This window comes from Panthera tigris, chromosome B1, assembly GCF_018350195.1.
Source record: "Panthera tigris isolate Pti1 chromosome B1, P.tigris_Pti1_mat1.1, whole genome shotgun sequence".
In the NCBI taxonomy this organism is placed as follows: Eukaryota; Metazoa; Chordata; class Mammalia; order Carnivora; family Felidae; genus Panthera; species Panthera tigris.
The window spans coordinates 108,818,878-108,963,056 of NC_056663.1; the positions used below are offsets into that span (position 1 = coordinate 108,818,878).

A 144,179-nucleotide genomic window follows, 5' to 3' on the forward strand; every position below is an offset into this window, starting at 1 on the left:
TTTTCCTATTTACATATTGAGTTCAATGCTGGCATTAAACTCAATAATATAGGCAAAGATGTAAACTTTGAGGTTATTTTTACTAAAAAAACCCATATGCTGACCTTTTTATTTTTTTCTGTTGGTCAGAACATAGAAAATCAGCAGTAAATTCTTAAAATATTACACAATCAATCAATTGGTAACATGTCTTCATGATTTCTGCCAGTTGGCAGCAACATAAGAACTTTACTTACGATATTAACAGAAGTTTAGTAAACTTATTTTTTTAAAAAGGAGGTGGTTATATTTGAAGGAACAATTAACCTAAAAACTTTTACTAAGTAGAAGTCATTGGACTGATCCTTAGGATAAAATGTGGTCTAAAAAGGAAAATGTGCCTTCAAGAAGTTTACAAGATACTTTAGGGGAGAAGCCACATGAATGCAAAATGTACCAAAAACTAATCACTGAATCCTATTTTTTTGAGAAATGGGATATTTGATCAATGAACATTCTCTCATACTCTTTTATAATAAATCTTAAGACACTGTTTTTCTGAGAGGTTATCCTGCATGTGTAAAATCATCTTCACTCTTACATCATAGAGTAACATTATAGAGAAACATTAATTGTTTCTCCATAAGTCTTTAAAAGCACAGCATCATGGGCTTGCTAAGTTTTCAAGATCCTTAAAAAAGATTATTGGCTCAAAAAGATTAAAATAAAATTATAAACTGAAATTATTAACTGATAATAAAATGTATAAAAAATAGTACATTATATCAAACTATTGAACTTCATTGAAAATCAATTTATGTAATATAAATAATGTATAATGTAGGATGTAAAAGCATATTAATATATTTGATATAGAGTGATAGAGAGTCAGATCTCTCAGAGTTCCTAGCTGTAAGGCATTTAAGTGGTTATGCCCCAACCAAAATATCAAATGGCTTTGCTAAACATTTTGAGTACACAACAATCAAATAAGAAATTAATCTTTAATTGTGTACGGTATTTGCACAATTAAATAGCAGGGTTAAAATCATGTGAATAATGTCAGAAAAAAATAATGTCTCTATCAAAAAAATAATGGAAAGAATACAAAAACATTTTTAATATACAATTGTCCTATGATCTGGACCAGGCAGTAAAATTTCAATAGATGCAACACCTAAATTGTGTGTAGTATTTGCATAATTAAATAGGGTTAAAATCATGTGAATAATGTCATAAAGCTGAAAAAAAGTCTCTATAAAAAATAATAGGAAGACTATAAAAACATTTTTAATATAGAATTGTCCTATGATCTGGACCAGGTAGTAAAATTTCAATAAATGCAACACCCAAATATTAGCAATAATATTCTAATTGTTCTATTTTCAGTTATTTCCTTCACTTCCAATCTCCCAGCAACTCTGTTGGTTGACCAGTTTTCTCTCTGAAATGACCCTGTCATTCCTACCTCCAAGTGTCAGTTCATACTTTCCTCACAAATCGAATCTTTGCCTTTCTCTCTCAGATCCAAAGCCACCCAGTTTCCAACCGTTGCAATGAGAGAAAACCTGCTCTGCTAATTAATGAAAAGTGGTATCTTGTTATTGTTATTTGAGACACATTGTGTTCTTTTCAAATACGAGAATTTCAACTGCCCTGTTCTTTTATTCAGTTTCTTCATATTCACAGAATGGGAAGCAAGTGGGGGAGAACTGTGACATCACCTCAGACATGATGGTCCAGTGAGCCTGTGCTCACTGATGATCCATAATTCTGAGTTCCCTACTGCCTGATCTCTCCTAAATCTTGAAAGGCTGCTCCAACGGTTACCTAAACTATGCGCTATACTCACGTGGGTTGCTGGTTCTGCTTCTTTGGTTTTGATCTCTGCTGCCCAGTCTCTCTGCATTAGCTCAGGGACTTTTTCCCTAGGTTATCGATTGTTTCTCCAATCTGATCCTTCAACATTATTTGACAATCTGGTTCTTCTCGCCATAGCTCAGACCTTCACTCTTCATGCATGCCCGGTTTGGTGCCTCCCACATTACTCTAAATTGCTCATCTGCTTCCTTCTGCACCATTTTCCTTTGTTATTAAATTATTTCTTAACCCTCAGCTTCTGAACTCTGAAGGGAGTCCTATCTGACAAATCCTGTTCACCTGGCTAAAGTTCATCTGTATTATAAGGTCTATTATCATTTTTTAAAATAGTGGTTATCAGACATTTACAAGTTTACATTGGGGGAAAATAATAATAGGGTGATAGTATGCTCTTTTATAGTTATTAGCATAAAGGAGTATACATAACTGTATTGTTCCTATAAAGAGATCAAACTTTAAAGAAAGTGTTCTAAAATAAATCTTTCTACTAGAAAATAACCATAAACATTTTTCATGACTTAGGGATATACTTTATTGTATCACTATCTTCCAACTAAAAACAAGAGGAAAAAAACATTCATTCATTCCTCTGAGACCTTCTAAGTGCTTTGTAGCTTGAAGTCAAGTATTAAATTTTTAAAAAGTAAATTGAGATACATAGGATAGTTGCTATTAATATTGCTACTTGTACTCCTTAATCAAATGTATCATTAAACACTCAAAAATTTTAATGGCATAGTGAGTGAATCTTTGGACTGATGGGTTAAAAAAAAATAAGAACAAAACGTTTGGATAGTTATTTTACTAAAAATGGTAGTGACCATAATTTTTTCCATATTTATGCAACAGATGGAAATAAGAAATAGAGGCTTCCAGTAATCCTCTGACTCAATTAAGGATTTACTGAAAGATACAGAGAAAACCCAAGATGTGATCACTAAACACAATAGTACCTCGTGATTGCTAACAATGCTTTCCCATTGTTATAGAATCCTCTTTAGCCAACATTTTCAATTGTGCTTGTCCTACAAGTCAATATAATAATTTAAAAACTGATGATTAAAATACAAAGTAAATCTGTTCAGCAATGGATACCATCAACAAAGTGAAAAGGCAACCTACTGGAATGGAAGAAAATATTTGCAAATCATGTGTCTGGTAAGGGGCAAATGTTCAAAATATAAAAAACTTACACAACTCAATAGCAAAAAAACCCCAAACAATCTGATTTAAAAATGGGCAGAAGATCTGAATAGACAGTTTTCTAAAGAAGGCATACAGATGGCCAATAGGTGCATGAAAAGATTCTCAATACCACTAACCACCAGGGAAATGCAAATCAAAACCACAATGAGATATTACCTCACATTATCAAAAAGACAAGAAATTACAAGTGTTGGTGAGGATGTGGAGAAAAGGGAACACTTGTGCACTATTTATGGAAATATAAGTTGGTGTAGCTACTATTATGGAAGTCCCTCAAAAAATTAAGACTAGAACTACCACATGATCCAGCAATTCCACCTCTGGGTATTTATCCAAAGAAAACAGAATTACTAACTCAAAAAAATAGATGCGCCTTCATTTTCACTGCAGCATTACTTAAAATAGTGAAGATATGGAAACAACCTGTGTCCATTAGCAGATAAATGGATAAAGATAATGTGGTGTGTGCGTGTGTGTGTGCACACATGTGTGTGCATGTGCACACACGCGCACGTGATAGAATACTATTTAATCATTAAAAAGGATGAAATCTTGCCATTGCAACAACATGAATAGACCTCGAGGGCATTATGCTAAGTGAAGTAAGTCAGACAGTGAAAGACAAATACCATATGATCTCACTTATATGTGTTTTGTTTAAAACAAAAAAAGTTTATAGATACAGAAAACAGATTAGTGGCTGCCAGAGGTAAAAAGTGAGGGAATGAAAAATGGGCGAAGGGAGTCAAAAGGTACAAACTTCCAGTTATAAAATAAATAAGTCATGGGAATGTAATGTACAGCATGGTGACTATAATTAATAACAATGAAAATTGCTAGGAGATTACATCTTAAAAATTCTCATCACAAGAATGAGAAAGAAACGTTTTGTAATGATGTAGGGTGACAGATGTTAACACTAAACTTACTGTGGTCATCATTGTGCAATGTATACAAACATCAAACCATTATGTTGTACACCTTAAATTCATATGCCAATTATACCCCATTTGAAGAAAAGGATAAAGTAAAGAAGACCAAATGAGGTATGTTGTTTTTGTTTGGTTATTTTATCTGTGGTAGTGCTATAAGCCAATGGATTCAGGCCTTGGTTGGTCAAGACTTCACATAAAAGGTCTGAGTTGAATATAGTTGATTTTGGAGTAAGTCCAAAGAAGGAAGAGGATCTATTCTGAGATGGCAGCCCAAGAGAACATTATGCCAGGAAAGAGTTTAAAGCCAGGAAATGAATCAGGCTTATGAATGGAGGGAGTCAAACACATCACTAAGTCAGGAGGAGCAGGCAGATGGAAAACCAGAAAAATGTACCCAGCTTTGAAAAACACCCATTGCAGTGGAGATTGAGGTCAGACAGGCTGATATTTTACTAGTTTATTCATCTATCTCATTGTTCTTTTTATCCATAACATCCTGGGTCAGGGTAATTTCCATAAGGCAAGACATATCTACTTTCTTTATGTTGTGCTCCTTTAACAGAGAAACAATGTTTTCTACATACTGATCTGTTGTCTGGTATTAGCCTTTGTACTCCAAAAAAATGGGCTAAAAGGAAGAAAACATTTAATATAAACAGAGTCTTTTTTTCAAAGATGGGAATTTGGCATATATACTAGCGTTGATTTTCTGAAAATTATTCATTCACTTATTCAAATAATGTATTTTAACTCTAGATAGAGCAGGGTAGTGTTAAATGCTAGACAGTCTGCCTACTACTACCAAATGGCCACAAGTTTGACGTTTAGTAATGTGAATTTCAAAGAAAGCAGAAATTCTCTAGTTCTCCACTCATATTAATACTGTTCAAAGCAAGCTATTAGGTGTAAATCTGAGAAAACAAACAAAACAATCTATGCCTTGGAGAGCTAAGCAAAAGGAGTTTCTAATTTGTTTTGTTTTGTTAAACTCCATGGGCTTTATACCTTGTCAAAAGATTGCCCTCTTTGCATAACTTGATAGTTTTATAAATCTTATATTTATAATTGGACATTTGGGAAAGGCATCTCTAAGAGGTATTTGAGTATTCTTATCAATTATTTTAAAGATCACAAAATTAGTATCTAGTGATCTTTTAAGGTTTCTTTACAAATCAGTAGAGTCAAACCCTCACCTTAACTGAAACAATATTATTTTCCTATGCAATAAAAATTTTCCAGTTATAAAAAGTACATATACTATTTTATCTGTCATGTTTTACTTCAAACTATAAGCCTTAACACTTTATTGTGCTGAGAGAGTGCGGACAGAGGATGTCCAAGTTTTGTTCATAAAGTCTTAGAAAAGGGGGTCTGTAGGTAGAGAAACATTCATGAAACCCAAACCAAATTGCCCCCGATATTGGGAGGTTTATTATGGCTTCTTTTTATTTAACATATAGTCACTGATAAAGTAAAATACCTGTAAAATGAACCTTAGAAAGTCAAAGATGTGCTTAATTCTCTTCTAACAAAATGGTGGGGAAATCTAGAAATTGAGTTTCTTTGTACATGCGTGAGGTGTGTTTAATTTCTACTTCTTTAGTTTTCCTTTAGAATTTAAAGTTGCTGCTTATTATAATGCTAAGTTATATAAAGTGCTTAGAATAAGTATACATATGTATTTTTTTAAATCTTCACAATAACCCTATGAGCTAATTAATGATTACCCTTATTTTATGGATTAAGAAACAGAAACACCAAAAAATGCAAATAACTTGAGATGAAAGTTATTGCCTTGTGTTTTGATGTTGTCACTGATATTCAACTGTTCAAATATCACAAGTAAACTGTTTATTTCTTTTGTAAGTTTTATTTTATTTATTTGAGACAGAGACAGAGACAGTGTGAATGGGGGAGGGGCAGAGAGAGCCAGAAAGAGAATCCCAAGCAGGCTCTGCACCACCAGCTCAGAGCTGGACACAGAGCTCGAACTCACGAAATCATGACCTGAGCCAAAACCAAGAGTTGGATGCCTCACCCACTGAGCCACCCAGGTGCCCCACAAATAAACTATTTCTTGAAGGATAGTCATATAATATGAAATAACAGAAAGAGGAATATTTTTTCCTAATTATTGATTTTTGAAGTTAAAATATAATTGCCATTTTAATATACTGTACTTCCTTGAAGTTGAACAACCAGATACAACGTGCATATGAGTTTAGGATCAAACTAGGCATTTTCATTAGAAATGAACATATCCAAATATAAATCATTATTTGAAAATTTTTCAGCTAGCATAAATAGCGAAGATTTTTATATGAATAAAGTAGGTACAAGTGTCTTGCCTCTTTTCTCTTTAGAATTGATTTTTCTTTTTTCCAAATATAAATAATTTTTAAATATATTTGTTGACTTCACATCTGCATCTAATCCAAAAAAAAAGTATTGAATTGTTACCTGTAAGTATTAGTGTAATGGCAATTTCTTGTTGTTAAAGTGACCATCCTTAATAAGTATTATAAAATTACAGATGGTCTAGGCAAGTCTTTCATTTGTCAGTTTTGAAATAACACAGTCATACTCAGGATGCAGTAAGAACGCAAAACTCCAGCCAGGTGTAGGATATAAAGCATGATCATTTCCTGAGAGAGGGCTTAAAGCCCCTTCTTCCCAGGTGCTTCGGTATTTTTTTAACAGTCTTCTATTCACTTCTTCCACAGGGAACAGCAGAATTCCAAGCATCTCCCTTATAACTTTCAAAGTAGGTCTTCCCACTATTTGCAAAAAATACTGTGATTTTAAAAAGCTACTATCGGGGCGCCTGGGTGGCTCAGTTGATTAAGCGGCTGACTTTGGCTCAGGGCATGATCTCACAGTCCGTGAGTTCGAGCCCCGCGTCAGGCTCTGTGCTGACAGCTCAGAGCCTGGAGCCTGCTTCAGATTCTGTGTCTCCCTCTCTCTCTGACCCTCCCTCATTCATGCTCTGTCTCTCTCTGTCTCAAAAATAAATAAACATTAAAAAAATTTTTTTTAAAAAAGCTACTATCAAAAGTTTTAGACAGTTGACTCAGAAGCCATTGTGAATCACAGGGAATTATTTTGTGGCCAAATGCTGATTCTGATCATCTAACTAGGTTAATAGGCCATTGAAATTCTTTTCCCTTATTTTAAGCTAATCTTTATGCTGGGGGGGGGGGGGGTGGGGGGGGTGGAGGGCCGGTTAGGATACCAAATATCAACAGATCAGTTTTTCTGTGGCTTTTAAGAACTAGCTAATGAAAAGTAACAAGTCTGTGAACTACATTCTAGAGCTTGAAATGGTGCCACAGCTTTGCTCATCTCTCTTCAGGCATGTTAGCAATAGTAGTGTGACACATGCCTTTTTTTCTGCCCCTGTGTCCTCCTAATTTATTTACACACTGGGCCAACTTATGACATAGATAAACAAGTAGCCTCTGCTTTTATTTTACCATGATAATGGTGAAAAATCCATAATTTTCCCTTGTTACCTCTATGTCCTTCTAAATTTCTTAGCAGAGACTTGCGTGTGCTTTTTCTATTTACGCAATTCCGTTATGAATAATCTGATCTTGTTTATTTCAATTATTCACCTCCCATTCTATAATCTCTCTATGAAGTTAAGATTCTCATGATCCTTTTGTTTTCAATGAAAAGATAAAACTATTTATTGAACAAGAGAGGAAAAGGCAACAAAATGTAGTAGAAATCACACTGGACCTGAGAGTAAGGGCTTAAGTCTAAAACTCAACCCCATTCATTCAGACTTTATCCACAATAAGTGTTTTTAAATCTCCAGTTCTGTGCCAGATAATGAAATAATATGGTGCACAAAGTATTTATTATCCCCACTCTAATGACACAATCTGGTGAGGAAGGCAAGTTCTAATCAGATAATCACACAAATAAAAATGCAATTCGAAACTGTGATAAACGAATTAGGATGTAGGAGAACTTGACTGCACCAGAGAGGCTGAAGAATGCTACTTAGAAGATGCAATATATAATCTGAGATATGAAATAACAAGGTGGGGTCAGGGAACAGGGAAGACTGGTCCAGGCAGAGGAAAAGACATGGGAAAACCTTGAGAGCAGAGTAATTCAAATAAGGAATTCTAGGCCCCTAGATAAGAGGAAGAGAGGTTCCAGGTATCACAAAAAAGGCCAGATCTTGTAGGTCTAATGTTAATAATAACGTGAAGAAATTGAATTGATGTGATGAGATCTGCATTTTAAAAGAATTACTCTGCCCAAACTGTGGAGAATGGATTAGAAAGATAGAAGAGCATAATCAGGGAAGAAACCATTACAGGAATCCAGAATGTAGATCATGGCCATTTGGATCAGTAGGAGGAGAGAGAAATAAATGGATTCAGAATATACTTCACTTGAAAAGTAAAATCAATAGGATTGCATGATAGATTGGATGTAGTGGATGAGAGTGTCAGCAGGGCCTTGCAAAATTGAGGCTCACATATCACCATAGACGGAAATGGAACATGTTTTCAAGGAAGATCATGAACTTGGTCTTATAATTTTTTTTTAATGTTTATTTACTTTTGAGAGAAAGAGAGTGACAGAGCATGAGCAGGTGGAGGGGTGGAGAGAGAGGGAGACACAGAACCCTAAGCAAGCTCCAGGCTCTGAGCTGTCAGCACAGAGCCCGATGTGGGACTTAGAACTCATGAACTGTGAGATCATAATCTGAGCAACATCGGGTGCTTAACTGAATGAGCTACCCAGGCGCCCCATGAACTTGGTTTTAGACTGCTATAGCTTTGAAACTGAGGTTTGTAAGGGCTATCTATAAAATGAGAGACTGAGTATATCATCTTCAAGATTCACTTTCAGCTATGTATTTTGATTTTATTCTATCTCTTTTAAATCTTATCTATAGGAAAAACTGAGAAATTGAATGTCCTTTCTCCAGTAAGTTCCTTGATTATAATCAGAAAATTTTAGAACTGGGAAAGAAGCAACTTTACCCTAATGTTGACTAATTATATTTTCAAAGTATACTTTCAAGGAAATGATTTTGGGGGTTCAATCTGCCAACTATAGTTTATTATTTTGGAGTCTAAACTTAATACAGTATTAAATTCCCTATACAATTTTTTTTTTGCCAGTTATTCTCATTTTTACAGGTCTCTTTTCCAAGGGGGAAGGAGTGATAACAAATAACTGATAAAAACAGAATGCTGATGTAAAGTAGAAAAGTAGTACATGCACAAAAATGAAAGGTCAGCAAAATCAATTTTAAGGTCAAGTCTACAAATGTATTAAATAATGCTTACATTCCAGGAAGTATAAATCATGGTTAGTTCAAGGCAACATTACATTTGCAGTGATGATACATAATCCTTTCTGAAAACGGTAGTAATTCCAACCATCTACATGGACATGTTGGAAAAATTTGGCTGCTGTGGTAAGCAGGCTCTAAGATAGCCCTCAGTGATCCCCACTTCTTGGAATCCACACCTTTGAATGAAAGCTGATCTTTCTGGAATGTACTTGAGACGTAACTCCATATCCAACTAAAAGGCAAGAGCCCATCAGAAAAATCTTATTCACTTATACCATAGGTAGAGCAGATCATCCATTTTTTAGCTCTTCTGCATTTGAAAGATTCAACTGTCAGTAGGAAGAAATAGTGCAAACTCTAACTATGACCTAAAACTACCCCCAAATCATTATACATCTGAAATACACCTCCATGTTTTTGCATGAGAGTATCATTCATTCCCACATGAACTTTGAGAAATTTTGGAAGGATAAAATTAACACGTTAACATGACAATCACACTTTGAAGCTCTTGTTATATGCCAATTGTTTCATATAGTGTTCTTTATAAATTAGCCCACTCATGAAAAAAAACCTAGGGCACTTAGACAAGCACATTATTGAAGGTCATATCTAGCAATTGATAGATCAGAGCTTGTATACAAGTCTATCTATCAGATTCGGAACCATCTTTTTCCCCATGGTCCTATTCCCATCCCTCAAAGATCTGCTTGAAGAAGGCAGCACCCAACTTCCCAGGGAGTGTATATTCAGGCCCTTTCAGATGTCAGCTATCATAAATCCTTATTTCCTCACAGGGCCAGATTTCCTTGCATCTTTCATTATCGGCAATGAATTTTACTGTTTTAGAATTCTCCAAAAAGTGTTCATATTATCTTCTCAAAGGATGAGCCCCTTCAAAAGATGTCTTTCCAGTGGTACAGAATGGCTTTTCTTATATCTTCTGTCAATTTCTTCTCGCTCTCTTTGTCTGTCTCTCCTATTGCCAGATGTGTATTCCTTTCATATTATTGGAGAGCTCACATTCTGTTCTATTTTGGTTTCACACCCTCCATTAACTCTAGCAACTCTTCCATCTCTAACCCTGCAGAGTGTTGTGGAGAAGTGCTCCTTAAACCCTTTCCCTCTCTCAAGCATGCTGTATAATCTGTTTATGATGCTGGCATTCACCTCTGGCAGGAAGGAGGAATTCTCCCACCAGCCACCGAAACAGCCTTCCAGTTTCCATCCCCCTAGTTAAGGTTAGCAATGGTAACATAAATCTTGCCTCTTAGGGCACAGCTCTTAACAACTTGCTTGGCTTGGCAATCGGAAACAGACACATACACTGTCTTCTATGTAAGCTGATTTGAGCAGGTTTTAAGTTTCCATATGGGAATGAATGGGTAGGGATGGCAGGGTTAGTTTTCAATTTTGGCTCAAGCCTCCTAAGGAGGAAAGACTCTCTGCTGGGCCAGCTAAGCTGCACATTAATTCTTCAACCCACCCTTTCTGGAAGGGAAACAATCCTCTCAGGTGAGCAAGCCTACGAGTAAGGAAAGTGGCCTATGAGTCAGTGCACAACTCCATTCTGCTGCAATATTGCCAATTGAGAAAGAAGACTTAGCTAAATAGCTAAAACTCCATTACCCTCTATTCTAGTGTTTGCCATAATATGCTTCTGAAATATTTATCGAGTGGAGTTGTAAGAGTAAATTAACAAATATGAGTTAAATTATCTTAGTGTACCTGTGACAGATAACAGCAACTTTTTTTTTAATTTTTTAGCCAGATATTTGATGGAATTTAGCAGCACCAGGAGTTTCCCAACCAATCTGTCATTTCCAAATGTGGGCATGGGGGTTTAATTGAGGCAATTTTAGAAGCTAAGAAGAAATATCGAATGTCCCAGATCTTTCATATTCACTGAAGATAATTAGACATAACAGAGGAAGGAACTTTGTTCCATGCAACATCAATTTCCATGCCCCCCTCTGCTCTTCAGCTAGTATTTATTAAGTACTTGGTATGGAACAGACACTGCGCTAAGCCCTGGGCTTAGAATAGTGAACAAAACCTGACCCAGTCCCTGTTGCAGTATGGGGGTTGGCATTAACCAGATACTCACAGTGTCTTTATAAACTGAAATAAATATTCTGGACAAAAGGAATATGGAGTAGATCGAGTGTAGGACTGGTGCATGATCCGATCTGTGATTTTTTTAAAACATAATTGCTGAATGTAGAAAATCAATTGGAAGAAAGCCAAGTAATTACTCATTAGTAAGATGCTCTGATGCTGTTCTGCAAGGGAACTGACTTTTCATATTAGTTAATAAAAATACACTTAGAAGAAATCTCATTTTATGTGCACTTGTCTAGAACTTTGAAAAAGAAATTTTACATCTATGTGGGAAACATGTAAGCTGGGCAACATTCAGGCTAAGCTACTCTATGTTCATGGTACTTTTAATGTTTTATTGTGTATTCCTTTCATGCATGTTTTAACTGGAGTAGGGTCTGAGTGGGTGGCAAGCAAGTACCCTTTGTTAAGACTTGCTCTACTCATTTTCTCTATAAAGCTTCAGAATATGGCTACCAGTGGGACCAGATTCAACTATTTGTTATTTCTGAATCCAAGTATTAGGTCAACATAGATCCTTAAAAGAAATCACAATGCAAAATATATTGTCATAATAGATTCCTCTACGTATTTCCAGAAAAGAACATTGACTTAGGAAATTCAGCTAACAAACATGATATAGAAATGTTAGATTAGAATAGTATAAGAAAACGGTAACTTTCTATTGAAAGTGACTTAAATAAATAGATTTCAAAATGTTTAATGAGACAATTCTCTCACCTTTATCTTTCCACCTTTATACAATATATATTTTTATATGTATTGTCTCTGAAAATTCTATTATTCTTCCATTATTCCTCTATAATCTTTTCCTATTTAACCTCAAATTATTTGAAATGCCATCTGTTTACCACTTCCTATACAGTCTAGACTTCAGAAAATCTCTAAAATCATACTTCCTTCCTTCCCTTGCATTTCAAACTCTTCTATTTCACAAGGTAGGAACTAGAAATACCCCCATTACAAATGTCATCAAAGTTTACCACAGAGGGAAAGTATGCTTAACCAAAATAAAAATTATTTTCTGCCTATCAATTTATGAATTTGAAAACCACTGATCACATTAGCCATACACATATAATTATTGGTTAATTTATGTTGAATTCAATACATGTAAGTTAGTTGGATAGCTCCACAAAGAGATGCTGTCTGATTAAATGTACATTTGCATGTAAATTTTTATAAAAATTAACATATCATCATAAAGTACAGATTCCTTAAAATCATACCAAATTTATGAATGTTACAAAACTTGTTTCGATGTGGTATTAAACTGAAAGAAACAGAATAAATACATTCAATTTTTTTCTGAAAGTTTTTAAGAAGCATATAGTTTATAAAACAGTTGGTGGGTCAGAATCCTCAATATGCTAATAGAAACATCTGCAGAAAATCTGGTTTTGTTTTACTTATCGTGGTAAGTAAACATAAGATAGCCACAAAGGGAAATGTATCTTATAAAATCTTATTTTTATGAGCCAGATCTTTGATATTAAAAGGAAATTATATCAATTACAGTAACACTTAAAGCACTGAAGTGACTTTCTCATGGAATTATTTTAATATGGAAAGCTGGCAACACTTTTTAATAGAAAATGCTGTTTTAAAAGGCATTTAAAAAAATCTTATCAGCAAAATTAGTGCTCCCCATTTTGGACATGAAATATTGCAAGACATCTGCATTTGTTTTAATGTTGCCAAAAGATGGTGTTATGTCTTCACTTGTTATTTGACTTAAAATCAAATGCTTCCTAAGAGGTGGGGGTGGGAGGTTAAGCAGGAAAGAGAAGGAGAGGTTCTCCTCAAGACATCTATCATAATATAAGAGTATATTCTTTGTCAAATCTACTTATTTTCCAAAAATTAAATTCCTTCCAAATAACTCAGTATAAGAACTGACCTTACCAACAATATACTTATGGGGCTTATGGGATGCTATGTTTTAAATTTATTTAATTAAAATCTTCCGACCTTTAAGTATAAATAAGAAGGAAGGCACCTACTTTTAAAAATAATAGTGGCGCCTGGGTGGTTCAGTCAGTTAAACGTCCGACTTCAGCTCAGGTCATGATCTCACAGTTCGTGGGTTCAGGCACCATGTCGGGCTCTGTGCTGATAGCTCAGAGCCTGGAGCCTACTTCAGATCTATGTCTCCCTCTCTCTCTGCCCCTCCCCTACTCATGCTCTGTCTGTCTGTCTGTCTCTCCCCCAAAAATAAACATTAAAAAATTGTTTAATAATAATAATAATAATCAAGAGGGGCTTCTGGGTGCTTCAGTTGCTTAAGCGCTGGACTTTGGCTCAGATCATGATCTCACAGTTCGTGGGTTTGAGTGCGTGTGTGGGGCTCTGTGCTGACAGCTCGGAGCCTGGAGCCTGATTTGCATTCTGTGTCTCCCTCTCTCTTCCCCTCCCCTGCTCATGCTCTGTCTCTCTCTGTCTCTCAAAAATAAATAAATGTTTAAAAAAAATTTTTAAAGAAAATAATAAAAGTAATAATCAAGAGCATGATGTAATGAAAAAGGAAAGGCTGAAAGCAAAGGCAAGAACCATGTACTCTCCTTGACTCTTTAGTCACTGATTTGCTATGTGACCTTGAAAAGTCAAGGAACAACTTGAAGTGTCTCTTTACTTATCTGTGAAGTAAATACATTTAAATGGTTACCAGCTGTTTCCAGAATTGATAAGTTTGGGTGTGATCCTCCCATGTTACAGTAATACACCCCAGCTAGGCCTGCCTGAGCCTGTTATCAAAAAGAATAGGGTATATCAGGAAACATCAGGCCGGTGGCAGATACCACACAGGCTGCCCAGCTGGAGGGAGTCCAAGATGGCGACTAGAAAGATCCTGAACTCACCTCCTCCTGCAGCATACCAAATCTGTAACTACACATGGAACAAGTCCCTCAGAAAAAGACCTGAAAACTTGCTAAACATTTCCTTCTCAGCTACAAAAAAGAAAAGACGGGGAGAGGCTGAGATGTGATCTTGTCATAAATCCCAGCACCAGTACAGCAACACACAATCTGAAAGGAACTTACAAATCCAGAGCTTCTCTCTGAGGGGAGAAAGGTTGGCACCCCACATCAAGCACCCCAACTTTTATGATCTGCACCTGAGAGATGAGACCCCAAAATATCTGGCTTCAAAAACCAATAGGGCTGTCATCCACAGGACCCAAAGGGCTGTAGGAAACTGAGAAGCTGCCCTTAAAGGGCTCATGCACAAACTCACTTACCCTAGAGCCCCGAACAGAAGTAGCAGTTTGAAAAACACCCAGTCTAAATGTGAAGGATTCATTTGTTAATTTTAGTGTCCTCCAGACGGGCAGGGGCTTGTTAGGACACTCTCTGGGGAAAGCCACAGTCAGGTCTAATTTTCAAGCACTTTCTCTACTTTGTTAAAGTCAGCACCAGGCAACTTTTTTTTTTTATTCTCAGTGGGTTCTATCTTCACGCTCCCCCTCTGTGATGCTCCACAGTGCCAGTATCTCTGGGGCAGGGAGGGGGCTTTTATACACACAGCTGATGTGCTGGTTTTTACATGTGGTGTCCCAGTTTTTGCAGGTATAGCCCAGGGAGCACCCTTTGATCTCCTGGCTCTGGTGGCCAGGGGACTTGTACTCCTGGGTCCCATGGGACTCTAACAATCAGAAAGACAGTTCTTGGCAGACTACCACACTTAGGGCACTGCACAGATAGCAAACTAAAACACACCCCCAGTTTTTCTGATAAAGGGCCTATTTGGTTGTCTGGGAGCTTTGGCCTGAGGGACAGGCTTCTGGCTGAGCATGCTTATGGGAGACTACAGAGGTACGCAGGGAAGGAGGCCAGTGGATTCATTCTTTTTACTTTCTCTCTGCCTTTCTCCTTTTTACTGGTATCTTCCAGGAAGAAGCTTATACCCTTGTCTGATGCCCTGATTTTTTTTTCCAATATATGAAATTTATTGTCAAATTGGTTTCCATACAACACCCAGTGCTCATCCCAAAATGTGCCCTCCTCGATACCCATCCCCCACCCTCCCCTCCCTCCCACCTCCCATCAACCCTCAGTTTGTTCTCATTTTTTAACAGTCTCTTATGCTTTGGCTCTCTCCCACTCTAACCTCTTTTTTTTTTTTTTTCCTTCCCCTCCCCCATGGGTTTCTGTTAAGTTTCTCAGGATCCACATAAGAGTGAAACCATATGGTATCTGTGATGCCCTGATTTTTGCAGTTCCTGCTGGGGGATACCTTTATATCACCTGGTTCTGGTAGCCAGAAGGGCTTCTGCTCATGGGTCTCACAGGACTTTGTATATTTGCATACTTTAAAAGTTGTTGCCTGAGGGTCTGGTTTTTAATCAGCCTGATAAGGTGCTGAGATCTCCCCCTTTGGGACACTGATAGGTCTTATCACACCCTCACAACTGGGAACCATGAAAAATAAAATAGGCTGCTTAGACAATCACAAGGATTCAAAAGACTACAAAAGCTAGAGCAAGTCTGAATGATAAGGTTCATCTCTCCTACATGAGGCCATTCTTTCAAGATTGGAAGAGGTGGATGTTACATTTAATACATAGAAACACGGAGAGTCAAGCAAAATGAGAAAACAGAGGACAATGTTCCACATGAAAGAACAAAACAAAACCTCAAGAAAAAAATGAAACAGAGATAAGGAATTTACTTGATAAAAGTTCAGAGTGATAATCATAAAGATGCTCACCAAAACTGGGAGAAAAATGAACACAGTAAGAACTTCAACAAAGAGAGAGAAAACATAAAGTACCAAATACAAGTCACAAAGCTGAAGAATACAATAACTGAACTGAAAATGACACTAGAGTGGTTCCACAGCAGACTGAATGAAGGAGAGGAAAGGATTTTACCAGCAGGTGAGCATGCAGAGAATGAGGCTGGGTGCATTGGGAGATAGGCCCTTCTTCTAGTCACTGCAATTAGGAAGAGAGGGCAAAAGTGCAAGGGGGAGAAAATAAGACAAAAGAGGGACACAAAACAAGCACATTTTTGAGCACCTACTATAAAATGCAGACAGCCATAGTAGTTCAGGGTAAAATTATGAAAATTAAAGAATTTGACTCTTAGCAGAAAAACCATAGCAAAATTCCTGAAGTACCAAAGTGCTAAAAAAAAAAATTGTTACTTTTATTAAGGTGGCTTCAGATCCAAACTGACTAGGTTCAGATTCCTATTCGAATATACTATTTGTGTAACTAATTAATGATTTTCCCTTTGTCTCAGTTTCCTTAATTATAAAATGAAGGTAAAGATACTACCACTCAGGACTGATGCAAGGACAAATATGTTAATACTTGCATAGCACAAAGAATAGTGACTGGCCAATTAATGTTCTCTGGGGCAAAAAAAGGCTATATGGTAATTTGCATTCTCTCAGAGAAAGATATAACAAGGATGGTATTATGTTTATGATTCAAAGAAATCTAATAGAAAATAATTTTAAGGAAGATAGCACTGCACAGTATGCTGTTATTAATCTTGAAATGCCTTAATGAAAAATATCGATTGGTGTTTTATTTATTCCATAAATGTTTACTGTTTACTCACTATATGCAGATTTTGAAGAGATTTCTTTCAAAAAGCTCTTCTCATTATCTGACAAAGGTTAAGGTAAGAATAAACTTTCTACCAAGTACATTATATTCATTAATTTTATTCCCAGATTTTTTTCCTCCAGTTTTGTATCTCCTTCCTAAAAAGACTTTCAACTTCCTGCTTTCTCCTCACTTTGGTCTCTGCAATCAGTCCTTGTTATTGTTTCCATTCTCATCTCAGGATGCTTCTCCTTTAGGAAAAGCCTCCATCAGTTCTGACCCTTTGTTGTCAGGCTTTGTATCATGGCCTGAGCACAGATAGAGCCAAATTAACCATGGCAGGGAGATTGCTGTTGTATAACAAACCATAACCAAAATGAGTAGCCTGATACAATAGCCACTTCATTTGTTCATTATTCTCTGAATAAGCTAGGAAATTCTGGTCTGGGCCAGCTTGATGGATCCCTATAGTCAGATGGTAACTCAGCTGAGGCTAATGGTTTAGGATGGCCTTATTCATAACTAACTGGGTCTAGCAGGCCTCATCTCTGGAAGAAGAGACAACCTATCTCTGCTTCATGTAATTTCTCCTCCTTCAGTAGGCTATTCCTGGTTTCTACCCACAAATTCTGAAAAATGAAAAGAGAAAAAGCAAGTCCCCAGGTACAAGCACTTTTTAAGCCTCTGCTAAATCACATTTGCTTGTGTCCCATTGGCCAAAGCAAGTCACACAGTCAAGCACAGATTCAAGGAGAGAAAAAAAATAGATTCCTCCCCTTGATTAGAGGAGTTTTGCAAAAAGGCAGTATACAGCATGCAAAGATAGGAAGAATTTATGACTCGTTTTCAAAGGAAGCTTAAATAAATAAATAAATAAATAAATAAATAAATAAATAAATAAGGCAAGACATCACAAATATTGGGGAAAAATAAAAATTTTGATATTTGAAAATTCAAAAAAGCATTGAAGTGATTATAATGGAAAAATCAGTACTAGGGTATATTTCTTTACACTTGAAATATATAATGATATAAGATCTTGATGTTTTAAATTACATATGGAGCAAATATGGACACCAATTTCTTTTCATTACTTAGTGTCTTAGTGCATTTGTGCTGCTAAAACAAAATACCATAGACTGGATGGTTGGGGTCTGATTGTTCCCACACCTGCATTTTAGACTCTCATAGATACACATCATTTTCATAGTATTCATCATAATTGTAACTAATCACCATTATCAATTCTCCCAGGAAACTGTAATCTCCATGAAGACATAGGCCACACCTGTCTTGTGTCCTGTTGTATGCATCTCCAATGACTGACCAATAATGGACCCTTGATAGGGGATAGTTGAATGAATGGCAAAGCAGGAGAGAGGAAAGAACAAAGAGGTAAGTACACAAACATATGTTTGAAATTGATGGAGAAGATGTGAGCTGAGTAAGGGAATAAATACTAGAGAGGCCTGCCTGCACAAGTTAACAAAGGAAATGATTATCCACTGAGAGAATGATAACAAGTAAAGATATATTCGGTAGGAATGACAATATAAGAAGGGTATGAGCAAAGATTTCCCATTTTGAGGGATTACAAGGCCCAAAGTGAAACTGAGACTAAGGGTGATGACAGTGGGGATAAATGGGACATTGGGCAAAGAGTTTGATAAATCAAAAATCCAGAAATAGTACAGTAGGCCTGGGCAAGAGGGGCACCTGCCCTGGGTTCCCACCCTGTGAAAGACTACTCTCTGGCCCTCATCCAGTCCTGCTCCTTCCGAAAAGGCAGGGAGCCCACCCAGAGTCCATATACCTCCTTTTAGATCCTATTTTGAATATCTGGGACCCAGAAATTCCATGTAAAGATTACTCTATATGTCTGTCCTCCTGAGGGTGGATCACACAGCTATAGTATACTCTCTGTATCAAGGGAAGAGCAAGACAGGACTGCTTTAATGGCAGTTTGCTCATGTGGTCTGGAGTATCTACTCACTTTTTATATATTTAAATACATTTAAATATATATTTATTTTTAAATATATTATATTTAAAAATTTAAAATATACTTAAATATGTTATATTATATTACATACCATTCTATTCTATATGATATTTAAATATCATATATTTAAATATATGGCATATAGACCTCCATTTTTAATCTTGACACCAGCTCTGCAATGTTAGGGGTAGGCCTAGCCAGGATGTTTACCTTCTATTATAAAGCTATGATTCTGAAATGATCTTTCACTTTAAGCTGGTTATGGACTTCTTAATATTCGTAGCTCTTATTTTTTTTTATTTAAAAAAAGTTTTTTTAATGTTTATTCATTTTTGAGACAGAGAGAGACAGAGCATGAATGGGGGAAGGTCAGAGAGAGAGGGAGACACAGAATCTGAAAGAGGCTCCAGGCTCTGAGCTGTCAGCACAGAGCCCGACATGGGGCTCGAACTCACAGACTGGAGATCATGACCTGAGCCGAAGTCAGACACCCAACCGACTGAGCCACCCAGGCGCCCCTCATAGCTCTTATTTTTATGTGGAAAGTTAACCAGACTTTTCCACAACCATTGATTTAGGTTTAAAATTCCACATACTCTTTTCAATGGATGCTGAGTCATGCATTTGCTCTAGGGGTTTTCTGAAGTCAGAGAAATGAAGAAAATTAGGCAGAGATGAAGAACGTACAGGTATATGGTAGTTGATGATTTCAAAACCCTTTCATGTATATTGTTTTAATTTGGTTCTTAGAACGACCCTGTCAAAATAGATAGGGAAGATATTACTTTCTTTCTTGACAGTTGAGAACAGTTGGAACTCCAAGAGCTTGCATCATGATGAATAACGGAACTCAAATCTGAACCCAGTCTTCAAATATCATTTTATGTTTCAAGTAAGGAAGGAGGTAAGGTATTTACAAAATTTGAGGTTTTTTTTTTTCTTAGGAAAACAAGATATATAAGCCTACAGTGAATACTCACGATGAGAAGATGGTGTAACATTTTTTTGAAAAGAAATAAATTCCTCTAGTTGGCTTCTGTTTGAAATCTCTGATTTCAATTTGCCTGGTATCCAGCTGGCTTATGCCCTAGAAATCCTGCACTTTCTTTCATTAAGGGGAGAGAAAAGGAAAAAAAAGGGAAACAAAGGATATAATTTTAGGGATAGTTTTCATCTAACCCTTTATTTTTACTTGAGGTCATTGAGGCTCAGAAAAGTTAAGTGAGTTGCCTTAAATCTCAAAGAGATAAAAGGAAGAGCTGGACCATGAAGCCACATCTGATTCATATCTCTGAGGCTTCCCCTCACTCTGTGTCCTATGTAATAGACTTTACTCCATTCAATTAATTTTATTCTTTCTTCCTTAATTTCTTGTCACCTTCTATTCTTTTTAATATGTCTCTGCTCAGTTATTCAAACTTACTAGTTTGAAGCAATATATAAGAAATGCAAACAGGGGCACCTGGGTGGCTCATTTGGGCTCAGGCCATTATCTCATGGTTCGTGAGTTCCAGCCCCATGTCAGGCTCTGTGCTGACATCTCAGAGTCTGGAGCCTGCTTTGAATTCTGTGTGTACCTCTCTCTCTGCCCCTCCCCAGCTTGCAGACTCTCTCTCTCTCTCTCTCTCTCTCTCGTTCTTTCTCTCTCTCAAAAACAAATGAAAACATTAAAAACTTTTTCAAAAAAGAAATGCAAACATATATCTTATATTTTAACATATACATTTTGTATATATAGTTCTGGTGTACAAAATATTTTATGTTCTTATGTTCACTATGCATTACATTATATGCATATTTTATGTCCTATTATATTCATACTTACCATTTCTAGTGGTCATAGCATTGCAGCAAGTTGATGACTCATAATTTATTTAACCCACTTTCCTATTTTTAACATTGAGACTATTTCAGTATTTTCTATTTTTGTTAGTGCTCCTATGACCATTTTTATTAATACACCTTTTTTATTCTACTGAATTATTTTCTTAGGGTAAGTGTCAAAAAATGGTATTACTGAGCTAATGTGTAGAGATATTTGTATAGTTTGTATGTGATACTGTGACATATATTGCTATATTGTTTTTTGGAAAAAGATATATTAAAACAATGCTCTCCACTGGATGTTGTATGGAAACCCATTTGACAATAAATTTCATATACTGAAAAAAAATAAAACAAAAATAAAACAATGCTCTCAACAGAGCACGGTATCATTCCAATCTTACTAGTACTACATATTACATACCATTATTTTCACTAGTTCAATAGGTATAAAAATTATGATAATTTGCTTTAGTTTATATTCCTTTCCTTACAAATAAGATAAATATTTTATCTGATTAAGCTTGCAGGAGACTTCCAGAACAGGACCAAAGACGACTCAAGGCCTGCTTTCATTCATGCACTTGACTCTTAGGAGCTCCTGTCAGCACCTCCCTCCTCAGCCTCACGTAGGCAGGGTTAGAGTTCTCAGAGCATACCAATAATTTTATTAAAATGGCTCTTCACACATACTCTTCAGTCTCCACATACTCTGACCCTTTTAATACCTTTGTATGTGTAAGAATGTTAAGAGTTGTCAAACTGGTTTTCAATAATCTCCTTTGAAAATTGGCATCTTGTTCTGGCACACCTTTTTGGAAAATCACAGCTTTGAATCTTGGTGCCTCAGTTAAAACTTCTGATTTAATAGTCTGTAATAAGTATTTTATAATCATCTATCATTGAAATCGCTTTATCATTTAAAAACCAAAAATAGAATAGGTTCCCCACATGTATTTAATATAGTCATTTAAATTTTCTGTCAGGCTTTCTTTTTTTCTTTTTCTTTTTCTTTTTCTTTTTCTTTTTCTTTTTCTTTTTTTATTTAGCTCTCCAACTTCAACCAGTTATGCTTTTCTCTTGTTATGTGCTATAAAATACAGATTGATCTTCCTAGGGTGGTTATATAGTTATCCTATCACTCTGTCCATCATTCTAAATGCTTACTTACTTTCTTTTATTTCAAAAAGTTTATTTTCACATATTGTTTTCCTATAGGATCGGATCAGTTTTTGGTTCCTCCTTTCTTTCACTAATCAGCATTAAGTTATTGCTATATAGTAATATGTTCTATCTATGGTTGGGTGGGACCTTTATGTCATTTGATAAGAGTTTATCATGCATATAAGAATAGTTCGCAAACTAGGAGCTTTCAAACCAACAGTGGAATGAGCCTCAGAGTTATATTGTTATAAGACAGTGTATTAAGTAACAGTGCAGAGGCTTTTTATTCTTTATAATGATTGCTATAGCATTAGACTTTTCCCAGTGATAGGGGATAGCTTAAAAGTGGTTACCTCATGTCAATTTTGGGGTGCAACTTGTTTCATCTATGTTACTCTTCTTTAAAATATTACTTTACGCTGAGTTTTGAATTATCATTGGACTGAGGTTTTGATGGGAATGACATTAAAATATAAATTAATTTAGGAATAATTATAATAGGAATAACAAATTAAAAAAGGCATTAATACTGCTTACAATGGGGCAGATGGGTGGCTCAGGTCATGATGTCACATGTGTTTGAGCCCCATGTCGGGCTCTGTGCTGACAGCTCAGAGCCTGGAACCTGCTTTGGATTCTGTGTCTCCCTCTCTCTCTGCCTCTCCCCTGCTCATGCTTTCTATCTCTCTCAAAAATAAATAAACATTAAAAAATTTTTAAAGAATACTGCTTGCAATGGACCAAATGCTGTTCTATTATAAATTATAAAGCATATGTGCTTTCCAGTATTAACTCATTTAATTCTAACAACTACTGTGGTCAATTTAATTATTGGCCCCATTTCATCACCTAATCCTGCATCAACAACTTTTTGGTAGCCTCATCCTAGGAAGAATGCATTTCCCACCCTTTGACTCTGGGTGTAGTCATAAAATTTGCATTGGCCAGTGAATTATAAGCAGATAAATGGAGTGTTGATATGTGCTTGCTTGGTTGGGCTTTCTCTCTTGAGCTTCAGTTATGCCCTGAGAAGAACATATGTCCATCCCACTGATTCTAGGAAGAGATGAGAAACAGCTGGAGCAGAGCTGGCCCAGTGAATGCTCAAATCTGTAAGAGTACATTACTGTTGCTTTAAGCCATTGAGCGTTGGGTAGTTTGTTAAATAGTGTTGTTTGGTGATAGAAAAGTAACATGCCACACTATGAAGTAGGTGTTATTATTATCCATATTTTACAGATGAGAAAAATGAGGCAAGGAGAGGCTCAGTAAGTTACTGGCTAGCAAGTGGACTAGCACTAATTATGCACCATAGTACATGCACCATAGTGCATGTTTTTGATCATCTTTATAACACTGAGTCCTTAGTTCAGAAAAAAAAAAAAAAGCTTATTCAAAATCATCTATTTAAATATTTTCAACTCCCAATATATAAATATATACTTTTCTTTATAAGGACTTTACACATCTCATCTAGTTTATTCTAACATTTATATGTTTTGATGATTGTCAGTTTCTTTGAACAGATTTTGAGCTAAAATCCTTTTTTCCTTACAAACCTACTCTGTTCATCAATACTTCAATACAATAGAGTTCTATCATTGTCACTGTTGGTAAATTCAGAGAAAGAAAAAAGCTTTAGTAAGTTATTTGCAGAGACCTTATTCCAATGCATTAGCACCTACTGTGTTCCTCAGTTCACTGTCCTTTTCACTCTTGAGTTTATTGGCCTTTCTTACTTCTTGGTGTGTTAGTTTTCTGGTCCTTGGCTATTTGATATTCTGTTCTCTTATGATATCTTTCTCTTGTTTTCCATCTCTTTGTACAACCATCTGATGTAACTTAAGCTTGTTTTATTCACATGTAAAATGGTAATAATAGCATCTATCTGCATAGGTTGTGAAGAGCGCTGGGATAGTATGTGAAAAACCACATAGTTTAGTGCCGGAACCATCCCATTACGGAGTAATGTTCAATAAAAGTTGCCATTGTTGCAGTTTTATTCCTCTTGCTACATCTTGGTTACATTGTGGGCTCCATTTCATCTTCCCTATCCTTAAAACAGTTCTGTCCTAGTCCCCTTTCTCACCTCTTATCTCCTATCTTCCCTTGGGAAATTTTATCCACCCTATCTACCTGTGAATACAATTTTCTCTTCTGTGTTTTATACCCTGAGGTCCAGACCCATATATCTGCCTATCTACTGCACTCCTCTATTGGGATCTTTCACAGATCTCAAGTTCAATAACACCAGAGTAATTTTTTTTCCATCTATTCCTCAAACTTGACTCCTACCATTATAAATGGTACTACCAGGGCATCTGGGTGGCTCAGTCGGTTAAACATCTGACTTTGGCTCAGGTCATGATCTCATGGTTCCTGAGTTCCAACCATTCTGGGCTCAAAGCACAGAGCTTTCTTCCAATCCTCTGTCTCCCTCTTTCTGCTCCTCCCCTACTCGCATGAGCATGCTCGCACTCTCTCTGTCTCTCTCTCTCTCAAAAATAAATAAATGTTTTTAAAATTTTAAAATAAATAAAGAGGAGAGGGGAGAAGCCAAGATGGCGGAACAGCATGGAAGTCTTTTGTGTGTCTCGAGTCCATGAAATACGGCCAGACCAACACTAAACCATCCTACACCTAGAAAACTGATTGGAGGATTAACACAACAACCTGCACAACCTGAACCACAGAATTCAGCAGGTATGTGGCACGGAGAGGTGAACTTGGAGAGCTTCTTGCTTTTGCGAGCTGATAGGACAGAGATGGGGGGGGGGGCAGTGGGGAGACTACGGGAAAAGCACCCTTCCCCAAAAGCAGCTGGAGAGAAAGTGGAAAATTGGAAACAGCCAGAGGGACTAAACTAAAAAGGTAGAAAGGAGAAAGGAGAGAGTTTAAATCCCATTAAGACTGTAAACAAGGGGAGGCTTATGGAAACCAGTTTGACGATAAATTTCATATATTGAAAAAAACAAACAAAACAAACAAAACAAAACAAAACAAAAAAAAAGGGAGGCAAAGTCTGCCCTGCAGCTTGATACCTGGCAGTGCTGTGGTGGGAAGGGCCAATCTCCAGGACCAGAGTGGGGTCCAGGTTTTCGGGCCACATGGGGAAAACTGTTCCACTGCTGGCAGGATATTTGATAGAGACTGTTGAAGCCACCTGGTCCCAGCAGACCCCAGAAAACGGCCACATTTGCTGGTGCTGGAACAAGGTCGTTAAGGGTGAAGCCTGGTGCCAGATGTGTGTTGTGATTTTCCATAATCCCTGAAAAGCTGCTGGTATACTATCTCACGAACTTGTTCTGGGGCGGGCTGGCACCTGGCCGCAGTCTTGGGGCACCAGCAGCAGCAGGGTCCAGCAAGTGTTTCTGGGTGCAGCCGACATTCAGCCATTGCTCATTTGGCCATTGCTTGGTGAGACCCTCCCACAGAGGGGTGGAATGGGTCAAGGCCACAGTCTTTCAGAAGTAAGGGGCTGGGGAAAACAGCCACATCTGAGACAAAACTCAGGAGAGAGGTACTGCCTGGGGCCTGGTCACAGACAGTGAAAAAGTGGGGAGTGGATGAAAGCTGAAGACAGAGGACAGGTGTGCGATTGTTGATCCGGGAAAACAGAGTTCCGATACTAGAGACTGGGTAACTGGGTGGCGCCATTTTCACCATTCCCGCACATGCACATACGCATGGCACCTATGGGTGCCATAACACTCCACCCCAGTAGGCTAGCAGCGCCATCTAGTGTAGAGCGGAGCCATTACACCAAGCCTGGCCCAACTGGGCCAACCTTGATCTTCAAGAACACAAGTCTCACTGCCCCGCTTAGTTTATGCACTATAAAGCACTACATAGTCTGACTTCTAGGGGAAAACAAAATAATTTCAGTACTACTTCAATCTGTCAGCAGGTCCATCTATTCAATTTTCTTTCTTTTCTTTTTTCTCTTTTACACTTTTCTTTTTCTTGAATACAGAAAGAGAAAAATTCATTTTTATTTTCAATTTTTATTAAAAACATTTTTCTTTAATTTTTATTACTATATTTTTTACTTTTGTGTAAATTTTTTTCAAATTCTATTTTACTTCCATCATTTTATTTTAGTCTACTACAGTGTATTTACTTTTTCAAATTTTGAAACAATTTCCTTTTTTAAATTTTTTCTTTTTTGTTTCTTTCCTTTTTCTTGAATACAGAAAAAGAAAAATTCATTTTTATTTTTAATTTTTATTACACATATTTTCCTTAATTTTTTCTACTGTATTCTTTACTTTTGTGTATATTTTTTCAAATTCTATTTTACTCCCATCATCTCATTTTAGTCTACTTCAGTGTATTCATTTTTTCAAATTCTCAAACGATTGCCTTCCCCCCCCCTTTTTTTTCTCTAATCTGTCAAACCACTTTCAACACCAAGACCAAAACACACCTAGGATCTAGCATCATTTATTTGATTTTTGTGGGTGTGTTTTTAATTTTTTAATTTTAATACTTTTTTAATTTTAATTTTTCTACCTCATTAATTCTTTTTCTCCCTTTAAAATGACAAAACGACGGAATTCATCCCAAAAGAAAGAGAACGAAGAAACGATAGCCAGGTATTTAACCAACAGAGATACAAGCAAGATGTCTGAACCAGAATTTAGAATCACGATAATAAGAATACTAGCTGGAGTCGAAAATAGATTAGAATACCTTTCTGCAGAGATAAAAGAAGTAAAAAATAGCCAGAATGAAATTAAAAATGCTATAACTGAGCTGCAATCACGGATGGATGCAGCGGTGGCAAGGATGGATGAGGCAGAACAGAGAATCAGCGATATAGAGGACAAACTTATAGAGAATAACAAAGCAGAAAAAAAAGAGTGAGATTAAGGCAAAGGAGCGTGATTTAAGAATTAGAGAAATCAGCAACTCTTTAAAAAGGAACAACATCAGAATCATAGGGATCCCAGAAGAGGAAGAGAGAGAAATAGGGGTAGAAGGGTTATGTGAGCAAATCATAGCAGAAAACTTTCCTAACCTGGGGAAAGACACAGACATCAAAATCCAGGAAGCACAGAGGACCCCCCCCCCCATTAGAGTCAACAAAAACCAACCATCAACAAGGCATATCATAGTCAAATTCACAAAATACTCAGGCAAGGAGAGAGTCATGACTGCAGCAAGGGAAAAAAAGTCCCTAACCTACAAGGGAAGACAGATCAGATTTGCAGTAGACCTATCCACAGAAACTTGGCAGGCCAGAAAGGAGTGGCAGGATATATTCAGTGTGCTGAATCAGAAAAATATGCAGCCAAGAATTCTTTATCCAGCAAGGCTGTCATTCAAAATAGAAGGAGAGATAAAAAGTTTCCCAGACAAACAAAAATTAAAGGAGTTTGTGACCACTAAACCAGCCCTGCAAGAAATTTTAAGGGGGACTCTTTGAGGGGAGAAAAGATGAAAAAAATATATTTATGAATAAATAAATATCAAAATCAACAAAGATTAGAAAGGACCAGAGAACACTACCAGAAACTCTAACTCTATAAGCATCATAATGGCAATAAATTCATATCTTTCAGTACTCACTCTAAACATCAATGGACTCAATGCTCCAGTCGAAAGACATAGGGTAACAGAATGGATAAGAAACAAGATCCATTTATATGTTGTTTACAAGAGACCCACTTTAGACCTAGATACACCTTCAGATTGAAAATAAGGGGATGGAGAACCATCTATCATGCTAATGGTCAACAAAAGAAAGCTGGAGTAGCCATACATAGATCAGACAATCTAGACTTTAAAATAAAGACTGTATCAAGAGATGGATTAGGGCATTATATCATAATCAAGGGGTCTAGCCACCAGGAAGACCTAACAATTGTAAACATTTATGCACCAAATGCGAGAGCACCCAAATGTATAAATCAATTAATCACAAACGTAAAGAAAATCATTGATAGTAATACAATAATAGTAGGAGACTTCAACACCCCACTCACAGAAATGGACAGATCATCTAATCAAAAAATCAACAAGGAAACAATTGCTTTGAATGCACAGTGGACCAGATGGACTTAACAGATATATTCAAAATATTTCATACTAACGCAGCAGAATACACATTCTTCTCCAGTGCACATGGAACGTTTTCTAGGATAGACCATATACTGGGACACAAATCAGCCCTAAGTAAGTACAAAAAGATCGAGATCACACCGTGCATATTTTCAGACCACAACTCTATGAAACTCGAAATCAACCACAAGAAAAAATTTGGAAAGGTAACAAATATTTGGAGACTGAAGAACATCCTACTAAAGAATGAATGGGCTACCCAAGAGGTTAACAAGGAAATTAAAAAGTTCATGGAAATCAATGAAAATGTTAACACCACAACCCCAAACCTCTGGAACACAGAAATGTGGTCATAAGAGGAAAATATATAGCAAACCAGGCCTTCCTAAAGAAGGAAGAAAGATCTCAGATACACAACCTAAACTTATGCCTTAGGGAGCTGGAAAAAGAACAGCAAAAAAACCCAAAACCAGCAGAAGACAGGAAATAATAAAGATTAGAGCAGAAATTAATGCTATCAAAACCAAAAAAACAGTAGAACAGATCAATGAAACTAGAAGCTGGTTTTTTAAAACAATTAACAAAATTGATCAACCACTAGCCAGTTTGATCAAAAAGAAAATGGAAAGGACCCAGATAAATAAAATCAAGAATGAAAGAGGAGAGATCACAACCAATATGGCAGAAATCAAAGCAATAAAAAGAGAATATTTTGAGTAATTATATGCCAATAAAATGGACAATCTGGAAGAAATGAAAAAATTCCTAAAAATATATATACTACCAAAACTGAAACAGGAAGAAATATAAAATTTGAACAGACCCATAACCAGTAAGCAAAATCGAATTAGTAATCAAAAATCTGCCAAAAAACAAGAGTCCAGGTCCAGATGGCTTTCCAGGGGAATTCTACCAAACATTTAAGGAAGAGTTAACACCTATTCTCTTGAAGCTGTTCCAAAAAATAGACATGGAAGGAAAACTTCCAAATTCTTTCTATGAAACCAGCATTACCTTGATTCCAAAACCAGACAGAGACCTCACTAAAAAGGAGAACTATAGATCAATTTCCCTGATGAACATGGATGCAAAAATCCTCAACAAGATATTAGCCAACCGGATCCAACAATACATTAAAAATCATTCACCACGACCGAGTGGGATTTATACCTGGGATGTAGGGCTGGTTCAATATCTGCAAAACAATTAACGTGATTCAGCACATCAATAAAAAAAAGGACATATGATCCTCTCAATAGATGCAGAGAAAGCATTTGACAAAATATAGCATCCTTTCTTGATAAAAACCCTCAATAAAGTAGGGATAGAAGGAGCATAGAGATCATAAAAGCCATATATGAACAACCCAACTCTAATGTCATCCTCAATGGGGAAAAACTGAGAGCTTTCCCCCTAAGGTCAAGAACAAGACAGGGATGTCCACTCATGCCATTGTTATTCAACAGTATTGGAAGTCTTAGCCTCTGCAATAAGACAACACAAAGAAATAAAAGGCATCCAAATCGGCCAGGAGGAGGTCAAACTTTCACTCTTCGCAGATGACATGATATTCTATATGGAAAACCCAAAAGATTCCACCAAAAAAACTGCTAGAATTGATTCATGAAGTCAGCAAAGTTGCAGGATATAAAATCAACGCACAGGGATCAGTTGCATTCCTATACACCAACAATGAAGCGACAGAAAGAAATCAAGGAATCGATCCCATTTACAGTTGCACAAAAAAACCATAAAATACCTAGGAATAAATCTAACCAAAGAGGTGAAATATCTATACACTGAAAACTATAGAAAGCTTATGAAAGAAATTGAAGAAGACACACAAAAAAGTGGAAAAAGATTCCACACTCCTGGATAGGAAGAACAAAGATTGTTAAAATGTTGATACTACCCAAAGAAATATACATATTCAATGTAATCCCTATCAAAATAACACCAGCATTCTTCACAGAGCTAGAACAAATAATCCTAAAATTTGTATGGAATCAGAAAAGACCCTGAATAGCCAAAGCAATCCTGAAAAAGAAAACCAAAGCAAGAGGCATCACAATCCCAGACTTCAAGCTACACTACAAAGCTGTAATCATCAAGACAGTATGGTACTGGCACAAGAACAGACACTCAGATCAATGGAACAGAATAGACGACCCAGAAATGGACCCACAAACGTATGGACAACTAATCTTTGACAAAGCAGGCAAGAATATCCAATGGAATAAAGACAGTCTCTTCAGCAAGTGATGCTGGGAAAACTGGATAGCGACATGCAGAAGAATGAACCTGGACCACTTTCTTACACCATACATAAAAATAAACTCAAAATGGATGAAAGATCTCAATGTAAGACAGGAAGCCATCAAAATTCTTGAGGAGAAAGCAGGCAAAAACCTCTTTGATCCTGCCTGCAGCAACTTCTTACTCAACACATCTCCAGAGACAAGGAAAACAAAAGCAAAAATGAACTCCTGGGACCTCATCAAAATAAAAACTTTTGCAGAGTGAAGGAAACAATCAGCAAAACTAAAACGCAACCGACAGAATGGGAGAAGATTTTTGCAAAAGACATATCAGATAAAGGGTTAGTATCCAAAATCTATACAGAACTTATCAAACTCAACACCAAAAAAACCAAATAATCCAGTGAAGAAATAGGCAAAAGACATGAATAGACCCTGATCCAAAGAAGACATCCACATGGCCAACCGACACATGAAAAAATGCTCAACATCACTCATCGTCAGGGAAATACAAATCAAAACCACCATGAGATACCACCTTACACCTGTCAGAATGGCTAACATTAACTCAGGCAACAACAGATGTTGGCAAGGATGTGGAGAAAGAGGCTCTCTTTTACATTGTTGGTGGGAATGCAAGCTAGTGCAGCCAGTCTGGAAAACATTATGGAGGTTCCTCAAAAAACTAAAAATAGAACTACCCTACGGCCCAGCAATTGCACAACGAGGCATTTATCCACAGCATATAGGTGTGCTGTTTCGAAGGGACACATGTATCCCCATGTTTATAGCAGCACTATCAACAATAGCCAAAGTATGGAAAGAGCCCAAATGTCCATTGATGGATGAATGGATAAAGAAGATGTGATATATATATATATATATATATATATATATATATACACACACACACACACACACACACACAATGGAGTATTACTCAGCAATCAAAAAGAATGAAATCTTGCCATTTGCAACTAGGTGGATGGAACTGGAGGATATTATTCTAAGTGAAATTAGTCAGTCAGAGAAAGACAAAAATCATATGACTTCACCTATATGAGGACTTTAAGACACAAAACAAATAAACATAAGGGAAGGGAAACAAAAATAATATAAAAACAGGGAGGGGGACGAAACAGAAGAGACTCATAAATATGGAGAACAAACTGAGGGTTACTGGAGGGGTTGTGGGAGGGGGGATGGGCTAAATGGGTAAGGGGCACTAAGGAATCTACTCCTGAAATCATTGTTGCACTATATGCTAACTAATTTGGATGTAAATTTAAAAAAATAAAAAATTAAATTAAATTAATTAAATAAATACATAAATAGTACTATCATTTAATTATTTATAATAAGTTTATATACCATATAAATTTATATACCATTCATAAATTAAGTTTATATGCCATTTACATATTTGTATTACTTATAAATAAATAAGTAAATAAGTACTACCATTCAGGCAATTTCCTCAAACCAGAAATTGGGCATAATCATTTATTCCCCTTTTTATTCTCCAATCACTAACTTCTCTTGGTTTCACCATTGAATATCATATAAAGTGATATAATTTTTGTTCTTCTGATTTATGTGGTTCTTATAGTCTTTAATTCATATGACTTTTATAAATTCATACAATCCACAATTGGGAATGTGCTATTTTCTGGATGCCAGATCAGGCACTTACTTTTACTTAGTAACCTTGACTCTAGATTTCACAGCTATCTAGACTCCTTGAGACCAGACACCAGCACATTTCGATCTCAGGATGTCAGCACCTTAGACCTTTGGCCCATGCAACTGGGAGAATACTACAAATCCTGATGAAAGATATCACTATGGAAGAGCTGGCTTTAGAACTTAGTTTTTCCTTCCAGTCTTTCCCTTCAGTACATGTGAACTCAGCAGTGCCTGCCCACGCTATTGCCCCTGTCATTCACCCACTTAAGCTTTAATGCCTTTCCCTTTTTTCTTGGTCCTGGTGGCTTGGCTATACCCCAACTTTAATTCTTCCTGCCCTCTTACAGAAACTGACTGTTCCCTCAGATGTTCAGACTCTACATTCATCCACCCATTTTTCAGCTGTGTTCCCCTTATTACATTTGATAGATGGCACCAAACTCACCCATTAAGCAACCCTATTAAAATTTTTTGATGCTGTAGCTTCTAAGTCAGTGTTTTTCAAAACTCTATCCACACCAGAATCAGCTGGAGAGCTTTTCTTAACATAAATATTCCCAAACTCTGGATATTTTGATTTGTATCTTGGGTGGAGCTGGGAATTTCCTTATTTAAAAAATCCCTAAAGGAGTCTAATAACCAGCCAGGTTTAGAAATTGATATTCTAAATAGAAAATTGCTACGTAAATAATACAGAATTTGACTTACAATTTAAGCAGTAAGAACAGATTTTAAAATTGTTGAAATTACCAGGTTTCTCACTGTAAAAATTTTGTTTAAATGTCTACCTTCACACGTTTGAAAAAAAAAAGATCTCTTCTTTGGCAGTTCAGATCTTCTGAGTTTCTAAAGTCAAAAACCTTGTCACTCTTGGGTAGCAATGTTTATACATGGTTGAAACTTCAGTGTCACTCACATGACTCAAATTATTACAGCTTATTTCAACAGAGACTTTCCAAGAAAGGACAGTAAGTGATCCTTACTTAACAATTACTTAATCAGTAATTGTGCTCTCTCTCTAATCAGAGAGCTCTTGTTTCTTGTGACAATGACTCAAAGTAGCTTTAGTTCCGTAGTCTTTTTATTTCTTAAGTTTATTTCTTTTGACAGAGAGAGACAGAGAGAGAGAGAGAATGCAAAGGAGGGGCAGAGAGAGAGGACGTATCCCAATCAGGCTTCCCGACATTAGCACAGAGCTCAATGTGGCTCCATGTCACTAACCCTCTGAGTCAAGATTAAGAGAGGTGGGACACTTAACCAATGGAGCCACCCAGAAGCCCCAGTTCCATAGTCTAATGCAGATGAATAAGGAGTTTATTATATAGAATGCATATCAAAATGACTATATTAGAACAAATGTTTCCTTTAGAGGGTGCAAAAGTTTAAACTTGATGATTATTCCTTCATTTTTAAGTACTTAACGTATGTATAAACCCAATCAAGCAGGAACTGAGTTTTAAATCTTTTTAATAGTCTATAAATCCTTGGGGTGACTATATTCGCAACTTTTTAAACCAACAATTAAAAATTTAGCTGTGGAGCACCTGGGTGGCTCAGTCAGTTGAGCTTCACCCTTGGGTTTGGCTCATGTCATGATTCCAGGGTTGTGGGATCAAGCCCTGCATCAGCTCTGTGCTGAGCATGGAGCCTGCTTAAGATTCTTTCTCTGTCTCCCTCTGCCCCTCTCCTCCACTCATGTTCTCTCTCTCACTCTCGCAAAAGTAAGTAAGTAAATAAATAAATAAATAAATAAAATTAGCTGTATCTTTTAAGCATCTATATACATGTTTACCTATCCAAGAAAGGGAAGTAGGGTAGCAGGCATGTTCTTTTGCTAAGCAAAAACAATAACAACAGCAATAACTTGACTAGGTGTATGCAGTAGAAAGTTAGGGCATTTCTCTCCATGCATATTGGGGGCTGTGAGAAATGTCTTTATGGTTTCAAAGAAATATTGTGCAATACCCATTTTAGTGCCTGTCTGTGATTTTCTTAGCTTCTCTATTTACTGATAGGCTCCTCATATCCACTCCTTCATTCTACCCTCCACCCATTGGCATCCACTACTCTTGGTCTGTCTCCTAAGGAGCCCCAGGCTACACTGTGGTGCCTTACTCTGATCTCTCGCTCTGTTGGTGACCTTCCTGCCAATGTGTTCTATTATTTCTTTTCTTTTTCCATTATTCAATCAAAGAAGGTCCTGTATTGGGTCCCTGATTCCTTTTTCCCTTGTTTTTCTCTTAGTTGATTAAATACTTCTTTCTAAATTTTTAATGAATGTCATTCTCCCATCAAATGATGTAGTCATAGCATAGTTGTTTAACCTAAGGAATATATTGCTGTGGAAATTTCACACTGTGGCAGTTGTGTGATTCTAGTCTTTGCTCCCTCAGATCTCTCTCTGAAAATATTCTGGGGTATCTTTTCCTATATTTTCATCATGTCTTGTTCTAACCAAGAAAACTTTAATATACTCAGTGCTCTCAGGGTAAAATTTAACTCTTCAAATTTTTATTGACTGAACCAATTTCTTTGTAGCCTTTATGTCTGTTAATCCATCCCAGAAAGGATTTTAATATGATCTACTAAAGTATTTTTTCATGTTATGTCCTGCTCAAAGGACCTCATCACTTTTAATGCCCCCAAATCAAGTTCCAACCCTTCATACTTTTTCAAAGCTTTCCAATATATGGGGTGATCTGAACTTCCTAATATTACTTCCCATACTCTCCCAGTCCAAACATATCTCAGCCAGTTGGTTTTCTCTTTCCTTTTACCTGAAATGCCTTTCCCTTAACTTCTTCTCTTCTCTCCCAAATTTTAATTTTGTTGGTCCTTTCAGGCATAGCTTTATTCCTACCTCCTGAGTAAGCCTCACCTGAATTATCAGTCCATGCTAATTTCATCTCTAAGCACTTCTATTTCTCTCTCTCTCTCTTTCTCTCTCCCTTTACTAAATCAAATGGTACCTTTAATTTTTATAATGCCATTCCATAACTATAGGACTGTGTAACGTGACTATATCTGGGCCGAAATAAATTTATGATGTGGTTCCATTAGTGAAGCTGATGCCTGAACACCAAAAATCCTGGCTCTAAAGTCAGAAAAAAACAGTTCAGTTATAGAGGGTCTTTAACCTGGGATTTCATGAGGACGCTAAAACTACTGCTTGGAGTGTATGAAACCCAATCCTATAATGAGAAATGTGAAGTTTCTGTGCTTATAATACCAGTATATGTACAATAATGTATAGTGCATTCAATAGCCTCTGATTTCATTCTGAAGGTATTCCTTATGGATGTGGGAATAACCATTACCCATTTCCCACTTTGGCTAGGGCACCCAACCAATGGATTTTCCCTCTGAGTCACATCTCATTTGGTCTGCTGTAGCATGACTATTCTTGTTTCTTGGCTCTTACTACTAATTGCAAATAGTTCTTAGTCTCCCCTAATATAGTACTGTTTATTCCAAAATGGCATTTTTAGGGCCAGAATTCTGCCCTTCTATCTTGAATGTGGAGAGCATGCATGCCTTGTGTAAAGATTAGAATTCTCCAACTCTGGCAGCTGTGTTCTCTCTGTGCTGTGTGGCTGGAAAAGACCTTAATGCCTACTTGTGGGAAGATTATCTTTTGAAAAACATGGATTTTGAAGTCAGACAGATTTGCAAGTCTAAATTTCCTGTAAAAGGGGGATAGACAGCTTTTCCTCAGCTGCTGCTAACGTGCTCCATTCTTCTAAGGAAGCTACGGCCAGAACAGGGTGAGGCCCTCACTTCACCCTGTGACTAGCACAGCGCCTGGCAGCACCCACTCAGCACCCACCTGCACCATGGCCTCGGTCTGGGAGCTTGCCTGCTTCTACTCAGCCCTCATCCTGCACAATGATGAGGTGACGGGTCACGGAGGATAAGATCAATGCCCTCATTAAAGCAGCAGTTGTAAATGTTGAACCTTTCTGGCTGGGCTTGTTTGCAAAGGCTTTGGCCAATGTCAACGTCAGGAGTCTCACCTGCAGTGTATGGGCTGGTGGACCTGGCCCAGCAGCTGGCGCTCCACCAGCAGGAGGCTCAGGCTGAGGAGAAGAAAGTGGAAGCAAAGAAAGAAGAATCCGAGGAATCTGATGATGACATGGGCTTTTTGACTAAACTTCTTCTGTAATCTGTTCAATAAAAAGCTGAACTCTTAAAACCAAAGCGGGTGTGGATAACAAAATAACAGCTCCCTCAGTTTACAGGTCACATCCCTGTACCACCCCACCCACTAACACACCCAGTCTAAGTCAGATTTCTTTGTTTTAAAATTTCTTCTAATTTTGTTCCTTTTCTTCAGAATATTTCAGAATAAACTCCAAACCTTTGGAGTTTGGGGATGATCTGTTAATCTCTTTCCATCAATGTAAACTCCACAAGAACAGACACTGTGCTTGATTTAGCTGACCATTACTTTCCCAGCTTCTAGCATTGGCCCAGCTCCTCAGATATTTGTTCCGTGGAAGAATACCTCATAAAATTGGTGGATAAGGAGAAGAGATAAAGCATATAAAGCATTATATAAATACTATACAGCATATGTGTGTATATTTATGTATACACATATATATATATAACCATTATATACAGCACGTGGTAGGTATTCCATGACTGTTAACATCATCATCATATTATTATTTACTCTTTCTTTTGCTTGAAACCTGAACTGAAAAGGACCCTCTTTTGGGGCATCTGGATGGCTCAGTTTGTTAAGTTTCCAACTTCGGCTCAGGTCATGATCTCACAGCTCATGAGTTTAATCCCCACATCGGGTTCTGTGCTGACAACTCAGAGCCTGGAGCCTGCTTCAGATTCTATGTCTCCCTCTCTCTCTGCCGCTCCCCTGCTCACACTCTCTCTCTCAAAAATAAGTAGACATTAAAAAAAAAAAGGACCCTGTTTCTTGCATAGTAACATGGATACTTCTTGTTCTATGTCACTGACCACTCCAACTAAAAGTGGCTAACCCATCTGAAATGTCTGCTGGCGTTCAAGCATCTCGTTAGACCCACGAAGCTGGAAGCCTTACCTTAGTGCTTTCCAATGTCCCAATATTCCGTTCACTCATTACATATTTGGAGATTTAACTTACCGAATTGCTGAGATCATATTTCTCACAGGTTTCTAACACTGCTCATCTCTCCACAGACTAATCAGAATGGTCTCAGGAAAGAAAATAGACTAGCAGAAGGCTACACGTTAGTAAAATTAACTGTGCGGAGCACACTGAAAGTTTCAAAGGTGCTAAGTTTCCATTTACAAATGTTTTGCCTAGAAACTAAATAGGAACTTTAGCAATAGGAAAGAATTAAAAATAAATTGGCTAAGTGAAACCTAGATTTATGCTCAGGCATTTGGGAGAATCTGACTTTTCATGTGTCAGCCCATAGTAGGTATTCAAGAAAGAACCGTTGAATAAATTTGGAGAAAGAAAAACATGTCTCAGTGGCTCTTGGCATCTGTTGCCTTCTCTCTGAATACATACCCTAAATCCTTTTCCTGACTGAGCAGAGCTTTAAAACCCCATAATTCTAGTACAAGCATGCATATCTTCCCCGTCAGCACAAGCTTTTACAATACTTTCACTCCACATAGTTTTTAAAAAGTGATGAAGTTCCCTGAATTATTAGATGGGAAACTGTGGTTTCTTTACTGCAGGAGTACAGACTGGGCTCTCCGTTCTTGAGGGTGAAATGTGTAACTCCTCTTCCGCCCCACATTCTTGGCTGGAGACGCCCTGTGGGTAAGTTTGGGAAGAGGTAAGAATAAGGGGGCAATTTCAATATCTTCACGTGGGGAGAAGCTAATGAGGAAGTCAGGCTGGAAAGGCCAGCAACAGGGAAAGGAAATTCAATTTAAAAACTTGTAGTAGAGGCTGCTGGAAAAAAAAAAAAAAAAAAAAAAAAAAAAAAAAGAGGCGGGGATAAACGGAGTAGGAAAAATGGGGAGGAGGGGGGCCAGGAGGGAGTAGTAAAGGAAAACTAGAAGAGTAGAAGAAAGGGTATGCTACGCAGTTTGTTGTTTCTCCTGCTCTCCCTCTCTCACTCCCTCCTGAAGCTAGAAAAAGTTTGCAAGCGCAGCCTTCGGGATGGGGGAGAGAGCTCTTCATTTACAGACCAACAACAAGAAGCGCCCGCTTCCCCCCTCCGGATCCGCGCCGCCGCGGATTTTCCCCTCTCCGGATGATGGAGGGCAGCCGGCAAAACCCAGAGAAGCGTTAGCCCTGGCGGATCCCGGATCCTGGATCCCGCAGGGATCGAGGAGGAGCGCGCAGCTTTCTCTCTCTCCCGCAAAGCCTCCCCTCCCTCCTCCTCCCGGAAGGGAAAAAGGAGAGCCCGAACCTCTAAACCAACCTTACCCCACCCCCTCTTCCTGGAGGAGCTAAAGCAGAAAGTACCGTTCTGTGATTCACTGGACAAAAAAGAGGGAGGAGGCAGCCACGAAATCCCAGTGCCAAAACTAAGTAAGTTAGCTGACACAACGCACCCATCTTGCAGCGCCTCGGCCGGGTGCACCCACTCCGCGGAGACCAAGTGGGCTCGAAGTGGAGTGGCCACCAGGGCAGGAACCCCGCTTCGCTCCCTCCGCGCTCCAGAGGCCCGGAGGACTTGGTGCCCGAAGTTCCTGCAGAAAAAGGGTGGTGAGCCGTGGAAAGAGATCAGGAAACTGGGCTTTTATTCCCCCTTACTTCGCCGCCTAGTGTCGGGGAGACTGGCAAACGCCTTGGAGAGGACCGGGAGAAAAAGAGGGCCCTGGAAAAGTGGAGAAAGTGGTCAGGAAGTCGGTCCACTTCAGGCAGCCGTTTATCTGTCAGGGTAAGAGCGCGGCGCGGCTGCTCAACCCTCCCCCTTCCCCCCCCCCCCCCCTCCCCCCAGTGCCTTCCAGGTGAGGGGACCGCAGGACCGCCGATCCCCCGACCTGCGTGCGCGCGCGGCTGCCAGAACCTCGCTCCTCAACGTCAAGGGCGCTCTGGCCACAAAAGGTCCCTACCCAAGGTGATTCCTTGCTAGACTTTTTGTCCCGAGAACTTTCGGGTGGAAGCCTTCACTTTTTTTGTGTGTGGAAGCTACTCAGGGGAGCGAGGAGGAGGAGAGAGTCAAATCCGACGGAAAAGAGCAACTCCTTGTTTGTCCGACGTCCCATCACTTGTGGAAGGTTGAAGTTGTTGGATGTGGTGACAGCCGAGAGGAGCGCAGGACTTCTTTCCAGGTGGGGACCGTCCACCGCCTGTGCGATCTACCCCTCTCCCGCGTGCATGTGTGCGTCGGCGGCCGCACCGGGTGCGTGGTTCTGCGAGTGGAGTCTCAGCCGGGACCCAAGTGAATGGCCCCCAGGGGGTGTGCGGGGCCCCCGCCTCCGCCAACTCCGCCGGCCTGGGTTTGGCCCGGAAAGATGCTAGCCATGGGGGCGCTGGCAGCCTTCTGGGTCCTCAGCCTCCTCACCTATGGTTACCTGTCCTGGGGCCAGGGCTTGGAGGAGGAGGAGGAAGGGGCCTTGAGAGCTCAGTCTGGAGAGAGGCCAGAGCCCAGCACATCTGCCACCTCCCAACCCCATCTCATTTTCATCCTAGCGGATGATCAGGGATTTAGAGATGTGGGTTACCACGGCTCGGAGATAAAGACTCCCACTCTTGACAAGCTTGCTGCCGAAGGAGTTAAACTGGAGAACTACTATGTCCAGCCTATTTGCACACCGTCCAGGAGTCAGTTTATTACTGGAAAGTAAGTGTTACTGCTTCATGTATTTATGCCTTGCAGAAATCTTAAGCATTTAACTAAGACCCCGCTCCTAATTTAAAGAGTAACAGAAAATATGGGGAACGAGAGAATGAATGAATGAAATGTGGTATTGATTTATGTTAGTATTAAAATGGATTCCCTGTTAGTGATCTTGAACAGCTTGTCACTAGTCTAGGCTCATTACTCTGCTTACTCTCAGAGCCTGCTGTGAAGTGCCCTCCAGGCTTTTAAACAAGATCAGGACATTTTGAAGTCTCACCTACCAACCAGATGTCTCCAGAAGGGGTCTCCTTTTCCAAATCCATTTTGACTTTTGAGCATGCTCAGATTTGTTTCACGTATCACAACAGAATTCCCAGTCACCATCACTGATAAGAAAGACAGACTAAAACGTTTCTGCAACTCTTGATTTGTTCTTAAATCTAGAATTGAATAATCAAAGCCACAGGTCCTCATGGCCAGAAAAGAGGTCAAGGAAATAGATGGAAGGCGATATAAAATCAGTGTACAAATGACTCTTTTTGGGTCTTTGGTAATTTTGTCTTACTGGATCACTAAAGACGGTCATGTGCAATTACCAAGGCCATTCTCAAAATGCAGGGAAATTCAATGATAAATGTTCAACAGGAGTCAAATTTCATCTGAAGTTTTCTGCTGCTCTCACAGGTCTGGGAATTTTCTGGTTAACTCTAAGAAAAATCAAGTTATTTGGATGCTTAAGTAAAGCGTTTTTAATATTGTCGCTTTGCTAAACAGGTAAACCTTCTACTTAAGGTGTTCACTCATTTCCATATTTTCATTCTATCCTACTAGAATATAGGTTATTGCTATTGATTTGGATGGCCAAAGTCAGCGTGTGGAACAGAGATAGACTAGGAGGTCTGGAGGTCAAGCTACCACTGGACAAAGATAGTGGGGAATCCTTAGTGGTTCAGTATGTGTGTCCTGTGATTTTAGTCTCAGGGAACCCTGCTTCAGTGAAGTTGTTGTTGGAATTGAATCCTATAAAAGTAGCCAGTATCCGTTGGAAACATAAAGACTGTTTTGTAAGAATCTCTGTCTTGCAGAGACTTTTGCTTACAGCATGATTTCCACTGCTTAGCAAACTGTCAGAACTTAGCATCATTGCCAAAAAAAGAAAAGAAAAAATCCTATCCTTTCCTTTCTTGAGAGAGAGAGATTAAAAAAAAAAAAAAAGAGTCTCACTGTACTTCAGAGTAATTTTAAAGGTTAATTGTAGCGTCAGAAAGTCAAGGGCATTTGATATTTATAAAGTAGCAGATTTTGGCTGGAAAATAAGTCCATCTGGCGGCCTGCAGGTCAAGTTCTTCATGTCTAATCCCAACCACTCTTATATTTGGTTTATGAATTAAATGTTTCTTAAAATCTCACTGAACTTCTTCAATTAATTTATAGAATTTAGATTTACTCAGATAGCCAATGGTAGTTGAAAATATGTAAATGAATTATATGAATTTATCTTTCACAATAGAGCATATGCTTTAAGGCTTTTCACCAAATAACAACATTTAGTTCCTAAACATTATCTTGTACTGATAAAATATCTAGGTTTTATCTTTTAATCTTTATGTTTACCCAATAACATGAAACAGAAATGAAACTGGAAATAATTCCTAGCTTTTTTTCCTCTTTTTTAAATTGAACATGTTACACAATGTTGCATTTGATTCAGGCGTACAACATAGTGATTCCATGACTCTATATTATGCTGCGCTCACTGCTGTGTGGCTAATTGTGTGGCTAATTTATCTCTTTTGTCAAAGGGTGACTCTCTTGTTCTTTCAATGCAATCAAACATCTTATGAAAAGATTTTGTCTCCTATTAAGATTTTCTATTCAGTGCAACAAATTGTGTAAGTGCTTTATAGACAAAAAGTTTAAATAGCTACTGTAATTCTATTTAAATTTTTATTTGAATTAAACAGTTGAAGACATTTTCATTTACAGTTCTCTTTTTAGACTGGAACTTTCCTGTAAATGAATGAGATGTAAGAAAGAAAGTAGTTCTAGAAGCCCAGCTATGGGCCTAATGTGAATAGTGCAGTGCCCAGGGAATATGGTCATTTGTCCTCTTCAGGAGCACATGGCTATACTCTCTGGATCTTCTAAAGTACAATAAAACAAAACAAAACAAAAACAAAAAGCAATAAAAATCTAAATGGACTGAATTATTTTAAGAAAAAATGGGTTATGTAAAATATAAGAGGATTCAAATATCTTTGCATTTGTAAAGAAAGTTAAAATGATTGAAACTGAGACTACTTTTAATATTATTAACAAACCTACTCGCATCAAAATGTGAAAATCTATTCCCTTATACTACACAAATCTGTAACAAATTCCAGATTCCTTTAATCATTTATATTATACTCTTCTGGCAATGTTGAATATCATTCAGACTGTCAGTGAGCACTAGCTGTGTGCGGATCCCTGTATCGAAGATCTGTGGAACAAGTAGGAAGTGGACCTCAATCTTTGGATAGTGGTCTTCAAATTTAAATCAACAAAAATAATCACTCAAAATGCTAGATAAAATGGAGCTTTCCAGGCACAACCAGCAATTCTACTTCAGTATGTAGGGGGTTGAGCCCAGAAATCAACGTGATTTAACAAACACCTCAGGTTATTGTGATGTTAACACTATTAATACAAATTAAGTGTTCCAGGAGAATGGATTTTTATCTTGTTTAACCTTTATAACACTATGAGATAGTTGCTGTTATTATCTTCTTTTTATATAGTTATGGCAAAAGATTTCAAGAGAGATAGTAACGCAGGGGTTCTGTACATGGGGCTTTGAGAAACAGCCTTGTATGTGTTCGAAGTTGGCCTCATGATACAAAGGTTGGTTGAGAAAGTAGCTGCCTACGTTTGATTTATTTCAAAGTAGTTTTCCCACCTTTTGTTTTGTTTTTCACAGTTTTACACATAGACATGGATAAATGACATCATTTCTTCTTAGAATATAGTGACGTCTTCAGAAAAGGAAAAGTTTTGCAAAATTTAGACATGCATTTTATGTAGACTTTAAAGTAGGAAAAATTGGCCATCTGAACCGAATTTATGTCTTTAGCAATAATTTTGTTTTTTTTATTATTTTGTTATTCATTTTTCTACTTGAAATACCAAGATGAGCATTTTTATAAATGCAAAGGTAACTCAAATGTGTGTTTGTAATAGGATATTGATAAATTTATTTCATTTTAAAACAAGCCCTCCCTCTTGCGGAGGGTAATCACTCTCCTGACTTCTAACACCTCAGGTTAATTGTTGCCTATGTTTAACTGTATCTTAATGGAATTATAGACAATGTACTCTTTCATGTCTGGCTTCTTTCTCTTTACATTATGACTGTAAAACCTTTCTGTGTTGTTGCCTGTAGACATAATTCATTCATCTTCATTACTGAACAGTGTTCTTTTGTATAAATATACTACAATTTATTCATCCAGTTTACTGTTGACAGACATTAGGGTGGTTTCGTGTTGAGCCGTTATGAATAGTGTTTTCATAAACATATGTGTAGGTGTTTGCTGGTGAACATATGTATACATTTCTCTTGAATATCTATGCAGTTGTAGGATTGCTGGGTTATGGGAATGTGTGTATTCGTTTTCTATCAATACTGCCCAACAGTTTCCCAAAGTGATTCCACCAGTTTATACTCTTAGCAATACATACTCTCAACAATGTATGGAGAGTTCTATTTGCTTCACATCTTTGTCAACATTTGATACTGTCTTTTTTTGTTTTAGTTATTCTGATTGTTATGCACTGGTATAACAGTATGGATTAAATTTGCATTTCTCTGTTGGCTAATGAAGTTGAGCATCTTTTTGTATTTTTATGGACTACTTGAATATTCCCTTTTAAGAAGTGTCTATTTAGTCTTTTCCTACTTTCTCATTAGGTGATTGCTTTTCTTTGTAGTAGTTATTAATATATTTGTTTCTTTGTCAGATATTTGGTTTTTGTTTTGTTTTGTTTTGTTTTCCGATGCAAACACATAAGGGTTTATTTGCAAGTTCGAGCTTGGGCCCAAGTATACCCGACACAGCAGAGCAGGGACTTGGATGACTTTGTCAGATATTTGTACTGCAGATGTCTTCTTCCACTCTGTGGCTTGCTTTTTCACTCTTAATAGTGTCTTTTGACAAGCAGAAGGTTTTAATTTTATTGTAGTCTAATTAGTAATCTTTTTCTTTTTATGTCCTATTTAAGGTATCTTTGACTAAATCAAGATCATGACAATGCTTTTTTTCCTAAAAGTTTTATTGTCCTATTTTTATATTTAGATCTATAATTATTTGAAATTAAATTTCTGTTATGGTATACGTCAAGATTCAAGATTATTTTTTTCCATGTGTGCCTCCATTTGGCCCACACTATTTGTTGAAAATCACTTTTATATAAATCAGATAAATGTAGACATTGGGTCTTATTTCTGGACTCTATTCTGTTCCATTAGTCTCTTTGTCTATCCTTTGCCAATACTACATTCTTAACTACTGTAACTTTATAATATTGATATCTGGAATTAAGTTCTCCTACTTGTTCTCCTTCAAAATTGCCTTAGTCCTTCTTTACCAGTTCATTCATTGTAATATGAAAGAAGGGAAAATATGGGTGTACAGATGCAAATAGCATGGAATATTTGGTTTTGGAATATGAAATAGTTCTTTTCTGAATTATTCTACTTTCTAAATGAAATAACAAATGAGGTTGTTAGCTAAGAATAAAGATCTGGAGGTTTAAAGACAGAAATAGAAAATATTCTTCCAGGAGAATGAGAAAGTGAATTAAGTAGAGAAATGCTGTACAAATATGGGGCACTCAGCTGAGCCTACTTGAGATTTGAGGTCATAACTTTAAACAGAAACTAGTTATTGTCTGTTTTTCTCGTGCCATGGCCAGGTGCTGGTGTGCAGAAGAATCGCCATTGAAGAGGTAGATTTAACTAGATTTGGAGTTTTGCTAAATGAATAGAGTGGGATCATGGACTCTAAACTTGGCAAGGAAAAGGCGAAGACTAGGAGGGAATTATGTTCTCTAGAAAAGTGCCAGGGTCGATGAATTGGCTATCTGGCTGGGGTCAAGTGAGACACTCTTATAAAGTTGAAAAGCAAGATAGATAATGGTAGTTGGAGAAGTGTAAGCTTGGGATCAAAGTTGTGTGAGTAGCACAGTTTGGGGAAATGACAGGGGGATGGATACTAAGGTGAGATTGAAGAAAAAATGTTTGGAAATGAGGAAGGCAAGGTGTTAGAAGGGCAAGGTATTGGATGGATCACTTCAGTGGATGTTGAAACCATTAACAACAATGAGAGAAGTAATATTCAACAGGACAGTGAACCAAGTGCTGGAATCATTTATGACTGAGAGGTAAGGGGCAGGGCCTGGAACTGGCTAAAGAAGTCATACAGGGAAGATAGTGAGTCTATAATCTGTTGCCTTGGTTTTCAAAGGAGTTGAGCTTTTAAAAGGAGACAAGAGCCAAAATTGCCTGGAAGTGTCAGTGAGGAGCTAAGAGGACACCAGCCCCTGTTTCAGGCTCTGTGATAATTGGGGTATGGGTAAAAGAACAGCTCCAAGTTGAGAGGATGTCAGGGATACCCAGCAATCAACTAAAGCAAGAAGGTGGAGAGAATGTCCAGGAAAGAGGGGAGGTCATATTGAATTTTGCTAATGGCATACTTTCAGTAACAGAAGGCTTCTTGGCTAGGGTTAGAGAGGAGAGGAGAGGGATTGATTGAATCAGAGTAGAGGATGTACAGAGATACATGGAGATTCAAACCCAAGTGAAGAATGATACATTGACAAGACTGGAGTTATAGTGAAGACACAGATGGTGCTGAAAAGCACGTTGGGTTTTTTTCCCCAGAAGATCTCCTAGGAAATTAGTGTTCAGTTTTAATTATAGCCTCATCCTGGAGAGTGACTGAGCGGGGGACTCCTGGCCCTTCATTGCCAACTACTGCAGCCATAATCAGGCACATAGTCAGGAGCCCTGGGGGCCTCATTTGGTCCAGGAAGATAGGATCCATGTAGACCTCCTCTGTAGACTGCAATGGGCAGTGGAAGCAGGGGAGCATGTCTGTTGGGAGTTTATAGCGTATTGTTTGTAGATATGAAATTATCAATTAATGGGGCTCCTGGGTGGCTCAGTCGGTTGAGTGTCTGACTTGATTTTGGCTCAGGTCATAATCTCTCATGGTGCGTGGGTTCAAGCCCTATGTCAGGCTTACAGTACAGAGCAAGCTTAGGATTCTCTCTCTTCCTCTCTCTCTGCCCCTCCCCTGCTCGCATGCATGCTCTCTCTCAAAATAAATAAATTAAAAAAAAATTTTTTTTAACGTTTATTTATTTTTGAGACAGAGAGAGACAGAGCATGAACGGGGGAGGGTCAGAGAGAGGGAGACACAGAATCTGAAACAGGCTCCAGGCTCTGAGCTGTCAGCACAGAGCTTGATGCAGGGCTGGAACTCACGGACCACGAGATCATGACCTGAGCCGAAATTGGCCGCTTAACCGACTGAGCCACCCAGGTGCCCCAAAATAAATAAATTAAAAAAAATCAATTATCAATTAACAATTGTTCTGGTGTTGAAAACCTTGAAAAAGTAATTGAACTCTTTCAGCCACTCTCATAGGAGAAATATTCAAGGAAGCTAAGGGGAGTAGGGTTCAATTATTCCATTTCATAGGCATGCGGGTACACATTTTCCCTCTACTTGTATTGTAAACATAACATCAAGAGTCATGCATGCTTTCTCTCCCATCTACTTCTTTTATCCAAAGCCTAGTTTTAAGTAGGGTTCTACACAGAGTACACAATAAATATCAGTTACTAAGAGTTCACTTATTACATGCATAAATATTTAGTTAATGCATAAACATTTAGAGAAATGTTTATGGTTAAAAGTTTAGAAGAAACAATTTTTTTCCAAGGCTCACTTGGGCTTTGGCAAATGAATGTAACAACAAATGGAGAGGGTGGCTTTAAAACCTCACATAACCATTTCAAAAAGAACAGCTCAATAGAGGAGACAATTCAACAAATAGCTCCCTCTTCCTATTTGATCATATGGGTTTTTCTGACAATAGAATCATGGTCTAGTAAGCTATTGGCACACTCTTGTAATCCAAGTCCCTAATTTTAAATGAGGCTTTTTAAAAAGAGTCCCTTTGAAATGAATCTCTATTCAGGTGATCCTGGTGAGTTTCCTGAATGGCTGCTCTGAAAGGTGGAAATTTATCCAGGTGTAGAGAATTGAGAACATTTTGTTTCATCCAAATGACCTCTTTGAGGGAGATCAAAGGTGGGAGAAGCAAAAGACATAGAGCCCCTGCTTCTAACGTGAGCTCAGTATGAAAGCCTCTTTTATTTCAAAGCTTGATTTCATTCATATTTTTCCTATAGCAATATTCCAGAATTAATTTCACTCTGATCTTTTTCCGTATTTCACCTTGATATAATTATTGTGTGTTGCAGTGTCGTCCTATCATTGTAGATAGTAAATATTCCCAGTAGTGTTACTTTATTGAGACATGCATTCCCGTGTGCTCCATTGCAAAAAAAGACTTTTTACCTCATTTACTTCCTCTCTCTTCTAATTCACCCAGCATATTTGCTTTACTCAAACATGACTCTCATTACATCACCAGCCTCAGCAAACACGCTTCCTGCCTCACCACTGACTACCAAAGAATAAGAAGAGAAATTAAGTCTTACTGACAACCTTATCATGCTAGTCATTTTTCAAACATCCTGTCATTTGATCTTCATGGCTACCCTGAAGATAAAATATTTTTATTGAAAAATATTTATGAAATATTTAACAAATGTCTTCCTTTCATGGATGATATATGAAAGTTTTAGAGAAATTACCTAAATTAATCATGATCACACAGCCACTAAGTGGTAGGGCCTGTATGTGAACCTATACTTGTGTGGTTTCAACAAGACCCTTGCTGTTTTCATCACATCATTTTGCACTATATGAAAATTGTAAGCACCTTAGTCAAGTCTTTAAAAAAGTGTTTAGCCTTATTTTCCTCTCTCAACCTTCACACTCAACCCCAGCAAAGAGAATGATTCAGTTTCTTGAGCACGTTACATAGTTCACTTTCTTCTTTCTTTTGCACATACTGTTTTCACTTCTTGGAATTCATACCCTATCTCTCTTTGCCCAAATGTCAGCCACTCAGAGTCACCTAAAATACCACCTTTCCTGTGCAGTTTTCCATGATTCCTTAGCCAGAAATAATTTATTCCAGTGATTACCTTTCATAATTCTTTCTATTACTGTCTCATTATGCATGATTTCCCCCTTGTTCAGAGCTGTCACTGAACCTCGTACCTCCCTTGCCAGTCAGTCCCCAGAACAGATCCTGATTTATAATCTCTGTAAATCTCACAGTGCTTTGTACTAATAGACAATAAGCATATGTGTGAAAAATGAATGAATTAATACATGAATTAATGAATAAATGATTATTTCCTTCTGACAGGCAATGTGATAGAGAAGAAATAACATAGAATTTATAGTGAGGAAATATGAATTACAGTGCTGATTCAATGAACAAGTTCCTGACTGTGACCTTTAATAAGTAGTTTAATCTTTCTGAGACTCCATGGTTACATCTGTAATATAGGAATAATGATATTATTTATATTACTAATCTCAAAGGTTATTCCATTGATCAAATGAGGTAACATGTGAAAACATTTTGAAAACTTTTAAGTTTATATAGTTTTTAAGTAAAAAGTCTTTTAAATTTGGAGCTACCTCTCCATAATTTTTAATTATGTACAAACTTTAAAAGAACAATTTGGCCTTTTTAAAAGTTTTCTGCAGAAGAGTCGTATCTCTTTTCCAATTTCTATCTAGCAGTGCAGAGTTAAAATTAAATACCATATGCTTTAAACTTTATACATTTTATCCACCAACATTTTTCACATAATATTATTAGTTATGAGATGTTCGGGAAGGTGACTAGGGGTATATTTTTTTTAAGGCTTCTGCACTTGGAGATTTTGTGTGTTGTTATCATCATGCTTGGCAGAATCTGATGGAATACTGCTAAGCTCATGACAACTGAAAGCAGATGCATATTTAAACAATAAGTTAAGACTACAACACTAAATGAGAAGTAATGGACATAGAGAAATGGAAAGATTACTTCAAATTCCTTCAGTCAACAATAACTTTTTTATTGAATATCATCAACATATCTCATTCAGTTTTGAATGCCAGTTCACCCTTGGGACTACCACTCAGTAGGTATGCAATGGTTTTGAATTAAGACATTGCTCTTGGCTTCGCGGGAATTGGAATTTTATATGCTCTATGGCCACTATTTCAGTCACCTCTGAAATGATTATATTGCCTGCAGCATCTGACTCTAACACTAGGACGTGAGTGAAATTTCAACACAGTTGAAATCATACCACTCCCCTGCTTACAGTCCTTTAGAAGCTGCCATTATCTGTAGACTAAAGCCCAATTCCTAAGCATTCTATATAAGGACTTTTAAAATATGTCATCTGATATGGTTCTGGTGCAATCTGCCAACACATTCCCATTTATACCTTCTTTGGGTTATCACTGCCAAGGTACTTACACTTACCCACAAGGGCTATGCCCCAAATCCTCCTTTTTCCATCTAAGCATGGAATATTCTTCACTCTCCTCTGGGAAAATGCTACTGCATCTTTCCAGACCCTCTGCTACCTTCATCTCCTCTCCAATCCTTCTCCAATCATTTCTTTACCCCACACCAGGCAGAATCAAGTGCATTCTTCTGTTTCTGCAACCTTTCCTCTCTATTTTTATAAATTCCAATTATTTTATTTACCTGTTTCCTTCAAATTCCAAAATGTACAACAGCACACTAAACTGTACACTTCTTACCACATAGTCTATTTTTTAAAAATACATACCCTAGTGATTAAAAGCAAGGATCCTGTAAGACATCAGCCATGTAACTTAAGCTATATGTGCCTCAGTTTTCTCATGGGAAAATGGCCATCATAATTATAATACCTACTCAAAGGGTTTATTGTGAGGCTTAAGTGGGATTGTGTAGGTAGAACACATAGAATAGAGTCTGACACATAGAAACCCATGTATATGTGTTCTATATATTTATATATATAAACCTTGATTATCTCGGTTATCACCTTCATGCTGGACAACTTTAAGCTATCCAACAGATAATTAATGTTGATAATCAGACTTTCAATAAATATTTATTCAATAATTGTACTGAATCAAGTGAAAAGCTCTTAATGAGAAATATCAAAAAATATGGTAAGTGTATATGAGTCACATACTTGAGTTTATTCTGAATTTTAGGAGCTTCCATGTTTTTCATTGATTAGTACAATGACTTAAAATTTTAAAGGAATTTGTTTTGTTTTTAAAGTTTATTTATTTATTTTGAGAGAGAGAGAGTGAGAGAGCAAGAGAGTGCACACACACGTATGAGCAGGGGAGGGGCAGAGAGAGAGGGAGAGAGAGAAAATCCCAAGCAGGCTCCATTCTGTCAGTGCAGAGCCCCATGCAGGGCTTGAACCCACAAACCATGAGATCATGACCTGAGACAAAGTTGGTCGCTTAACCTACTAAACCACCCAGGTGCCCTAAAGGAATATTTTGATTTAAAAATTGTCAACATCTGGAGGCGCCTGGGTGGCTCAGTCAGTTAAGCATCTGACTCTCGATTTTGGCCTAGGTCATGATCTCACGGTTCATGGGATCAAGCCCCATGTTGAGTTCTATGCAGCCCAGAGTCTGCTCGGGAATCTTTCCCTCTGTCTCTGCTCCTCCCTCCCTCCCTCTCTCTCTCTCCTTCTCTCTCTCTCTCAAAATAAAGAAATAAACATTTAAAAAAATTGTCAACATCCATATCACCATTGCTGATCAACTGAGATTTGATACTACATTTAATAGAATTAGGTAGACATAAATATTCAGATTGTTAACAACCTTTAACAATTGTTCAAGTATAACTTTAAACTTTATTATATTCAGAGAGAGCAGCCATGTTAAGTGGAAGTTATTTGAGAAGCAGTTTGCTATGTGGAAAGAACAGTAGGCATAGGGTTGAAGACCTGGGTCTAAATACTAGTTCCCACTTACAGTAAAACTTTAGATAGGTTACTGCATGCCTCTGAGTTTCCTCATCAAATGAGCATAATAAGAGCTAACAGACCATTAATTTCTGGTTTGGTTATCATATTAAATGAGACCTTGTTGGTGAAAGAGCATAAAGTATTGCCTGACATATAATAGATGCTTCATGCATTCTAGTTTTAGGTTTAGCTGAATTCTATAGGGCATTTATTTTGAACAGAAAAGGAAAAATCTTTCCAAATTCTCAACCACTCTTTTAAATTTTTTCCAAAGTGGGGATGTGTAGAGCCTTACCACAAATTATATGACAATACTCAGGAACCCTTTGGGTTTACCTTATGTAGGCTTTATAAACCTTTTCTTGGGTATGTGATATGGCAGCAACACAGTGATAGAATTCTTAGAATGCAGATGGATATCACACATAATGTTTTTTCAGCTCCTTCATTTTATGACAATGAATGAGACTCTTTTCTCCACTGACCAAATGGAATCAATAATAGTGCATCTCTATCATAACACCAACACCGATCTACCAACCACCTGGGCCTAGTAGGGAGACAAGCCAGAAAATAATCACTAGGTCATTGCCCCCTTGCTGAGGAGATATACTGATGCGCTTTCTCAATACTTGGTTGGTGTCAGGCTTGATTGGAGAGGGTAAGGTAATCAGACCTGGGTAAGAAGGAGGCTGAGGAAACTGACTGGACGCTATGGGAGTACTGGATTGTTCCATGCACAGTGTTCAAAAAGGCTTTGTGAGCATGATTTGGCAGCAGTCAGGGTCCAGTAAGGTCCAGCGAACAGGTAGGCATAGCAGCAGGAACATGAGTGGCGACCAACACTTGATTAAATTTATCACCACAAATTGAAAATAGGCACTCAAAAATGCACAGCGATCTTCTTAACTCCCTCTAGTATGTGTTCCAGTCTTTAGGACTACCATTTCAAAATTTCCCATCTCCTCAAATTGCCAATATCCTCTCATCAGCTCATTACCTTACTTCAAAATTCCATTGAGACAACAGAAGCAATAATGAATACTCTAAACCATAATATTAATGTATACTATAAATTATCTATAATTTTAATTTATTACAAATTTATAAAAAGACTTGCCATAATCTTGGATCAGAAGACCTCAAGAATTTTTAAATTGTTTTATCATACTTTAAAAAATTATCTTTGGGGTTGAATGTTATAAGATTAAAGACTGTGTTATATTTTTTGAACATACCAGGTTCTTGCACAGAATAAGTATGTATCATAAAAGTATATGAGCTGAGTATATCAGGCTCATCAAATTAAAGTTTTTTTTTTTGGTTTAGATAATTTTTAACACATTTTAAATATAAGCTCAGATACTTGAAATCAGTTTTGGTTTTTACTTTCTTTTTATTTGTTTGTTTTTTTGGCTTTCGTTCTAGTTTGGTTGCATTTGCAATGCTCTGAAGTCTAATTTAATCATAATTTTTCTAAGAGATTAGTTGAAGATAAAATCTTGGGAGTAGAGAAGTAACATTTACTTGGCATTTAACAAGTGTTAAGTGTATATGTGTGTGTGTGTGTGTGTGTGTGTGTGTGTGTGTATGGGTGTGTGTGTGTGTGTTTATTTACTTTGAGAGAGAGAGAGAGAGAGCAGAGGAGGGGCAGAGGGAAAAGGAGAGAGAGAATCTCAAGCAGGTTCTACTCAGCACAAAGCCTGAAATAGGACTCAGTCCCATGAATTTGAAATCATGACCTGAGCCAAGATCCAGAGTCTAACACTTAACCAATGGAGCCACCCAGGAGCCCCAGGAAATATATATTATTCTCTAATATATATTCTCTAATCTGTCTATGTATGTATCTCTCTTTGTCCCAATATGTATATAGGCCTCATCACTCAGGGGTAAATATTATTAATCACATTTTATATATGAAGAAATCAAGCTCACAGAAATGAAATATCTTGGCCAAGACCCCATACATAGTAGGTGATGAGACTAGAATTCCAACCTTAACACTATGAGTGCTCCACCACATTGCTCAGATGGTTGACAGGGTAGGTTTAGTATAGCTGCACAGCTTATCTTTAGAGTAGAAATCAGTAAATATCTTATTGAAGTAAAGCCGTAACAGACTAAAATAGACATAGCAATTCTAAAAGGCAGAAATTCATTTTCAAATTGGCTTACTCACACAATTTCAGGAAAATTGAAGGAAGTTCTTGTTATCCATTTGTGTCATATCTAAATTAAGGATGACACTATTAGTTTACCTTTCAAAATTTGTACTACTTAAATTATTAGTCAAACTACATTTTCTCATATTGAGGTGAAACGAAGAAGTTAAATGGCCCATGAGGTATTTAAAATATAATCCCAGCTCTATTTTTTTAAGCGTACTTATTTATTTTGAGGGGTGGATGTGAGGGGCAGAGAGAAGACAGAGAGAATCCCAAGCAAGCTCCACATTGTCAGCACAGAGCCCGACACGGGGCTCGAACCCACAAACCGTGAGATAATGACCTGAGCCGAAATCAAGAGTCTGATGCTTAACCATCTGATTCCAGCTCTATTTTTGTTACTGTGTTTTGAAGTAATAGTTGTTTAGTCCCTATAAAATGTTTTGTTTAATTTGACTTTGGAAAGTTTTAAGGATTTTTTTCATATGTATTGTTGACTCTAACCTCTTAAATATTAACAATTAGATACTTAGAACTGTAAGATGTATGTAATAGTGTGGTGCATAAGAATCACCGGGAGAACTTGTTAAAACATTCGTTTCTCTGGGCGTCACCCAGAAATTTTGTTTCAGAAGGTCCTGGGTGGGGCCTGAGATTCCTCATTTCCAATAAACTGCCTGGTGATGGTGAAGTTGCTAGTCTGGAGACCACAATGAGTGCTGAGTGACACTGCGATACAGTTTTGGTCTCCTAAGGCTCCATGACATTTTATTGCCATCTTTTTTTTTTTAAACGTTTATTTATTTTTGAGAGACAGAGCACAAGCAGGGGAGGGGCAAAGAGAGAGGTAGACACAGGCTCCAGGCTTCGAGCTGTTAGCACAGAGGCTGAAGTGGGCCTGGAACCCATGAACCATGAGATCATGACCTGAGCTGAAGTTGGACACGTAACCAACTGGGCCATTCAGGCTCCCCTGTTTATTGCCATCTTTACTTCTTTCTTTTTTGCCACTATTTAGCACCCACTATATGCACAAGCCTGTTTAAATACCATCTGACTAGCAAGCACAGTTAATTCTTGAGGCTTTCTTTACATCCTCTACAGTTGAAGGCTTGTTTCAGGTCACATAGATCTGGCTCTTGGAAGAGACAGCTTCTCTATTAATGCGCTTCTGCTCTCCCACAAAGTGAATGATAAAAAGATTCCAATTTTGGGCAAAGCAACTGGCACAAGAGCAAAAGCAATTGAATTTCTGAGAACTGAATCATGAAATTAAAAGTGCTAGGAAATAAAGATATTTTAGCACATTGTTCTCTTTTAGAACCTTTCTACCACAATGCCGACTTAGAGAAAATGGACATTTATTTTGAGGTCTTATTTAAATCAGTAAATTAAGAATTTTATCTAATTTGCCTCAGTTTCAGGATGAGTTCAGGTATATCCTAATTCTTAAAAGTGTTGTAGCTAGTCTGAATTAGCTGAAGAATTCACTGTCATCATTTACCTTTAAATGAAATCGGACCATTTGGTTCAATAGTCTCACATTTGCTAAAATAATTCAGTGATTTGGTTTTAACAATAGAACTTCTCAGATCTCTTTTCTGATGTGGCTCTGAATGATCACAGATGCCAAAATAACAAAACAAAATAAATAAATGATTTAAACTTAAGGTTTTTTCTTTTAAGACAAATGTTAAGCCTCACCACAAATCTATGAGGAAAGGGAATGTTAATATTTCTTAGTCTTACAAAGGAGTCTCCCAAGATTAAATGTAAACCCTTAGAAGTTCTGTAGAGGAGAAAACTATACTTTGACTACTTCATCACACTCACGTGTAAGCTTTCATGAAGTTTCCATTACCAGTTAATGGTTCCTGAGGTAATCACCCTTAACTTAATTGAGCTTCTTGTTTTTATTTCCCTGAGATTCATTCATCATTCATTCATTCATTCAACATCGGGCACCTACTCTTTGCCAGCTACTGTTCTAGGCACTGGGAAACCTATCATTCAACACACCCTACAAAAATCCCTGTTCTTGTGACATATATATTTTAGTGCAAGGAGAAACAAGTAAGTAAAATATATAGTATACCAGAGGATGATATGCTCTGTGAAGGAAAATGTAGCAAGAAAGGGGATGGGAGTTAAGAGGACAATATTATGGAGGTCACAGAAGGCTTCATTAAGAAATGAAGTGAAGGAGAGAGTCTTGTATATTGATGCTCTGGGCAGACAGAACAGTAAATGCGTAAGCCCTGTGGTAGGAACACCTTTGTTCAGGTTCCATTAAGAACTCATCTACCTAGATCAATCAGAGGGAGAACAGGGAAGAGTAGGAAGAAGTGGGGTCAAGGTCATTAAAGGAGCCAGAGTCTGTAGTGCAGTGAAGATCAGGACAGGAAAAAGACTTCCACTCTGAGCAAAATGGGAGCTACTGAAAGGCTTAGAGAAGAGGGGTGACCTAACCTAGCTTAGTTTTAACTGAATTGCTTTGGTGCTTTTGTTGAGGATAGATTGTAGAGGTAAGGTTTGCAGCAGGAATACCTGATAAAGAGATCATCTGTTAGCCTGTAGAGATTGTGGGCTGTGGAGACGGGTGATGGAAAGTAGTGGATTCTGAGTATGTTCCACATAAAATTCTTTTATGGACTACAGATGGGTTAGGAAGAAAAAGAGGAGTCAAGGACAACTTCAAGGTCATTCATTCTGCTATCAGCAGGGAAAAAAAGTGTGTTCCCTCAAGAAGGTAGAGTTACTACCCATTACAAATTACAGGAATGCCTTTGGCAATTACATTTTACACTTCAAAGCCCACCAATAAATTAGAGCCTTTGTTTCTCCCTTCTTTTCTGCCTCTCTGAGTTTTTATAGTTTGAGGGAGTGCTATAACATATATATTTTTTCATTGAGTAGTACAGTGGAGGGAAAAGAACATAGTAGGTGGGGTTAAAAGACCTGTATTTGACCAAACCAGACAGAGACCCAGCAAAAAAAGGGAACTACAGGCCAATATCCCTGATGAATATGGATGCAGAAATTCTCAACAAGATACTAGCAAATCGAATTCAACAGCATATAAAAATAATTATTCACCATGATCAAGTGGGATTCATTCCTGGGATGCAGGGCTGGTTCAATATTCGCAAATCAATCAATGTGATACATCACATTAATAAAAGAAAAGTTAAGAACCATATGATCCTGTCAATCGATGCAGAAAAAGCATTTGACAAAATTCAGCATCCTTTCTTAATAAAAACCCTCGAGAAAGTCGGGATAGAAGGAACATACTTAAACACCATAAAAGCCATTTACCAAAAGCCCACAGCTAATACCATCCTCAATGGGGAAAAACTGAGAGCTTTCTCCCTGAGATCAGGAATACGACAGGGATGTCCACTCTCACTGCTGTTATTTAACATAGTGTTGGAAGTGCTAACATCAGTAGTCAGACAACCAAAGGAACTTAAAGGCATCAAAATTGGCAAAGATCAAGTCACACTTTCACCTTTTGCAGATGACATGATATTATACATGGAAAACCCGATAGACTCCACCAAAAGTCTGCTAGAACTGATACATGAATTCAGCAAAGTCGCAGGATACAAAATCAATGTACAGAAATCAGTGGCATTCTTATACACTAACAATGAAGCAACAGAAAGACAAATAAAGAAACTGATCCCATTCACAATTGCACCAAGAAGCATAAAATACCTAGGAATAAACCTGACCAAAGATGTAAAAGATCTGTATGCTGAAAACTATAGAAAGCTTATGAAGGAAATTGAAGAAGATATAAAGAAATGGAAAAACATTCCGTGCTCATGGGTTGGAAGAATAAATATTGTCAAAATGTCAATACTACCCAAAGCAATCTACACATTCAATGCAACCCCAATCAAAATTGCACCAGCATTCTTCCCCAAGCTAGAACAAGCAATCCTAAAGTTTGTATGGAACCACAAAAGACCCCAAATAGCCAAAGTAATATTGAAGAAGAAGACCAAAGTGGGAGGCATCACAATCCCTGGCTTTAGCCTCTACTACAAAGCTGTAATCATCAAGACGACATGATATTGGCACAAAAACAGACACATAGACCAATGGAATAGAATAGAGACTCCAGAATTGGACCCACAAAAGTATGGCCAACTCATCTTTGACAAAGCAGAAAAGAATATCCAATGGAATAAAGACAGTCTTTTCAGCAAGTGGTGCTGGGAAAACTGGACAGCGACATGCAGAAGAATGAAATTAGACCACTTTCTTACACCATTCACAAAGATAAAGTCAAAATGGATGAAGGACCTGAATGTGAGACAGGAAACCATCAAAACCCTAGAGGAGAAAGCAGGAAAAAAATCTCTCTGACCTCAGCCGCAGCAATTTCTTACTTGATGCATGTCCAAAGACAAAGGAATTAGAAGCAAAAATGAACTATTGGGACCTCATGAAGATGAAAAGCTTCTGCACTGCAAAGGGAACAATCAACAAAACTAAAAGGCAACCAACGGAATGGGAAAAGATATTTGCAAATGACATATCAGATAAAGGGCTAGTATCCAAAATCTATAAAGAGCTCAGCAAACTCCACACCCGAAAAACAAATAATCCAGTGAAGAAATGGGCAGAAAACATGAATAGACACTTCTCTAAAGAAGACATCCAGATGGCCAACAGGCACATGAAAAGATGCTCAACATCACTCATCATCAGGGAAATACAAATCAAAACCACACTGAGATATCACCTCATACCAGTCAGGGTGGCTAAAATGAACAAATCAGGAGACTGTAGATGCTGGAGGGGATGTGCAGAAATGGGAACCCTCTTGCACTGTTAGTGGGAATGAAAATTGGTGCAGCTGCTCTGGAAAAGTGTGGAGGTTCCTCAAAAAATTAAAAATAGACCTACCCTATGACCCAGCAATAGCACTGCTGGGAATTTACCTAAGGGATACAGGAGTGCTGATGCATAGGGGCATTTGTACCCCAATGTTTATAGCAGCACTCTCAACAATAGCCAAATTATGGAAAGAGCCTAAATGTCTATCAACTGATGAATGGATAAAGAAGATGTGATTTATATATACAATGGAATACTACTTGGCAATGAGAAAGAATGAAATCTGGCCATTTGTAGTAACGTGGATGGAACTGGAAAGTGTTACGCTAAGTGAAATAAGTCAGGCAGAGAAAGACAGATACCATATGTTTTCACTCATATGTGGATTCTGAGAAACTCAACAGAAGACCGGGGGGGAGGGGAAGGGGGGAAAATAGTTACAGAGAGGGAAGGAAGCGAACCATAAGAGACTCTTAAAAACTGAGATGGGGGTGGGTGGGGGAGGGGAAAGTGGGTGATGGGATGAGCACTAAGTGTTGTATGGAAACCAATTTGACAATAAATTTCATAAAAAAATAAAAAATAAAAAAGTCTGTATTTGAGTTCTGGCTCAGCCACTCACTAATATTTCAAAGGAAAGACAAAGAATGTGAATGTGAATGTGGAGAAGGCAGCTGTGTCAGAGCAAGAACAGGGGCTTGTTTGGTCCCCAAGTCACCCAGAATAGCATTAACTAGGCGAATTCACCAATCCCATCACTTCACCTCCTCAGACATGTGGACACAAACACTACACATTATTAGAATTGCTCAGATGGTTGCTGAAAAAAGGAAACAGACAAGAACAACCAATGTATAAACTCAACATTCCTCTCTATTGCTATTACACTGAAAATGCTGCTACTTGAGACAGATTAAATACCAAGTGTACACACACACACACACACACACACACGCACACACGCACACCTCCCTTTCTCTTGGATTCATGTCAAGGCTAAAGAGTCTGAGTGGTAGTTGGTGGTTGGTTCTGCACCTGTATTTATAGAGTTATAATGTTTAAGGACCTACTTCTGTTAAGAACTTTTTTTTTTTTAATTTGAGCTGTGCCCATTTTGTTCCTTAGTTTAAAAATGGCTAAAAATAGAACATCTGCTTTTATTTTTAGAAAACGCTTATATAAACAAACTTTTCCACATTGGCAATCTCTTCTTTTTGTTCTCCGAATTAGTAAAATTGTTCTCTAGACAATTTATGAACCACTTTGGGTAAGTTGTGTCACTGATGCTGGTTTCTGTGTCGTTTTCTGGGATGTGTACACTGTGCCGATCCTGAAACAAGCTTTAATGAGATGAATATTTGTTTCAGGGCATTTATTCACCTCACCTACCCACCTCATATTGTGATCACAAGGTCCACCTTCCATCTCATATAACAGTGAGCCCAAAATTTCCCTTTCTTGGATTTTTAAGCACAAGAACTGTAAAAAAATTGTATGCCGATGCAAAAGAAATTTTCAAAATTATTTTTTGAAGAACACTGAATCTCAAGAATCTTTTACCATCTCAAATTTCTTCTCAAAATCCCTTAATTTTAAATCTTTGTGGGAAACTTTAGTGAAGCCATGTTGTCCTGTCCTCTAAGGGTTACCTCACTTCCCAAGTGCTGAGGTCTTTCTGGGCCCCTGGAGTGGGGCTAGGGTATCATGCCTCTGGCTGTCTATGCAGGAGCCATACAGTCCTTGCTTTGTCCCAGGGCTTCTGTTTGACCTCGAGGAGCTGGCCAGTCCACAGGTTTCTCTGCCACATGTAAATTGATTTATTTCCGTGTTGGGCCTGAAACTTATTCTGTGACTTACAAACCCTTTTTCTGTTGTGGAACTTTTTACTCAAGTCTTGATGGAAAATATATATGAAACAGATGAGAAAGTAGAGAGTCTGGTGGAGGTTCCTAGCCTCAAACTCTTCCTTGTAAGGCAGGTTCAGGGCCTCTTTGCCCAATCTTCAGGGTTCCTGGGTCATGGTTTGAAACACTTAGGCATATTTTATTTACTCTGTGAGTGATTTTCTAACAGGTCAGGGAAGATACATTACAGATACATTACTGGCTTAATGCTACAAATAAATAGTTTGTTGACAATGCAGTCAATCTCAAGAATAGAGAATATAGGGAGCACCTGGGTGGCTTAGTTGGTTAAGCATTCAGCTTTGGCTCAGGTCATGGTCTCACGGTTTACTAGTTCGAGCCCCACATCAGGCTCTGTGCTTGCAATGGGGAGCCTGCTTGGGGTTCTCTCTCTGCCCCTCCACCACTTGCTTTCTCTCTATCTCTCTCTCAAAATAAATAAACTTAAAAAAAAGGATAGAGAATATAGGCATCAAGTTACAAAATGTAAAAATAATGACATAGCAGCAGCAACAAAAAGCTGCCAATCTCTTAAATACATCTTTTATAAGTAAATGCTTTGATTACAACATATTTTCCTTTACAAATCATGATGTTTGTCATGATTCTTTTAAAGAATTGATCATAGTTTTTAAAGATGAGGCAGTTACTAATAATCTTAAGGTATTGTAATGCTACAATGCAGAGGCATGAAAGATGTTAATATTCAAATACAGGTACATGGATGCACGTGGAAAATAATGAAAAAACAATATCTGTACAGTGGAGAAGACATCCTAGGTAATATCAGACTTTCAGGTTTTTTTTTTCTTGTCATCAAATACCATTTCAATAGCCCAAGAGAGCAAAAGAGAGTACAAGGAGACTATTATTCTATAACTAAGTCATAGGTAAGCCTGTTGCACAACAGTTATTGAGAACTAACACTTAAAATGTGTCCTTCTTCTATGCATAGTCTATAAAATGCCGACTCTGACTCCACTACCTTGTTCTCATCTCTCTTTCTGTAGCAGGGAAATCAGTAGGAAACTTTCTAGGTAAGAAATGAGAAGCTGGAAAGACATAATAATAACAATAAGATTGGAAAAAAAGAACAAAATTTCAAGAGATAATCAGCAATAGAATGGACATTACTGAATTCCCAAATGAACATAGCTTGAAATGAAATGAGGAAAAACTGGAAGACTTTCAGGAAAGTTCTCTTTGGGTGGCAGGTAGATTACCTAACATTAACCAAAGTAGACATTAATCAAAATACAAGGTTGTGAATATTCTGACTTTAAACTGCGCTACTTGTCTTTGTATTTGCATTCTGTTTTTCAGAAACCAAATGACTTTTGATTATATGCAACCATATAAAGACATTCTGGTGACACAGTTAATCCCACATCATTGTCATCCCACTGTAGTTGCCAAATGGTCTAAAAAATGATGATTAAAATAAACACATGGTAAATAAATATAAACCGAAACATAGGAAGTGTTTGTAAATTTTTTTTAAAATTCCACACATGATCATTATAAACCCTGTAAAAATAAAAAATGATAGCAAACTGAGGTTCTTCTAGTAAATGTTGAAATTCAGAAAAGATAAGATGTGAAAATAATAAAGTGCTGTTTCTCTATTACCCTGGTCTCCCATAAAAGCTAAAATTCTGTCCCTTTTGAGACTGTGAAGTTGTTCACAGGTTCACATATGTGCCTAATATTTTAATAGCTAGCTGTCTCAGAAAGCTTTATTACTCTGACTCATGTTTTGCCAGAATGATTCAATATTAGAGAATCAATTCACTAGATCAGAATTAGTCTGTGCATTTGAAACATGAAACAGAAGACTTTTTTTTTAAAAGGAAATGTCATGCATATTTAGAAGTAGAGCTGTTAACAGAACACTGGACTGAGGGTGAACAGAAATTATTTCCCCTCTCAGTGTGCTGTTGACTTAAGAAGTTTATGTTCTGTGTGAGCCACTCACAATGCTGTCTACAGCAATGTGAAGCTGATTACTTAGTTTAACATTTGCCTGAAAAGAAATGTTCTTTTTAGACAGTTTTAGTTATTATTAAAAAATTTTATAGTGCTTTTAAGTTGCTATTTTAAGAAGGAAGACATTTTATTACCCTCCCCCCCCCCCCACCAAAAAACAAACAAACCAACAACAACTAAAACCACAAATGGCTTTGATTCTGACAGGGTTACCAAAAGGGCCAGTGGAGTAGAAGTAGAAATGGAGAGACTGGTGGAAACTGTGAGAGGAGTTTGACTTTGAAACAAAGGCAAGAGGGAAGTGTTCTGGTGATTTAAAAAGCAGCAGGGTCAAAGAGAGGGTATTTTCAAGACATGTGCTTGAAGATGTTGGTGAAGGTATAGCAGAAAATAAAGGGGAATTAGCAGAAAATAGCGGAAAATAAAGGGAAAGTAAATCTTTAAACAAATGCAAGCGGTAAATTTTTATCACAATTACCCTCTTCTCTTAGCCTCTTTGCAATCTTATTTGTCCTAGAAGATCCAGACCAATGTCTGTCTTTCTCCAAATCCTCCTTGCCTTAAGCTCTGTTATGCATACATTATATATATAGAGAGAGCCTTAAGCTCTGTTATGTATACATACATATATATATATATATGTATGTGTATATATATATATAATATATATATATATATATACATATATATATTATAGCCAACAATAAAATATTCAGGTTAACATCCATAGAGAAAAAATATATGCAATCTATGAGGTAGGGTCTGATATCTGTCAAAGTGAACAGTTTATAGAGGTTCTATAATTATCACAGGTTTCTGGTTTGGGGAATATAGTATGAAAAGAAAAATAATGAATGGATTTCTTAATTTCTCTACACACAGGGAAACCTTAGACTGCATACTATCTTTAGTCATAGCATTGATAACACTGTGCTACTGGTTATGTGCATAATTTTTTAACGCTAATTTTGCCTCTATAACTCTCTCCCTGGATTTTCATAGAGTAATGCTTTATGTACAGGGACATTCAATAAGGTAGCTGATTTTTCATCTCTTTTTTCACCAAACCACCTCACTCTTCACGTTGCCTCAGGAGAACTGTTGTTCAGTTTCTTTTCCATGGTATTTTGGAAGGAAAGAGTAAGAGGAAATAGAGGCTCCAGGCAGTGGCAACAGCTGGAAGGCATCTCTAATTAGATTCCAGGTGGACTTGGGCCCCATTTATAACTTTCCATATGCTGGCTTACCGTTCCTTTTAAAAAGGTTCCCAAAACAACATGCATATTTAAAAAGATTTGCTGCACTTGTGTATGTCACTCAATATGAAGTGTTTTCCTTGATCATCTTAGCATGGAACATAGAATGGTAATCCCTGAATGCTAACTTAGAAGATACTATCCAGAAAGGATGTCTTAGGAAGTCTGTGTGTTGACTGATTTTGTTATTTATTCATGAAAGTTTTAAGACTTCCATTGCATCCTAAAATTAAAAGATACAAGCCTTATAGATGAAATTCTGACTTCTAAGTTTTTTTCTCACATGTGATTGGGAGTCCTTCTTGTAAGTTACTGTTATTTATTTATTTATTTATTTATTTATTTATTTATTTATGTAAGAAACACAAGAGATGGAAACCACTGTGTTTAATATACAAATAAATCAGTGGCCGTGAACTATGGAAACATATGTTGTGCATTTGTGTTTATAGTTGTGTGCTCAACAGTAGAGAGAAGGTTTGGAGTTGTTGGGTTTTGTTTTTTCAGTGTTCTATCCTGGAAAGATTAATTTAAAATTTTCCTTCTCAATGAAACTAATAGTCACATTTGTTGCAGAAGAACTTTAAAGACCCATTGCTATTCTCAAATAAATGGCTAGTCCACTTAATTTTAGATTTTATTTTTCCAATAAAATGTATTGCTTATTAGTTTTGCACTTATGAAGGATTTGTTTTTGTATTCACTTTTCTTCAGAGAGGTCTCTGAAATTAACTTTTTAAAACTTTTTTTAATGTTTTATTTTATTTTTGAAACAGAGAGAGAGGGAGTAAGAGTGGGGGAGGGGCAGAGAGAGAGGGAGACAGAATCTGAAGCAGGCTCCAGGCTCTGAGCTGTCAGTGCAGAGCCCGACCTGGGGCTGGAACCCATGATCTACAAGATCATGACCTGAGCCAAAGTTGGATGCTCACCCGGGGGGCCCCTTAACTTTTTTATAAAGAAGAAACCCCTAGTGTTTAAGGATGTTAATAAAGATATAAATGAAATTGTGGTAATACCTTTTGGAGAGCTGAATATAAAAGAACCGTCACTATCCCAAGGCATCAGACATCACATTGAAGCCTTTATTGCTATTAACTTACTATGTAATGAAATCTTCCTCAAGACCCTCCTCCCCAAATCTAGCTTTGCATCAAAACATTTCATATTTATGATCTGCCCACAACTACTAAAACAGTAATTATTCTAAAGTAAAATGATTCTCTAATTTACAACATACATCTTGCCTGTACAATGCAATTGCCTGTGAAATGGTCCACTACCACCTGTCTCTTCTTTCCATCATTTTCCCTTCCATAAGCCACTGGAATTATCTTTGTGAATAACCTATAAGATAGTGCTCTTGACAATGTGGAGCCCGCACTTTGGCATAAAAGAGCCTTTACAAACCAGCCCCTCACTCTTTCTGGTCTAATTTCTCACTGCCCTTCCAAGTACCCTGTAATCTGTGAACACTGATATGTCACCATTCCATTAACTTACCTCTTCTACATATCTCTTTGCCTTTCCACAGGCCAACTTCACTCCTTTCTCATTCTGTTTATATGTGATTTATCCTTCAGAACTCAAGTCCAATTTTACTTCCTTTGCTTATTCCTGTAGACGGGTTTCTCTTTTTTTTATTCGTAGATTTTATTTATACTCACCGGTACTATAGCACTCATTGCCGTATTCTCCATTGCACTCTGAGCTCGTCAGAGGCATAGGCTTTGTCTTATAAGTTGAAATTCAGCCTGTACCTAGCATTACATGGCCTACAGTAAACAGTCAATAAATATTAAGTGAATGTGTGTTCCTACTGATTTCTAACATATTTGTAATATTTCTTAGTATTTTCACTTTTAATATCTTACAGCCCCTTCTCTTTATTTTTTCTTTTAAATGACTGATAATTAACTCTTTGTATTCTAAGGGAACAATATATTAATCACATCCTGTAAGAAGGGGAGGCTCCTTTATTATTTTTTTTAAGTTTTTTTAAATGTTTATTTATTTTGAGAGAGAGAGAGTGAGTGAGCACAAGCAGGGGAGGGGCATTGAGAGAGAAGGAGAGAGGGAATCCCAAGCAGGCTCCGTGCACTGTTAGCACAGAGCTGAATGTGGGACTCAATCTCATGAACCATGAGGTCATGACCTAAGCCGAAATCCAGAGTCAGACACTTAATTGACTGAGCCACCCAGCCACCCCAGAGCCTCCTTTATTATTATGAATTATTTGAATATTAATTTTTTATTCTAAATCTATGTTTTCATAAAGAAGGCTTTGCCTTACTTTCTTTCAAAATCCGTACAAGCTCTATCCCCAGTATTATTCTCATATTTTTAGACAAAGAAATTAAATACTGTATTATTTTTTTTAGCTTGGGCATATAGCTGGATGAATATTCAACTTCCCCAGTGCTGGTTGGAAAAATTATATTTCAATACATGTCTATTTTATTAACTTGCCCCATCTACTATTCATCTAGTCTTGGTAAACATATGGAATTTAATGAATACTTGGTAATAGTTTATATCTTGGTTCTAGCTGCTTAAAGTACAGCTTATGTCAAGTCAGTTAGAAATATAAAGACAAAGAATAGAAAGGGAAAAAGAAATTATTATCAGAATGTAAACCAAACAACTACCATTTGAGTACAATCATCAAAGAAGCATAAATACATGCTGTATATTTTTTAGATATTTTATATTCAGTCAGGTTTGACTATTAATATATCCTGTTGAAAACAGTTGCCTTATACCTCTACCATAATTTTCAAATCAAATCTTTTACATTTATAAAATTGTTTTGTCCTTCCTGATTGAACCTATTAATTTTATATATTATAAACTATGTAAATAGAAATTAAATATCATAAATTATTTGCTATATTTCCTTAATATATTAATTTTCCAATTAAAATTAGGATATAATAAGCAGAGGTTGAATCATCTCCTTTGTCTTCTCATAAGTAATATGTATTATTATCCTAGAATAATTAGAAAATAAGTTTTATTTCCTTCTGTGGTACATTTGGATACAGTCCATTTGCTTATGTTAGTTTGGAGTTACATCATAGCTGAACAATCCCCAAAAGGGAAAATTTTTCATTCAAAAAAAAAAAATCTAGGGAAAAAAATTCCAAAACCTCCTTTGATTTACAAAAGTCATGGTTACTTTCAACCACATGGGTAGGAAAGTTTTCCTTTATAACCGATTTTAAATTCCAGTTAGGCTTCTTCTGTCCTTCCCTATATTCAGTGGAATTGGAATACTTACAAGCTGTCATTTTCATAACTTATAAATGCCTTAATTCATCCCTTGGCCTTGATTTCCTTGAGCTTTTGTTTTTGTGGAGTGTTTTTCTGTTTCATCATGATTGGGTTACACATGGAATAAGAGTTTGATGGGAAGTAAATTTTAGCAAACTAGTTTTCATAAATTATATAATGTATAACGATAAATTTGTATTATAGTTTATGTATAATAACTGCATTTTTATGACACACACACACACAAAAGATTTGTGGCACTAGCTCATCTCCTGACTTAAACATTGTAGATTAAAATAGATAAAACAGAATAATCCAACCAGCATTGCATATAACTTACATGAAATATTTTCACATAGAGGAAAAATTTATCAGTGAAGATAAAAAGCTTGCATGTATATCTACTACATTAAGTTCTTGGTATTTGGGCTTTTTTAACCTATAAAATGGTAATCTTGTACTTAACGCTTACATTGATAAAGTGATGATACAATGCCAAGAAGTGGTAGATACTATGAAGAAAAATAAAGCAACTTCAGGAAAAAGAGAATGAGAGGAATTGCCCTATTTCTATAGGGCACTCTGGAAAGGTGTCTGTGAAGAGGACACATTTGCAACCTGAATGAAAGGAAGCAATTGGTGTAGGTGGAGGAAACAACAGTAGCAAAGGTCCTGGGATTGGAGCCGGCTTGGCATGTTTGAGAAGTGGGCAGTAAGCTGGTGTGGAGTCAATGAGCAGAGCATGGTGGGAAATGAGAACAGAGATGGAGTCTGTCTTGCAGCTCATGGTAGAGACTCTGAAACTTAACCTATGAGTGAGGAGATGCCGCTGAAAGGTTTTGAGCAGAAGTGTGACATGATCTAATTTAGGTTCCAAAATGATTTTTTGTAGCTCTCAGTACTTCAGTCAGGCTGTCTGAGGCAGAGGGCCACAGCCTCCCAGAGTAAAGGATAGTGTGTCTCCCAGGATAGAGTAGAATTTGCTTTCTCTACTTGCATTTTGGGCTAGGTCAAGGGGAGCTGGTCCACAGAAGTGAATTTTGCCCCTCAAACCCTACTGTAAAATGTAGACTCATACACCTGCACAAATGCAGTCTGACTCCCCATGTTTCCAAGGCAGGCTTCCCCACTGCTGCCTGGAGCCTAACCCAAGTATATAAGGGCAGGGAACACCACCATGGGTCATTGCAGGCTCCAGGAGCCTCCATAGATTATGCATCTAACACTGGCCAGCTGGTGAGTATGGGGCCCTGCCCCTGATCCCGGTGCATTAGTGGAAGAATTTGGTAAAGTTAGGGCAACATCATAAAAAGGCAGCTCTTAGGTCATTTATAGACCTTTCATGAAGGCAGCTATGCACTACCATCAGGGGGTTGATAAGGACTGAAGAGTACATTTATTTTGGCCTCTGGACAAGATCGAAATCTATAAAGAGACTTGTTAATTGCACTCTTTGTTTCTGTTAAAATTATTGAATTATTGGCGTACCTGGGTGGCTCAGTACGTTAAGTGTGAGACTCTTGATTTCAGCTCAGGTCACGATCTCATGGTTTGTGAGTTCGAGCCCCATGTGGGTCTCTGCACCGACAGCATGGAGCCTCCTTGAGACTCTCTCTCTCTCTCTCTCTCTCTCTCTCTCTGCTCCTCCCCTGTTCTCTCTCCCTCTCACTCTCAAATAAATAAACTTAAGAAAATATTTTTAAAAATTATTGAATTGTCATTTGCAAATGATTAAAAAATAGCATTCTTATTTTAGCTACTCAGTACTTTATAAACCTAGTCTCTATTTCAACCAAATATTTTCACATTTAGCCCCAAACTAGAGTGAATATACTTGCTTTAAAGTTTGAGACAACTGTCTTCAACTTTTCTTGAATATTTTACTACAGGAACATTTCAGGCTTTTTAAATTTTTTTTTTTTTAAGTGTGAGTTCAAACATGCTTAACATGAAAACATGTTAACTGCTATGGCAATTATATCATATAATTAAACACATGGCATCTATTTTTCCCTCATCTAAATGAATATATAACCTTTATCTTTAGTCTAGAAACACTGATAATTGGAACAGCACCTTAATTAATGGTGATCAAAGTTAGTGTGCCTTGAAACTTTACGTTAACACATTTTGTTTTAAGTCAGTGCTCTGTGTCCTGAGGCATTACATTTTTCATGATTTGTTGGCCCACTTGTGTAGAGCATGTGTCCGTACCCATGAGGATCCCTCAGTGAGGTTGTAGCCTTTTTCTATGGCTACTGTCTACCCAAACTGCAAAATTCAATACATAGAAAAAATATTTTGTCACCAGTGGAACCAAGTAGAACTGTTTAATAAATTTCAATAATACTTAAAAAATTTCAGTTTAAAAACACTGATTCCAGGGCCTCCTGGGTGGCTCAGCTGGTTAAGCATCTGACTTCAGCTCAGGTCATGATCTCGCGGTGAGTGAGTTCCAGCCCCAAGTGGGGCTCTGTGCTGACAGCCCAGAGCCTGGAACCTGCTTCGGATTCTGAGTCTCCCTCTCTCTCTGCCCCTCCCCCAACTCCTGCTTGCTCAATCTCTCTCTCTCTCTCAAAAGTAAATAAACATTAAAAAAATCTTAAAAACACTGTTTCCATAGTATGAATGGCTCAGAAATATTATCTTCATGAATTATTAGACCATAGCACCTATAGTTGGAACATACTAAAAGACAGCAATTTCTAAAAGTACCATTAGAAAGTATAATCACATTATTGTTTCCGCAATGGAGAATTTGTTAAAATGTTTCACAGAGAGGCAGCATACCATAGTAGAGCTCACACTAGATTTGGAATTAAAAAACTCATTTTAGAATCAAAAATTATAGCTAAAAATACTGTCTTTTGCTATGGAATCGTAATGACTTCCTTAAGCCTTCCTCCTTAAGCCTCAGTTTCCTTATCTATAAATGAGGATGACAATGCTTATCAAGGTTAAACAAAGCAATGTGTAGACAAGAAAGCACTATACAGATGTTAGTCATTGTTATTTTCATAGTATTTAATCAAGCTGTACCCATATGAATTTGGTGCTTGAAAATACCAAACAGACTGCATCCTTGTGCTTTCTGTTATAATAAAAACTAAGACACAACCCCTGCAGGATGGCATGGAACCTGGGCTTCCAAGTAATTTAATTTAGTAATTCTGTTGATAGTCTTTTCTGGAATTTCCTGTTTAATTATGTAATCATTTAGATTACCACGAGTCCATGTAGATTTAGGACCTAAAAGAAGTTGATGAATTGGTTGAGTTAATATGTTGATAGTAAGCAGTCTGAGTACTTATTTTGATAGGCTCTAATGAGAATGTGGGGGAGGGAGAGATAAGTATCCTGCATCTGCCACACTGCTCAGACTTTCTCAAGCAAGATGTATCCAGCGTCACTGGATCTGGCAAAACTTTGAGAAGCGGTTTACTATGTTTCCGACGAGTGTCTCTGGATTTTGGTTCTACCCTTCCATTATCTCCTTCCTGTGTTAAAAGTACCTTGATCTCCCTTTCCTCAGATTTCTCCAATAATTAAGTTCATCCATCTGGCATAGACTCAGAAACAGATGCTGTGTGCTCACATATGCTAAAGAAAACAGTCATGAAATTGAGAAGAGGAATAAAAAAGAACACAGCTCTGTTTGTCGGGGTAAAGAATGGGACCAAAATAACACAAGACAGATAAATGCACAGACAATAGCAAAGGGGAAGCATTACTGCATTACAACAAATTGGAAATCATTCCTAAGAGGTTCCAGACATCTGGCTCATGGGTTTTGGGGGTTGAATACCCATAGACCTCTTGGAAACAGTGCAAATTTAAAAGGCATGGCTCTATTTTCAGCAAGTGGGCCTTTGGTGGCTCACTGCCCAGTGTGATCTGGCTTCATCTGTCTTGCTGCTATGAGATAAATTCCCACCTATTGGCAATACCCATACATCAAAAAATGCCTATAATAACTGCAGAAATCTTTGTCCCAGGAACAGTTTGTGCAAAGAGCGTTAAAGGAGATAGATGTGGACTTCTAAAGTACAATCTATGTTTAACTCTAAATGAAATGAAGGGAGATATTTTAGTTTTGGAAGCAGTGCTTCCTAGGTATTTTGTTTGAGGCAGAATTTGAAATAAACGTTTCATTTATTTTCTTTTACAAGTATTTAAAACATGTATCTTCGTAAAGAATGAAAACATAAACAACATATGCCTAAAATTTTGTTCTATGTCATACTCCTTGCAGATTATATTTTTTTAAAGATCAGAGAAAGCTACTATGGAAACGTTATATGTTAATTTTAATGAAAATTCCGTGTTAATTGCCAAGAATATTTTATATATACACTGGGAAGGAGGGAGGCAAAGAGGAGGGGCACCGTAGCTAGATTTCCCTAGAGTCACTATGTATTGGATATATTTGCATATCTAATGGGATGTCAGTGACTCCAGGAAACCAGAGGGCATCCCTTCAGAGGCCTAAAATAGATTTTGGTGGTAATATATTATTTTAATTACTTCTTGTCTGAGAAAACTATCAGAAACCCAGAAGAATAAAGCTATAAAGAACCATACTCACTTAGGCCTATACCACATTCTAGAATGCTTCTAATATATTTAGAAATGTTGCCTTTTTGAATCTCACATTTCTTGAAACAATTTTATTCAGACTTATGTCATACATCTTTGATATCAGTGACCTTATTTGCTTCTGCTAACTTTCTGATCCTTTTTTTTCCCCAGAGCACTTTATCTGACTGATTCAACATTCAGCACTTTTAAAATTCTTTTCTTGTGCTAGCACTGATCATTTTTTTTTTTTATTTTACAGATACCAAAATTGAAAATCTTTTTTTTTTTCTTACTCTTTAGAATATTTTCTCCCTTAATTAATTAGTTAGCATTTTCACTAGGCTGATCTGGTGCCACATATGTATGGCCAGTATTGGGGGCAAAAAGGTGCAGTTCTTGTTTGAAATTCAAATTATTGCTAAGGATTTTCACTGCATGACATTGGTCTTAAATCCATCATAACTGAACAAAAAAAAGCCATATGTTATGTTTACAAAGTATATATTTGTCTCAAGACTTAAAGAAAAATTTTTTTAATGTTTAATTTTGAGAGAGAGAGAGAGAGAGCACGGTCAGGGGAGGGAGAGTGTTGTCTCAAGACTTTAACAAAAATAGAGGGGTTCTTAGGTGGCTCCGTAAGCATCCAACTCTTGATTTTGGCTCAAGTCATGATCTCAGAGTCACAAGATTGAGTCCCGCGTTGGTTCCGTGCTGAGCATGGAGCCTGCTTAAGATTCTCTCCCTGTCTCTCTGCCCCACTACCATTCACGCTCGATTGTGTGTGTTCTTTCTCTTTCAAAAAAATAAAACAAATAAAATAAAAAAATTAAAGGAAATGGAATGTATTTCGTTTGCATCCTTTTTAAAAAGCAGAATGAACTTCAAACTGAAGGACTGATGAAATATGATTATTAGGAAATAGTAGCTTAAGAAGTAAATGAGATGTGTCTGCTCTCCACAAATTCTAAGAGAGATGGCCAAGACTTTAAAGCCAGTTGTCACAAGCTTTTTCCACACCATCTTCCCAGAGTTCTAATTTACTGAATCAGGATACCCTATAATCTTTGAGCATAGGAAGAACAACCCTGAACAGACCTCACTCTAGATACCAGGTCTGTCACTTCAGTTTCTTAATCCTTAGTTTCCTTTTTATAAAGCAGGGACGCTGTTATTTTCCAAAGGTTGTTCCAAGAATGACAGATATATTGTTGGCTTATTGCTAGATATATAGTACTCAATAAATTGTAGCTATTATTGCTAAATCTGTGCTACTTCTTTTTCTTTTCTTTCTTTTCTTTTTTATTGTCTTTCTCTCTTTTTTCTTTTTTCTTTTTTCTTTTTTTTTTTTTTTTTTTGAGAGAGAATGCACATGCGTGTGCAGGACTCAGGGAGGGACAAAGAGAGAGGGAGAGAATCCCAAGCAGGCTCTGCACTGTCAGCACAGAGCCCAACACAGCGGACTTGATCTCTGAACTGTGAGATCATGACCTGAGCCGAAATCAAGAGTTGGATGTTCAACCAACTGAGCCACCCAGGCACCCCTGAATCCATGCTATTTTGATCTTAGCTTTCAAGATAGACGTCTACAATGATACCAAGACTCCCAGTGTCAAAGCTATTTTCTGGCACTGATATCAAACCTCCTAAAAATGTCATTGCTGTGACCTCCAGCTGATTGCTGACTGGCTGATCCCTCTTGATTGTGTCCCAGTTCTATCCCAGTTCTTATGTGAACCGTTATCTAAACTGGAATTTTTGGATAAGCCTAAGAGATTTGCCTCTCCTGCAGAGGGCTGGCCTTCTCTAGCCTATAGGTCTCTTGGTCCTTCTAACCAGCTGTCACTCACTTTAGTAACTATTTCTTAGCCCTTTATTGCCCTCTAGTGATTGCTTTCCACACTATCTCATTTGGTGGTTTATCCTTGTGCTGAAGCATTTGTTTCCCTGGGTTAAAAGACTGTAAGAACAGACAGCTGAATTGAGAAGCACAGTGGGTTAAATTACATTCCATATTTTAAACATTAACATGTGTGTGAAAAAACTGAAAAGCAGCCATAGAAGACTCCTGAAAAGAGAAGGTGTCACAATATTGAAGATGTGTAGGATCTCAGTGTCAACAACAACAACAACAAAAGACCAGTTAGTTGATTATAGTGCCCTGATAAAAAAAATTCTACTTGACTAGGAAATGATTGTTATTCAGTAAGTTAGAAAAGGAATCAGTGATCATTAGAATCTACCTTAGATTCATTGAGAAGAAATCATGCCCCCAAAATATCATTTACTTTTCTTTTAGCATGCCAATATCAGGGGAAGTTATGGATATACTCTATCTCAGTTTCAGCAAAGCTCATAGAAAATGCAATCCTTTTTAATAAACAAAAAATTAGATTGAGTGGTAAGTAAAAAGTTGAATGAGCCATTCAAAGTGAACTGAGTACTAAATCAAAAGTTAGCCTGAGGGCAGGTCTCCAGTAACATTTTATAAGGCTTTGATCTGAGTTAGTGCTGTCCCCTCAAAATCTTTAACATGTGAGTCACATGAAGACATCTATTGCCAAAATTGACAGAGGAGGAATAGCTAACGTGTTGGATGACAAAATCAAGTATCTTCTGGGTCTCTAAATGGCAGGAAGAATGAGAGAAAACATCAAGAAATGGAAAATTCTCTGTGCCGATTCACAAATTAAACTGTTCTGCTACAAGATGCAGGAAACCTGGCTTAAGAAAAGTTAAGTGAAAGAAAAAAGAAAAGAACAACAAAAAACCGGTAACATAGGGCTTTAGCTGCCGGCAGGCTCACCCTGTGCCAACAGTGTGATGACTGACAAATAAGCTAACGTGAGTCCTAATAAAGTGTAGAGTTCAGATCAAGGAAAGGAATAGTCCCATTGAATTTTGCACTCTTCATACCGCATCTGGCGTAGGATGTTCAGTTTAAAGTGCCAGATTTTAAGAGGGACACTGACAAACTGAAGCATGTGCCAAGGAGATCTGGCAACTGCGGGGCGTGAGGATTGGCTGAAATAGCTGAGATGACTCAGAAACATGGTAGCTGTCTTCACGTATTAGGAGAACTGTAATGTAGAGGAGATGATGCGTTTATTAAGATTCCAGACAAGTAGAGGCTGGATCAATCCAAATAAGAACCTCCTATTAGCAAACTCTTCAGAAACAAAATGAGCTGTCTGGTGAGAAATTGAACTCCCTGCACTGGAAGTGTTCTAGAAAAAGCCGTAGGACTAAGAAACAAGTATGCCTCTTTATAGCTTTACTGTTTGGGGTGTCTAATGCCTTTCTTGTAAATCTTTAACTTTTATGATTCTGTTTCCTTTCTCTCTTTTTACATTTCTGTCTTCAAATACAGAAACCTTCATTTGTTTTCTTCTGCTCTCCCATCCCTCCTCCCAAACTTGTACAAAGTTGGACAAGGCAGCGTCATAAACAGAATTACAGGATATCATGGCCAAAGCAGTATGCCAGTGTTTCAACTGTATGCAGATTTCTTTAAGAGTAAGATGCTGGGGCGCCTGGGTGGCTCAGTCGGTTAAGCGTCTGACTTTGGCTCAGGTCATGATCTCACGGTCCATGAGTTTGAGCCCCGCGTCAGGCTCTGTGCTGACAGCTCAGAGCCTGGAGCCTGCTTCAGATTCTGTGTCTCCCTCTCTCTCTGACCCTCCCCCATTCATGCTCTGTCTCTCTCTGTCTCAAAAATAAAAATAGACATTGAAAAAAATTAAAAAAAAAAAAAAAAAGAGTAGGATGCTGTCTCAGAACAGACTCCAGAGAAAATAACTCCCATTCCCATCCCCAGTTACGGTGTAATCAGAAAAGCATAGTCTCTTAATAGGTAAAGCTTTATATTTGGCGACTATGAAAATCACACACTTTATCATAAGCCTAAGGAGCTTATGTGCAATGTTTCGATATTCATATTACAGAACCAAGCAGAATTTATATAACTTCAGAATTTGCAGCCCTTTTGAAGCAAAATCAGTTCTCGCTCTCTTTCCTTCTCTCCGTTCCTCCCTCTTTTTCTCTCTTTCTTTCAGGATTTATCTCACAGTTGTCTCATGATGTGTCTCAGCAGAACGATCAAGTGTCCCATTCCTATGTTTCTCTTGAGTTGTTTCCTTATTGCCAAACCACACTGCCGGGTCCAGGGTTCAACTGGCTGCTGTCTGTCTCCCACCTCTGCTGTACTAGGAATTGCTTCCCTTTCACCAGCTGGCAGTAAGGCAACCATGAGGGTACAGTGGGAAGCAGCTTTGGGGGAGCATAAAAAGAATGGGAGGGGGTGTAGAACAGAAATGTCCTTCTTCCTTTGTGATGGATTTCCTTCACGGCAGCTCTAGACAGCTGAAATCTCTTCCAAGGGAGGGAAATGGAGAAGCTGCTCCTTCAGAAGCAGGTTTCTCCATTCAGATGGCCCAATATTGCTACTCATATGTAATGACTTTTCAGTACATTTTACTAGAACTTATTTTTATGGCCTGAGAAACCATGTAGTTTGCATCGTATAGCATGTGTTACTCTGGGTCCTTAGAGTCTTGGCATTTACAGTGTCTGACTCCATTCCCAGATTAAAAGTTGGGAAAACCTAGGGAAAAAAAATCTCCACACCTCTTGTTTCTTTCCTCCAAAGAGTCTTTAACATCAAGTGGAAGAGAGGCTGTGAACCGTCATAACAAGAATCTACTTCTGCTGTGCAGGGTTGCCTGATGGTGTCAGGAGCTAATACGATATATATGGAGCAGAGTGTAGATTGCAAAAGTGTCTTATTCGTGATGAGACCATCAGCTTCATCTCTTCATGCCTCCATTTCTCCCTATTTAAAATGACACTGATATATGTATCCCATGGGGTAATTATGAGGAGAGAACAAGAAGAAGGAGGTAAAACCCCTTAGCACAAGGACTGGCATGGGGTAGATCCTCAATAACACTCAGATTTTTCCATTCCTGTCTATTTTTCAGTTGGACAGTGAATGGACCATCAGTAAATGCCTGTGCAGTAAAGGTGGGGGCTGTTGAATACCAGTATTGTTCAGTGTGTGCAGATCTTGAGTTTCGTTCAGAAATGGCAGATTCTAGGGGCACCTGGGTGGCTCAGTCGATTAAGCGTCTGACTTTGGCTCAGGTCATGGTCTTGCGGTTTGTGGGTTCAAGCCCTGCGTTGGGCTCTCTGCCAACAGTGCAGAGCCTTGAGCGTGCTTCAGATTCTGTGTCTCCTCTCTCTCTCTCTCTGCTCCTCCCCAACTCACGTTCTGCCTCTCTCTCTCTCTCTCAAAAATAAATAAACATTAAATTTTTTTTTAAAAAAAGAAGAAAGAAATGACAGATTCTAGTGTGTGCTTCCTTAACTTCCATCCATGCACTTCCTTTTCTTCCTTTGATGAAAGTCAAGCAGAAAGGGAAATGATGGTCTCTGGTATCACTACGTCTTCAATTCTAGACAGAAAAAAATGTGCTATTGGTGAGGTAGCACATTTCTTAAAGATGGACTTTAAGAGACTCTTTGAGCATGTGTTGCAATGAAGAGATAGAGAAAATTCCAAGAGCAAGGGTGCCTGGCTTGCTCAGCCAGAAGAGCATGTAAAACTCTTGATCTTGGGTTGTGAGTTTGAGCCCTGTATTGGGTACAGAGATTATTTAAAAATAAAAGTTTTAAAAGAAAGAGAGAAAGAAAAAAAGAAAAAGAAAAAGAAGAAAGAAAGAAAGAAAGAAAGAAAGAAAGAAAGAAAGAAAGAAAGAAAGAAAGAAAAGGAAATTCTAAGAGCAAAGCCAAATACCATCTAAGAAGCCTAGGAGAGGATGTGGAATGGCTAAATCCAGCTCATCTGTGACAAAGAATTGTAGTGTAGCTTCTGTGGTGATAGAACTGTTGTGTTTTCCGGTATGTGCTTTAATTTTTGTGTGTGCCTTAGAATGTGGTTCTAATATATGATTGCCTAGACATGCCTAGATGGAAAAAATCCGTAAAGCACAATGAAAAACAAGGCTCTAAGGAGAACATTAACAACATGCTTGGAAAAAATGCTAGAATGCAGCATGCTTGCAACTGTTATCAGAGAATACTAAAGTATAAGTGTTTGGTTTTAAAATAAATAAAACTGCCTACATGGTATAAAATATGACATTTCATATAGCTTTAGGGTTCGAGGGAATGCCCAAATCTTTGTTAACTATAAGGGGGTTTCTGAAGAAAAGAGTAATAATTTTTAAAGTCTTTCCTGGTTTAAATTTCTTGGTGATTGTAAACGATTTGTGTTTACCGATCTGTAGTTATGAAAGAATATAAATTTCGACAAGTAATTCCTTACCCGGGCTCATATAGATAAGACAGTAGAGTGAAGCCATAAATGACTCACAAGCTTATTATTTCTGTAGGAAAGGAAAAGTTCTCCTCCACCCTCTTTGGATCTATGACTCCACCTCAGAAGTAAGCTGACATAAGACAGATTAACAAGAGAAAAGCATTCAAATTCTATTGACGTTTTACATGTACATGGAAGCTTTCCTTCACAAGACCCAAGGAAGTAACCAGAGCAAAAAGCTTTTAATACTTTTTACACAAAGAAATAATAAATTTGTGAAGAATGGTGCACAAGTAACAAGGTTTCTTTACACAGCTTTCTTAGCCCTAAATTCCTTGTCTCTGGTGATTAGGATGCCATTCTTCCTCCTGGTACAGGGAGAGAAACTTTCACATGGAAGGTTTATCTCCTGTTTTTTAGGAAGGGGTGCTTCATGCTTCTGCTGTTTTCTCAAACTCCTTCAGCTTAAGATATTCAATATATTATATTTTAATATATTTTCATCAGATACAAAGTTTAAAGACTTACTTTCCAAGTACTTTACTTAAAGAAAATACTCTATATCCAGATATATTTGGTCATATGTTTTACCATATTACACTTCTCTAAAGAAAGTACAAAGTATCTCAAGCTAAATGATCGAATGCAAAAAGTAAAATTTATTAAGTAACTTGTAAAACACAGTTTGTATAATTTCTTTATTTAACTGGCAAGGCACTTTATTCTCTACTGGGTAAAGTAAAACCTATTTTTCACCTGTAAATCATAGTGAAAGTACCTAAACATCAAAATTTGAAAATTTTGGATATATGTCAAAATATCTTATTGACAAAAATAAAAATCAAATGCTTTCCACATAGTTTATGGAGAAGTGATAGTCATCAGTTTCTTTTAGTGTATAATCATCAAATGTTAGATACCACTCATTTTGCTGATGTTTCATCTCATATATGAAAATTTAATTATATTAACTTTTATTATTTTTAATGTTTATTTTTGAGAGAGAGAGAGAGATAGAGCACATGTGGGGAAGGGGCAGAGAGAGAGAGGGAGACACAGAATCCGAAGCAGGCTCCAGGCTCCAAGCTGTCAGCACAGAGCCCAATGTGGGGCTTGAACTCACAAACCGTGAGATCATGACCTGAGCTGAAATCAGATACTTAACCAACTGAGCCACCTATATTATATTAAATTTTAAATTGCATAAGTAACTTTTAACTGTTATTACAATATTAATAAATTTTCTATAATTAAAAAAATCATAACTATGTTTTGGAAAAGAAAATAAGAACCTAGAAACCATTGTACAGGAAAACAAAACAGCTATAATTTAAATCATTAAAATAATTTTCATGCTACGTTTTTTCCTCATGGGCTACCCTCTGAGCTCAATTGTAATAATGTATATGAAAATAAATGATATAATTTACATAAAATATAAAATATTATAAATGCATTATTATTGCTATTATTAAGGTCAAGGCAAAATACAAATGTATGCACTTGAAGAATTTGGCATATTAAATATATAAATCATGTTTACTGGCCTGTGTATGTGCATGGGTGAGTGTCTATATTATGTGTACATATAATGCAGCCTTTCTGGATTTCCTTTTTACTCTAAAATGTTTGGTGGAGACCATGTGCAAAATTTGGGGTGTGGATCCACTGTGAAATATAACATATTTAAATTATCTCTAATATCTCAACATTCTTTTCTTTCAGGTACTTTTTTTATGCTCCTAAAAGTGCCACTTGATGTGCAAAGGAGTCTTCTCTGTGTGGAATTTCCATGTGTGTCTGCCTCATTGTATTTATGCGTAATGATTTGCAAGTCATTAAAAGATGGTGGATACATTTAAGATTTGTTTTCACTTTAATTTTGGAGTACAGTCCCTATTGTTCCTAGTTAAGAAAGTACTATAAAGAAGACAGATAAGAAATTGGTGAAAAGGACATCTAGAAAGATGAAGGAGTAAATTCTGGCTCGCTTTTTATTTATTTCCTTTTATCCAACCTGGGGAACACAGAAGTGACCTACACTTCCTTTACTTTAAGTTACTCATCACAATAACCACCAGGCACATTATATTTAGACCAAGGGGGAAAAGTGATAATTGGGGGGGGGGGGCATGGAATTTAAAGAGTGGAAGGAAAGTACTTTGTGTGAAATTGTTTTCTCAGATCACTTTGCTTGCAACCCAGAAACAGATTGACATTTTTAAGTCCCCAGTATCCTCTCCCAACAATCAAGATTATTGGTTCAGGGGCACCTGGGTGGCTCAGTAGGTTAAAAGTCCAACTTCGGTTCAGGTCATGATCTTGTGGTTGGTGAGTTCAAGCCCTGTGTAGGGCTCTATGCTGACAGCTTCAAGCCTGGAACCTGTTTGAGATTCTGTGTCTCCCTCGCTCTCTGCCCCTTCCCCACTCGCACTGTCTCTCTCTCTCTCTCTCTCAAAAAATAAATAAACATATTTTTTTTAATTATTGGTTCAAATCAGAAAAGGATATGTGTGGAAATTTCTAGGTAGAATTATTTTTATTTTCATTAGGAAGAGAGTAAGAAGAAATCAAAGAATGGGCAAAATACAGCTACTTCTAAACAATAGTTGTTTTACCTATTTATATAAATGTCATGCATAAAGGTAAACTGCATTAAGAATTTTAATATTGAAATGGACAAATGGGATTTATGATGCCAAAACTTGTTTTCTCATAGTTGTTCATGATGCCTGTTTTGAATGAATGAATGACAAAAAAATTCTCCTAGAATATGAATATCTTAGGAATAATTACATATATTTCAAACACAATTATGATATTACCCATATCTCTACGAGTCAATTATAATTCTAACTATTCAAAGTTTACCAATTTCTGTTATCTGCTCTTTAATTGTCAGAAATGGACATTTGAAGAGAGACCATCAAAGAACTAATCACAGCAAATCACTTTCTATTCGGATTTTAAAAATGCCCCTTTGATTTTTAATGCACTGTTGTTATTCTTGTTCACATGTAATTTCAAAATATAAAAATACTTCTGTCATTCAAATATAAAATAAACATGTCAAAGATTTATTCAATTCATTAAGGAGAGACCCATTAAGATGTCAATATTAATTTAAATGAGAATTTGAAGAATGATATATATGCAGTCATGAATGCTGAAGTGAATTTGTTAGTAAATGCAAGACTAGTTAATTTTCATGGTGTAATGAAATACAGTGTTAGGGGTCATCTTTTCTATAGGGCAGAGATCAGTTATTTCTCTACCAGACAAAATTCATTTGCATTGCTGCAAATGAGAATCATTTGTATTACCCTCAGTTTTCTAACACTTAACTTCTAACCCCTACAGAGTTGTAAAGTAGCCAAGTCAATAATAAGACTCACATTCCTATAGAATTGACAATTCCCAGGGGATCTGGTAGAAGACTTTACCCCCATCATGGGCCTGAAAAGGACATTCAGAATCTCCTTCACCCTTTTCCAGGTCTTGAGAAATATTTCGTTCACAATGTATATAATTTTATTGGACATACTGATCTTGATGACTTTTTTTTTTAGGTAATAGATCCCTTTTTGTAACTAGACAACTTTTAAACCATGAGGCCATTTTATGAGACCTCATCTAGCTGATGAGTCTCAAACTTTTATGACTCTCAAACTCAAGCTCAGACAGAGCTGTTGATTTCTTTCTGTCTTCTTCTACGTTTGCCCTTGTTCACACAATTATGAAATTCCAAATCCTAGAAATCATCTTGGCTTCTGCTTATCCATCTGTCCCTTCCCAAATACATAGAGCCACACAGATATATACATATACAAACACACACATATACACATCTCTTGTCTAGCCCCGTCAGATCTATGAGCAAATCATTTCCTATATATCACTTCTCTGAGTCTCCTGGTTCTAAGCCACAAACATCACTTGCCTGGACTAGGACAGCAGCATTTATATTGTTTTGTCTTTGGTCACCAAAATTACATTCTCTGTAAGTCAGCAGAAAGATTTTGAAAAACTTAAATTGGATCATATTACTTTTCTGCTTAAAGCTTTCCAATGGCTTTACCATTTCAGTTAGAGTAAACTAAACTTTTCGTGACATGGCCTATGAGACCCAACACAGTCTGACCTCTACCTCCATGGCCTCCTTACCTACCATCTTTGCTATTCCACTGTGCTCCAGCCACACTATCTTTCTCTCTGTTCATGGACACATCTCTCCGATTCCCAGCTCAGGTCCCTTACATTTACCATTCCTTCTGCTTGAATGACTTTTACCCATATCTTCACTGGGCTTCATCTTGTCATTCAGGTGTCTAAAACCTACAGCCTCAAAGAATACTTCCTTTGCCCCCACCTAATGTACTTTTCCTTTTTTTTTTAATGTTTGTTTATTTTTTAGAGAGAAAGAGAGAGAGAGCAGGAGAGGAGCAGACACAGAATCCAAAGCAGGCTCCAGGCTCCTACCTATCAGCACAGAGCCCAACATAGGACTCCAACTCAAACCGTGAGATCATGACCTGAGCCAAAGTCAGACATTTAACTGATTAAACCACCCGGGCACCCCTCTAATGTACCTTTCTTTAGTCACTCCACCATTTGCTTCTTTTAATTTTTTCCATAGCAGATTACTACTTGAATTTTCTTATTTGCAGCTGGTTTGTTTATTATTCAACTCCCCTGTGGAGAGAGTAGAGCTAGGGTTCATGTATACTCTAGTGCCTGTCCCAAAGTGGTATTCAATTAATATTTGTTAAAGCATAGGTAAACCCCAGTAAAATATGTTTGTGGTATTTATGGAGGAATTTCTGCTCTGTTTAGGAATCTAAACTGTTACATGCAATGTGAGAGAACATGGGGAATGGTGCTCAGGACAATAATAGATCTGATACAGTAGAGCATAAGGGCAGAAGAGACTCCTGCATAGGGCTTTGGTAGGTACTTGGATGTAAGCTAAGGTATGAAGCACGGATTCAGGATCATGGGAGCCCCAGGATAGCAATAAGAGCAGGGAAAGTTGAAATTGGAGTCTATGCCAGATGCTGACTCCTCTCTGTCAAGTTTTAAAAAGTATCTGAGCAACTCTAGACCCATAGTGATAAATGTTGGTCAAAAGAAGTCAGTGGCCTCCCGATAAACCCTGTTGGGGTTTCAAGACATGTGTGAGGATCCACCAAAGATATTCAAAGCCTACATTTATGGATGAATATTTTGTGATTCTTAGTAGAAAGATGCCTTGTACTCCTAGTTATTGTTCTTTAGTATCTAGGTAAACTTCTGACTCATTAGGCAAGATATTTTCCTCACATGTATTTATTAGCTGCACCAGTTAATTATTCTAGGCTATGATTGAACATACGGCTTGGGTGCTATTTAAGTAAACATGTGGTACATTTTTTTCATATTCTTGTGACTTTTCCATTTTAAGAAAAAGTTCCAAAATTCTAGCAGATTGTGCATTGTGCATATGCCAAATTAAAATGAAGATCTGCAAATATCACTTATATCCACTGCTTGCCAAAATCTAAGAACATTCCCTAGTCATTGTTGATTGTGCTTACTTTGTGGCTCAGAGTCAAGAGGAAAGCCTTATGGCAGAGGCGGCATTTGAAATGGACCTTTAAATATGGAAGTGGTTCCAAAACAAAAATTTATATCAAGTAAAGTCTCAGGAGTAATATTGCTTGGGTATACTTGGAACAGTGAAGAAGTGGATACTAGTTACTTGGGTCTGTGAAAACTTACAGCCATAATTTCAAGGGCCTCATTCTGAGATATCTATACTTTATGTACTTTTCAGGTAACTGATTTTTTAGCAGCAAGTTTATATCACTGGGATTTGTTTATAAAATATTGAATTGAAAGCTGTCTGATAAATTAATTTGAGCAGAAAGGCCTAGGAAGCAAAAAGAAAAGGTGGACATGTGAATTCATTGGCTATTACCATGGTTTGACTAGGTCTTCAAGTAATCCCATGATCTGATCTTTCTTTGCATTTCTTGCTTACTACTCATCGCTTCCATTCCAACAAAATTGGACAGTTCTTGTGCTCTTCAAATTCAACACATTTACCTACTAAGGCTCCTTGTAACTGGTATCCATTTTTCCTCCTTCTGTTTAGTCATATTTCAGGGAGGTTATGTCCTTGACACTTTCTCCAATCTGCTGCCACCACCATCCCTGTAATTCCACTTTTGGGAACCATGATCTATCATCACACATTCCTTATCTCTCTAAACCTCTAACTTCTAATGTACAATAATAATAGCATCACTTCCGAATTGTGCTAAAGTAATTAATGAAAAGATTTTGAGCATTCTTGTTTTTGAATTGATGCAGTTTCAACTTGACAATATTAATTTAGCCTTTTGTCTTCCTATACAGCCATTTATATACATGAATTATTGCTGCATCTAGACTCTTATTTAATTGAAAGTGGAAATGGAATATTATTTTCGTTTTCACCACAGAGTTATGATGCTTTACACATTAGATATTTATGTTTTTAATTTGAATTAAGTTACATTTTATAATGGTTAGCAACATATCTATCTTGAATTATGATTATGTGAGGGCTTCTGGGAAACATACCAATATCAGATACTTTAGTTTGTTGCAAGTCATTTGAGGGCATATAGGCCATGCCTTCTCATCTTTGCACTGTCCTGTTACATTCCTAGTAGATTTTCTTCCTACCATATGGTTTCTTCCATATGGTAGGAACCAAGTAAACATTCACTGAATCAAAACATGAACACAAAGGAAGTGACTCCAATATTCTTTCAAATTTCTGAGATGCCAAAAAGCAAGCCACTTTGGCTTGCTTATTCATGTAACTGAGAAGTGTTTGTTTTATTTTACAACTTTAAGAGTCCCTAGAAACTCTTAACTAGTGTATCTTATTTTCAGAATAGGGGGTGTGTTCACATGTTGCTGTGTACATCACATTTACATCTAGAAAGAAGTCATTCATTCTTTATAGAAATATTTATGAGCTGCTAAAGTGTTCGTGGCTCTGTGACGAGCACAGGATTCAGATACGGAACTGAGTGGAAAGAGCTATATAGTTATTTTCTGTTGATAAACCCTCAGGGACTACTCACCTGGAAGGCTATTTTTGTCCCTGTAACCTGTAGGTTTACTTCAGGAAGGCATTGTAGAAGCTAGAAGAGAATAAGGAAGTCAGTTGTGTAAGGAATCCCTAAGAATCCTAGTCTAAGAATAATCTGCTTTAAGTTATTTTTTCTTAATTTTTTTAAACGTTTATTAATTTTTGAGAGAGAGCGTGCAGGGGAGGGGCAGTGTGAGAGGGAGACACAGGATCCAAAGCAGGCTCCAGGCTCTGAGCTGTCAGCACAGAGCTCAAGGTGGGGCTCGAACTCATGAACTGCAAGATCATGACCTGAGCCAAAGATGGACGGTTAACTGACTGAGCCAACCCAGGCGCCCCAAGAGTAATCTGCTTTACACATGTATCCCAAGATTTAAGAAACATGCATGCCATCTGTCAAAATATTTACATTTAACATTAAAAAATTATCTTATTCAAGTTTATAATCCATTTTAAATTTATTCTTCAGTGCAACTCTTAGAGTAAATTTTAGGCCAAGTTTTAAAGTGGGTGAGCAGTGCCTGGGTGGCTCAGTTGGTTGGGTGTCTAACTCTTGATTTCAGCTCAGGTCATGATCTCATGGTTCATGAAATTGAGCCCCATGTCAGGCTCTGCACTGACAGCACAGATCCTTTTTGGGATTTTTTCTCTCCCTTTCTCTCTCTGCCCCTTCCCTACTTGTGTGCATGTGCTCTCTCTTTCTCTCTCTCTCTCTCAAAATAAATACACTTAAAAAAAAAATAAAGTAGGTGAAATCTATCTTTGGTAACTCCACCTCCTTTTTAAAAAAATGTTTTTTCATTTTTGAGGGAGAGAGAGAGAGAGAGTAGGGGAGAAGTGTTTTTTATTTTGCTTTATTATTATTATTATTATTATTATTATTATTATTATTATTATTATCATTATAGACAGGGCATGAGCAGGGGAAAAGGGCAGAGGGAAAGAGAAAGAGAATTTTAATCTGGCTAATGCTGAGTGTCCCACGACCCTAGGATCATGACCTGAGACAAAATCAAGAGGCAGATACTCAACCAATGGAGCTACCCAGGTGCCCCTATTTTGCTTCATTATTATTCTGCTATTATGAGCTACAAAATAAAAATGGTTTGGTATTTGAGCTAATAAAATATCCTCACCTCTATGCTTAATAACCATGCCTTTCTAATTTTATTTATTTATTTATTTAAATGTTTATTTATTTTTGAGAGAGAGAGAGAGAGAGAGAGAGCGAGCACCAGTGGGGGAGGGGCAGAGAGGGAGACAGAATCTGAAGCAGGTTCCAGGCTCTGAACTGTCATCATAGAGCCTGACGCAGGGCTCAAACTCAGACTGTGAGATCATGACCCTAGTCAAAGTCAGACAATTAACCTACTGAGCCACCCAGATGCCCTCTAATTATTGTTAGATTAATGAAAATTTACAGTGAGTTTGATTCTGATTCTAAAAGAATCCATGCTAGCTTAAAAAAAATTTTTTTAATACAAGTGTGATGACCACTGGGTGTTGTATGTAAGTGGTGAATCACTTACTCCTGAAACTAATGTTATGCTATTTGCTAACTGGAATTTAAATAAAAACTTAAAACTCAATAAATTAAATAAATAAATAAAATTTGAAGAATGACTTTTGTGGTTAGAAAGTTTCAATGTAGTATAAAAAGAAGAAACTAACATATTTTTAAAGTTTATTTATTTTGAGAGAGAGTGAGCGAGAGCAGGGGAGGGGCAGAGAGACAGGGAGAGATAGAATCCTAAGCAGGCTGCATGCTGTCAGCACAGAACCTGACGTAGGGCTCAAACTCACAAACCGTGAGATCATGACCTGAGCCGAAGTCAAGAGTTGGACTTTCAACTGACTGAGCCACCCAGGCATCCCAAAACCAAAATATTTTTTAAAAATTATACCACTGTTTCTAATTCTAGCTATTAAAAATTTGTCTTTATCTAGTAACATTCTCTAAGTAATTCTTTGTTTTTAATGCAAAAAGTGTTATTCTGTGTTTATGGATTATAGTGGGGATGATAATATTATTGTCTTTATTTTGTGAACAGGGGTTAAAAACAGTATACTTTTTTATATTCTTTGCCTAATATTTAGTATATAAATCCTATATAGCATCTGCCTAATAATAAACTGTCAATATTAAACAAGTATCAGTTGTTAGCGATGAGGCCATCGCACATTTTTTTGTCCCAACAAATGCCCTCCTCAATGCCCATCACCCATTTTCCCCTCTCCCCCGCCCCACCCCCATCAACCCTCAGTTTATACTCTGTATTTAAGAGTCTCTTATGGTTTGCCTCCCTCTCTGTTTGAAACTGTTTTTTCTCCTTCCCTTCCCCCATGGTCTTCTGTTTAAGATTCTCAGTTTCCACATATGAGTGAAAACATATCATATCTGTCTTTCTCTGACTGACTTACTTCACTTAGCATAATACCTTCCAGTTTCATCCACATAGTTGCAAATGGCAGGATTTCATTCTTTCTCATTGCCAAGTAGTATTCCATTGTATATATAAACCACATCTTTATCCATTCATCAGTTGATAGACATTTAGGCTCTTTCCATAATTTAGCTATTGTTGAAAGTGCTGCTATAAACATTGGGGTACATGTGCCCCTATGAATCAGCACTCCTGTATCCTTTGGATAAATTCCTAGTAGTCCTATTGCTGGGTCCTGAGGAGTTCTATTTTTAATTTTTGAGAAACCTCCACACTGTTTTCCAGAGCAGCTGCACCAGTTAACTTTCCTCATTTGTAATGGTTAACTTTATTCCCTTCTCCACTCCCCCATGACTTTACATTAAAATACTCATAATATGTACTATTTCAGTGATAGTATGCATCAGGCACTGTGCAGTGCACCAACTGTAATAAAGAAGCCAGAAAAGGCCTTCCCCTGCTTGGAACTTTACATACTAGTTCTAGTAAACAGGGAGTAGAGGACAAGTAAGAAACCAGTGATTAAGATAATGTCAGATTATTCTAAACAGGTTGATTTAGTAGAGATTTAACATGCAACCTTTACTCACACACATTCATACAATTTATTTATTTATTATGTTGGCATTATGTGCACAGGAAATTACAAATTAAGGTGTCTGTGTGTGGCACATGAAAAGATGTTCAACGTCGCTCCTTATCAGGGAAATACAAATCAAAACCACACTCAGATACCACCTCACGCCAGTCAGAGTGGCCAAAATGAAGAAATCAGGAGACTATAGATGCTGGAGAGGATGTAGAGAAACAGGAACCCTCTTGCACTGTTGGTGGGAATGCAAACTGGTGCAGCCGCTCTGGAAAGCAGTGTGGAGGTTCCTCAGAAAATTAAAAATAGACCTACCCTATGACCCAGCAATAGCACTGCTAGGAATTTATCCAAGGGATACAGGAGTACTGATGCATAGGGGCACTTGTACCCCAATGTTTATAGCAGCACTCTCAACAATAGCCAAATTATGGAAAGAGCCTAAATGTCCATCAGTTGATGAATGGATAAAGAAATTGTGGTTTATATACACAATGGAATACTACGTGGCAATGAGAAAAAATGAAATATGGCCTTTTGTAGCAACGTGGATGGAACTGGAGAGTGTGATGCTAAGTGAAATAAGCCATACAGAGAAAGACAGATACCATATGGTTTCACTCTTATGTGGATCCTGAGAAACGTAACAGAAACCCATGGGGGAGGGGAAGGAAAAAAAAAAAAAAAAAAGAGGTTAGAGTGGGAGAATGCCAAAGCATAAGAGACTGTTAAAAACTGAGAACAAACTGAGGGTTGATGGGGGGTGGGAGGGAGGGCAGGGTGGGTGATGGGTATTGAGGAGGGCACCTTTTGGGATGAGCACTGGGTGTTGTATGGAAACCAATTTGACAGTAAATTTCATATATTAAAAAAAAAAAAAAAGGTGTCTGTGTGTGAAGTGTGTAAAGCAGCAACCTAATGGAACCTAATGGAAGTTGTAGGTGTGTTTTCAAATGTTCTTCAAATTTGTTTTACTGGCTAAACCAGAACCCCCTTTGGAATGCATCTGGTCTACTTCTGTCTACTTCTACCATATAAATATCCTCTTTTTAAAGGTAGCAGATACATTCGTTCTCTTTCTTTTGAATGTCAATCTGATTCATCAACGTAAAAGCACACAAAATTCATTCATGTATTAATTCCTTCATTAATTCAATACTTTTTAATTTTTTAATGTTTATTTTTGAGAGAGAGAAAGAGAGAGAGAGAGAGAGAAGGGGATGGGCAGAGAGAGAGGAAGACATAGAATCTGAAGCAGGCTCCAGGCTCTGAGCTGTCAGGGCCTGAACCCAGGAACCATGAGATCATGATCTGAGCTGAAGTCGGATGCCTAACCGACTAAGCCACCCAGGCACCCCTCATTTAATAATCTTTAAAGTGACACCTTTATTTCAATGTGCTGTACAAAATGGAAAACCAGGATGGTAAGACTCAGATTCTATGCTCCAATAAATCATAAGCTGTGACATATGAACCCTTCCCTCATCTTTCTTCCCACCCTTCCAGAATTAGTTTCCTCCTCTTCAGAACATCTAAAGAATTTCTGTCTTGTATATGTTGCTATAGATGTCTTATCCTCCTTACTTAGCTATTTCTTATATATCTTGGCATTCTTCAGGACATCAAAAGTTGTTCCCTACACTTAGAAGTTGCTCAGTATGTTTATTACACATATGAGGGAAATGTCATATGAAGTCAGAGTGCTTGCTCATATGATCACAATATTTTTTACAGGTTAGAACATCATGTTTTGCATTTATTTTGCATTAAAATTTATGGTTGAGGATATAATGGACAACACCTTCTCTAAGGATTTGGTGTTATTTGACATTTAATCCCCTCAGTTAGTATCCTTAGTTAATTACTTAAGTTTTGAAAGAATGTTTAAAATGCATTTTAAGTTTTAAGAGAGACTTTCAAAAAGGCAAACACTATTAATTACTATATTAGGGGAAATTTGAGAATCATGGTATACACTTAGGATAAATGGGAAAGCAGAGGAATAGTTCAACAAGCTGTCAAAATAAGGACATAGGGAATTCCTAAATCAGGTTTCAAGAAAACTGGTTTTGTTTGCTGTTACTTTCTTAGACCAGATCATTTTCCAGTACAGCAAAATATAAACCCCAATTTTATAATCCACAATTTCATATTATTATTTTGAACCATATTAATACTTCTCTCAAGGAGGGAGAGAAATTTAACTTGGGCCTTATTAAGCATAAGGCACATTTTAGACATTAAAGTGGAGTTGTCAGGTAAACAATTAGATACAAGAAACTGAGTTTTGGAATAGAGATTATATCTGAAGATATACATGAAAGCCATGAGACTTATGGAATCCAAAGATAAACCCAAGCACTCTAGAGTTAAGAGGTCAGTGAATGAGGTAGAGTCAAAAGGATACTAAAAATAAGCAGCCAGTGAGTTAAGAGGAAAAGTAAGAGAGTGTGTTCTGGAAGCCAAGTGAAGGAAGTGTGTAAAGAAGAGGCAAATGATCAACTTTGTAAAAAGCTACTAATGGATTCAGTGAGAGGAAGACTGAACGTTGATCATTGGATTTAACGACATGGAGGTCAATGGTGATCTTGTAGTAGAATGGTAGATAGAAAAACCTATTAGAATATGTTCAAAAGAGGATGGGAGAAAACTGGTGGTGGACAACAAGTATTGACAAGTATTTCAATGAGTTTTGGTGTAAAAGTGAAGAGAAAAACAGGGAAGTACCTGAAAAGGGACATAGGGTCAAGAGAAGGTGTTTGTAAAATGGAATAAATAAGAGCAACAACATATGTAAGCTGATGAGAATGGTTCAGCAGAAAGGCAAAATTTGCTGATGTTGAATATAGAAAGATGCTCTTGAGTAGGCAAGAGAGGATGAGATCCAGTGTGCAAGAGGAGGGATTGGAATTAGCCATGAACATAGTAAGGAATACAGAGTGTTATGAACACAAAAGCAAGGAGGTTGTAGGTTGGATTAGGTAACTTGTGGAAATTAGAATAGAATCTGAGTGATTCTGTTTCCTTTGTGAGATCGGTAATTCCTTTACCAGAAAGAGGGAGCATGAGGGAAGAGCTGTTAGAGATCTGAGGAGAAGAGTGTGGTATGAAATATATATCTAGAAAACTGAGAGGCAATGAATGAGGAAAATAAAGTAGGACTAGGGGCCAGCATCAGGGCCCATTTGAGATTAGTAATCATGACTTCAAAGTAAGACCAGTACACATCATTTCAGGTTTTTCTCTGGAAATGGGTTAGGCAGCGAGTTGGATTTAAGCAGAATTAGAGTTTCACTGAAAGAGTATGATAAAGTTAGAAAGAAGGAAAGAGAGTGGTACACATGTGTAAGGAGGTAATTATAATTATGGTGTGTGGAATTTAAACTAGGCAATTAGGTATAGAGGTAGTGGGAAGTATAATAAGTAGATTCTTAGTCTCAAAGAGGACAAATATTTTATTAATTAGGATATTAGAAGGAATAAGCAGGAAAAAAGTTGGCATCAGTGATTAGAGAATGAAGTGCTTAAAATTGGGGTTTCCATAAATGGTAGTGAGAAGATCTTCTAGGGTATGATCACTGGAGTTGGTAGCTAGGAAAAAAAAAGATCATGGGAGGAGAGGAAGTCAAGTAACCAAGAGTCCAAGGCATTGGAAAAATCATTTGTGTGGATATTGAAACAGAACTGAAGAATGCTTTATGGTAAACTAAGAGCCAAATTCTTCAAGAACTGAAAGGGAAGAATATATGGAGAGGGGATGCTAGAAAAATGAGATGCAGTAGATTCTATAGTCTGATAACATGGGGTTCAGAGTTGGGGTTACAGGGAGGAGAAAGAGAATTGTTTAGAATTGGTAATGAAATGCAAGTGGGTTATTTGCCCCACTTCCAGGCCCAGGGTGTGAAAGGTGTCAAAGAGAGAAGAGCCACCACTTGAGAGGGTTATAGGAGATGGAGTGTGTTCACAAGAGAGCCTGGTTTGAGTGGAAAGAAACCAAAAGATAAAGGTCACATTCAAGAGGAGATTGAAGATCAAGGGGACTATGCTAATGACTGGCTGAGAGCTCCAGAGGGGTCAGTGTCCTGGGGAGGAGTCAGGGATGGGAACAGAAAGATGAATATATAGGGCCTGATGGAAATTAGAGACTGAGACATGAGAGACGCAGGTTTCACCTGGGGTTGTGACCAAATAGGATTAGGGCTGAGCAGGAGAGTGATGGGGACCTGTCAGTGTTGTGGTAGAGAGTCTTGCCTCTGGCCTGCAGAACTGAGAATATACTGTTGGGAAATAAGCATGTTTAACAAATGATGTTTGAGGTTCATGAGTAGAAAGGTAGAGTGTGAATAAGAATAGAGTCTAACTTTTTGCTAGAAAATTCTGCTTTAGATCATTTACAAATTGATGATATTCTGTAGAAATTTAGCCTAAGCTGATTCTTAGTTTATAAAGGAAAAGGCTCTTTAGGGAATGTCTTTTATGAGTTTTGTCAGATCTAGGCTGATACTGTGGTTCCAAGAATTCACATATGTTTTGACATTGACTTCTTGGGAAAATCTGGAGTTTCACATAATATGATTTATTTTCCCTGTATTCTCCTTCCGTTCCCCAGAGTCTAAGCTTCACCAATAATATTTAGCTTTATTGTGGTTATGACAGGGACTTAATTCTCTGGGCTAGCCAATTTTCTGGTCCACGCAGCAGATTTAATTATTTTAAAAATGTGTTTATACTATGGGGAGCTTGGCTGGCTCAGTCAGTGGAACATGAGGCCCTTGATCTCGGTTGTAGATTCAAGTCCCACATTAGGTGTGGAGATTGCTTAAAAAAAACAAAAGCTTAAAAAAATACTTTTACACTCTTAAATCCCTGCTTAAGAATAAAAATCAGATAATTGCCAACTAAGTAATTGCAAATTGCTTCCATCTCTGAACTATTTACCTTTTCTTTCATTTCTTGCATCTTTTTTTTCTGACTTTCACTTGATCTTAGCCAAAAGGCTGAGAAGCGATCCTTTTCTGACTTTCTAGCAAATTCTCTTCATTGCCATTTTTGAGGCTGTGACGTTCAGTTCCTGTCTTTGTTTCTTGGTTTCTTATTAATCTCATGACTCTTTCCTGATTAAGATTAATAATCTCATTGCCCCCATGTTTACATTTCAGTCTGTTTTGATTCAGATATTAAATTGCGTTTTAATTTCTCCTAGATAAAGATACTTCCTGCTTTTCAATTTGATTCTAATTTTTATTTATTTTTTTCTTCTAATTACTACTTTTTTACTTGAAAATCCTTTGAGCCTCTTGACATAAGTTCTTGGTTGCATGCAAAACTTCCTCAAAGGAAAAACATTCCCCATTCCAAAATAATCTAAATATTATTTTTAATCATGACTAAGTAAAAATACTTTCTTGGAGACATTTACTTTAAACAAAATTCAGTAGCATAATAAAATCAGGGATGGGGCAGGAGAGAACACATCTAATCTTTCTTGAGGGTAGTTTTCGTTTCTTCTAAGCAGGTGGGAACAATGGCTACTCCTTTCATAGCTCAACTGGCCTTCTCCTCTACCTTTTTGCTTTGGTTATCTCATTAATTCTTTTCTCCTCTTCTTTTTACTTAATCTTGGATCATGGTAGGTCCAAAAGGAGTGTAAAGTTGTTAATGAAGAGGAAAAATTCATACTTATCTTTTTTTCTTGCTCAAAATGTTGAATTTGGGCCAAAGCAGAGGAGGCTGAGCCATTAGTCTTATTTTTATGCATGTTTATTTATACTTCTATTGGCTACAGTTAGCAGACTTAGAAACATGTGTGGACCATATTGAAAAATCAAATTAAAAAGCAGTGCTTAATTATTGATACTTAATTGGATGATATTTAACTTCTAAGTTTCCAGGATTCAGAGAGTGGTATTTAAGTTTTCAGCCACTGCACTGAAAATGAACCTTTTTCTTAGCATATTAGATCATCATTAGATTCTTAATAGCCAGGATCACAAGATAAATACATATACCGAGTTGAGCATTTATTCTCTTAAAATACAAATCGTCATGTGTTGTAGAATGGTCTTGTGTTGGCATGACTGCTGCATTCGTTCTCTGCTTGAATGGAAGCCAAATTATAAGCAAAAACTGGTTTGTGAACCTAGAACTGGTGGACATGCTTAGGATTCTAATGTTTTACGGTTTCTAAATTGTTTTTATAACAGTTGCCCCAATTTATGCACATTTATTTAATCATGTATTATATATACAAATATTTAATATGCCTTATAAGAAATAACACCCCCCTAACAGAAATTTTATAAGAATGATAAAATACTTGTAAATAGTGTTTTTAATCTGATTATCTTTCTTCCTTGCATCTTCCCTGAGGTGGATACATCCAATTTGGAAACCACTAACCAAGTACTTGTATCTTTGCTGTAAAGATAAACTTGTCTCAGGAACGGACAGATTGAAGAGTCCAATAAACAAGGCACTCAAATGACAGCAGTCTCAGAGACACAAAAATAAAGACTGCCCCTCTGACTTAATTTTTTTGGATAAATTGCAAATCATTGGCCCTCATTCTGAGTTAAACACATTCATTCTTTTTTATATAGGTGCTAAGACCATTGGTAAAATTAACAGTGGATGTCACCACCAAATGACTTACATATACCAAAATTCTTGCCTAACATGTTAATTTTGTTTAATTCTCACAGGGTTCATCTTATTTTTTTTCCCTTCTGAGTTTGTGAAGTTGCTGCTCTCACACACCCCTTCACAGAAACCCACACTTTGCAGTGAAGCTAGTCCTCATTCTGTGAAACTTCCTCTGATTGCCTCGACATCGTTAAAAAAAAAAAAGATGTATATGACGGTGGCTTCTAGAGCTCCCATTTTCTATTTCAGTATTTCTCTCCCTCATATATGGGCTCCATTGCCTCATTTCGCAGCACCCTTTCTGGTGCAACTCATTGCCTCGTCCTGAATTTTTAAGGTCAGCCCCACGGCTTCATGTCTATCTCTTCCAGATTCCATTTTTCAGAACTTTGTGGTTCCACATTTCTTAGTAAATGTACTATCTCCTTGCTGTAACCTGAAAGCTAAAATATCTTGAAAACTATAGAGTTCTTCTGGAAAAGTCATAGCAACAGACATCCCAGTGAGCTAGTTTTACCTAAGCTTTTACCACACAAGACCCTTACCCACACTTTCAACCCTCGCTCTTGCCTACCATACTGAACTATGTAAGAGTCCACCACTGTGCTTGTTCACATCATTTAGCCTCTGTCTGAAAGATTCTTTACCACCCTTCTTCACCTTTCCTTTCTACATTCTGGTCTCTGCTTAAATATTTTCCAGGGAACATTTCCTTGAACTTTCTTGAACTGCAACATTCGAGTCCCCATATCACATTGTCATCACCCCTATGTGAGCACTTAACACACTGAATTGAAATCACCAGGGCATTTATCTTTTATTTTTTGGCTATAAACTCCTTTAGATAAAGCACTGTGTCTTCTTTACTTTTGTTTGAGTAGCACATTGTTGGAGAAGGGAGGGAGGGAGAAATAAGGAGGGAAAGAAGAAGTTATAGAGCTAAAGAAGACTAAAGAGCCATGGGTCTTTTCTTCTACTTTTAGACATACAAAAGTAAATATTTGCTGGAAAGCCTTCGTAATGTGAAGGAAGAGACATAGATTTGAAGTTTTATACTTATGACATAAAATAAAACAAATTATCTTTTTTCCAAGCTATTCATCTCAATGTTCCTGCCTAATTTATTTCTTATGGTTCTTTTTTAGAATTTTGTACCACTTTGATATGCAAATTTTAGACATATGTATTGCTCTGGGAATATATTTCATATTTTATTGATTATAATATCCCATTAATAGTGGAGAACCCAATATATTATATAAAACCACATAAAATATGTAAGTCAGTTGTAAAATGCTTCACAATTTGGGAATTGTTAAGTTATGAAAAATGTGCATTTTAGGATTTAGGATTATAGTAATAATACTAACAATAAAATCTAAAAATTATTGAATGCTTACAAGATGCCAAGTACTTTACATACATTATAATACTTAATTATCAAAATAACCCTAGAGGTAAATTCTACTTTTATTATCTTCTTACATATAAGGAAACAAAATGCACAGAGAGGGGTGTGTGGAGGGGTGTATTATGAGCGTGGAGAGAATGAGAGAGATTTATTCTAAAGGACTGCAGAGGCTGGCAAGTCCAAAATCTGCAAGATAAGTCATTAGGCTAGAAACCTAGGGAATAGTTGATGCTACAGTTCAAGTCCAAAGGCAGAATACTGGGAAAATTCTCTTTTCTTCAGAGAAGGTCAGATTTAAATGATAATCTCACCTAAAAAATATTTTCACAGAAGTATCTAGAATAATGTTTGGACAAATATCTGGGTACCATGGCCTACCCGAGTTGACATATAAAATTAATTATCCCATAGTTCACTGAGCACTTTTGTATGAAGTACAACAAACCACATTGTTCCATGGAGTACACTGGAAAGGAATTTGACAAGTACTAAAGCAGATTGCTTTTCTAAAATCAAACAAAATTGACATGTTCAATAAATCACCAGATAGAGCGCTCTAAGTTAATGTTATATTATTTCATGGTATTCTAAAACTCTTTGATGCTAATTATTCTAAATGCTACTTTTTGTTTCTATAATGTATGAATAAAAGTAAGAAGATTGCTTTAAATGTTACCATTTTCTCCATAGTGAAAATACAACAGTGATTGATAGGAGTTGAAGCCACCATAATTTCCATCAAATAATTAGAGAACATATCTAGTATATTTATACATTAGGGGAAAAAAGCTTAGCATTAGAGCTGATAGGATAATATTACACATACCTTAATTAAACATTGAACAATAACTAATCATAAAAGAGCTGGAATACTTGTTAATAATCCTGTTTACATTTCAAATATGAAAATTAAATGTTAAATTACATTTCTTCATTGCTTACAAACTCTTAGTAATTGAAACCATTTAAAACTCAATAACAATATTTGATTTGGTCTGGTTTTTAACTTCGCACCACGGATTTCAGCTCAGTACTTTCCTAACATAACATCTTTGACTAAGGCATGATGTTTTACTTAAGCAGAGAAGTAGGGACGGATATTCCTGCATTTTTTAAGTGATCTTTCCTGTCGTAGACATTACTTTCCTCACAAACTTGATGTTGATATTGTTCTCTTTCCCACTTAAATGGAGAAGATGAATCACGAGAAAAAAAAAATCTGCCCTGTTCATGTTGTACGAACATGATTGTTGTTACTTGGTTTATTCTTAGGACTATGTGAGAATTCATTGATATTTGCCTATTTGTTCAGACTCATTGTCCACCTGAAGTTTCACCAAGGTACCCCATTCCTGGTGTTGTCCACAACTCTGTCTGCATGCGGCTGTCTGAAAGATGAAATTTTATGTTGCATCTGGGTTAGAGACTACTAAGTGCACCCTTCATTTTAGTAGTTTGCAAAATAGAAAGTGACTATAGTTTTCTAAGAAGAGAAGCGATGCCATTTGGAAAGTTTAATTAACACAAGACTGGTGAGATCATTCCTAGAATTAGGGGTTAATAATCACTGAGATGGTGGCTTCATTTATATCCTGGATATAAACAAACCTATTTAACCAGCCTTATGGTTAACCCAGCTCTTGGTTAAAAGTTACATTCCTGGTAGATTAAACGTATTTTACAGTTTCAGGTGAATAATTCTGAGAGCCTCTTGCCCCTCCTCAACAAACAGTACACAGACAGAATTGTCATTCAAGATAAGAAGAAAAAGAGTATGTATAAACTAAAAGAATCTTACCTAAATCTGTTGCACACACCTCCCACCCTCCAGTCTCCTAACAGCCTGGCTCTTTCTGTTCTTCCTTATGTTGGTAGAATGAGTAATACTCTGCAGTTTATGGAAGTTGCTGAGCATGTGTGTCAACAAGATTCTTTTCTCTCAAGACTTGTCATCAAATACCATGGTTTCCTATAGTTTCTTTTCATTTTAACCAGAGCTGACTCAAAGTTTAAAGCTTATAATTTTTCTTTCTACACTCTAGTTTCCCACTGGTTTCACAGCTATGGTCATTTAAAATGTGTATCTGTATATCTATTTCAGAGAATTGTTAGCACCATTCTGCTCTTTCTTTGTTTGATGAATCTCATTCAACTCCATACAGTGCTGACACAGTCCAGCCATCCCATTTCATTCCCAGTCACTCCAGTGTGTCATGATTGGTGCCATTGCTTTTAATCTAATACCTTCAAGACCTTGTCAGTAGCCCAGATTAAATTGTTGAAGAATATAAATGTGACATTTGTCATTATCTTGGACCTCCAGGTTATTTAAAAATTCTAAAACTTCATTTTCATTCTAAAATGTGGTAATGCACATTAAATACTTACCAGATTGACTTTCCCAGAGTAGACAGTCAAAACAGGTCAATTGTCATTAAGTCATGACCCTTCGTGGACTTTTATTTAAGTATGGGCCACTCTTCAGTCAGCCTCTGAAGAGACATATTGCCTCTGGATTCTTTACAATTTTTCTCTTTAAAAAAAGTTTCATTTTAGGAGAATTCAGTCAGTCTTTCAGCTTTCCTTTTTTTTTTTTTAATGTTTATATATTTTTGAGAGACAGAATGTGAGTGGGTGAGGGACAGAGAGAGAGGGAGACACAGAATCTAAAGCAGGCTTCAGGCTCAGCTGTAAGCACAGAGCCCAACACAGGGCTCGAACTCATGAGCTGTGAGGTCATGACCTGAGCTGAAGTCAGATGCTTAACCAACTGAGCCACCCAGGCGCCCTCATCTTTCAGCTTTTAATTGCCAATAAAAGTTACTGATTCCTGGAATGCCAGAACTGAAAGGACTGGAGGCTCCCAAATTCCAGACTTTTTATTTTACATAAGAAGGTTTACAGTTTTTCCTGATACTGGTTTGTGTGTTTATTTGAGTGTATTACCCGTGGTGATTTGGACCTGTTTCTGCAAATATACGAATAGATCACAGTGTACAGATATGTTTTGAAGTGATCCTGGGTAATTTTTATGTTTGCTGCTCAGTGCTATGAATGTGTGCTTTAGGCCTGTTCATTTGTACCTAATAGCTACTGAACACTTTTCTAGAGAATATTTTATGATATTTGAACACTCACACAAACATAAATATTCCAAGGAAGCCTTTTGATCCACACTGAAACCAGCCTGCTACAAGAACTAGAGAATAATTACAACCTTTGGCCCAATGGTAGCATTAAATTTTCTAACTCTTAGAAACTAGCTGTTGGCTTTATACAAAGGAATATCAAGCTGCTTTCTCTTTTATTAAAACTCAAAGCAGGGTAGAGCACTGTGTTCAATACACAAAAGGAAGTGCTTCCTTTTTATAGAAATAGTGTGTTTCTTGTTCCTAGTAGAAATCACTAATAAATCTTGACCATACTCACTTTACAGAGCATGATTCCTGTTAGGTATGAAACTATTTCAATACCCAGATTATCTCTATGGGAGGGATCTACAGGACCGTCTTGCTCCTGGTACTTAATAATGATAACTAACCTTTCATAATATTTCATTCTTTAAAGAGGAAGTTTAGGGGCACCTGGGTGAATCAGTCAGTTAAGGATCCAATATCAGCTCAGGTCATGATCTTGCAGTTCTTGGGTTTGAGCCCCACATTGGGCTCTGTGCTGACAGCTCAGACCCTGGAACCTGCTTTAGATTCTTCCCTCTCTCTCTATGCCCCTCCCCCCCCCAATAAATAAGCATTAAAAAAATAAAAAATAAAGAGGAATTTATACACATTATCTAACTTTCACAACAACCAGAAGAGAAAGGCAAGTGTACGAGTCTGACCATTGTAGATTGGTAGAGATTTAGTTAACTACAATCCACAGCTCACTTCTGTAGTCAGGACTAAAGAAAGCCATTCCCATTCTTTCTTTGCATTTCTCAGCATCTGCCCATATTCCAGATTCCTCTTTTTGTCACTTTGAACCATGAATCTCTGCCTTTCTCCTGTCTCCACAAGATCCTCAATGCTTTTCTGAGGCATGACTAACTTTTCTGACAATTCAGGGACATGTTGCATAGCAAACGGTCTCTGCCATTTCTCTGGCTCTCCGTCTCACAAACCATCCCTTCCCAAAGTCCACATACCTCAAACATGCCCCCCACCTCATACAGATTAGGAAAGTTAGGTTCAGGAGGGTAAGTGATAGATCCAAATCATGGAGAATGACCTGAAGAATGACAGATCCAGGGCTCCACTAGTTATTTTAACAATGTCAATAATAACCATTTGTTTGGTACATTATAATTTATATAGATATTTCATTTGCATTAACACATTTTAATCTGTTTAATAACCCTGTGTGGGAAGTATTATTCCATTTTGCAGAGCAGATGTAGATACATACAGAATTGATTTATCAAAGGCACTGCCAATTTGTTATCACTCGACTTTACACTTTCCTTTGCAATTTCACTTATATAAAATTGATTTCAACTCCTAACATACATCTTACTGAAGTCCAGTAGTGTTCCAAGGACTTCTGTTAATTACTAGTAGCTCAAAGTCTCATGGTCACCTCTTTCTACAGCCTTTGGTCTCAGCTGAATCTCATGTTCTAGACTAGATGATAGGTTTCTCAGCTTCAGTGCAACCTACATATAAAAAATAGTCCTTTTTATGTATTTATTTTTAACTTTTTCTAAAAACCAAAGCCAACTACTCTAGAAGCTGAAGGAAGCAACCTGGAAAATTTTCACCACTAATGTGCATTTTGCCAGAGTTGGCTTACTAAAAAATATTTGTTTCATCTTGCTACAGAGTTAATAATGGATTCAGTATTGGAAATTTTATACCTAATCTCATGTTATTTTTTATTACAAAATATTGCTTCATAAAAATATTTGTTATTTAGCTTTGGTAATGATTTATGTGTCCTTTCAGAAAATTTCAACCATAGAATAAAGAATTTTATGACATCAGTGTTTTGTCAAATTTTTGTCCTCAGGACCTGCTTGCATTCTTAAAAATCACTAAGAATGTCGAAGAACTTTTATTTATAGGAGTTAAAAGTGTTGTTTTTTACCATAATAGAAATTAAAGCTGAGAATTAAAAAAATATTTTCTTATTAATTCATTTAAAAATAATAACAAAGCAATTACATGTTAACATAAATAAGATCTTTTTATGAGTACAGTAGTACCCCCTATCCACAGGGGATATGATCCAAGACCTCCCGGTGGATACCTGAAACTGCAGAAAGTCCCAAACCCTATATATGCTATGTTTTTCCTACATATACATGCCTATGATAAGCTTAAAACTTAGGCACTCTAAGGGGTGCCTGGGTGGCTCGGTTGATCAAACACCTGATTTCAGATCAGGACGTGGTCTTGCAGTTCTTGAGTTCGAACCCCACATCAGGCTCTGAGCTGAAGCTCAGAGCCTGGAACCTACTTCAGATTCTATGTCTCCCTCTCTCTCTCCGCCCTTCCCTCACTAGTTCTCTCTCTCTCTCTCTCTCTCTCTCTCTCTCTCTCTCTCTCAAAACTAAATAAACAATAAAAAGTTAGGCACTCTAAGAGATTAACAGCAACTAATCATAAAATAAAACAATTATAACAATATACTTTAAAAATGTTATGTGAATATGGTCTCTTTCCCTCAGAATATCTTATTGTACTACATTTACTCTTCTTGTGATAATGTCAGATGCTAAAATGCCTGTATGACAACATGAAGTGAGGCGAATGATGCAGGCATTCCAATGTAGTGTCAGGCTGCTATTGACCTGACAATACATCAAGAAGATCATCTGCTTGGACCATGGTTGATTAGGATTAAACGAAATACATGAAACCACAGAAAGCAAAAGTGCAGATAAGGAAGGACTACTGTAGAACTATATGCTCCTAAAAAATAATAATGAGAAGATTAGCACTATTTTTTACGTTCGCTAATCTGCTTAATGGCTAGCTTAATAGAAGATAACTAGGTTGTCATTGGTATACATTATTACTATTGAAGTACATGAAGAAAATTAGCTTCATGGAGGCATATAGTTGGAAAAAGGAGACGTATTTGAATAGTGTTTTCAGGTAAATGTGGGTATTCTTCTTTGATACTACACCAAAATTTGACAAATGGTAGTTTCTTAGGGAGTCTTACTTACCATTAGGTGAAGTCAGACAACCAATTAGTTGGAAAAATGTATTAAATCTGCCAAAATTCTAATAACATCATTGCACTCTAATTTTTCCTATTGTGCTTCTGTTTGTTAGCCACTGTTCTAAGCACTTTAGATCTATTAACTCATTTAATTGTCTTGATAACTCATTGAGGAAGGTGCTATTATTAACCTCATATTATGCAAATAATGAAACTGAGGCTTAGAGAACCGCTGAAATGAATATTCCATGTTACTGCTCAGCTCTATTGTTTCACAGGATAGTAAATTCAAAATGAAATAAGTCTAATGACAAGGATAAATAATAGAATTTAAAAGTTACTGGTAAGCATATGACATATTGAACACTAATAATACATTGGTTAATTACAAAGGGAGATAAGAGCCCCCCTTTAGTAGGCCAAAATCACTTATTAATCTCTTAGTATTAGTATGCCTCCAATTATATTGCCTATTGCAATAGAACGATCTATTTTTGGTAACTTGTTTCTAATACAGTATTTTTCTGAATATGATATCGAAGAACTACATTAACACAGCTTATGAATATAATTTTTACTAATCATTGCACTCTTGTGTGCACTTTCCCTTATATTGTTAATAAAAATACCTTAAATTAATTTTAGGAATCTGTGTTTGGGATCCTAGTAAAAGAAAGCTAGACATAGCTTTTCAGGATTTACATAACTCTCTAGGATTGCAAAATCTCAGGAACATAGGGATAACAGTTCGGGATGTTATAACACAAATTTCTAGAGGAGTTGTCAGGCAAAGCATAGCAGGAAGACATAATTCCTCTTGATGGCACAGGAAAGGAGTGGTGAGCAAGAGCAGAAGCAGTACCATAAAGAACAATTTTTAGTGCAGCCAATCTTAAGGGTACTTTCTGGAAGCTTTCCAGAATAGAGTCAGCTGAGAAAACTATGCTTAATAATGGGTATGCTTTCTCAAGGTCATACATGCACCATTTGCATAGTATTTTAGAATGAGTTATGATATGAGTTATGGTATGAATAAAAAATAAGAAAAAAATTGAATAGTGTATCCAGCTGAGATTTATCTATCAAATCTTCCCTCTGATAGATAAAATAAACATTAATATTAAAGCACTCAAGAGAATTTAGGGGAATAAGTTTATCTCTACTCCTGAAATATATCAAGATGCATATATTAAAATAATACTGGAAGTTATGACTCAGACAACTAGTAGATCAGTTGGTTTTTGTTTATAAGACATTACAACTCAGCATACCATAAATATTCTTATAGACTCAACACCTGTTCTTTTCACAAACTGACTCCATTCAGAATATTCATTGCATAAAAATAAGGCTAAGTAATTGGCAATAACTTGGGTCTCCTTATAGAGCAATGTGAATTATTATTTTTTGCATTCCTCATAGACATTTAGAGGAATTGGCATATTTTGTAAATAAAAGGAGTCGGGGGTAAGCAACTCCATGGGCAAAACTTCAGTCTGATAATTGCATATTCCAATCTGACTGCCAGGAAGAAAGAGAATGGGCAAGATACTAGTTCATTAGTTCCAAGCAATGGAATCACATGTTTGTTTTGGTTTGGTTTGGTTTTGGTTACATCACTTGTATACAGTAGGGCAGTGGAGGAAGAGGACATGGTGTTGAAGAGACGATACAAAGGAAGGGCACAAGAAGAGACAAGATGTCATAATAATTGGTATAAGTAGCATTTGTATAAAATTTCACAGTTTACAGTATGTTTTAAGTATTTCATTTAATCCTAACCAAAAAGGGGAGAGGGGAATCCTGTGGAGTTGGTGCATTGCTATTATTAATACCTTTTTTATAAATGAAGACTGTGGTTGGCTCAAAGTTACACAGCCAGTAAAGAGGAGGATTTCAAATCCAGCCATTGTGATTCCTAAAACTGTAGGCTTTTCTCAGTACCACCACATAGGCTGGATTGTTTCCACAGTACATCCCAGAAAACATCCTAATATGTCAAGTCATTGGGCAGAATGTCCAAAGATAAACTATGCCATCTACTGATCCCTCCACCAACCTGATTTCTAACAAATATAAAGTACACATTCTCCCACTTACTACCCAGGAGATGGGTATGAGACCTTGGGCTGTAGACCCAACCCTGACTACCAGGGCGAAACTTTTGGAGAAAATAAAGAGGATTATTGCCAGATCACCTGTGACTTAAATATTGGGAACTTTCCAGTTAGTGCCTTTTTTTAGTCTGTAAGCAGTGAGCTCTCTCCTGAGGAAAATAATGTGCCTGTATAATGATTACTTTTTACTTGTAATTTTTGGATAACTTTCCTGGAAAAAAAAAAAAGAGGGCTGACTAGCCTATGTTGCAAGAGAGATGATAGTTAACTCTGATAAAGGTGTTCTGATTATAAGCCAGAGTGGGGAGAATCTCCTTCCCTCGGATATATTTCAAGGCAATAGGTTTTAGCTATTAGAGATCTTCAGAGTATATTTATTTTTCCTTTTTTTTCTAGTTTCAAAAATTATTTTTATTATCACTGTGAAACATTTCAAACACACTAAAACTTCTTAAGAATAATATGACAAATATTCTGAGCATTTTTCTACATAAAGGAGAAAGTTGAATGAAAATAATTGCAATATTATATAAAATTAAGACAGTAACAGGGGTGACTGGGTGTCTCAGTTGGTTAAGCATCCAACTCTTGGACCTTTGGTGTTGCCTCAGGTCATGATCCCACGGTTCATGGAATTGAGCTCTGCATTGGGCTCTGTGCTGACAGCAAGGGGACAGTTTGGGATTCTTTCTTACCTTCTCCTTCCACCCCTCCCCTGCTCGCCTTTGCGAGCGTGTCTATGCACACTCTCCTTCTCTCAAAATAAATAAAACAAACTTTAAAATTAAGACAGCTATTATAACCATCCTGTTATACATGTGGTAGATGAAAGAGTATCTATAATAATTATCAGCGCAAGGGGTCCATTTTAATTTGCTAATTTTCTTACTCTCATTTAAAGCTATGTATAAAGTTCAATCTTCTACAACATAAAATATCAATTCCACGTCCTTATCTGCACTAATTGCTTATTAATACTGCCATTTTAATAATAAATCCTAAGCTACTCAATATAGTTTAATATCTGTATTCAGGACAGAATCAATAGTAATCAGTGTTAGAATTCAGAGAGAAACCAATAAAAGGGCAAAGTCACAGACAGAAGTCCATGAATTCAGCTTTTAGAGAAAAAATTATCTAATACATGACAGTTGGTTCTCTGTTCTAAGTCTAATGGTGCCTTCATGAAAATGCATGGCTCCAACCTTGAGAATTTGGCCATATCAATTGATGGAGCTTTTATTCAATAATTGCGGTTTTCTTTAGTAAAACTGCTTTGTAGCATAGAATTATAAACATCCTTTAAAAACAATGGTAATCAACTGAAAGTGTTAGTAAACCTACTGGCTTTGAAGAATTATGTTCAGAGCCTTTGCTGTAGATTTCCTGGTGTAATCTGAGACCAGCCCCATCCACGGAAAACAGGGAAAGACCTAAGAAAAAATCATCCACTCCAAATTTGTAGGTGGCTTTTTTGTGTGTGTGTGGTGGCATTTTTAACAGTAGCAAAAGGAACTTACCTAAAGACTTATCTTGGATGGCAACAAGATGAATGGATCCCCACACCAGCTCTCCAAATCTTAAAAGCTTATAAAGAGGTCCTAACTGGGTTCGGTCACCTATATATACCCTACATACTGCACAGGTGTTTTCAACATCACAGGACCATCTCAAGGCTATGTCCTTGGAGCAGCGTCTGGGAGCAGGAAAGGCAAATGGAACCCACATTCCCGGGACAGAGGAGGGGGTGAGGAGCCCCCCAGTGCCCAGTCCAGCTCATGAGTCAATTGACGAATGTCTTTTTGATCACATTCCCCAACAATTATATTATATAACAATGATCTATTCCCTGCTAAGCCATCTTTACTTTCAGTTTATTTTCACCTGGCTTGCAACTAAGACACTGATGAGTTCCACATGAGTTTGACATGAAATACTTTCACCTATGTGGGGATAATTTCAGGTTCAAAGATAATCAGTTATTTGAAAGATAATTCCTAACCATGGCTAAAAGGAAGTAATTCTGTTTAAGAATGCAAGAAGGTACCACTTTTTTGTTGAGCTAATTCCTAGAAAAGCCACGTGGTGAACATAAATGTCAAGCTCTTCATAATTTTTCTCTCTTCAAAGTTAGAACTACAAAGAAAATGTTGGACTTAAATATGGCAGTCCTATTTCTAGAAGAATAATAATGATAGACTAATGCATACAGAGGAAAATGAGAGATCATATTTTCAAAATAATTGAAAGGATTTAAATTTTTTTCTAAGGATTCGATATCTTTGAGAATTCTAATATCAAAGGATATTAGTTAAGGGTATTTTCCTTAACGCACCCTGTCTCTAGGGCAAAGTTGGTAACATGAAATGTGGTTCAACATTTAAGAAATCCCTGGTCCACACCTGTGCATGCATTTTCTGTTTGAAATAGAGATTAAAACTTGCACTTAAAAAAAAATGACTTAATAATACTCTGTGGTAGTAAAGAGAATAGCAAAAAGAAATAGAAAATTTTATTTTCACACTATAGTTACACTGTGCTTTGTGAAATATATGTGACCTTAAAATAGTCTCTACAAATTAAATAATTGTAGGGGCACCTGGGTAGCTCAATCCGTTAAGCATCTGACTTCAGCTCAGGTCATGATCTCACCGTCTGTGAGTTCGAGCCCCATGTCGGGCTCTGTGCTGACAGCTCGGAGCCTGGAGCCTTCTTATTCAGTGTCTCCCACTCTCTCTGCCCCTTCCCCACTCACACTCTGTCTCTCTCACTCTCAAAAATTAATAAATGTTAACTTTTTTAAAATTAAATAACTGTAAATAAACCTCTGGAGTTGCCTCTTAACTTTTATTCTGTAAATAATTTTACCGAAAAGGAACATACTAATTATATAAGTGAATATTCATTTAGACAGATGTTTGGTAATCTTTTACTTATGTATTAATTTTTTTAAGGGAGTAGGAAGTATGGTCTTCAAAAGGAATAATTCCAAAAAGAAAGACAACATGGAAAAAAAGAATCAGGGAGAAGACCCTCTAGTTGGGAACTAAATTGACCTTTTGGTGGAAACTACCAAGAATTCACACACACTATAGAAGAGTCTATAACTGAAGGAAACAAAAGTTTATTCACCTGATATGCAGCAAGCCAATAAAAACTAGTATCCACCTTTTGCAGTAAAGAAAGACAGGCAATTCTTTGGTGTGGTGCCCCCAGGAGATTAGGGAGCTAATACTCTAAAGTCCCAAACTCCCTGATTGTTTGCAAGTGAGGGGTTTTAAGGACAAAATTTGGGGAAGGGGTTTCCTAAAAGGTGGACACCATTGATTGAAGGCCCGCTCTAGCAGGTGCTCTGGTGCCGCTTTTTCTGATTCCCTGGAGGTCTTCTCCATCCCAAGAGACTTGAAACCTGAAAAATATCTTTATTCTTTTAATTAGGTACAGTCGGTGATTCTATCTCTAGGGTAGTGCTGATTCATACCTATAAGCTAGTAGAGTCACATTCCTACAGGTTCGTTGGTCAGTCCAGTGGCGCCTGGGGCGATATGACCTCAAGCGTTCATTCTTTCATCTGCGCTGACGAGATGGACACCAATTTCAAGATTACAAGGGAAATTTCCAGAAAGAAATCACTAAACATGTGTTTTGCAGCCATGTTTCTAATGAGACCAGGACAACTGTATTCAGCGTAGCAAAATCTTTGATGTTGTAAATGTTAACATATTGTGGATGAGCAAGGCAATTGCAGGAATGAACAACAGGCTCTCATGACAAGGAAAGACCATTCAGAACCAGGAATTTTAAGTTACCTGACAAGTTATTTATTGATTTATTTACTTTTGCCTAAAGGGAGCATTTTCTCTAGCTTTTAAGGGATACTTACATAATTTATTTAGTTCATTCCATCTGCTTTCTTCTGGTCTAAATGTGGTCTCCTGAGTAGATGTCCCTAATAGAAGAACCCTCTTTGATGAGATGAACATTTTCTTTGTTTGAATTTAGATTTCTTTTTTTTATTTTAAATTAAACATTAGTGCCATATGTAATTAGTCTGAGTAGAGTAAGCTAAGTTTTTGACACCCATTCACCTAAGTTTCATTTACAGTATTTTATATAATATATAGAAATTATAAATGGTATTTACATAATATATATAAATTCTATACAAATTTATATATCAGGAAATGCAAGCTTCCTCTTCTCTTACAATTATTATTATCTCCCTGGAAATAATGATGTCTAACTCTTTGGTGTACATCTTTACATTTTTTTCTTTCTCTTTCTCTTTCTATAAATACACACTCATTCTCATTCATTTATTCATTCAACGAATATTTATTGATGTCATATTATGAGCCAGGTATTGTTTTAGGAGATAACAGCAGTGAACAGTTCCTGCCTTTGGGGAATTTATACATTTTTTTGTTATAAAAATGTAATAATACAGTAGGTACTCTGGCAGTGCCAGATGTTCTTTTACTCAATAATACATCATAAGCATTTCTCCACATCAGCACTTGGAGCCTCACCCTATTCTTTTTTTTTTTCTTTTTCCATTCATGTATCATGAAATAGTTTATACTCAGCATCTACACATTTTGTCAACCTAAAAAAAAAAGCAGTTATTTTATCAACAAAATGGGTTTCTTCAGGAATGGTAGAGAATTATAATTCAGGACCTGCAAGCTACAGCAAAGCCATAGGCAAGTCCAACAGACTAAGGAGAAGAAGACTATTTTATGGAGAAGGAGGAAGTTGGGAGGGGGTTGTTTTTAACTAAGGTCCATTGGAGAAAAAACAAGAGTTCAAAGTGATGATGGTTTTTCATTGGCTGAGTTGCAGGGGTCCTCAATTTCTTAAAGCAGATGCAGTATACATCTTTTCCTGTTGGGACCTGTAAACTGATCATTCTTACCTGTTAAGATTCTTTTGATGGGGTCTATAATTGACAATTCTTCCTGTAATTGATGTTGAATGGTATAGCTCCCGCTTCTAGCCTTCCAGCTCTACCTTAGTGGAAAATTAATATTTTCACAGTGTTCACTTTCCATTCAGGACTCAACCAACTAAAATCTGGATTTCTACTAAAATATAGTTTAATAGGTTGTTAAAGAGAAAGAATTTCCTCTGCCCTTCAAGATCCTTCTATTCTAGACTTAAGAATCAAATTGACAGAAGACAGATTAACAGGAGAAAATCAAATTTAGTTTCACGCTTACCGGGATCCACACGGACAAGAACTTCCAAAGAGAGTCAGGCAATGTGAGGTTTATTTGAGCTAAGAAGAGGGGTAAGCCTTTGGGGATACAAAGGGAAGGATGTTTATTAGTAGGAAGGAGAAGGGAGATGTTTGGAAAACAAAGGTTGCCCTATTATGCCATTAAGTTTCTTAGGTAAAAAGGAACCTGTGTTAATAGCTCTCTTCCTGGTACATCCAGGGAGTTGTGGGGGAGGTGGCAGTCTGCCCTTGGCCCCTACAAGATCATACAGGCTTATTCCCAAGTTTCGTTGGTGCTTTTCAATTCTCACTTTTCTTGGCTTCTCTGCAGTATGTGATGCAGTCAACTCTAAAACTGCCCTTGACTACTCTAGTGCACACAGCAGCTGTTTCATCTCAAACTCTTTCCCTGTGCTGCTTGTTTTTCTTCGGAATAGTGGCATTTCCTGGGCTCTATCTTTGGCCCTCAGTCCCCATTTTGTCTTTATTTATTTCTGTTAGGTTTATTTATTTATTTTGAGAGAGAGAGCACACATGGTTGTGAGTGAGGGAGGGACAGAGAGAGAGAGAGAGAGAGAGAGTCCCAAGCAGACTCCATGGCATGCTGTCAACTCAGAACCTGACATTGGTCTTGAATCCATAAACCGTGAAATCATGACCTGATACAAAACCAAGAGTAGAATGCTTAACTGACTGGGTCACCTTGGTGTCCTGTCCCATCTTGTATTTAAAAAAAAAAAAATTAATATTTGTTTATTTTTGAGAGAGGAGAGAGAGAGAGAGAGAGCGCGCACCTGAGCATGGAAGGGGCAGAGAGAGAGTAAGACATAGAATCTGAAGCAGACTGCAGACTCTGAGCTGTCAGCACAGAGCCTGATGCGGGGCTCAAACTCATGAACTGTGAGATCATGACCTGATCCAAAGTCAGATGCTTAACCGACTGAACCACCCAGGTGCCCCAATCTCATCTTGTCTTTAAATGGTGTCATGTGCTCCCATGAATTACCACCACCTATATGTCAATGAGCCTCAAATCTTGGAATAATTTCGTCCTATACACCTCCGACTGGATATCTTATAGGTGCTTCCAACTAAACATAGAACAGAACTCACCATCTTCCCATTCATTCCTGTTCTTAGATTTCTTAACTTCATGCAGGAAAACTCCTTTCACCCCACTGCCCAGCCCAGACACTTGGGACTCACTCTTACCATCCCCTTTCCCACATTCTCCATAGCCTGTAGCCTTCTCAGATGTGCCTCCTTAGAATCTTCTTTGCATCCCTACTGTCACCCATCTCCATTTCAGTTGTCAGCATTTATCTCTTACACTAGGGCAAACCTACCTTTGTCATGTTTCACTCCAATCTACCCTTCACACTACAACCAGAGTGAGTTTTCTAATGCAGACTTTTATTATATATTACTCTTTTCAAAAGTATTTCTTTGGTTTTCTGTGAGCCTCACATTAAGTACAAAAATCTTTGTACAGCTATGTGCTGTAATACAGCTCTCTGTAACTTGCACCTACTTACCTCTGTAGTCTCATCTTCCACCAAGGTGTGTCTGAATCTCTGTTCTCATATTCTAAACTGTTGATCCACAGAGGGCCAAATTCTCTCCCTTTGTGCATTTGAACATTCTGCTCCTCTTACTGAAAAACTCTTTGCCTCCATGTCAGCTCTTCACCTAGATGGCTGTTCTTCCCTCAAGAATCACCTCAGATTCGATTCATGTTCCCTTGTGACTCTGTGTTTTGTCCATATTGTTCCAAGTGTTTCAAATATCTGCCTTTCCCTCACATTCACCTAGATACACCATCAATGCCCTCAGATCAAACATGACCACCTCTGAGAGCATTTCCTGAGCCTAATATGAGTACTCAGAGAATGCTCTGGTTGTCTTTGTTGTAGTATTTATCCCTGTCACAATAGTCCTCTAATTGTTGTCTGTCTCAGACACTAGACTTGTTACCTAAAGATCTATCATAGCCTCTAACTCAGGAAACAAAGGGGAAGCCCTGGCAAGCTGCCACAGCCAACTGCTCCATCCTGAGGAATCCCAACAAATCAAAAGCAGAGCTCCTGGCTATGTTTGCCAACACTGTTGCCCAACAAACTCAGATAAACTCGTCACAAGAGAAGCCAGTAAATTCAAGGAAGGAGTTTTAGAAAAGAGAAGGAGGTAAATTTATTTTGGGTGAAGGGAGCTAAGGGAGGTGGCAGGTTCAAGCCTTAACAACCAACATGGGGCACCTGGGTGGCTCAGTCAGTTAAGTGTCCGACATCAGCTCAGGTCACGATCTTGTGGTTCATGGGTTCGAGCCCCACATTGGGCTCTGTGCTGACAGCTGACAGCCTGGAGCCTGCTTCGGATTCTGTGTCTCCCTCTCTCTCTCTGCCCCTCCCCTGCTCTGTCTCTCAAAAATGAATAAAAAAACCATTAAAAATTTTTTTTACAAAAACAACCAACCTCTCCACTGAACAACCAGCCTCTCTACTGGCAATATGGACACCTGAAGTTTTATGAGGAGAGGATGGGGGTGGGGGCATGTGCAAAAGAGCAGGCAGAGAGTGATCATGGATGGAACTGGATATGTGTTTCGTCCATGAACCTGGGTGGGGAAGGGGATGTGTGGTCTTCTAGGCATTCCATTGCTATCAGAGCTTTTCTGGCCTGACATTTGGAATTTTCCATTCATTGCAAAACACCTACATCAATGCCTCAAGAAAGTGTGATAAGAAATAAGCACAATGGGTTTTAGTTAGAGCATGAGTTAGCAGTCTTGTCTATTTCTGCTTTTAACTGTTGGGGTCTATAGTTGAGCAAGAAGGCTCACTGAGTTCTTTGAGGGCAGGAATCATTGCTCTCAATCATTGAATGTTGAATAAGTAATTCATTCTAAACTATATCTAGTTGTTCATCTCATGAATGAATATCCAATGAAATTCATTCATTCATGAGATGAAAAACTTATTATGATACCTCTCTCCCACGTACAACCTTTGTCAGAAGACATAATTAACTAAAAGATGAAATTAAGTCCTATAAATAGAACAACAGTCTTGGAGGTAAAAGAGTCTTTTGGAAGGAAGTGGTAAAGGAATACCTTGCAGAATATGGAAAATTAGTTATATTTTTCTAACTTATAAATATCTAAGTGACATTTGATTCATAAACTATAGTCTCTTATACTTGGTTCCTTCCCTTCAAAATATCAATTTTTCCTACACTATCAGCTAACTTCATATTCTGTAACAATCCTACACTTTAGAGTCTGCGTGGAACTGTGATGATTCATATTTTACCCTTATGAGTGTTTTACATTTATAAGGGTACATTAACTACCTAATTGGATTAAAACAATAATATTACATTAGACTTCCCTAGACAAAAGAGAATTCAAAACCACTGCCACTACCAGAACCCAGTGATATAAATGAATATTTAAAAAGATTACAGAAGTCTTTACACGTTCTAACGCCAAGCTGAAAAGCCCACTTAGCTTTTGTCTTTTAAGCTGGCAGGAAAGTGAGAATGATGGCTATTGATTTCAACAGATTTGACATCAACTCTAGGTTTACTATTGTTCATATGGAATTTTCTTCACATGGTAGCCAGATGGTAATAAAAAAATAGACTGAATTTCAAAATTAGTTTTTCTTAGTTATGATCATTGCATTCAGAAAATGCTATGTGAAAAACCTATTTTTTAAGCTAACTTTATATTAATCAAAGAAAGATGTTATATATATATATGATGCATTGTGGAAACTTCTTTATCAAATACTTGTATGTAACATTATAAACTTGTTTTTGTGAATCTGCTCTGAGATTGCATGGGGTTCTTTGAGGAAACATTGACCTATCATCCTTGATCCATAAATTCTTAAAGTTAGAAGGAACCTTAAAGGTAACTAGTACTCCTTTTCCAATTCAGATAGATCTTTTACACAATCCCTGACAGACGATCATCTAGTCTATTTTGTTTTTCATTTCTTTTTTTTTCGTAGTTGGGTTTTTTGTTTGTTTGTTGTTGTTATTTTTGCCATCTGCCTTTTTGTAATGTTATTCATTAGTTCTAATTGTATACTTTGGAACAAAACAGAGATCAACTGGTCCATCCGCCATCTACCAAAATAGCAGCCACATATCTGAAAGTCCTTGTTTTTTTTTTTTCCTTTTCCTTTCCCTCCCTTCACTGATTTAGTCTTATCATTTCTAAATTCAAATTATACATTGGATTTATCCACTTACTTCCATTTTTATTGCCACTAGGTGGTAGTCCAAGCCACCATCATCTTTGACCTAGACTATTGTAACAGCATCCTAATTAATCCCTGTTTCAGTTCTCATCTTTTACCAATCTACCTTCTGTACCAGTGGTCTCCAAATTGGAATATGTACTTCTAGGGCAACACAGGGTGATTCATTAGGATACAAGAACAAATACCAGAAAGTCTATTTATTTTTATCTACTTCTTTTTTTAAAATTTCTATTGTGTGTGCTTTATAATGTTCATAAGTTGGTATAGCAGTGGATGTGTGTGATTTATAAATTAAAAAATGTACATATATTTGGGGACAACATGCTTAAATATTGAATACTCTATTCCAGATGTGTTCTGATTAACAGAGTAGGAATATTACTTCTTAGAATTTGCACACTGCCCTTATATAATGTAAGATCTTATTAGCATTTTAGCTCTTTACATATTTGCTTTTTTATCAAATTCATAGTCTGATATATACAACTTCCCAGATCTATAATGATCATGTAAATGATTGTTTTTTAACATGTAGTGCTTTCCACTTATCCCAATTAGATTTCCTTACAGTTTTTTTTTTTTTAATTTTGAAACACTCTCATAGAAAAAGTCAAGTACTGCACATGTACAACAAAAAATAACATTTTCTCCTGAACCATTTCTTTGACTTACATTATATTGGCACTTTTCTAATATTTTCAGCCATTCTTTTGTAGAATATCCCTCAGTTTGGGTTTGCCTGTTGTTTACTCGGGACTAGATTCACCTTATGCATCTTAGGCTGGCACACCACAGAAACAATGCTGTTCTCCTCTCATTGCATCCTGTCTGCAGGCACAAGATGTTGATTTGTCCCAATTACTGAGATGTTAACTTTAATCGCTTGATTTATATGGTGTTTATCAGGTGCTTTCACTGTACAGTTACTCTTTGATTACGTGGTTTGTAATTATTATGTAGACTATGTCATCCCATTCCATAGCAACCTTTTATTATTTACTTATTTCTTTTTATTAGTATGGACTCAGGGTTTCCTATTTGATTCATTGGTATAATTCTTTACTATCACTATTTATTTTGATGCTCACATTATCCCAGATTTGGCCAACAAGAGCCCCTTCATTCAGGATTCTGCATCTTTTTGATATACTCCCCTCACTCTTTGAGCCCTTCCTTAACTTTTGATCTGTATATCATCGTTTTTGTTTCAACATTTCAGGTCATTTAGATTACTTTGAATCTTGATTATGCCACTTATAATATTGACTATTCCACCTAGATAATAAGCAATTCTTCTGTTTCTTATTCAAGTCATAGCAATAATGGATGATAATGGATATGGATATATCATGGATTATAATAATCAATGGATAATAATGACCAATGCATTGAAGCCAAGGAAAGAGCCTTGTTGTACTGCTTGAGACTACTTTCCAGATCAGCAGTCTTCGACCAATTAATCAGTTACATTAATTAATATACTATTTTGTAGTGTATTTTGAAGAATTATCTGATTGATAATCAAGCTAGTTGCTGCTGCCAACTTAAAGTCACTATTTTGCCAAAGATTCTTCCCTAGATTCCAACCATCTCCTTCCTGAAAGAAAATAATTTATTACCATTCAGTGGTGTTCTCCATGACTGAAAGCACTGTCTCAAGCCCCACCTGACCCCAAGGTTCAAGGAGCTCATGCCTTGAACTCACCCCCGTCACTGGTACGATCTTTACCTAGAGCTCACTTAGGGATGTCAAAGCTTTGGGGATGGGAAGGTAGTGGACAAAACAAAACAAAAGCTTAGTCCCTGGCACACATTTTACACTCAACATATTGCTTAACTGAACTAATACATACTGAAGATTAATGCAAATGAATTAACCCAAACTTTAAATAGGTCTAGCTGTTCAATAATCTGTTTGTGTACCATGGAAAAATCTCTAAAGCCAAAAAATCTGGATTCCAGAGTAGAACCTCAAGATTTACAGCTGTAAAGCCTGGCAAACCACTCAATTATACTAAATTACTCTGAGTTTCAGTGTTTTTGTCTTCGTTGTTATTAGATGAAAGTAATAAATGGATTACCCCTGCCTAGTCCACAGAGTTGTAGAAGCCAGAGAAATAATATAAATGAAAATTTTCTGTATGCCTTGATTGGTGTGAATGTGTAACATTATTATTATTCTGGTGAATATACAATGTTACCATACAGTTTTTTTTTTTCATTATTTTATAAGAAAAGAATCATGAGCAGATTTTTGAAATGCCCATCATTTTCCTAAGCTCTTTATCTAATACTGATCTTTTTTTAAAAAAGACAATGAAGCTAACTTAGCAAGACTTTTCTTTTTGGCTCCACCTAATTTGTTTTTGTTTTGTTTTGTTTTTGTTTTTTTTTTTACATGCTCACGAGGCATCCCCTTAAAAAATTATTCTCAATTTTTTTCTGGGATCACGATAAGCCTCACTATTTGGTTTACAAAAATCCTCCCCATCTTTCATTAGAAAGTTAGAACCGATTTGCTTCTCAAGACTGATGCCATCTTTCCTCTGCTCCTTGATTTTTCAAGAAGTACTGATACTAACTCTGTAAGAGAATAGAAAGATCATCAGCTTAAGCTGTCATTCAGGAATTCATTTCACAGCTTGGAGGAGCAGGTTGGAGGAATTGGGCTCATCTCTACATCTCTATTCTCTTGTCTCTAAAATTAACATAAGGGGCACCTGGGTGGCTCAGTCTGTCAAGCATCTGGCTCTTCATTTCAGCTCCGGTTGTGGTCTCATAGTTCCTGGGATCAAGCCCCATGTCGAGCTCTGTGCTGACAGTGCGAAGCCTACTTGGGATTCTCTCTCTCTCTTTCTCTCTCTCTCTGTCTCTCTCTCTGTCTTTCTGTCTCTCTCTCTTTCTCTCTCTCTTTCTCCCTCTCTTTCTCCCTGTCTCTCTACCCCTCCTATTCTCTCTCTCTCTCTCACTCAAAATAAATAAACTTTTAAAAAATGTTTAAAGTTAACATAAAAGCATCCTACTTCTTACTGTTGCAATGAGGACTAAATGCAATAATACATGTGAAAGAAAGCCTATACATTATAAAACTTTACACAAATGTGTAACATAGTAACTCAGAACTCTGATGTAATAATAGCAAAACCAATCATTTGCTGACATATTCTCCTTACCAGACTCTATGCTGTCTTCAATGCCACAGCAACACAATATGTATTATTATCTCTATTTTACAGAGGAGGTAACTGAGGATCAGAGTGGTTAAGTACTGCCCAAAGCTACACAGCTAATAAGCAGTGGAGCAAACTCAAACCCAACACTGTCTGACCCCCAAACTGTACGCTTAACCCATGCCCCAGATTCTACCTGAAACTCCACCAATTTGGCCTCAGTCTCAAGTTCATTTAATAAGAGTCTGTCCTGAAAATATCTCTTCTGTTATGAGCCGCTGCCTAATCTTTTTGTTGTTGGTTCTGGATTTTCCCATATGAAAACTGTTCTAGGCTGTGGGGAAGACAGAAACCACACAGTTAATAATTCTGACCTCTCTCACTTATCTGCTAACACTGTACCCTCTCCTGAAAGAAGCACACCTCTTCTTTCCTACTATTTTTTGTGTAAACATTTTCTGTACTTCCTGCTTTTCAAAAGGCTCAATTATTTTTGCTTTTAGTACTAGCTGAGAAAATGCCCAGTTTGATTAGAAAGATTGAATTGGTTAGCCATTCAATGAATTGAATAGATGCTCTGGCCAAGTACATTTTCTGCATAGAATTATTTAGTTAATAATTCATCAAAATGCTTGCCCATACAGATTTTTCAGTTTTTAAATTTACTCAATGCTTATGATGATAGGTGTTACCAATTTGTCATGTCCTTGTCACAAAATCAATAGTTTCACAAGCAAATGTTTTGGATCTTGAACTAGATCATCAAAAATTATCAAGGAGGGGCACCTGGGTTGCTTAGTCCGTTAAGCGTCTGACTCTTGGTTTTGGCTCATGATCCATCTCACGGTTTGTTTCATGAATTCAAGCCCAACCCAGAACTGGGTTCTGAGCTGACAGTACAGAGCTTGCTTGGGATTCTCATTTTCTCCCTCTCTAAAAGGCCCTCCCCTGCTTGCACGCACTCACACACGCACTCTCTCTCAAAATATACAAACTTAAAATCACCAGAAAAATATACATAAAATAGTATTTTAAAAAGTTACCAAGGATAGTAACAATACTGTCTGACTTTGGTGCTAAATAATGCTTTTGAAATGCTTATTTCTTTGAGAATTGATTACATTTTAAATTCTTACAATTGTGATAATTGTGAAACTTTGACAGCTAAATGATCAGCAGAGCAGACAGGGCCCATGTGAATGTTGCCTTGCCTTAGTGACCAAATATCCCTATAGACCCTTCAAAACCAAAAGCGTATGACTACAATTGATACTTCAAAACAACTCACAGTTACATTAACCTTTCATTTGTAGATTTAAATAAATTGAAGTACTCACCCAAGGTATGTATGACATGTTGGCCTTTCTGGTTAAATCCATTGTAAAAAACTTTTACTTTTGATCTCAATATTACTCTTTGTAACTTGATTCCAAGAATATTTTCACATTTACTTTAAAACCTTCTACAACCTTCATTTTCTCAGAATTTCTATATTTTCTATTTTAAAAGTCCTTTTGAACTTATATAATAATTATGGAATCAATCACTTTTAAATGTCATTAACTGATAGGCACATCTTGACCCGAGTGAAAATTCATACACTATGTGATAATAACCATTCTCTGAAAAAAAAAAAAAAAAAAAAAAAAAAAAATCCTTGGCAAAATATCTTTGGGAAAAAGAACAATGCCAGAAACTAATGTTCATTTAATTTTAATGTATAGAAAGGGTTACCTTGTTTTCCTAGACTACATTGTAAGTGAATGTAACTTTTTTAAAAAGGGAGACACTGTGGAAAATACATGAAAGAACTCATTTCCTGCTGTTTGGGGGAAAATGTAATCCTTCCTTAGCATTAGCTAAAATACTTACCCTAAGATGGTTTTTCAGCAATAATGTATTGTGAGCCAGAAAAAATTCTTTCTCTTTACAGAGATCTAGCAGGCTGGGGACTAATTATAAAATATTTTTGTGACAATCAAACAGGAGACTTTTGTATAACTTTTGCATGTATTTTTAGTACTTCAGAATTAGCTTGAATTAGAGATCTCAGGAAATGATTTGGGAGCTAATGTGAGTTCTCTAGACTAATAATAATAATAATAATAATAATACTCTATGTACATTCATATCCTTTCCCTTATCACATTAGTTTTCAACATTACATCATTAGTTAAGAGATTAAAGTTTATTCAGATTAATCCTGTTAGAAGAATTTTAAAAACACTTTGAGGTAAGTGGTGAAATCTCAGTTTCAAAAGTACTGATTTAGAGTCAAATGTATTTCAAATGTTATATATGAAACTAACTAGGATAAGACTTTTGAATCAGCAGTAGAAATACTGAATTGGTCATATTTTATTTGGAGTGAAGTTTCTCTTCATAAGAGCATTGTTTAGTTTAAGAATCTTTATAATATCTCTTTTATCCTGCACTGACAAAATTTTTTACTCTTATCAAGGTATCAGATACACACCGGACTTCAACATTCTATCATAAGACCTACCCAACCCAACTGCTTACCTCTGGACAATGCAACCCTACCTCAGAAGCTGAAGGAGGTTGGATATTCGACACATATGGTTGGAAAATGGCACTTGGGTTTTTACAGAAAAGAATGTATGCCCACCAAGAGAGGATTTGATACCTTTTTTGGTTCCCTCTTGGGAAGCGGTGATTACTATACACACTACAAATGTGACAGTCCTGGGATGTGTGGCTATGACTTATATGAAAATGACAATGCTGCCTGGGACTATGACAATGGCCTATACTCCACACAGATGTACACTCAAAGAGTTCAGCAAATCTTAGCTTCCCATGATCCCAGAAAGCCTATATTTTTATATATTGCCTACCAAGCTGTTCACTCACCACTGCAAGCTCCTGGCAGGTATTTTGAACATTACAGATCCATTATCAACATAAATAGGCGGAGGTACGCTGCCATGCTTTCCTGCTTAGATGAAGCAATCAACAATGTGACCCTGGCTCTGAAGACATACGGTTTCTATAACAACAGCATTATCATCTACTCTTCAGATAATGGCGGCCAACCCACAGCAGGAGGAAGTAACTGGCCTCTCAGAGGTAGCAAAGGAACATACTGGGAAGGGGGCATTCGAGCTGTTGGCTTTGTGCATAGTCCACTTCTGAAAAACAAGGGAACAGTGTGTAAGGAGCTTGTGCACATCACTGACTGGTACCCCACTCTTATTTCACTGGCTGAAGGACAGATTGATGAGGACACTCAACTGGATGGCTATGATGTCTGGGAAACCATAAGCGAAGGCCTTCGTTCACCCCGGGTGGATATTTTGCACAACATCGACCCCATTTATACCAAGGCAAAAAATGGCTCCTGGGCAGCAGGCTATGGGATCTGGAACACTGCAATCCAGTCAGCCATCAGGGTGCAGCACTGGAAACTGCTTACAGGAAACCCTGGCTACAGTGACTGGGTTCCCCCTCAGTCTTTCAGCAACCTGGGGCCAAACCGGTGGCACAATGAACGAATTACATTGTCAACCGGCAAAAGCATATGGCTTTTCAACATCACGGCTGACCCATACGAGAGGGTGGACCTATCTACTAGGTATCCTGGAATCGTGAAACAGCTCCTACGGAGGCTCTCACAGTTCAATAAAACCGCAGTGCCTGTCAGGTACCCTCCCAAAGACCCTAGGAGTAATCCTCGGCTCAACGGAGGAGTCTGGGGACCATGGTATAAAGAGGAAAACAAGAAAAAGAAGCCGAGCAAAAATAAGGCTGAGAAAAAGCAGAAGAAAAGTAAGAAAAAGAAGAAACAGCCAAAAGCAGGTTCATTTCCAAATTGCCATTCAGGCGTTTGCCATTATCTTAGATAAGTACAAATTTTTTTCCTGTCTGGTTAAACTCAAGTCGGTCTTAGTCTTTCAGCTGTTTTCTAGAGAGACCAGCAAATTTGGCTCAATAATTTTACTGCCAGAAGTAGCAGCCCTGTTTTCATGTTGTGCCACTCCAGAGACTGCTGCCACCTGGTCGTCATGTGGAAGACGGTTCTGTTTTGTGCCAAAGGTGCTACCCTTGCAAGCCACACTTAGAGGAGAATGGAGATGCTGATTTCTTTTGCTCCTTTACAAAAATGGTCCTTAATCAGTGCAACTGTTGTGCTTTCGTCAACTGACCAGATACTATGCTTTAAAACTGCGATCAACGGACATGCTAATTTGATGGAAGTTACAGGGTAGCATGATTAAAACCTACCTTTGATAAAGTACAGTCAAAGGTTGCATCACCTGAAAGGCCTTGAAAGATACGTTTTCTTCGTGAATTATTGTATCTCTGTCTTATGATACTTGGTTTTTGAAGTTAATTCCATTTCACGTATCATTTCCTTTCCTGTGAAAATAAGCTGTTGCTCCCATGTAAACAGCTTGCACCTCATTCTGTCATGCATGAGGGAATGGCATATAAGAATGTTTGAGCACACTGCCAAAACGTGAATGTAACTATTTTCTAAACACTTTAATAGAATGATGTTTCAACGTAAAGTATGTAATTTATTTTTACAGAAAAAAATATTAATTATTTTGTTTTCACAAAAAAGTTATACAAATAACTTTTAATTATTTTATTTTTATTTTCTAAATACTGTTAGAAGAATTTTATTTCATATCTTCAATATTACCAAGCACTGTAGTAGTATAAATTACTGTAATACTGGGTGAATTTGTAAAAGATAAAAAGAAAACTATTCAGCAAAAATGATAATCATCATTGTTCAGCCATTATTTGAATGTAAAAAGATGAATATATTCCTTACAAATTACTTGGAATTCAGTGTTGTACAGGGTTGAAAGACAACTTTATTGTCTCTATCATAATAAACAACTTATTTATGTGTCTTTATTATTAAAATGACTTATTTTATGGCACTAGAAACTTTATTGTGGCTTTTCTGATCTAATTTCTAGATGAAATTATATTCTTCATCTTAACAACAAACATCTTTAAAATAGGCAATTGCAGGTATGATTTGCTAACTACCATAGTAAATAATATGGATTTTTTCAAATAGGAGATGTTTCCACTTGGCTATTTCATAGACAAAAATGTCCTTTTGTTAATAAATAACATTTATAATGATCCTACTCTTATATAAAGTGGACACACTGGGGAGACAGAGAGAAATGAAGATATGGATCCTACCTGGAATAATTAAAAATCTGGTTTGGAACTCACATGTGTGAATACCATGAGGAGGATTAAAGGAGCATGATCTTGGGACACCTGGGTGGCTCAGTTGGTGGTTAAGCCTTCGACTCGCCTCAGGTCGTGATCTCACAGCTTGTGAGTTCTAGCCTGTACCGAGCCCTGTACTGAGCCCCATACTGGGCTCTGTGCTGAGCATGGAGCCTGCTGAGATTCACTGTCTCTCCCTCTCTCTCTGCCCCTCCCCTGCTCCTGCTCTCCCTCTCTCTCTCTCTCAAAAATAAGTAAATAAACTTAAAGAAAAAAAAAAAGGAGAGCATGGTTTGTAATAAAATTTATCATGGGTCATCAATGGGCATAGATTAATGTGGCTCCTCTGTCTGCCCTAGAGTTTTCTTTAAAGTGACTTCCCCTAATACAAGGGCCTCTAAGCCTCATAGTCAACACTTCAAAAATCACAGAAAGAAGTTACAACTGTGATAACAAAATGTATGCGGTGGTATGGCAGCATACCATTAAATACATTGGTATCAGAATTCAAGGGACTGCCTTTCACAATTTATGGAAATCAATAAAAGAACATTTAGACTGTTACTGAAATTACTAACCAAAATGATAAAAAATAATTTTAGTATTTTACTTCTAGAGTATATGTTTTATGTAGGATAAAGAACTATTTCCTGAGCTTGTGTTTTATAGACTATATATTTAAATGAGTCTTAGAAGTCAAAGGCATATTGTCAGTGTTTTCCTTTCTTAGTGGTACATCAAATAATGATGTGATTTACAACAGTTGATGTCTTATAACTCAAAAAATAGAGTTATCATTAGAAAATAGTTTTGAGGGTAAGTTCAGGAAATGCTGAGTTAAACAAAGTTAAAAAGGTCTCTTTAATGCTGCCTTTCTTAAGAGTTCTTAAAATCCTGATTTGCCTCATAAATCTCTAACAGATGGAAGTTTTTATACATGATTTTCTAATTTATTTCACCATAAAACTCTTGTCAATAGCACATTGCACAGCACTAGGCAAAGTGTGGAACAGACTTTGAAAATTAAGAGTGTAAACATAGAATCTTCTAGAAAAAGGAGGCAATTAAGATTATGAAAATTAACTCACATGAAGCCACTAAGGATTACATAATATGATGTGATTTTAAGTTCTCTATTAATGACCATAACTTTCTCAATGAAAATAAATTAGCCCATAGTCTTCTATCTAGAAATGGCTTCACAAATATTGCTATTGTTCACTGCACCTGGTGCTTAGGTAGACTGATTTAAGAGAAGTCTGTCTTGCCCTTAAGGAGCTAAAGTCTAATAGTCATCTATAAATAATGAACAAAAATCTTTCCAAAATGCTGTCAGCAAATCACTAGGTATTTCAAGATGTCCAAGAAAGAAAATACTGTACACTTGACTTTCATGTCCTAATCATTCAAACTCTGTTAATACTGGGTATTTAGTCTCAGGTCTCAATCTCCTAAACTGCGATTCTCAGGTTGAATTTCTAGGGCCGTCTGTGGCTCTTCCAAGCGTAAACTGCAACTCTTTAAAGCCTCTGATCCTGGGGCCCCTGGGTGGCTCAGTCTGTTAAGCATCCAACTTAGGCTCCGGTCATGATCTCATGGTTTGTGAGTTTGAGCCCCTCCTCAGGCTCTGTGCTGACAGCTCAGAGCCTGGAGCCCGCTTCAGATTCTGTGTCTCCCCGTCTCTCTACCCCTTCCCCATTCATGCTCTGTCTCTCTCTCAAAATAAATAAACATTAAAAACAAATTAAAAAACCTCTGATCCTTTCATTAGGAGAACAAAAGAAAAGTCCTGTTTCCCACTAGCTTTGTCAGAAAATACTTTGTGGCTATGGCTATGTGCCTTGGATGAGAAAGGATATAAACATTTTATTGGAATAAAAAAGCAACAAAGCAACAAATAACAAAGCAACAAAACCTTGTGGTACCTTTCCAGTGAAAACTTCCACCCCACATCTGTCCAGTCTACTAAAGGAGATGTTTCATGTATATTTACATACTCTTACCTCACTTTTCAAAAAATTGAGCGACTGTTACAGTTTCTTGAAAATCTTTTTGAAGATCTTCAGAAATAGAGAAAACAGCATGCCATTGACCACTGAATAAGTATACAGTTAATGTATTTTGGCATTTGATATTCCAAGGTACGTGAGTTTGGCATCAGGATTAGCTTCTTAAGCATTTAATTCATAAGGTGCTTGAGCAAATTGTGAATTTGTCAGTAGCTATCAGAATATGTGTTGTTGGCAGAAGTAAGTTGGCTTTGCAAAAGAAGCAAACAAAATTCTTATGTCATAAGCTAATAACTTCATTGTTCCCTCTTAGGGAAAATCACTTATCCAAATGTATACATTCATGCAACAAATATTTATCATATCCTACTACCTGTCAGGTAAAATTCTACTATCTGTCAGGTAAAAATTCTTACCTTTGTGCAGGTTATACTCTTGCCAAGTTAGGCAGACAATAAATAATGAACAAAACTTATACACAAATTATATACAAAATCCCCTCCCTCCACCCCCCACCCCTCCTTAGCCTCAGTTTTGCTTTCCATGGTTTCATCTACTCACGGTCCACTGCAGCCCGGAAGCAGATGATACTTCTTCTTCTGTATCATCAGGTCAATGGTTTGCCATCCCAATGCTCAGGTCATTCACCTCACTTCATTTCATCACTTTGGGATTTTTTCATCTCACGTCATCACAAGAAGGCTGAGTAAAATACAGTAAGATATTTGAGAGAGAGACCCTTATTCACACAACTTTTATTACAGTATACTGTTATAATTGTTCTATTTTGTTTTTACAGATTGCTGTTAATCTCTGTGTTTCATTTATAAATTAAGTTTTATCATAGGTATGTATGTATAGCAAAAAACATAGAATATAGGGTTAGACATTATCTGTGGTTTCAGGCATCGACCTGGGGTCTTGGGATTGCTGTATTATATAAAGTAATGTGAAGAAAAAAAAGGAGATCAAGATAAGGGGAGGGTTCATTCAATGCTGAGTTTATCCACCCATTCTTTCAAGATTTGCCAAGTGCCACATGTAATGATACCTGCGAGGGTATGATGACAAGCATCATCAGACAGAGTCCCTGACATCTCCTCGGAGACACAGCCATAAATCAACTAACCAAACATCCTCATCTCCCCCACCCTTCTTCCTAATCTCTTTCTGTAGCACTTATCACTCTTTAACATATTTCATATTTTACTTACATATTTTCTTTATTCTCTGTTTCTTCCCACTAGAGTATAAGCTTCTTAAGAAAAGTGGTTTATGTCTGCTCTATTTACATCTGTACCACCAGTATATAAAACAATGTCCACCTCATAGTCAGCATTCAATATATATCTTTTGAATGAATAAATAAAATAATCACATATATCCATATGTTCAGCTACATTTGCTTAGGTTTCCGTTTTGCATTTCTTTATAGAGAGCTTTCACTGCTGAAAATAGAACTAATCCTCCCTAATACCTTTTCTCATAATAATAGTAGTGATGTGAAATACAGACATTTCCAGCACTATAAAAAAAGTAACTCTAATAACGTACAGTTATAAAAACAGAGTATTACAGCAAAAAACAAGCAAAAGTCACACAAAATTGAGAGCAAATTTTATCTACATAATCTTTATTACCTAACAGGGCAGAACACTATTATTCTAACACACTTTGAATATTATAGAATACATTAGTTGAAATGAGAGTTTTCAGAAAGGAGAGGTGGGAGCTTAAATCGTGAATAATTTTTTGTAGCAAATCATGAAAGAAAAAACATAAATAGCAAACAAGCCTGTGTCTTCATAGCATTATGAAGCCACATGGACTATAGCTCATATCCTTGGGTATTCCATTACAAAGCTCTCCAATTTGGCAGAGCAGGATTTTTTTTTTTTTTTTTTTTTTTTTGAGAAAGGGTGCAAGTGAGCGAGGGGCAGAGAGAGAGAAAAATGGGACTCACCTGAAGCGGGGCTCATGTTCACCTAAAGCAGGGCTCATGTTCACCACATGGAGGACTAGTGCTAACTGGATGAGGGGCTCAAGTTTACCGGATGTGGGACTCGAACTCACGAACCCTGTGATCGTGACCTAAGCTGAATTCAGCTGCTTAACTGACTGCACCACCAGGCTCCCAGGAATTCTTCTTTAAAGATATATTTTTCTTAAGCTAGATTGTAGCATCCCTATGAAGTCTATTGATTTATTGGCTAGATATGGCATTATTAAACACAGGATGCCAAAATGTCCTTGGGAGTTAGGCAGACAAATATTACCTAACCTTCCATTTCATGTCTCTGACTTGAGATTTCCTTTCTCTCAAGTTTGCTGCAATCCTATAATGTTCTTGGTCAATTGGCTTATGCAATGTTGTGTAAAATTAATCCCCCAAACTGAAAAAGAATGAGAAAATAACATAGGCTTAATAGAAATGTCTACATATTCACTCTTTGCAGGAATTCTTTAGCTGATAATTTTAAGTGGGGAGCATCTTCTTAATCAAATAAAAGTAAAATCCATCTTTCAGAATAAAAATCCACAACCAGTTTTCAATATGACATATTAATCTCTCGAGAAACAATACTTTAAAGAATTAATGTTCTTCAGCCTTGAGAGTTGTGAATGACTGGCAGATACTTTCGACTGAACTTCTGAATCCTAAACAACTATGAGAATTTTTTTTTATATAATTAAGGTTAACAAAAACAAAACCTTAATTTTACATAGCATGTGAAACTGTAATTTCTTATGTCTTCACCACCAGACCTTCCAGAGGATCCTTTTCAGCAAGAATGGTAACATAATTCATCAGTCATGGAGACTCATTCTAATACATGTCCCACTAACATTTCTTTATTTGTAGCTTTTCATGATTTGAGTATCAATCCACTCTAGCCCCTGGGAGGTAGGAAATTACAAGCATATAACATCCACGTTAATTTCTACTCTGTAGTCAGACTTAATTCAGCAACAAAATTTCGGGTTTCAGAGTATGTTACCCCAAAATATGCTGCATTGGCATACTGATTATTTTGAGTGAGTTAAAGTCACATTAAAAGCAGCAGATGCAAGAAGGGCCCTCCGGCCTTCCATTTTCTTCTAGAAAGCAGGAGATAAAACTCACATGTGAAAAGTGCCCTCCCTGTACCAGAAGGAAGGAAAACATTTTCGTCACCAGAGAAGGGGAGTGGAGGCTGGGAGAATTCTGTACAAACTTGTTAAACTGATCCTCATCTTTCTAGTCACTTTTCCACAATTAACTGCCCTAGCCCAAACCCCTGTGTTTTGTCACGTTCTCACGATTTCTTACCCTTTGTCCAACCTAGCACATAGCATTCAGCTCCAGCTACTGCTTTGGGTCTTCATTTTCCCGTGAAGGTGTCCAAGTACATGTACAAATAAAATATACAGTCTTTTATTAAATTTGTTTTTCTTTTCTTCAGGTTTTGCTCAAAGCCCTAAGAGTTAACTTAGCATTTCAAAAACTACAGTGACAGCTGCCAAGATAAGCTATTATTTCCCAGCTGGAAGAAGTGGCTGCAGTGACAGTTAGACTAGGTAAGTGGATAAGTGGAGAGGTTTTGCCCTTATTTCTTTCTTTGGCTCAGTGCCTGCGTACTTCTGAGCATCTGGGCTGTGGTTGGGCTGTTTCTTTCTGTTCTCTTACGTACAACCATGGCTCCCCATTTTACATTTTTAGCACCTTTATTATCCATCCCTGACTCCCACTTCCTGCCACAGAACTAGGCACATAGACACCTGTGTCCAACAGATGATTAACATCTTAATTCTTCCCCTCCTAAAAGTCCCCAGCTTAAAGAGATGAGTGTGTAGCTACCCCCATCCCCTGGAGACAGGAAGTCCTGAGCCTACCCTTAAACCTTTAGGCAGCAGAGATCATAGCAGAAGGGGAGTGAGGGATGTGGAGGAAGCAAAGTGTTTGCATAGGAATAAGTGAGATGCATCTCCCTTCAGATCTGAGCACCTTAGCAGCCACTGTGCCCCAAACCTTGCTTCAGTTTTGGTAACTAATTAATGCTTTCTCCTCCCACTGAGGGAGAGAGCAATAAACAAAATAATTTCTACTGTTTTTGGCCTACTCAGGGACCAACTTTGGGAATATTCCTCTTCTTTCTCATCTAACCTGGAGGAGAAAGCAGCAGAAACGTCTAACATTGTCAACCCACCCACAGCCCAATTTTAAGGATTCCTGGGCCCTTTCTTCCCTTGCCTGTAAGAGAGAAAAAAAGCCCACGGCACTATTTGGGCTGCTAGTTCCAATCTTACCTCCCAGTCCTCAGCCAACAAGGTCTTCCAATCCTTTCAACCTGTCAGCTACAGTTTCTTTTGATATCTCTCAAATCCCATGAGTCAGCCTATGAGGGTCTCCTGTGTCTCTTCCAGAAAACTATGTTTCAAATGGGATCTCATCCTTGTCAGCAAAATTGATACATTGTTACTGTCTATATTTGTTCATCACTGTCCTGAAAGAAACCATGAATTTGCTGGAGCAGAGATCAGAGTCATTGTTATTATTTACCACAATGGCACCACCAATTTCTCAGAGGTGACCTAGTAATAGCCACATGGTTGGGACCCCATGTCCAGGAGTTGTATCTCAGGAAACCTGAGATTAAGAATCAGGGTTTTATGTAGAAATAGGATTATCTCCCCTTCACTCCTCCCCTCTGGAGAAAAGAGAGAAACCCTTGCTGCACAGTCTTTACAGTCCTTTGGAATGTAAATGAATTCTCTCCAAAAGGGAGAGGGTAGTCAGCACCACAGAAGGTGAAGCATTTGGCTCTGGAAGAGGTAAGTTTAATACCCTTTGAATGAGAACAGATGGTTCAAGGTCTATCTAATTCTCTTTAACTTCCAAGGCTTGTCCTTTAACCCAGGTGCCAGTAACGTTTTCTCAGAAAGCTCTAACCGTACAGAACCATGAAAATATCCACTTCTTGACAAGGGTCAGTGGTTTCCTGTGTCTGAATGTTGGAGCAGGATTGACCACAACTAGGTAGAAGGGAATCTTCTGGGGTGAGGGAAGGATTTTAAACTGAATTGTGGGGTCTTGGGTCAAAATGGGGAGCAGGGCTGCTGTTGCAGCATCAAGCTGGTGGCTGGAGGGTATATGAAAATGGTGTTACAGTGCTGCAGGGTTCAATAAACTGGGGTTGTGTTACCATATGTGAGCATGATGATGTGAAAGAGGCCATAAGGCTTCCTGAGAACCTGTATAACAACGGGTGTTTCACATTAAGAGAACAGTGGACCCGAATGCAAGGCAGCAAGCAGATTTTACCTAAAGAGCAGTGGACAGGGGCACCTGGGTGGCTCAGTCAGTTGAGCGTCTGACTTTGGCTCAGGTCCTGATCTCATGGTTCCTGGATTCAGGCCCCATGACAGGCTCTGTGCTGACAGCTCAGAGCCTGGAACCTGCTTCGGATTCTGTTTCTCTCTCTGCCCCTCCCCCACTCGTGCTCTGTCTCTGTCTCTCTAAAATGAATACACGTTAAAAGTAATAATAATAAGGGGAGCTTGGGTGGCTCAGTCATTTAAGTGTCTGACTTCAGCTCAGGTCATGATCTGGCGGTTCATGGGTTCAGGCTCTGTGCTGACAGCTCAGAGCCTGGAGCCTGCTTTGGATTCTGTGTCTCCCTCTCTCCCTGCCTGTCCCCCACTCGCACTCTCTCTCTCTCTCAAAAATAAAAGAACATTAAAATTTTTTTAAAGTAATAATAATAAAGGAAAGAACAGTGGACAAAATATGAACAGGGTAAATTCTATCTTGAACCCTGTCTGAAAGAAGTCACTTGGCAAAGAAAAGAGAGAGAAGAATGGGCAAAGGAATAATCATGGAGCTGAAATCTGTGGTTGCAGCTCTCCTCAAATATTTTTAAGAAGTTGGGTAGACCTGAAATGTACAATTTAGAAATATTTGAGCTGCAAATGTACTACTTTAAATAAATGTCTCTTGTAATTTTTAAAAATTAAACTGAAAAATTTTAATAAAGATGTTGAATTGTGGGGATGATTTCACAACTCATTATGTACTAAAACTCAGTGGGGCCCCTGGGTGCCTCAGTCGGTTAAGTGTCCGACTTCAGTTCAGGTCATGATCTCACGGTTTGTGGGTTCAAACCCCTCATAGGGCTCTGTGCTGACAGCACAGAGCCTGGAGCCTGCTTCGGATTCTGTGTCTCCCTTTCTCTCTCTCTCTCTGTGCCTCTCCTGCTCACTCTCCCTCCCTCTCTCTCTCTCAAATAAATAAACATTAAAAAAAAATTTTTTTTAAATCACTGAACTGTATACTTGAGATGGGGAAACTAAAGGGACCCCATGAAAGACTTTTTTTGCCGCATCTCTTCCTCCTAGGACCTGCATCCCCGCCTTACACATGCTTTAATGTGTCTCCTTATAAAGGCCAAGGAATTCATGATTTCTTTGGAGTCTTCCAGCACAATAGATAGCATCTCAGGAGTGACTGGACCAGGCCATTTTTCCAAGACCACTCACTACAGACACCTTGACACGAAGACCCCTGGTGTGATAGGAAAAGATAGGATAAAATAGGCAGAGTGGGAGAGGATAGGTCTGGAAGTCCCTGGGTGGGGAAAAAGACATATTTTGGAACAATGCTGGGAGTGTCTGACCGCAGCAAACCCCCTCAGGGTAAGGTTCCTCTTAAGAATGTAACCTACCCCACCTTTCCCCACCCCCTCAGTTTTCCCTCAGGAATTTGACAAAAGACCTAAGTATGGCCATAGACCACCCCTCATATGATGGAAATGAGCCAATCAGGAATGGACAACCCAGCACCTAGAGTTATCCAGTCAATAAAGATAGAACCTGGGAAGGAACAAGGGGGAAGGAAGAGGGGGTGTATGTGGCTGCCAGAACTTTATAAAACAAGGACCTTGGCTATTGTTGGTGGGCGTTTACTTTTGAATGTCCTCTCTCTGTAAAGAGACCTTTCCTACTATTCCTCCTTTCTAATTTATACTCTAATAAACTTTTGCCTGCTGCTCTTTTTATTTTATGGCCATGTCTTCAATCTTCAAAGTGGCAAGACCAGGAATCCCGGGTATTGAGATAAAAATCCTGCAACACTGGCTCCAGGGCATAAGTGACATGGAGAACACCTTGTTTTGACCAGTTCCTGGGAGGACACATACACCAGACCGCCATCCTCATTAAAAACCCCAGACAACAAGCAAAGACAGATTCTGTCCTTTCCAAGTGTCCCGGATGCTCTATCTGCTCTCCCTATATCTTCAATAAACTCTGCTTTCACTTCCTCTCAGCTCCACTTTTGATTTCTATCCTGTGAGAAGCCAAGGACCCCCTTGGCTGGTCCTGTGGGACCCCCTCTGGGTCCTCGGAGCTGGCCTGCCTACATCACACTTACCGTGGACAAATTGTGGGTATGTGAATTATTCCTCAATAAAGCTATTAAATGCAAGACATACATCAGGAGGATTATTTATAACAAATATAACTTAACAAAAGATCAGTATCCAGAATAGATAATGAGCTCAATAAGAAAAGAGAAAAGGTCCCTCACAAAAGATGACACACTCAAATAGCCAATAAAGATTTAAAAGTGTGCTCAAAATCGTTAGGCATTAGGGAAATACAAAATCATAATTCTATACCATTACACACCCACAAAAAAGGCTAAAATGAAAAAGACAAAACCAAATGTTGGTGAATATCTAGAACAATGAGGTGAGAGTGTTCATGGGAGTATACATTTATGCAACTGTGTTAGAAAAAGCTTTGATCATATCAATGAAAGTTGAACACATATATATCCTTATGACCCAGAAATCTCACTCCTGGGTATATACCCAAGAGAAATGTTTATATATGGTCATCAAAAGTCATACAAAGGGATATAACGTTATTCATAGTAGGTCAACACTAAACACCCTAAATATCCATCAACAATAGAATGAATAAATTATGGTATACCCACAAAAAGAGAACACTTCCCTTCTTCTACTCTTACCAATGCTTCTGACACCAGATATGTGGGATTTTCCACACCAAGCAATTGGCGAACACCAACTGGGTATCCTCCAATTTAACTCAGGTCTGACACAAACTGCCTGGAGTTAGCACAGATTCCACAGGCTGAGGGCTCTCTCCCACAGGACTGCCCTTCCCCCACTTCTGACTCTAATCAGATCCAGGCCTCCTGTACTACTGACTGGTGGCAAACAATGGGGGGTCCCCATGACTCCCTCTTAGAGTTTTGATACTTTACTGGAATAGCTTACAGAACTCGGGAAAACAATTTTCTTACTAGATTACTGGCTTACTATAAAAGAAAGCAATTCAAAAACAGCCACACAGAAAAGATACTCGTAGGGCAAAGTGTGGGGAAGGGCATGAAGCTTGCATGCTTTCTCTGGGTAAACCATACCTCCAGCACCTTCACGTGTTCAGCATCCCAGAAGCTCTCTGAGTCCCGTAGGTTAGGTGTTTTTTATTTTTATTTTGTATTTTTAATGTAGGCTTTATTACATAAACATGATGGATTAAATCATTGGCCATTAGTGATTAAGTAAACTTCCAACCCATCACCTCTCCCTAGAGGTAGGGAGGTGGGGCTGAAAGTTCCACTAATAATATGGTTGGGTCCCCCAACCCCCAACCAGCCCTAATCCTTAGGCGCTTTCCAAAAATCACCCCATTAACATAAATTCAGGTGTGGTTGAGAGGGACCTATTATGAACCACAAGCAATGCTCCTTTCACCTTTTGGCTCTGGAGCTATTTCAGAAGCCAGGGACAAGAACTAGATATTACAACACAAGATGTTCTTATGGCTTTTATCACTTTGGAAAAAATAAGGGTTTGAGGAGCTCCGTTCATAGGCTTGAAGGAAGACCAAGATATATTTTTCTGATTAAATCAATGTCGCATCCATATTATGAAATGCTATTTCATCGAGGGGGGCGTGTTGGTTGATTACTGGAAGGGGCATAAGTAGAGTTTCTGGGGTTCCATTAATATTTTTTAACTTGATGCTGCTTATGGGAGTATGTTCACTTTCTACAGATTTATTAAGCTACTCTTTTATGGTTTGTGTACTTTTATGTATTTGTTATACTTCTCACCAATCCCACCACTACCAAAGTCCACTATATTATGTAGAGTCTACTACATATATCTGCTCTCTCTCTTTCTTTCTCTCTAATAGGTATATATAATAGGCTTGTCTACTGTACTCACCCTACCTATGACACAGCAATTCTACTCCCAGATGTTTACTCAAATCCAGGGATGAAACTTGTCTTGCACACTGTGGTATACATGTAACACTGAATGCAGAACAACAACAACAAAAAAAGGCCTAATATACTCACTGGATATTTTGATCACTTTTTTTTTTTACCGTGTTAACCAGCATGCAGAGATTAAGTGGGACCTAAATAAAGATCACACCTGTTACATTATAGATGACTGCCACCAGGTGTCGTGCTAACAGGTTTCTTTCAACTGATTGAAGCGGTAACTAATTTTATTATTTTTAATTATTCAAATCCAAATCCTTTAAAATTAAGTCATAAAACTAGGGCAATGTGAAGAATCATATTGAGTGACAAGTGCAATTATATCCATATATGTACTTCATTCTCAACTGATTCATGTTTAATAATCACAGATCAAATTCAATTCTAATCAAAATTACTAATAAATAGAAATTTGAAATAAAGAGCCATGCATACGGCTCTCTGATTAAATGATACTCTACTGAGAAGATATTAATTCCCCTTGAATCCCCTTCTATTGTTCTCATGTTTTCAATGACTGTTGCATTTCCCAGCCCTGCTCCACTCCACCCCACCCCCACTTCCTCTGCCTGTTTGTCTATCCCCCACTCCTCTTTGGCTCTTTTCTCTTTCTCACGTTTACCTTTCCTTCTCCACCTTTCAGGAAATATAACCTGTTTAAAACTGAAGAAACTTGGGGCACCTGGGTGGCTCAATCGTTTGAACGTCCTCCTTCAACTCAGGTCCTGATCCCAGTGTCGTGACTTCTAGCCCACATCAGGGTCCTCTGTCAGCACAGAGCTCCCTTCAGATCCTCTGTCCCCTTCTCTCTCTGTTCCTCTAGCACTTGCACACACACACACACACACACACACACACACACACTCTCTCTCTCTCTCTCTCTCTCTCAAAAAATGAATAAACAATAACAACAAAAAAACTAAAGAAACTTACTTGTTGGGGTTCAACATCAACTCCTGTTAGTTCTGTGCACCTATCTTTCAAAGTCTTTGAGCAAGTTTTCATATGAGGATCAATTGTTCCAAATAGCCACCTATGTTCCATCCTAATCTAAAAGTGAAAAAGACTATTGGCCTCAAATTTGTATTTTACCTACAGTCAAAGAAAATGATCATATTTCAACAATAGAGAACTTTATTTACTGTTACCGGATTTTTAAGTATCTTTATCTATTTGTATGTTTAATTATAATCACATGTTTGCTTGATTATGGTTCCCAGAACTAATTACAACTATTATTGGCTGTTAAATAAGAAAATGTATTTGCAACTCAAAAATTTGTCTTGTTATATTTCCTGGTGGAGAAAGGCATGTGTACTGACAGGATGTTAATTAATTTTAAGTGGATTCGATTGTGAATTATTAGTATTTGTATCATTTTCTGTTTGCCTGAATTAATATTTTTATGTATATGATAATTTTGTAAATAAAATTGATGTATGATTTAATTTTAAATACTTCTGAACAATAAAATGAATCACCATTTTCTATTAAACTGCATTAATCTGTTCAAGCAAGAAAGTTTATTAAATTATATTCTACTAACCTTCAGCATTGATGAACTTGTCAATTACTGAACTTATGCTGGGTTGTAGGATAATTTTAGCAAAATATACTTTGAATTATTCTAAATTGTCTTAGGTTCACTGATAAATTAACAAAATAATAGCTATTTTATGAGCTACCTAATTCAATCTCTAAATTTGACCCATTTCTATTAAAAACAAAGTTATAGTTGCAATAAACTTCAGGTTATTAACACATTATATTCCTCCTTTTCCCTCTAAACATCATTTGACCAATTTTTTGTACCATGAATTATTCTGTTTCCTTTACAATTCTTACATATATCTTGGGTTTTGTTTTTTTTTTTTTTGTCAAAATGAAAATGTTCTCATTTTCTCATAACTTGTTAATGCTAATTTACTCCATAATTTATTTGCCCTTTACAGCATCTTTCTCTTGACATTTATCTTAAAATGTCTTTGTAAGCAGCCAGTTACTGAGCTGAAGCATTTCATTAGCTGATTTAGATGCTGTACATTGCTCATGAAATACTGCCAAGTAGATCCTTGGACATTTTCCTGTCATTGCTTGCCTTTTCTCTTATACTAAAAAGCATCATGTACACTATTTACATGCAAAATATACATTTCTGAAATCTGACTTCCAAAGTCTATTTATTATCTCAACTTTAAGGAATGAAGGAATTTAAACACATGGATTTCAACTATTGTTCAAATGTACTAACATCTCTTTATCTTAGGAAATGTGCTATTATTGCTATTATTTACTCTCTCTTTTGAGAACCTTGAAGTATACTTTAAGATACAAGTGTACCTTATAAATAATGAGCAATAGGGTCAAATTTGCCAAACTATATCCATTCACTCCATTCTCACCTCACATTCACAGCATGTGTCATTTTTAAAATTCTCCAGGAGTCAAAAATGAACAGTATTCCTGAATGAACTTCCTATAATTGTGTGTGAAAAAAGAGAGAGTGACTGTTTTATAAAAATATCAATAACTTCATTTCATTTCCTTTTACCCGCTTTCTCTGGGCGAGACAACCAATGTTGATATTTCTCTGAGCCAGACAACCAAACTTGATATATAAGTGGAAGAAAAATAGGTAGCTAGAGGCTTCACATTGCTAGGTGTACATCCTCTACAGAGAAAAAAAAAAGTTACCACTTAAATCCAGATCTTTTATTTATTCCTTTCTTCCAAGATAAGAAACATGAGAACTTTGTAGGAAAATTGTTCTCTTCAACCAGCCACGTTGTACTTATTTTTCTACAAAAAGAAAGTTGGACTAAATCAAAGCAAGACAGCAAAAGGCGAAATTGATTTTTCACAAATCATAATGTTTGAAACTAGATGCCACTGATTCCCTTGAGCTTGACACATTACTTTTGAGTCTCATCTGAGTCTCACATCATCCTTTGGCTGTAGGTGGTTAACAGCAACAAACGATAAAAAGCCTGAAATCAATCAAATGATGAATTCAACCAATCTTCTCTCAATACCTCACACCTCCTCTTCTGGAAAGATTCACAGCCAGGGGATGCTGCTATTGCTATTTGTTTATAAAAATATAAAGTGATGTGTGCATAATTACAAATAATAATGCAATATTAATATTACTACTGATAATAGACATATACTATGATTTATTATGGTTAATAATAGAGGTATAATTACTAAGAAGTATCTTTAAACATATATCATTGTTAAACACGTAAGAGGAATTAGCTTAAGTTTAATTAAAGCTCGGGAATAGATTAAAATGTTTTTTAAACTGCCTTAGGTGACTTTAAAGCAACCCTAGGTCAACAGATGAAATTAGAGAGGTAAATGTCAGGTCAATATAAGCAAGAACTTTCTAGCAATTAATGCTGCCTTCAGTGGAATATGGCAGACACAGAAGTCTACCTGTGTTTCCTGTTATTGAAAGAAATATAACAGAAGGGGAATCACTAAATGGGAGGGACATATCCAGACTCTGTGGGTTAATGACAGCCAGGAGATTTGCCCACAGCCCAAACTGCTACAACACTTTGGGTCCAAAGCCACCTTCCTTAGGCACCCAGAAAAATGAGCTCCCGCTGTTCTCCAGTCCCATGTTCCTTCCCAGTGGGTATACTAACTGGGCTCAACTTCTCTCTAGAACATCACTCAAATTTTCTCTCTTATGCCTTCATCTTTTGTCAATGGCATAAACCTGTCCCAAATTCTTTTCCAAACCTATCTCCAAGGGAGATAGGGCCACTCTAATTATGATTTACTTCATAGTCAATATGTCTTAGCATAATAAGACACTCCTGTTGCCAAGGGCAACCTAAATGCACAATTGTTTCCTTAAAACCTACACTACCTTGTCAAATTCCCTCTGCATCCTTGTCTGGCCTCACTTTTGTGTGATTAAAATGTAAGCATTCTGCAGTTTCCCCCTTCTAATTTTGCCTGTTTTTCACAAGGTGTTGATCTTTCCTTTGATTCACTGACATTTAATTTTTATTAATTAATTCAAATACGTTTCACCACATTAAAAACAAGATTTTTTCCATCTTTTACATATGTTTCTCTCAAATATTTCATCTCCATTAGAAAAAATGAAGAGACAGAAACTTTAAAATCTATATTTTAAAAACCTATACTGGAAACCTACATGAGCATTACAATCACTTTTTAACTTGTGTACTTTTAGTGTCGTCATGAAATCATGTCTCCTTTAAGATACTAACATGTTCAAATTGACTGCCATCATTTTTCTCCTTTTTAATGTTAAAATTGATATACTGGGCCCCTGTAAGCCCTCTGACAAACTAGCCTCTTTATCTTTTTTCATACTACCTCAGATATTTCTGAAAGCATTTTTATTTTTGATAACATCAAGATATTTTCTAAGTCCATTCTTATTTTCCTGATTTGAAGTGGAGTCAGCTATACTTCAAGGAGCCCTCATTACTTTTAGGGAAGAATATTAGAAGCCATATGTCGACATTAGATCATACATTAGACTATCCCATGTGATTACTAGAAGCAGAAAGGGTGACACCAGAAGACCCAAGAAGCATCTGTTTACATTATTAATGCACATTGAATATTGGATTAGAGAAGTATGTTCACAAATAACATAAAGGTTTGCTATTTTAGCTTTTTCAAAAGTAGGGAAATTGGAAAGGGTAAAATAGCTTACAAAAGTGAAATTTTAAACTGATTTTTCTTAGCATAATGAAACAAATCATATGCAACTACTGGAGTTTGCTAGAAAAGAATGGACAATCGGTAACAATAATGTTTGCCAATAAAGAATTCTGCTTTTTCCTCTTGTATATTAAAAACTGAACAATGCAACTTCAGAAACTTTAACTGGAGTTAGTTCCTTTCTATGAATGATAGGACTTTGAAATAGGTGACCTGGGAAAGAGGTCAGGGGACCTATACTTTCTTATACTAATCAATTCATTACTTAAAAACAAAAACAAAAACAAAAAACAGAACTGGTAAATGAAGGAACCAAGATCTCAGAAGACAATCCAAACTTTTGTGACTATAATTCACATCTCACAATAAGAACAATTAAGCCCTTGTGTTTTAACCACCTCCTACTGGTTAAAATCTAGACTTCCATCACATCAATTATCTGGCCAAATATCCAGTGGAAATGGGAAAGCTTAAACTAACTTGAAAGAATTTTCATGTATGTTTTCATTTGAATAATATATAATGTAATGGATATTTCCAAAATGAAGTTCCAGAAATACATCCTGAATGTATACTCCATAAAGTAAAACCTCTAAAAATTACATCTTTTTTTCAGGATGTGGCTTTGTGGATTTATGAAAAGTATTGCCCTTTGTTTTAATGTCATATGGAAACTTTAGGGACAGACTAATTATTACCAAATTTCATTCAGATGGCAGCCATTTGTATGATGCAGATGTTTGTGATCAAATCTCCCTCAAGAGCTTAAGGTATTGCATCAGACAAGAGTTGATTCATAAACTTTAGCTGTGTTTCCAAGAGCTGACGTTTCTCTTATTTACATCAACTACAGTATTGTTAAATTCATTCATAGGTATATGCTGAGCATTACATCAAAATCTATCTTCATTTTATTATAACTACTTTTTTGCTTATTGATTAGTTTATCAATGGATAAGATTATTGTCATACTTTTTTAAAGGATTTTTTTTTAATGTTTATTTATTTTTGAGAGACAGAGACAGGGCACGAGCAGGGGAGGGGCAGAGAGAGAGGGAGACACAGAATCTGAAGCAGGCTCCAGGCTCTGAGCTGTCAGCACAGAGCCTGGTGTAGGCCCAGGAATCATAAGATCTTGACCTGAGCCAAAGTAGATACTCAATCCACTGAGCCACGCAAATGCCCCAGATTATTGTATACTTCTAAGGTAGGATTCTTTACATTTTTTGTTTGATTGTTTTCTAAAAAAAAAAACTGTAATGGTTTTTAAAGATGTTGGATGTGACAGGGATTTGAATAGTTCAACGATATGTCATTCTTGAAGGACAAAACCTGAAATTAACTGTTAGTATGAAATCAGTAAGAGTTCTTAAAGAAATAAACATCAAATAGAAAACAAATCCCACTAATATTTGGCCATGATATGAGAAGGCAAGGACTTGAAGTAGTTTTTCACTAACTTACACTTTTGACTGAATATTCTGTGTGAAAAGAACTTGCCTTTTTCTTGTACTAATTTTTAGAAGACTAGATTAAAATATTTTGCATAGTCACTCAAAAATTATATTGTCATTTTACTAAGCTGATTGAGAAATGGAATGGAAATGAGAATAGAAAATGAATTTTCCTTCCAAGTCCAATGTAGTTTAGGACTCAGAATAAGTTTCAAAATTATGAAATTGAATTTATATAGGAAATTAGCCCCCTAAAGTTCTCATGTTGAGTGGCTCTATGTACTATTCATTTTGGACAATTAGGCTAACCAAAGTGCTTTCATACCTATATTTTACATACTTTACCTTCATTATTTCTAATGCTATTTACAGTTTGATGTTGTCTCCAACAACCACAGTTGTCCATATTTTAAAACTTGATTGTTTTATTACAAACATTACTTTTTACATATAGTGTAGAGAATTCAATGGTCTTCAATGGTGTTTGGGTAACATTTATGCAGAGGTCAATTTTTATCTTTGATGATAAATTATGTTATTATAACCTGATGCGGTAGCGTACCAATGGAAAACTTTCTTACTGTCCGAGAATTAATGCCTAAGGGTCTATAGTCTGACACCAAGTAACGCAAGTGTATTTTCTTGTTTTCCCAGAATTGGTGCCCAGAAGCACATTCTGATATCAAGTAATTTCAAATTCTAAAATCAAAAACTACCAGCTGTGGGACCAACCACTCTGAAGAGAGGATTTCTGAAAGGCACTATTTCAACACAGCTGGAACCATCATGTCTCCACTTCCCCTAAACTATACACGAAGAAGGAAGGCTAGAAGTCATCTGTGAAGAGAATGAGAGTTTGTGGAGCAGCTTCCCATACTCCTCCTGTAGGTGAGGAAGAACATTCAAAATATTCTTTCTGATCCTCCATGGTTGAGGATGTCAGAACCACCACCTCTTCCACTACGTTGCGACTACTGATCATCCTTGGTAAAATTTTCTAAGCTACAGACCCAGCAGGGTACTTGCTGCCCTAAACTGAAAGCTACTGACAAGAGAAGAGAGAGGCAAGAGAGATGAGGAGAGACAACTTACAGGGGGTGCACTGCCTGTATTCCCACAATATGGTTTGGCAAGGATATCTGTTTCCCACAAGCACAATGGGTGTAAGTTAGAAACTGAGTGATTTTGCTAGTACTTTTCAAGAGAGCTACCAACTAGAACAGTAATCCCCAATTGCAAGAGGTAATAAAGTGAAATCCCCACAGCCAAAATGGGCATAGTTAGTGGTTCAGCCTCAGCTGACTCTTCCAAGCCATGGCGCCATAAAGGGTAAGAATCCATTAGGGCTCTTCATAGAGCCAATGAACACCTGCCCATTAGAAAACAAACATTTGGATGCCTACCACAGAGAAGTAGCTACAACTGACAGAAAGGGAAGAACAAATCACCATGGCAAAGAGCATGGAAGAGCATTTTCAACTAATAAACATTGGCCAATTATCCATAGGTAGTTGCACATGGAAAGACATTTTGAGTCTTTTCCCTCTCTGCCTCCACACGAGAGGACTAAAAGCTTGAAAGAGGACAAGGTCGTGAGAGAGTTTGCTCCATTCCCACCATTAAGCACAAGTCCCAAGCCACTAGACTGGACTCTGGGGAAAGGAGAGCTTAAACTGATTGCAAGATTTACATTCTAAAATAGATAAGACTATCAATAACCAGTCTCTTGTATTCTTTTTCTTATGTGAAATATCTATGTACATCTCCTTTGTGAAAGAAAGTTCTGTTTAATATATAATTCTACGGCAACACTTATTTTCTTTTAGTACTTAGAATATATTATTACATTGTTTTCTGGTTTCATTTTCAGCTGTTGAGAAATCTAATTTTAATCTAATTGTTCTACCTTTGTGATTACTCTGTTCTACTTTCTGATGCTTTCAATAACTCCTTTTTTCATTAATGTTTTCATTTCCCTGTGTGTAGGGGTGTATTTGTTTTTATTTACCTCCTTGGGATTCATTGAATTTTCTTTTTATTTTTTTAAATGTTTATTTTTGAGAGAGAGAGAGAAAGAATGCAAATAGGGGAGGGACAGAGAGAGAGAACACAGAATCCAAAGCAGGCTCCAGGCTCTGAGCTGTCAGCACAGAGCCCTATGTGGGGCTCAAACTCATGATTCGAACTGCAAGATCATGACCTGAAGCGAATTTGGAAGCTTAACACACTGAGCCACACAGGAGCCCCTGGATTCATTTTTTCTGAATTTGATACTGGTGTATTGGTGCTTTCATAAAGTCTGAAATGGCAATTATCTCTTTAAATATATAATTTTCACCATCCTTTGTACTTTATTTTCCTGAAACTATCATTAGGAGTATCTGAGAATTCTTCCCTCTGTCCTCTCTTTCATATTTTCATGTCCTTTGCTCTCCTTGCTGATCCTGGATAATTTCTTTGCATCAACCTTCCATTGAGTAATTTTTTCTTCAACTGTGTAATGTGTTATCCATCAATCAGGTTGTTTAAGTTTCATAAGGTTTGTTTTTTTTTGGGGGGGGTAACTTTGCTTATGTCTTATTTCTTCATGTTTTTAATGACATTTCATTGGGAGATGATATTGATTGGAACTCTGAGAAATGTTTGAAAGCTGTTTTTAAAGTTCCTTTCCATATAGCACATCTGTGTTTTCTTTTGTCAGGCTCTCGGGGCCACTAAAAATCCAGAACCATTTTAAGTTAATTATTGGCTTGGATTTTTTTTTTTTTTTTTAATTTTTTTTTTCAACGTTTTTTTTTTATTTATTTTTGGGACAGAGAGAGACAGAGCATGAATGGGGGAGGGGCAGAGAGAGAAGGAGACACAGAATCGGAAACAGGCTCCAGGCTCCGAGCCATCAGCCCAGAGCCTGACGTGGGGCTCGAACTCACGGACCGCGAGATCGTGACCTGGCTGAAGTCGGACGCTTAACCGACTGCGCCACCCAGGCGCCCCTATTGGCTTGGGTTTTAAAGCCACACAGTAGTGTGAATTCATGCTCCAGATCCATGTATGTTAAGATGTTCTGGTTAGAAACTCTTACAAGATTTTTGTCGTTTTTATATTTGTTTTTAATTCTGTTCCATGCAAAGCTAATGTGTTTTAATGTGTACTTAGGGTTTATTTTAATCAGGTATGGTAAGATGACAGACATGGAGATCATTGCCTTGAAGAAGGACTTTATTACTGATAATTCCCCAGAGAATGGGGCATGCTGTGCCACACAGAGCCATGTGGGGAGTCACCAGGGTTGGTGAGGAAGCAGAAAGAGCAAGGGAAAAGCATGAGCAGAGGCTTTATCCTGATTTTTACAAGAAGGAAGGAGTAAGACTGGGTAGGCAGGTTGAGCAAGCTTAAGATTACATAGTTTGAATCATTTTGGTGGGCACTGAACTACAAGGGTGGTCCCTCATTGTTGAATACCTGGTCTTGGGGTTGTTTAAGGCAGGGGGAATCTCGGTTTGGTGTGTGACAGTTACATAAAAGAGGTGGTTGAGGTTATGGACTCAGGATTGATTGACTTGCATATGAAAGGCATGCTCATGGACAAGTCATTTGCTCTAGGAATTAGGTAGCTCTGGGATGGGAAGTCTGTGGGATCAGCAAGACTCCAAGATGATGAATTATTATAAAATATTAAAACAAGCAAACAAACAAATATAACACCCAAGGCTAGATGGGCAAGTATTCTTGACATCTTCCTCTGAAGGGGATTTCCTCTCAAGTTCAATCACTGAGGGTATTGTCCTCTGGGAACTAGGCTCTCAGGTTTTTGAGGTTATCTCTGACTCAGCCTTCTATGAAATTCAGGCCCATGGTTTGCCTCCAGCCTGTGTGGGTACACCGGATTTGGGGCGCCTGGGTGGCTCAGTCAGTTAAGCGTCTGATTCTTGATCTCAGGTCAGGTCATGATCTCGCAGTTCCCGAGTTTGAGCCCCACGTCAGGCTCTGCGCTGATCGCTCAGGGGCCGCTTGGGATTCTGTCTCTTATCTCTGCTGCTTCCCTACTTGTGAGCACTCATGCACTTGCTCTCTCTCTCTCAAAATAAATAAATTAACAAACATAAAATTTAAAAAAAAAAATCCAGGCTCAAGGTTACTAGCACCAGCAGGTGCTCTCCAGGCAAACACTGAGTTCAGTGCTTGCTCACCGTTCTGGATATGTGGGGTATTTTTTGCTGTTGTTGATTTTGCCCTCTGATGGTTTTTCTTAATTTACTCCCACATCAGCAATGATTTTTAAAACATTTTCACATTAATTCGTTATTTCGGGCATTTGATCCTGGGATGGGTTTCTCTGCTCCAACAGTGAAACATTTTGCTGAAAGTCAAGTCTTTGATTTACCCTTGATTTACATTTTGAGCAATTGCCATGAAAGTGTAATCTACTTGAATTTTTTGACTAAATGTTTTGTAATTTTTATTTTCCCTGAGAAATTTAAATCCTTTCCTGTAGTTTCATACGTTGCCATCTGAAATCTCATTTTAAAATATGAGAACATCTGTCTTCCTTTTCAATATTGAAACTATTTTTGTAAAAGATGTCAATATTTCTTAATAAGCAGATAGAATTTTCCTGTTCACTCACCTTAGAGCATAGGAGCCATTGACTCTATCTTCTGAATATTCAATATCTTCTAAATGGGCAGTAAGAAAACATTTTTTTTTTTAATTTTTTTTTCAACGTTTTTTATTTATTTTTGGGACAGAGAGAGACAGAGCATGAACGGGAGAGGGGCAGAGAGAGAGGGAGACACAGAATCCGAAACAGGCTCCAGGCTCCGAGCCATCAGCCCAGAGCCTGACGCGGGGCTCGAACTCACGGACCGCGAGATTGTGACCTGGCTGAAGTCGGACGCTTAACCGACTGCGCCACCCAGGCGCCCCAAGAAAACATTTTTAAAAGCCAACCAACGAAGATTCCATACACATTAAATAATGATATAAATGTATAGTCCATAAACTGTATTCAGGAAATAAATGAAATTTGAATTACATAGGCTATTTCTGCAATTTAAATATCATATTAATTTTATGTTAC

At 37.2% G+C, this 144,179-nt stretch overlaps 1 protein-coding gene, 1 long non-coding RNA gene and 1 pseudogene across 2 annotated transcripts; all 3 read left to right on the top strand.

The window, feature by feature from the left end:
* Window positions 1–18,266: 18,266 nt before the first annotated feature.
* On the top strand, window positions 18,267–21,438 carry LOC122237693. Its single transcript, XR_006216297.1, has 3 exons — window positions 18,267–18,394; window positions 19,802–19,905; window positions 21,349–21,438. It is a non-coding gene; the product is annotated as an uncharacterized LOC122237693 (long non-coding RNA).
* A 14,391-nt stretch (window positions 21,439–35,829) lies between these two features.
* Window positions 35,830–36,775, top strand: LOC102952085 (annotated as a pseudogene).
* A 2,181-nt stretch (window positions 36,776–38,956) lies between these two features.
* ARSJ (arylsulfatase family member J) lies at window positions 38,957–120,966 on the top strand. The gene is made up of 2 exons (XM_007088177.3): window positions 38,957–39,750; window positions 118,861–120,966. The coding sequence occupies exons 1-2, from the start codon at window positions 39,353–39,355 to the stop codon at window positions 120,263–120,265; spliced, it is 1,803 nt and encodes a 600-aa protein (XP_007088239.1). The 5' UTR covers window positions 38,957–39,352; the 3' UTR covers window positions 120,266–120,966.
* Window positions 120,967–144,179: the final 23,213 nt, after the last annotated feature.

Bases quoted from the DNA above. Each gene is read 5' to 3' on its own strand.
- ARSJ (XM_007088177.3), top strand. From the start codon at position 39,353: ATGGCCCCCAGGGGGTGTGCGGGGCCCCCGCCTCCGCCAACTCCGCCG. The intron at 39,751-118,860 runs GTAAGTGTTACT...ACTCTTATCAAG, and splicing joins AGTCAGTTTATTACTGGAAA to GTATCAGATACACACCGGAC.